General features: G+C 46.9%; 1 protein-coding gene across 2 annotated transcripts; it reads right to left on the bottom strand.

Moving 5' to 3' along the window:
- Positions 1-69,977: 69,977 nt before the first annotated feature.
- FAAP100 (FA core complex associated protein 100) lies at positions 69,978-143,795 on the bottom strand. 2 transcript variants are annotated; one of them, XM_073560545.1, is made up of 10 exons: positions 143,648-143,795; positions 135,374-135,554; positions 132,803-132,921; positions 130,701-131,581; positions 130,398-130,551; positions 118,424-119,139; positions 89,965-90,089; positions 89,546-89,662; positions 77,434-77,523; positions 69,978-70,416 (listed from the first exon to the last, which is right to left on the bottom strand). In XM_073560545.1, exons 2-10 carry the CDS (start codon positions 135,524-135,526, stop codon positions 70,285-70,287), a joined length of 2,487 nt encoding a protein of 828 aa, XP_073416646.1. In that variant the 5' UTR covers positions 135,527-135,554; positions 143,648-143,795; the 3' UTR covers positions 69,978-70,284. The 2 variants fall into 2 exon arrangements, with proteins under 2 accessions (XP_073416646.1, XP_073416654.1); XM_073560553.1 differs by lacking the exon at positions 143,648-143,795 and adding an exon at positions 143,456-143,626.
- Between the last annotated feature and the right edge of the window lie 384 nt (positions 143,796-144,179).

The following is a 144,179-nucleotide window of genomic DNA, read 5'->3' as shown; positions in this document are numbered from 1 at the left end:
CATCTTCTCCCTTTCAGTTTCATCCCATTGCTTCTCATGCAAATGAGAATAAGGATGATCCCTGTCTACACTGTGAGAGCCCTTCAGATATTTGTAGACATCTATTAAGTCTCCTCTTAGCCTTCTTTTTTTGCAAGCTAAACATTCCCAGATCCTTTAACCCTTCCTCATAGGACATACTTTGCAGTCCGCTCACCATCCTGATAGCTCTTCTCTGAACTTGCTCCAGTATTTCAATGTCTTTTTTAAAATGTGGTGCCCAGAACTGGACACAGTATTCCAGATGAGACCTGACAAAGGAGGAGTAGAGAGGGATAATTACTTCACGTGTTCTAGACTCTATGCTTCTCTTAATACATCCTAGAACTGTGTTTGCCTTTTTTTTGCTGCTGCATCACACTGATGACTCATGTGCAGTCTGTGATCTCTTAGTATACCTAAAGGTTTTTCACACGTGCTGTTGCTTAGTTAGCATTTCTCCCTGTTAAATAACCTTTAAGTGCAATCAAACTCAAAAGATCGACAATTAAAAGTGTAGTTTAACCTCTTTCCGACCTTAGACGTATCCATACGTCCTTGTGGACTGGTACTTACCGATCTGGGATGTATGGATACGTCTAAGCAATTTTGAGCGCACAGACGTTGTGCTCGCGCGATCACCATCAGGTGTCAGCTGATTCTGCCCTAAGTGCCAGAAGCGGTCCAGCACCGCTCCTGGCACTTTAAACGCATAAATGCTGCAATCAAACTCGATCACAACATAAGTAAAAAAAAGTTAAAAAGAATAAGTGAAAAAAGTCATAACATTTGAAAAAAAAATGCTAAAATAATAAAATAAAAATATCTTGTACCCATAAATAAATATTCTTATGAAAAAAATATAAACATTAAAAGTACTCATATTTGGCATTGCCGCGTCCGGAACGACCCGACCTATAAAATTGTCCCACTAGTTAACCCCTTTAGTCAACACTGTAAAAAAAAGGCAAAAAAGTATTAAGTTATGTACCGGTAACGGTATTTTTCGGAAGCCCATGACAGCACCACGGGAGAGAGGGGATCCGCCCTTTAGGAACAGGAAACCTACAGATACAAAAAGGGCGGCACCTCTCCCACGCATCAGTTGGTTTACAGAGCTTGAGAGGCTACCATGGTTAGTACACAACATATAATATATACAACCTATCTACCCTATATAGCAGAAATATATATATATATTTTTTTTTTACACCATCTCCCACATACCGTAAATTGTGGACAATCTTCTAAAGGAGTGCACCCCTATATGTGAACAAGGGAGGGAACTAAGGGTGCTGTCATGGGCTTCCGAAAAATACCGTTACCGGTACGTAACTTAATACTTTATTCGGACTCCCATGACAGCACCACGAGAGAATTACAGAGCTGTAAACTAATTTAGGGCGGGACTACAGCCTGCAGCACCCTTAGCCCGAAGGTGAGATCTGAAGAGGCACCCATATCTAATCGATAGTGGTTAAAAAAGGTGGAAGGAGATGACCAGGTGGCCGCCTTACATATCTGATCAATTGACACTCCAGATCTTTCTGCCCAAGATGATGCCATGGCACGAGTGGAATGCGCCCTCAGGTTCTGCGGAGCCGGACCTCCACCTGCTGTGTAGGCAAGAGAGATAGCCTCCCTAATCCACCTCGCTAATGTGCGTTTTGATACCCTACAACCTTTCCTGGGACCTTGGAAGGATAGGAATAATGCATTCTCCTTCTTCCAAGGATCCGTGGCTGCTAAATATTTAAGTAAGCATCTCCTAATATCTAATGCCTGAAGTTTTTGCTCCTTAGGGTTGGTCGGATTAGGGAGGAAGGAAGGCAGAACTATCTCTTGTGTCCTGTGAAATTGTGATGCTACCTTGGGAAGGTATGCTGGATCTGGCCTTAGGATTACTCTATCCTGTAAGAACTCTGTGTAAGGGGGCAATCTGGAAAGTGCCTGTATGTCGCTCACTCTACGTGCGGATGTTATCGCCACTAGAAAAGCTGCCTTAAGAGATATAATCTTTAATGAGGCCGAATCCAGAGGCTCAAATGGTCTTTCTGTCAAGGCCGTAAGGACTAAATTTAAGTCCCAAGGTACACATCTGTCTTTGTGTATGGGTCTCGATCTAGCCGCTGCTTTGATGAACCTTGCTACCCAATAGTTATTGGCAATATCACATGCAAACAAGGCCCCTAAGGCTGAAACTTGTACTTTTAATGTACTTGTGGAGAGACCCAATTCGAGACCCTTCTGGAGAAATTCCAGAATATGTTTCGTGGGAATTCCGTCTCTGGCGTCAAACTGAAAGGTGGACAGGAATCGCTTCCAGGTCCTAGCATAAATGTTAGTGGTAGTCAATTTCCTGCTTTTTAGGAGGGTATCAATTAACTTCTTGGAGAACCCTCTATCCTCTAACAGTGACCTTTCAAAGACCACGCCGTCAAATGGAGTCTCGCTACTTGTGGGTGGCTGACTGGCCCCTGGTAGAGGAGATCCGGAAGGTTCGGCAGCACCCAGGGATCGCATACAGACATGGTCCTCAACCATGCAAACCAGGTCCTCCTGGGCCAAAAGGGGGCAATTAATATGACTCTTGCCCGATCTTCCCTGATCTTCCTTACTACCAGAGGTAGAAGATTTAATGGCGGGAAGGCGTATGCCAGAGAAAAGTTCCATCTTATCAGGAGGGCGTCCACTGCTAGTGGATTTTCCCTGGGATTCAGAGAGCAGAACGATTTTTCTTTTCTGTTTTCTCTGGTGGCAAAGAGGTCTACCTCTGGCCGACCCCATCTGCGGACAATCTGGTGGTAAATATCCCTGTTCAAAGCCCATTCTCCTTGCTTTAGAGCCTTGCGGCTTAGAAAGTCTGCCTTTACGTTGTCCTTTCCTCTGATGTGGAGCGCCGTCAAAGATAGAAAACTTCCCTCTGCTATTTGAAGGAGACGTTCTGTTGTCCGCATCAGGGCGTCGGAGCGGGTTCCACCTTGGTGGTTGATATATGCTACCGCTACCTGGTTGTCCGAGAGTATCCTCACGTGATGGCCCTGTAGGTACATAATGAGTTTTTTGACTGCCTGCTCTATCGCCAATTGCTCTCTTTGGTTGGATGAGATCTCCGTATCCGAATCCCACTGTCCCTGTACCACTATGTCCCCCATATGGGCCCCCCAACCGAAGGGACTAGCGTCTGTGGTTATAACACGGGTTATCTGCGTTATCCAGGGCACCCCTGAGGCTAGGTTCTCATCATCGAGCCACCATCTAAGCGATGTGACAGTCGAGGGGCTTAGCAACAGTTGACCTTGTAAGGAGTGTCTTAAGGCCCTGCTATTAAATAGGACATCCTTCTGAAGGGCTCTTTGCATTTTATCCAATGGCAACAGACACTGCTGAGTTTCTGAATTTAATAGTAAGCCTAGAAACTTTTGTATTTTTGAGGGCTGGATTCGGGATTTCTCGTAGTTTAATATCCATCCGAGGTTTTCTAACCTGGACTTAGCTCTTTCTATCTGGGATGTACAATGGCCCCCTGATTTTCCCACAATTAAAAAATCATCCAAATATGGAACAATCAGGATGTCCACCTCCCGTAAATGCGCCATCACTTCGGCCACTATCTTTGTAAATACCCGGGGCGCTGCAGAGAGACCAAAGGGAAGGGCTCTATATTGATAATGATGGACTGTGCCGTCTATTGAAACCGCCACCCTCAGGAACTGCTGGAAGTCTGCATGGATAGGTACATGATAGTACGCATCTTTCAAATCTATGACTGCCATAAAACACCCTTTAAATAATATTTTTATTGTCGTATTGATGGACTCCATCTTAAAAGTACGGTTCACCAAAAACTTATTAAGGAAACTTAAGTTAATGATCGTTCTAAATGTCTTATCAGGTTTTTGGATCAGGAATAAGGGAGAGTAGAACCCTCTTCCTCTCTCAGCTTCCGGAACCTCTATCAGGACGTTTTTCTGGCATAGGCTCAAGACCTCCGCTTCTAAAGCTGCTTGTTCAAGGGGTGAAGATCTTAAAGGAGTGGATTTAAAGGTATCCCGCGGGACCTGGGTAAACTCCAATCTAAGCCCGGTGGATATTACATTGCGCACCCAGTCACTATTTGTAATCTGTGACCATGCCGGAAGGAAGGATGATAGTCTACCTCCCACGGGAATTGCTAGTCATTGATTCTGTCTTTTTTGATCTCTAGACGAGCGTCTAAACATGTAGCCCGTACCTCTTCTCCTTCTATCTTCCCATCTGGGACGGTCTCTAGTAGGCGAAGAATTGGGCCTTCTCCCCAGACGGAATCTCCTTCTACCAAATGGGCGTCGGTAGGATGTAGGCCAGAGATTTGGGAATTTTTTCTTGTCGTCCCCAGCCTTCTCAAGCAGTTCGTCCAGGACTGCGCCGAACAAATATTCCCCCTCACACGGAATAGTACAAAGCTTCGCCCTGGTCTGAATGTCTCCCTGCCAGCACTTTAGCCACAGGGCTCTACGAGCCGCATTAGAGAGACCTGCTGCTCTGGCTGCCATTCTTACTGCATCCGCCGAGGCATCTGCTAGGAAGGCTGCTCCCTCTTGGATTGTTGGTAGGGCCCCAAGAATTGTTTGTCTTGACGTACCCTGTTTTAATTGTGACTCCAACTGGTCCAACCAGACCATCATGGACCTGGCTGTGCATGTTGACGCCACTGCTGGTCTTAAGGAACCGGCTGCCATCTCCCAAGTATTCTTAAGGAAGGTGTCTGCCTTCCTGTCTAGGGGATCTTTAAGGGATCCCATGTCCTCAAAGGGCAGCGAGGATCTTTTCGATGCCTTTGCAATGGCCGCATCTAATTTGGGGGCCTTGTCCCAAGTATTTACTGCCGGATCGTCGAAGGGATATCTGCGTTTGAGGGCTGGTGGTAGCGACCCTCTTTTATCCGTTTTTTTCCACTCTCTGTGGATTAGAGCCTGGATCTTCTGATTTAACGGGAAGACTCTATGCTTCCTCTGCTCCAGCCCCCTGAACATGACATCCTGCATGGATAATTGGGGCTTAGGCTCCTCTACTTCCATTGTCCCTCTGACTGCTTTGACCAGCTTGTCTACCCGGTCAAGAGGCAGACAAAACCGCCCAGAGTCCTCTTCTCCTGAGGAGGACGAGGGAGATGAAGCCTGGGAGTCTCTACTTCTCCTCCATTCTGCCGAGGAATCGGACTCCACCGGGACCCCGCCCTTTATAGTTTCCGGCTGGGACAGTGACTTTAGGGTTTCCTTCATTTCTGCCCTAACAATGTCTCTCAAACTCGCTGCTACCGCGGGCGACTCTTCCGCCACTGTCTGCTGAATACAGGGGGGGCACAATCTTTTGGGGCATGAGTCCGGTAATGGGCATGCACAGAGTGCGCATTCCCTGTGTTTAGTTTTACTTGAAGCCTTCTTCCCCTAGAATAAAGCACAGAAGGGGGGCCCCGTCACTGAGTGAACTTTCACGAAGATCACTTACCAGTACCACTCTCAAGTACCTGAGGATGAGGGGGATTCTTCTCAGACGATGCTCCTGTCTGCTTAGAGGAGCTTTTATGGCTGGACTGGTCATTTCGTCCCGCACGTTCACTGTCACGTGACTCTTTCTTTTTCTGCTTGACCTGCCGAAGGTCATCCAGGGGCGGCAGAGATGTTTGTCGCTGCTGCCGCCGCTGCTGCTCCTGCTCGCTCTCCATTACTGCTCGCAATAATGTGGCCAAGGCAAGGCACCCTGCCCGGGTCCTGCCTATATACCCCTCCTCCGGACAGCAGTATGCGTGCCGCGCCCCTCCCCCCCTAATAGGGCTCCCTTCCCCAGCTGGCGCCGCACCCGGCCGGAGAGCCGACGCTCATCGGCGTTTGCGATGGGCGCCGCCATCTTGTTTTTCTCACGCATGCGCAGTGGCACCGCCGACCCGGAAGCACCTCCTCCGGCCGCCCCCTGACGTCACCGCGACCCCGCCAGACCGGAAGTCACGCGGGACACCCGTGAGCTTCGGGATACCGCGCTCCCCGGTCGCAGCGTCCCCCGCAGCGCGCCGGCCACCGCACCAGCGCCGCCGGATCCGGGGGCCCCCGGGGGGAAACATACTCACCGGCGGCGGCCTTTATTCTGGAGTCGGACATCCTCCGGACGCCGCTCCCTGCTGACTGCGCCACCGCCGTGCTACCCATCCTGGGCCACCGTGGCGTCTTCCAGGGATCCGCACCAGGCCGAGGTAGGAGACCCCCCCGCTACCTGTATCGGCCGGCCGGCCTGGGATCCTGGTCTTCTGTAGGATCCCGTCCCTTCAGGAACAGGAAACCAACTGATGCGTGGGAGAGGTGCCGCCCTTTTTGTATCTGTAGGTTTCCTGTTCCTAAAGGGCGGATCCCCTCTCTCCCGTGGTGCTGTCATGGGAGTCCGAATAAACAATGCTTTATCAAAACCGCCGAACAAAAAGTGGAATAAAACGCGATCAAAAAGATAAATATAAATAAACATGGCACCGCTGAAAACATCATCTTGTCCCACAAAAAAGTAAGACATTATACAGCTCCATCAATGGAAAAATAAAAAAGTTATAACTCTCAGAATAAAGTGACGCAAAAATAATTATTTTTTTCTACAAAATAGTTTTTGGTGTGTAAAAGCAACAAGAAAAGATGTAGACCATAAAAAAGATTCCTGAATCATTGGTATTTGTTAATTTTGCCTCACAAAAATCGGAATAGAAAGCAATCAAGAAATGTCATGTGCCCGAAAATGGCACCCACAAAAAACTAGCTCTCACGTCTGTTAGCCGAAATATGGAAAAATTATAGCTCCCAAAATATGGCAGTGTAAATACTAGTTTTTGCAATAAAAAGCATCTTTTGTGTGACAACAGCCAAACATAGAAACCTGATATAAATCTGGTGTCACTGTAATCGCACCGACCTGACGAATACTGTGGTCCAATTGCTTATACTGCATGAGGAATGGTGTAAAAAAATAAATGAAACCAATTCTTCACCTGCTGTTGACTTGTTCATTCTGCCTCCCAAAGATCACAGTAAGGCTCAGCGCACATTTATCCTGTCCTCTGCGCTGATCGCTTACACTGGGGATTCCGTGTAAATCTCTAAAATACGTGATTCAGAAGGAAGTCCCGGTGGAAGATTCCCTATAATGACACAGATGAAGGCACTGTGGACGCGTCTGGCCTATGATGTAGCTGTCTCTGTCTTTTAGGAGTGCATTTGTGGATCCCCAGGAATTAGGACCACTTGCCAGAAAGGACAATCCACTGAATCTTGAAACATTGCATAACAGTGAAACTAACCGGTGACTGCAACCTCTCTTCTCTACAGGGCGACTTTATGTAACAGAGCATTGTCAGTGGAAGGCTGGCCACTCTAAATATGGCTTCGACGAACAGGTTTTGCCCAAGCCACTGCCTCCCATAGGGTGAGCCCTGGCTTCACCCTGTAACCTCTACACCAGAACCTTGACTTGCTTAGGGTCCCCTGGGCTGTGTCCATGGAGTGGCTGCTGACCGGAGGAGCTGGCTGGCAGAGAATAGTCCAAATACTGGGTCAGAACCAGGAGATCAAATTTAAAAACAAAATCAAGAGGCACTAGAGTAGTAAAAATACATGCCAAGGTCAAGGACAGGAAGAGATAGAATGAATCAGTGCATAATAGTAGGCATAAACCAGAGAAAGTAAAGGAGAAGCCCCACCCATGGCTATCAGCAGAGAAGTAATTACACGGATAACCAGCCTTCCACTGCAAATCAAAGATGAACTGGAGAAAGAACAAGTCCCAGCTATCCAAAAGTTATCAGTGCAGCATCAAAGGCAAAGGTAGTGGGAGCTTGTTCAGACACAGATAATTGGTACTTACTTACCTGTTAGACAGTTCAAAAGTAGACTAGACATTCTTGGGCTCCATATTTATCACAGTGACTCATGCCTCTGAGAAATGTGGTGCATCTTTGCTATAGTTTAAGTTTTCCCACCTACTAGTTGCTTTACCTTGTTCTGGAAAGTAGCATATTATTGGTGCCCTCTGACACGTTGGCCCACACCTCCTTCGAAGCAAACCATGCCCTTTCAGTGAAGCTATGCCTCCTTTTCGAAAAAGCTACTGAAACGCATAATATAGTTGGAATAAGTCATGAACGAAGCGGACCATCAGAAGATGTTACTGATCTTCAAAAGGTTAAAGAAAGAGGATGCCTGGTCTTTCCAGCGGCTCTGGGCTTCGGGAATACAGCTTCCCAACCCAAGAGGCTGTATCTGTGGACACTACCCACCACAGACCGGCAGAAATGATGTCACATGACAGATGAATGTGTGGGTGCGCATTTGCAGAGAACGAGTGTATGGAGCTGCTTCCAATGTCACCACCATTTTGCTCAAACATGCTCAGAAATGAACAGGGAGATGATCATCTGACAGACTGGATCGAGGAGAAGGGCCAAAATTTGTTTATTAGAAGGAAAGACCCTGGCTCGATCAGTGAGAATTCCACCCCCAGGAAAATATGACATTGAGCCGGGACCAGGGAAGACTTCAGCCTGATGATGATCCAACTGCGATGAGACAAGGTATCGAGAGAAAGGTACAACTCTCGCAGCAGACGGAGAGAGGGAGCCTTGATCAGAATGCCGTCCAGATAAGGGATAGATAGAATCCCTCTGGTTCGGGTCTCTGTATCCAGAGCTGAGCCACCCCACAGCAGATTATCCCACTATTGTTGGGAGCTGCCGGCAGCTGTAAGGAGAGAAAAACAGAGCTACTGACTCATATAGTCAATTCGCTCTGCTAGGTCCAACAACATCGTTGAAGGAGCCCCAGAGGCAAACCTGGTGCAGTTACTTGGGCAGAGACAGTTCTGCCAACCCAAAAGTGGTGAAACTGGGCATGAGGACTAATCCTGCCACCTGTAAGTGCAGAGTTAGCGGGTGGTTCCACATACTGGTCATGGACTAACCTGGTCAGACTGCGTTGAGCCTGAGAGCCATTGTCTTGGATAGTGTTTCAGAACACAATGAGGACCACTGAAAAAGGCTACAAGATCTTGCAGGATGAGGGGATCTGCTTTCATGACGATCAGAGACCTGTTCACTGACTCGTACCGTCTGGAGTACCATGTCTGTAGCTTATTGAAGACTCGAGGTGATCCGTTTCTGCACAAAACCAAATGCTGAGTGCTGACAAAAACAGACATGGAGGATGAAGTGGAAAACAAATTGCTTAAGCCACTTGAACCGCTGCTGCTGTCAACCATGTTGGTTAATAAAAGTTGGCAGGTCCGTATCACTGTGGATAATGGACAGAGTACCAGGTGGTTGTTGGAAAAGGTGACCTCTTAATAGCTGTGGACGCTGAAGCTGTTGGGTCTGACTCACCCTGGATAGTGGACAGGGAACAGGGAACCAGGTGGTTGGCGACATTGGTAACCGCGGTGGAAACTCTGCAAGCCGCTGGTGTGATTTTCATGTAAGTGCTATACTTTAGCTCTTCTTCTGTTTGGTATATGTTTCGGAAAGTTAAATCTGACCTTATTACAGCATATCTAAGGGCTAATGCTACATTTATCTGATACTCAACATGTATTTCTAACTGCCACCTGCATATGCTGATGTTCCTCTGCATGTGTGCTTAGCAGCCTCTGATATATTTTTGTACTTTGTACTTTGTTACGTGTGTTAGTTAATAAAGTTTAATTTTATTGGGTACACTAGCTGAAGAGCCCGGCGCTGCCTGAGCATAGTAACTACGGTCAGTTATTACAAATCATAATGAATATATATATATATATATATATATATATATATATATATATATATATATAAATACACACACACACTCACTGGCCACTTTATTAGGTACACCTGTCCAACTGTGTGTTAAGACTTAATTTCTAATCAGCCAATCACATGGCGGCAACTCAGTGCATTTAGGCATGTAGACATGGTCAAGACAATCTCCTGCAGTTCAAACCGAGCATCAGTATGGGGAAGAAAGGTGATTTGAGTGCCTTTGAACGTGGCATGATTGTTGGTGCCAGAAGGGCTGGTCTGAGAATTTCAGAAACTGCTGATCTACTGGGATTTTCACGCACAACCATCTCTAGGGTTTACAGAGAATGGTCCGAAAAAGAAAAAAAATCCAGTGAGCGGCAGTTCTGTGGCCGGAAATGCCATGTTGATGCCAGAGGTCAGAGGAGAATGGGCAGACTGGTTCGAGCTGATAGAAAGGCAACAGTGACTCAAATTGCCACCCGTTACAACCAAGGTAGGCAGAAGAGCATCTCTGAACGCACAGTGCGTCGAACTTTGAGGCAGATGGGCTACAGCAGCAGAAGACCACACTGGGTACCACTCCTCTCAGCTAAGAACAGGAAACTGAGGCTACAATTTGCACAAGCTCATCGAAATTGGACAGTAGAAGATTGGAAAAACGTTGCCTGGTCTGATGAGTCTCGATTTCTGCTGCGACATTCGGATGGTAGGGTCAGAATTTGGCGTAAACAACATGAAAGCATGGATCCATCCTGCCTTGTATCAACGGTTCAGGCTGGTGGTGGTGGTGTCATGGTGTGGGGAATTTTTTCTGGGCACTCTTTGGGCCCCTTGGTACCAATTGAGCATCGTTGCAACGCCACAGCCTACCTGAGTATTGTTGCTGACCATGTCCATCCCTTTATGACCACAATGTACCCAACATCTGATGGCTACTTTCAGCAGGATAATGCGCCATGTCATAAAGCTCGAATCATCTCAGATTGGTTTCTTGAACATGACAATGAGTTTACTGTACTCAAATGGCCTCCTCAGTCACCAGATCTCAATCCAATAGAGCATCTTTGGGATGTGGTGGAACGGGAGATTCGCATCAGGGATGTGCAGCCGACAAATCTGCGCCAACTGTGTGATGCCATCATGTCAATATGGTCCAAAATCTCTGAGGAATGCTTCCAGCACCTTGTTGAATCTCTGCCACGAAGAATTGAGGCAGTTCTGAAGGCAAAAGGGGGTCCAACCCCTTACTAGCATGGTGTACCTAATAAAGTGGCCAGTGAGTGTGTGTATATATATATATATATATATATATATATATATATAAAAAGCTGAGTGTAGTGCCCCGCCCATTCCACATAGTCACATTCACTATAATAGCCCACGTCATCCCGTCAGTCAGAGCTACCGGACTACTACCCATAATATCCCACATCATCCCATCAGCCAGAGCCACTGGACTACTACCCCTAATACCCACATCTCCCATCAGCCAGAGCCACGGGACAACTACCAAAAATATCCCACATCATCCCGTCAGCCAGAGATACCGGACTACTACCCATAATATCCCGCATCATCCCATCAGCCAGAGCCACCGGACTACTACCACTATCATCCCGTCAGCCAGAGCTATCAGACTACTACCCATAATATCCCGCATCATCCCATCAGCCAGAGCCACCGCACAACTACCACTAATATCCCACTTCATCCCATCAGCCAGAGCTATCAGACTACTACCCATATCATCCCGCATCATCCCATCAGCCAGAGCCACCGCACAACTACCACTAATATCCCACATCATCCCCTCAGCCTGGAGTCAGAACCAGAGTGCTGAGTGGAACGGTCCTAACTTCCATACTGGGGATCCCTTTGAGAGGCCTGGCGTCAGAACCAGAGCGCTGAGTGGATTTGCCCTGACTTCCATACCAAAGATCCCTTTAATAGAAGCCTGGGGTGAGAATTAGAGCGCTGAGGGATTTACCCTAACTTCCATACCAGAGATCCCTTTAAGAGAGGCCTGGGGTCAGTATCAAAGCGCAGAGTGGATTTTCCCTCACTTCCGTACCGAGGATCCCTTTAAGAGGGGACTTGGGTCAGAACCAGAGTGCTGAGTGGATTTGCCCTAACTTCCATACCGGGGATCCCTTTAAGAGAGCCTGGGATCAGAACCAGAGAGCTGAGTGGATTTGCCCTTACTTGCATACCAATGATCCCGTTAATAGAACCCTGGGGTCAGAATCAGAGCTCCGAGGGATTTGCCCTAACTTCCATACAGGAGATCCCTTTAAGAGAGCCTGGGGTCAGTACCAGAGCATTTGAAGGCAATTGCCCTGACTTCCATAACGGGGATCCCTTTAAGAGAGGTCTGGGGTCAGTACCAGAGCATTTGAAGGCAATTGCCCTGACTTCCATAATGGGGATCCCTTTAAGAGAGGTCTGGGGTCAGAATTAAAGCGCTGGATGGATTTTCCCTGACTTCCATACCGGAGATCCGTTTAAGAAAGGCCTGGAGTCAGTACCAAAGCGCAGACAAGATGGTGGTGCCCAGAGAAACCGGAAATGGCAGGCCCAACCCTAGAGTGGGAAGCAAGTCCGCACGCCAAATAGCTGGAAATCCGGAGGGGGGGGGGGGGGGGACGTGGCCGAGATAAGCACCAGGGCACAATAGAAGACAGAAGCTAAATTTGAATCCAAGCCCCGGGAAACACCGGAGTACGAGAATCGAAGTGGGAATCTAAAAAAGATTAAAAAACAGAAGAAGAATTTCATGGGATGGTAACGCTTTTTTTTTAGTGGAAAAAAATCATCAAGGTAAACAGGCTCAGCGTCTAACGGAGTCCGTAAATGAGGGGTATTCTGTGCTAAGCGGACTTGAGATGCCTGCAGAGTGCAAGGTAGGGTCTTGCCGAGTACACACGAGAAGGTACGATGTGGCTCTTTCCAACACTGTTCTCTCAGTCTCTAGGTGGGAAATCAGGGTGAGCTCTTACACTCTGTTGCCTGAATTCACAAGTTGTATCTGAAATAAAAAGGGAAATCATTAGTAAAACACAGCAAGATGGTAGAGACGGGTCTGCCTCCAAAAATTGTTTAGCTCTCTGTAGGTTGGTGGGTGTAGCCTGCTGGGGAGGAGTTAGCTTTTTCTGCCTAGTGTCAGCAGCATACAAATAACAGAAAACTGACTGGCACATCAAGAACTAGTCTGAACAAGTGCATACCAAAAAACAGCTTACATATCAAAATAAGAAAATGGTTGCACCCATTTGCATTAAGGCATGTCAACGTGAAATACATGGAAGTGTGAATAGCATGATGGCTTTTGAAATTTAGGAAAACACATTAGATGCTTAGCACAAAATTTGGCCTAAAAATGTGAGCCCACCCACCATCGTCAAGGTAGGTAATCTCATGTGTCAGCAGCATACACCAATGATTTCCTTTGCCCACCAATGAAGCGACAGAGAAAAAGTCATGGCGTTTGGAAGAAAAGGAGGAAAAATGACAACTGGCAGCGGCGGGTAAGGGAATATTTTTTGTGAATTTTCTTTGTTTGATGTTCCATTAGCATGATATTTTCTACCCTGTCTAATAGATGTATCTGTTATTGTGCTCAGGCACCCCTCCTCACCTCCCCCCAAAAAAAATAAAACACAAAAACAATACAAAGCTTGTTCTTTATTTCATGCCTCTCTCCCATGTATGGCGAACATTTTTTATTTTCCTCAGATGTGGTGCTGCAGAAATGTCAGAAATTGCTACCACAGCTAATTCCCTGCTTTCCTACGGGATCCCTGTGCCTGGCAGAACAATGTTGAATGCAATATCTATCTGTCTGGCTATGGCTGCTAGAAAGATGCACAAAAAGTATCGTGTCCAGCTCAGTCATATTTGTTTATTTTTTTACTCACTTATATAGTGCCATTAATTCCACAGCGCTTTACAGACATTATCGGCAGGGTCCCCACTTGGGCTCACAATCTAAATTCCCTATCAGTATGTCTTTGGAGAGTGGGAGGAAACCGGAGAACCTGGAGGAAACCCACGCAAACACAGGGAGAACATACAAATTCCTAGCAGATGTACTTGGTGGGATTTGAACCCAGGACCCCAGAGCTGCAAGGCTGCAGTGCTAACCACTGAGCCACCATGCTGCGCTATTTTATAAATGTCCAATTTATCAAAATATAAAATTAGCCAGTAGGTGCCAGTAAAGCAACTACCTGGAGGATGGTCTTGACCTGGGGATGAGAAGCCAAATTTTACTGAAATACGAGTAGATTTGAAAGAGTGGAGACCTGACCCTTAAGGGTACAGAGTTAAAATCCGAATTTGAGGCCTGACTGGAGAAAAGCCAGGATTGATGTAAGGGAAAAAGGCATAGGAACAGAGTGGTTGTCTTCACACCAACTAAAAAAGGCCTTCCAATACCGATGATAAATGTGTGAGGCCTTCTTGCGCTATATTCATGGTCTGTACGACCCGGCATGAAAAATCTGCTTCCCTCAGAAAGGCGGCCTTAACGGCCATGCTATTACCATTCAGAGGCCGAGAACTCTGGCGGAAGAGGTGACCTTGTGACAGTAGGTCTGAACGGTCCTACTAGAAGATCCTTCCAGTGGAGAAGGGAGCAGGAAACGGATTTCCAATATATTGATGGAATGGGAGACCTCCCGAGAATTCTAGCGAGCATGGACTGTGTGATGAAGGAAGGCTGCTCCCCATCCGAGGAGACTGGTGTCGTTTTTGACAACTCGCCAGCGGAGAGGAAGGAATGATCTCCCGATTAGAAGGGGGAGAGGATTCACCATATAAGAGACTGCTTCACCCGGAGGGGCAGCAGAATGGGACGGCCCAGGGAAGAGATCCTCTTGTCCTAAGCTGACAAGAGGGTCAGCTGAAGGAGACTGGTATGGATCTGGGCAAAGGGCACGGCTTCCATGGCGTAAATCATCTTCCCCAGTACATTCATGCAGAGACGAAGGGGATGTAAAGATGGACGCCTCAGAGAACGAATACCCAGACAGAGAGAAGAGATCTTTTCCTCTGGAAGGAGGAACTTGGCGCAAGCAGTATCGAACAGCATGCCCAAGAATATCAGGCGATGACTATCCAGCCGAGAAAAACAAGGATGTCAAAGGTGATCTGAAGATTCTGGCAACAATCTCTGAAGGACGGATCCTTGATCAAGAGATTGTCCAGATCGGGGGTAATTGCTATCCACTTGAATCGAAGAATGGCCATGACGGTTGGCATCACCTTTGTAAACACCTTGGGGGCAGAGACTAGGCCGAAGGGGGAGAGCAGTGAACTGGTAGTATTCCTCCTGAATCGCAAATTGGAGAAATCTCTGATGTGGAACACAAATTGGAATGTGAAGGTAGGCATTCTGAATGTCCACCGAGCAGATGAACTCCTCGGGTTCCATAGAGACGATTACCGAGCGAAGAGATTTCATCCTAAAATGACAGAGGCGGACTCAACGGTTCAGCCATTTGAGGTCCAGAATGGGACAAAGAGAATCGTCCTTCTTTGGAACCACAAAAAGTTTGGAATAAAAACCTGAAAAGCATTCCTGAGAAGTAACGGGTGCAATGACACCTGTTCGAAGGAGAGAGGAGATGGCATGTGTAACGAATTGAAGAGGAGGCAGAGATGGTGAAGTTCACATTTGTTTTTATTTTTTAAGTGGAACCTCGGGACCACGGTCCGGGGGGCTCCGAAGGGGGCGTGACAAGTGATCCCAGGGCACCCGTAGTAAAGCCCCTCAGGCAGGGCCAGAATGAAATACCCAGAGGACACAGGTGCTACCTCCAGTTAGACCCCGAACACGTGGTAGCTGTCCCAGCGGGACCAAAAGGGATAACAAAAGTTACAGCAGAGTCCGTAATGCGCTGGGTCCTGGATCCAGTTAGTTGGTAAGGAGTCGGCTCCAGTGACCTTCACACAGTCCTTGGACTCGGATGGCTGTAGGCGGAACGGGATGGCTTAAGCCCAGATGGTTGCTGATATAACAAGGTAACAGGATACTGATATGCTGTGGAAACAGAGAGCATTATACAATGCACAGAGACTGCAGATGCAGTGCAGACAATTTAGCATGAGAACCGGATGTAGCAATGATAGATACTCGTTGCTCCGGCACTCTCCCTATGGAGGAGATGCCAGAAATAGCAGCCAGTGCGCTGCCATTGGTTGATTGCATTTTTTGAATAATGGACGCCGCCCCTTTAAGAAGGCAACAGTGGGCGGGCGGGCCCCAATAGCCTTAGTTACAGATCTCCTCACAGGACGCCAGGAGGAGGAGGCAGGACAGAATGCTGAGCAGCAGCATGAGAGGCTCAAGATGAGTGCCCAGAACAGAGAGCAGCGGCAGGCCTGGACGCAGCGCCAGGACGGGGGCCAGGTGTAACAGCGGCAGACCTGGGCGCAGCGCCAGGACGGGAACCGGGTGTGACAGTATCCCCCTCTTTACACCCCCTCTTCTTCAAGCCTGCGTAGAACCGTTTAAGGAGAAGAGGAGCCTGGATGTTCTCCCTAGGCTCCCAAGATCTCTCCTGAGGACCAAAACCCTTCCCGTCCACCAGGTAGTAGGTCTTACCCCTTACTTTTTTTTAAGGCCAGGATATGTTTTACCTCAAAAACATCATCCTTCGAGACAGGGTCAGGAGTGGTACCCAGATCCTTAAAGAAGGAACTCAAAACTACTGGTTTGAGGAGAGAAACATGAAAGGAGTTAGGCACACGTAGGGAAGTGGGCAACTTCAGCTTGTACGAGACTGGATTGATCTGTCTCAAGATCTCAAATGGTCCGATGAACCGGGGACCCAATTTGTAGGATGTCATCTTTAAACGGATGTACTTAGAAGAGAGCCATACCTTGTCTATGGGACAAAAGATAGGTGCATCCAAACGTCTCTTGTCCGCATGCCTTTTCATACGCTGGGAGGCTTTCTCCAGAGCAGTATGGTATCCCTCCAGACTTAAGAAAAATCTTTGGAGAAAGTATCGGCAGCTGGAACTGCCAGATGATTCAGAGATGGGAAGAGGTATTCCGGGTTGCAATCCGAAGACAATCTGAAAGGGAGACTTTCCAGAAGATTCACTTACTTGATTGTTGTAAGAAAATTCGGCCCAGGACAGTAAGTCTACCCAGTCGTCATGATGGGCGTTGACAAAGTGACACAGGAATCCAACCAGGATTTGATTTGTCCTCTCCACTTGTCCATTGGACTGGGGATGGTACGCTGAGGAAAAATCCAGTTCAATTCTTACCAGTTTACAAACTGCTCACCAGAATCTTGAGGTGAACTGGACTCCTCTGTCGGAGACGATGTGGAGAGGGAAACCATGGAAACAGAAGATGTGCCGGATGAACAGGTCCAACTCAGGAGCAGTTGGAAGACCGGGTAGTGGAACAAAGTGAGCCATTTTAGAGAAGCGATCCACCACTACTCACACCACAGAACAGCAAGATGAGATCGGGAGATCTGTGATGAAGTCCATCGCGATATGCTGCCAGGGGGCAGACGGAATTGGAAGAGGCTGAAGCCTACCTGCGGGTAGATGCTTGGCCGTCTTGTTACGAGCACAGAAAGGACAGGCTGTGACATACTCCAGAATGTCCTTAGCCATGGCAGGCCACCAGTAGTACCGGGAGATGAGTTGCAGAGTCTTTCTCTGGCTGGCGTGACCAGCCAACTTGGACGAGTGACCCCCACCGAAGGACACGAGTACGCTCAGAAGCTGACACGAAAGTTTTCCCGGGAGGCAGCCGGGCAAGATCAGTAGAAGCGACCGCGACTAACCTTGAGGGTTCAATGATGTGCTGCGGTTCTTCTTGATCAGGAGGTAGAATGGCTCTGGAAAGTGCGTCTGCTTTGACATTTTTGTCAGCTGGGCGAAAATGAAGAACAAAGTTAAAACGAGCAAAAAAACAAAGCCCAGCGGGCTTGACGAGGATTCAGCCTTTATGCAGTTTGGAGGTAAGCAAGGTTTTTGTGATCGGTGTATACGACAACCTGATGAAGAGCTCCTTCTAGAAGATGCCTCCAGTCCTGCAGAGCCAATTTGATAGCCAACAATTTCCGATCTCCAACAGAATAATTCCTCTGCGGAAGAAAAAACCTTGGAAAAAAACCACAGGAATACATTCACCCGGAGGACGATTTCTGGGTTAGTACAGCTCCCGCACCTAATGAAGAGGCATCGACCTCAAGAAAAAATTGTTCATTGGAGTTAGGACGATGAAGAACAGGTGTGACAGCAAAGGCCTTTTTGAGAGAAACAAAGGCCTCCTCAGCCTAAGGAGGCCAATCCTTTGGATTTGTACCTTTCCGGGTTAGAGCTGAGATGGGCGCCACTCGGGTGGAGAAGTTAGTAATGAATTGCCTGTAGTAGTTGGCGAAGCCCAGGAATCGCTGTATGGCCTTCAACCCAGACGGACGAGGCCACTTGAGTACAGCCGATAACTTCTCTGGATCCATTTTTAATCCTGTGGAGGAAACAATGTAACCGAGGAAAGGCAAAGAGGATTGTTCAAACTTGGCGTATAGTCTGTTCTCCCTAAAGGTACTGTCACACTTAGCGATGTACCAGCGATCCCGACCAGCGATATGACGCGGTCAGGATCGCTGGTGCATCGCTAAGTGGTCGCTAGTGAGCTGCCACACAGGCAGATCTCACTAGCGACATCGCTGGGGACGGGGGTCGCTACTTACCTATCACACCAGGCGATCCTGCGTCCTCCCGCCCGGCTCCACGCGTCGCTCGTCTTCACAGCAGGAAGCTGACGACGAGAAACAGTCCTGAACGTTCTCGCGCGATCAGCGATAACCAGCGGGGGAGCCGGTCGTAGGTAAGTATCACACACAGATATCGCTAGCAATATCGCTATAACGTCACTAGTTATAGCGATATTGCTAGCGATATCTCTTAGTGTGACTGGCCCTTAAGCCTCTGTAAGACCAGGCGCACTTGTCTGCGATGCGTGACCAAGTCTGTAGAAAAAATCAGAATGTCGTCAAGGTAGACAACAACACAGGTGTAAAGCAGATCCCTGAAAATGTCATTGACGAACTCTTGGAAAACAGCGGGAGCATTGCTTAGACCAAACGGCATTACCAGGTACTCGTAGTGGTCATCACGAGTGTTGAAGGCTGTATTCCATTTGTCTCCATCTCTGATTCGGATCAAATTGTAAGCCCCTCTGAGATCCAGCTTGGTGAAGATCCTGGCCCCTCAGACGGTCAAACAGTTCTGAAATTAGAGGCAAAGGGTACCTGTTTTTTACCGTGATCTGGTTCAGTCCTCGGTAGTCGATACAGGGCCACAGGGATCCGTCCTTTTTCTTCACGAAGCATCCTGCTCCTGTCGGGGACGATGATTTTCGGATAAACCCTCTAGCCAAATTCTCCTGGATGTAGTCTGACATAGCCTGAGTCTCTGCCTGGGAAAGAGTAAACTCTCCCACGGAGAGATGTTCCAGGAAGAAGGTCTATTGGACAGTCATACGACCTGTGGGGAGGACGTTTTTCAGCCTTTTTCCCAAAGACATTCGAGAAGGACCAGTAAGCGGATGGTAATCCAGGCAGGGTAGCAGGTTGGACCGGGGGGTAAAGCTGGTTCAATCCGGGTTAAACAACGGTCCGAGCAGGAATCTCCCCAACGTAGAATTTCGTCTGTTCTCCAATTAAGGACTGGTTCATGTTTCTGAAACCAAGGCAAACCTAGAAGCAAGGGGTGAGACAAACTAGGGTACACATAAAAACGGATTCTTTCAGAATGCATAAGACCTACCCTGAGTTCCACTGGCTTAGTGTGGAACTGGAAGGGTTCGGTCAGAGGCTGGGCATCGACAGCGGTTACCCGCAACGGGTTGGGAAGAGCCTGAACTGGTAAGTGGTAGCGATCCACAAGCGTCTGCTCGATAAAGCTTCCGGCGGCTCCGGAGTCCAACAGACAGAGTCCAGAAAATTTTATTGCTCCGCAGGTCACGGAGACTGAGATCTGCAACGAAGGAGAGGAACGTTCTCTACCTAGGGTGGCCTCTCCTACCGAGCCTAGGCACAGGAGTTTTCCAACTTCTTTGGACAGGAGCGGATCAGGTGTTCGGAACTACCACAGTACAGACAGCTTCTGTTTTTGCAACGTGCCTCCTGGCGGCGGCTGGCCAGACTTACTCGATCTACCTCCATAGCTTCGGGAGAAGAGGATGAGGTAGACGCCTTGGAAGAATTAGATTCCAGGTGGTAGGACCTCCTGTCACGCTTAATCTCCATGGAACGCTCCTGAAAACGCAGGTCAATCCGGGTCGCCAAGGAAATCAGGTTATCCAAGATGGTAGGCCTGTCCCGTCAACTCATCCTTAATTTTTCCAGATAGGCCCTCCCAGAAGGTAGCCAGCAAGGCCTCATTGTTCCAGGATAACTCAGACGAGAGGGTGCGGAACTGAACAGCCTACTGAGCCACCGTGAGGGTTCCTTGGCATAAGCTAAGCAGGGCAGAAGCAGTCGACGTGACCCGGCCAGGTTCATCAAAGGTCCTGCGAAAAGTTTCTAGGAAAGATTGAAGATCGTTAACCAGCGGGTCTCCTCTCTCCCATAACGGATTCAGCCAGGCGAGAGCCTCTCCTCCTAGATGTGACATAACGAAGCCCACTTTGGCACGGTCAGAAGCAAACATATGCCCCAATATTTCGAAGTGTAGGGTACACTGATTGAGAAAACCCCGACACTGAGTGGGATCATCATGGAAGCGGGTAGGAGCCGCCAAGCGGAGGCCCTTGCTTGTTATGACAGCAGGTACCTGGGTGTTGCTAGGTGAATCAGGAGCAGCCGGGTTCTGCAGAGAATCCATGCCGGTGGACAGGTTACGTAGATACGTTATGATCTTATCCTGTTGATCTCTTAAACGGGTCACCTCTTGGCAAAACTCCAACGTCGGAGGCCTCTGGGGTCCAGCAGATTCCATGGCCGGAGCAATCTGTAACGAAGGGAAGCGGAGGCAGAGATGGTGAAGTTCACATTCGTTTTTATTTTTTAAGTGGAACCTCGGGACTAGTGAGCCCCGGGCACCCGTAGTGAAGCCCCTCAGGCAGGGCCAGAATGGAATACCCGGAGGACACAGGTGCTACCTCCAGTTAGACCCCGAACACATGGCAGCTGTCCCAGCGGGACCAAAAGGGATAACAAAAGTTACAGCAGAGTCCGTAATGCGCTGGGTCCTGGATCCAGTTAGTTGGTAAGGAGTAGGTTCCAGTGACCTTCACACAGTCCTTGGACTCGGATGGCTGTAGGCGGAACGGGATGGCTTAGGGCCAGATGGTTGCTGATATAACCAGGTAACACAGGATACTGATATGCTGTGGAAACAGAGAGCATTAGACAATGCACAAAGACTGCAGATGCAGTGCAGACAGGTTAGCATGAGAACCGGATGTAGCAATGATAGATACTCGTTGCTCCGGCGCTCTCCCTATGGAGAGGGCAGAAATAGCAGCCAGTGCGCTGCCATTGGTCGATTGCATTTTTTGAATAATGCACACCGCCCCTTTAAGAAGGCAAGAGACCGGGCGGGCGTGCCCTAATAGGCTGTTACAGATCTCCTCACAGGACGCCAGGAGGAGGAGGCAGGACAGAATGCTGAGCAGCAGCATGAGAGGCACGAGGTGAGTGCCCAGAACGGAGAGCAGCGGCAGGCCTGGACGCAGCGCCAGGACGGGGACCGGGTGTAACAGCATTAACGAAAGCTGGGACCTGAAAAAAAAAAAAAGTCTTCCTGGGAGGAAAGAAAATTTGATCTTGTAGTCTGAGGTCACGATCTCTCTGACCCCAGGAATTGTCGCCCACAGACAACCACACGTCCCAGGAAGAGAAGAGGAGGATTTCCAGGTGAGATTGTCACATCATGCACAAGAGAATCTATTGGGGCGGGACCCTGAGGGTTTTGAAGATTGACCCCTTGCTCGCCAGTGAAAGGGCTGGCTTGAAGGATGGCTTCCTCCTCTCCCACTGAGTGGCAGAACTGTCCTGTTAGCAGAAGGTCCCAGGGGAGGAGAAGGGATGAAAGGGACGAAACTGAAGAGAACGACTCCTGGTGAAGGGGTGTTTAGGTTTAGGTTGAAGAAAGGAAGTGCTCTTACCGCCGTTAGCGTCCGAGATGATCTGAACCAGTTTAGACCCAGTGAGTCTTGGAATCCTGGAAATGGAGGTTAGTAAGGGACTTCTTTGAAGCCAGGTCAGCATTCCTTAAGTCTGAGGATTCTTCGTATGGAAACGATATTGCTGGTGACACAGGCTGAACAGCTGGCGGCATCCAGGGACGCGGTAAGTAAATATTTTCCTGCAAGGACGATCTAATCCACAAGGTAAGCCAGCTCGTCTGGAGAGATGGCCGCTAAAATTCTGTGTGAGAGAAGTTTTGTCCAAGCGGAAGCTAAGCTACCCAGGTGGAAGCAAAGGCATGACAGAAGCGCCAGCAGCTTAAAAGGCTGACTTGGCTAGTGATTCAATCTGTCTGTCGGTGGAGCCCTTGAGAAAGGAACCGTCGGGCAGAGACAGAACAGTTTTGATGGACAGGCGGGAAACCGGTAGATCGACAGCAGGTGATCTACGGTAGATCGACAGCAGGTGACTCTGTCCGTTTGTTAATGAGGTCCGGACCAAAGGGATAGCGGATATCCAATTGTTTTCTACCAGGGAAGTGGTTTTCCAGATGTCCCCAATATTTAGTAACGATTCCCTCAAACTTGTGATTGGAAAACGTCCGGGAATGAGACGTAGTGATCCTGGGGGGAACTGTCGACTATATCCTGAAGCTTGGAGGTCTGGTCCGTATCAGGCTCATAGTCTGCCTGGGACTCTGGTTCGGACCCCAGGGCCACCTCATGGGAGGAGGCGTTGGATACTGTGGGCATCCTGGATGAACTAGATGGGGAACTGGATGAGGAGCTAGAGTGAGTCCGCTTCTTGGATCTAATCCTCAGCCTGCCCTTCTGAGAGTGGTATTGAGGTGCCTGTGAATCGTCCTACGAAACGTAAGCGTTCTAGGACCTGCATCAGGGTCTATGACATCTTGGTTAGGTCATAAACTGATTGAGAGCTAGCAACAGCCCACTCTGGGGGAGGGAGTGTGGTCTCGTCCCGGGCGTCGGGAGGCTCCATTGATGCTAGCACAGTGGAAGGGCGGCAGGTCTGAGAGAAGGCCGAAGCCACTTCTTTTGCAGAGGTGTCGTGAATGACAGTGGGGAGGAAAAGGAGTTAAGCAGCTGAAAAAATAAAAAAAAATTTCCCTGGACAGAGCCTACCCGGTTGTGAAGAGGAAGGCCTTGTCAGCGCTGATCTGCTGGAGCTGGGGGCAGAGTGGAGCTGCTGTGTCCCCCAGAGCTGCGGCTGGAAACTGCAGATGCAGCTGAGATCGGGAGAAGCGGTCCCAGGCAATACGCGCTGCGGGATCCCACAGAAGTGAGTTGGTAGATACTATAGGCCCAAAAAAGTGCGTACGCTAGGTCTCGCCCGCCAATTGGTCAGCCTGCCGAAAAGTGCGTGAAGACAGTCGCTCACAAATAGGCTGACGCACACTGGAGGGGGCATGACAAGCCACCGGAGGAAGGAGAGACGAACTCTCATTGGATAAAAAATAGCATGTGAAGAAGCCGCACACTGATTGGCTGGGGCTCCGGGGAAACGGTGGTTCCCAGAGTGAAGGCATTAAGTCGGGGAATAAATTAAGAAAGAAGCCGTGGAGATTTTTATCGTGGCGCCTTAGAGTAGCATGGGCTCCACCAATGTGCCCCCGCCGCCTTGAAGAGGGCCTGCGGGAAGGAGCAGGAACAGTACCTTGAAACTTGAGTCTCGATTCCTTTTTCATATATACAAGGACTGCATCACTAGCCCCCGGGTGAGAAAGGGGGTCACTGGGACATAACGGGAAAATAAACCTCCTTCCCGCACCATCATGGTTCTAGACTGCGCAGAAGACAGTGTCAACCCCTAAAAAGGGGGAGGGCCACTAGCAAGTGACCACCGTCTTCCTCCCGGAGAGGGCTAGGATGGGGAATTGGCTAGGATCAACCACCTGGTATCGCCCTGAAACACAGTGAGGTGACAAAGGATAATGTCCTGTCATGCAGATCCGAGAGTGAACGATGTGGGTGAAACCACACTGTTCTCTCAGCTGCTCGTGTATAGTGTGAGAAATTACACCATTTCCCTGAAGAAAAAAACCTGAAAGAAAAAGGGGAAAAAACACAACAGGGTAACCTGAAAAAAAGAAAAGACTGATCTGGGATCAGATCCAGGTCTTCCTCCTACTGACACTAAGCTAAAACTGACCGGCTTTCTGCCAGTCGGTGGGTGTATTCTCCTGAAGAACTAATTTCATTTTTGCAGTGTCAGCCTCCTAGCGACAGCAGCATTCACCTATGGTTAACTGTGTCGCCCAATGAAGCAATAAAGAAACAAGATCCCATATAACATTTTTTTTGCTATTTCACAAGCTTAGAAAAATGTTTCCCTGTTTTCCAGTAAATTATATGGTAAAATGCTTGATTCAAAACTATAATCCAGAAAAATAAGTTATAGCTCTTGAAAGAAGGGGAGGAAAAATATTAAAGTAACATAGTAACATAGTTATTAAGGTTGAAGGGAGACTTTAAGTCCATCTAGTTCAACCCATATCCTATCCTAACTTGCCCTAACATGTTGATCCAGAGGAAGGCAAAAAAAACCCATGTGGCAAACAGTAAGCTTCACATTGGGGAAAAAAATTCCTTCCCGACTCCACATACGGCAATCAGACTAGCTCCCTGGATCAACGCATAATAAGGAAACTAGTGTATATACCCTGTAATATTATACTTTTCAAGAAAGGCATCCAGTCCCTTCTTAAATTTTAGTAGGGAATCACTCATTACAACATCATATGGCAGAGAGTTCCATAGTCTCGCTGCTCTTACAGTAAAGAATCCACGTCTGTGAGTATGCTTAAACCTTCTTTCCTCCAGACGTAGAGGATGCCCCCTTGTCCCCGTCACAGGTCTAAGAGTAAAAAGATCATTAGAAAGCTCTTGGTATTGTCCCCGCATATATTTATACATTGTAATAAGATCACCCCTAAGCCTTCGATTCTCCAAACTAAATAACCCCAAATGTAATAACCTGTCATGGTATTGCAGACCCCCTAGTTCCCTAATAACCTTGGTCGCTCTTCTCTGCACCCGCTCCAGTTCAGCTATGTCTTTCTTATACACCGGAGACCAGAACTGTACACAGTATTCTAAGTGTGGTCGCACTAGTGACTTATATAGAGGTAAAATTATGTTCTCCTCATGAGCATCTATGCCTCTTTTAATGCATCCCATTATTTTATTTGCCTTTGCAGCAGCTGCCTGACACTGGCCGCTAAATGTGAGTTTGTCGTCCACCCATACACCCAGGTCTTTTTCAGTGACTGTTTTGCCCAGTGTTTTACAATTAAGCACATAATTATACATCTTGTTCGTTCTACCCAAGTGCATGACCTTACATTTATCCCCATTAAAGCTCATTTGCCATTTATCAGCCCAAGCTTCTAGTTTACATAAATCCTCCTGTAATATAAAATTGTCCTCCTCTGTATTGATTACCCTGCAGAGTTTAGTGTCATCTGCAAATAATGAAATTCTACTCTCTATGCCACCTACAAGGTCATTAATAAATATGTTAAAAAGAAGCGGGCCCAAAACTGACCCCTGTGGTACCCCACTGCTAACCGTGACCCAGTCCGAGTGTGCTCCATTAATAACCACCCTTTGTTTCCTATCCCTGAGCCAGCTCTTAACCCACCTACACATTTTCCCCTATCCCCATTGTTCTCATTTTATGTATCAACCTTTTGTGTGGCACCGTATCAAAAGCTTTTGAAAAGTCCATGTACACCACGTCCACTGCATTCCCTTGGTCCAGTCCGGAACTTACCTCTTCATAAAAGCTTATCAGATTAGTCTGACAGGAACGGTCCCTTGTAAACCCATGTTGATATTGGGTCATGAGGTTATTCTTCTCCAGATACTCCAGTATAGTATCTCTTAGGAAACCCTCCAGGATCTTACCCACAGTTGAGGTTAAACTTACTGGCCTATAATTTCCAAGTTCAGATTTTGTCCCCTTTTTGAATATTGGCACCACATTTGCTATATGCCAGTCCTGTGGTACAGACCCTATATTATGGAATCTTTAAAGATTAAAAATAATGGTCTATCTATGACTGTACTTAATTCCTGCAGTACTCGGGGGTGTATCCCATCCGGGCCCGGGGATTTGTCAATTTTAGTGATTTTTAGACGCCGCCGTACTTCCTGCTGGGTTAAGCAGGTGACATTTAATGGAGAATTTTTATCCCTGATCATGTTATCCGTCATGGGATTTTCTTGTGTAAATACTGTTGAAAAAAAGTCATTTAGCATATTGGCTTTTTCCTCATCCTCCTCCACCATTTCACCCAGACTATTTTTAAGGGGGCCAACACTATCATTTTTTAGTTTCTTACTATTTATGTAGTTAAAGAATATTTTGGGATTATTTTTACTTTCTCTGGCAATGAGTCTCTCTGTCTCAATCTTTGCTGTCTTGATTTTCTTTTTACAGAATTTATTTAATCTTCTGTATTTAGTTAATGCCTCATCACTACCTACTTGCTTTAATTCTCTAAATGCTTTATGTTTGTCCCTTATTGTGCCCCTTACAGCTCTATTTAGCCATAGTGGTTTCTTCCTATTTCTCGCATGTTTATTCCCATACGGTATATATTGTGCACAGCTCCTATTCAGGATGCTAATAAACGTCTCCCATTTTCTTTGTGCATTTTTATGTCTCAGGATATCGTCCCAGTTAATTCCACCAAGATCTCTCATCCGTTGGAAATTTGCTTTCCTGAAGTTTAGTGTCCTTGTAACCCCTCTACTACACATCTTATTAAAGGATACATGAAAACTTATTAATTTGTGATCACTATTACCTAAGTGACCCCCAACCCTTACATTTGATATGCGGTCTGGCCTGTTGGTTAATATTAGGTCTAGCAGTGCCCCCCCTCTTGTTGGGTCCTGAACCAGTTGTGAAAGGTAATTGTCTCTCATAGTAGTCAAAAACCTATTACCTTTGCTGGAACTGCAGATTTCGGTTCCCCAATGTATTTCAGGGTAGTTGAAGTCCCCCATAATAATGACTTCTCCTTGAGTCGCAGCTTCATCTATTTGCTTTATGAGGATATTCTCTGTTGCTTCCATTATTTTTGGAGACTTATAACAAACCCCTATCAGTAATTTATTTTCCCCCCCTCCCCTTATCTCTACCCACAGGGACTCTACATTTTCATTAGATTCATATATATTATCACGAAGGATGGGTTTTAAGGATGATTTTACATATAAACACACACCTCCCCCTCGCTTATTTGTACGGTCATTTCTGAACAGACTATAGCCCTGTAAATTAACCGCCCAGTCATGGCTCTCGTCCAGCCATGTCTCAGATATCCCCACCATGTCATACTTATGTTCCAACAACATTAACTCCAGTTCCTCCATCTTGTTGGCGAGGCTTCTGGCATTAGTATACATGCACTTTATGTATCTCTCTGTACCTCTATTCTTTCTTAAATTATTAACTGTTCTAACCCCACCCCCCATGCCACCCCCACCCCCAATTTCATTATTTGTGCCCAGGTCTCTAACTGCACTGTTTTCCCCTCCTATAAAAGGAATACCCTCCCCCCCCGTCCCTAGTTTAAACACTCCTCCAACCTTCTAGCCATTTTCTCCCCCAGCACAGCTGCACCCTCCCCATTGAGGTGCAACCCGTCCCTAGCGTAGAACCTGTAGCCAACTGAGAAGTCGGCCCAGTTCTGCAGGAACCCAAACCCCTCCTTCCTACACCAATTCCTGAGCCACTTATTAACCTCCCTAATCTCCCGTTGCCTCTCTGGCGTGGCACAGGAAGTATTTCCGAAAATACCACCTTGGAGGTCCTTGCTTTAAGCTTACAGCCTAATTCCCTGAAATCATCTTTAAGGACCTTCCACCTACCTCTAACTTTGTCATTTGTGCCAATGTGCACCATGACCGCTGGATCCTCACCAGCCCCTCCCAGTAATCTGTCAACCTGATCAGCGATGTGTCGGACTCGAGCGCCAGGTAGGCAGCACACCGTTCGACGATCCCTGTCTTTGTGACAGATTGCCCTATCTGTTCCCCTAATAATTGAGTCTCCCACTACCAGAACCTGTCTAGCCTGCCCTGCTCTCCTATTTCCCCCCTTACTGGAGCAGACACTCCTCCGGCTTTCAGAGGACATGCCTTGCTGCAGCGGTGCTACTCCTGCACTAACACTCCCCTCATCTGCCAACTTAGCAAACTTATTGGGGTGTGCCAGATCAGGACTAGCCTCCCTGGTGCTCTTCCCTCTACCCCGCCTTCTGTCACCCAGCTAGCTGCTTCACTGTCCTGCAGCTCCAACCTAGCATCCCCCCCTCATCTATCCCAGTGAGCGTCTGCTCAGTGAGCAGAAGACTCCTTTCCATATTGTCTATGGATCTCAGTGTTGCCAGCTGCACATTTAGATCCAGTATCTGGGCTTCCAAATGCACAACGTGCTCACATCTTGCACAGCAGTATGCACCCTCGACCGGCTGTTCAAGGATTTCATACATGCGGCAAGACGTGCACTGGATGGCATTGGCAATAGTGGAGCACATCCTAATGGGGATTGCACCAGACAATAAGATAAGCAGAAATTAAAAAAAAAAAAAAAAAAGTATTAATTTAATATAACAGCAATTCAGTAAGACCTCCCTTGGAAACTCCCTGAATCCAAAGTCACTGAATCTCAAGTCACACACTTACCACAGTTCGCACTTACACTCAAGGTCACACTCAGCTCATTCACACTCGCTCAGACAGATTTAAAAGGTTTTTTTTGTTTTTTTTTTCCCCCTTTCACCAGCACACCACCTTGCTGCTCAATGCACTTCCAAAAGGAGCAAAAATAGAAAACTGCAACGTCATTTAGAGGTTAAATATGCTACTTGATGGCTTGTTAGATTGCATTTTTGATGCATTTTTATTTTTTGGGAAAAAAAAAAAAAAAAAAAAAAAGAATTGTTTGGACCAGCAGAATGAATGAGATTTCTGAAATGTCGTGCTGCTTTTTTTTCCTTACAGCTTTGAAGCAGTTTCAGATCTGCAGCATATCAATTCTTTTAGCGTTTTTGCAACATTTTGCACCCATTCCAATGAATTGGGGAAAAAAAAACTGCATCAAAAACAAGTGTATCTTATGTAGTATTTTTCCTACAATTTTTGGTGCAGAAATCTCTGCTGCAAATACTGGTACACAACATGTGTGCATACTCTTAACATGTAAGAAAAAAATGGTACAAACAAAAGTTAAGAAATAAAAATGACCTTGTTAAATGGCTAAAAGATTTTTTTTTTTTTTTAAATGTAGAAAACAAAGGAAAATTTTATAAAAAGTAAACGGTATCCTTGTGTAACTCCTATTAGCAAAGGTGATACAAAACTGCTCTCTGTTCTCATCATGTCGGGGTAAAACCCATCCACAGCATGCTTAGGTATGAGAGCTCCCGACGTCCTTTGCGCTATGTATGTGCTCGAATTGACCTTATTTTTTACGTCTGAAGAGAACACAAAGAGCTTTTCACTGGACTTGAGCTCCGATTGGGTTTTCAGAAGCGATACAGCAAGCTTCAATAATTGATAAGCTGTCAGCACTTTTGGGAAACGGCCTGCGAGCTACCAGTCCATTAGCTTAAATCCATACCTCCAGACACCCAGTGCAGAACAAAAGGGGAATGTGAGTTCTGCATTAACCCTGTCACCGTGGAATCTTGATGCACTGAGCGGATTGTTTTTCTATCCATCTAACACATTGTACCTATACATAAGCGCTCCACGCCAGTCCTCTCAATGCCTGTTGCACAGATCTGTAAAGACAAATTCCATGAATAAAAAGTGTGTAAAAGAAGATCGAGGAGGCTTAACGGCAGACACTCATGTGCAAGCAACTGCTGACACCTCAAGCAGCTAAATTATATTTCTCTGCTGTTGAAGTTGCCAATCTAGGGCAGAACGGGGTCTCAACAAGACTTGAGGAGAGACACTATTTATAATACATGGTACAGGAACAGCGCAGCGAGTCATACCCGTAATAGCAACAATGACAAATGCTGTCTCAGTTCCCTAGGAAGAAGGAAAAAAAATATATAGCCGAAGCCTACGACAGCAAACCACTATATAATTCATTACAAAGGGTTGAGGGGCATGTCATGAGGCAGGTGCTCCTTACTTACAGTTAACAAGGGTAGTTATAGGTCTCCTCTCTTCACACAGTACCAGAAGTCCGCTGCCTCGGAGTAACCTTTGACTCTGCCCTGTCCTTCAAACCGCACATCCAAGCTCTTTCTACCTCCTGTCGCCTCCAGCTCAAAAATATTTCCAGAATCCGTCTTTCCTCAACCCTCAATCTACTAAAATGCTTGTGCATGCCCTCATCATCTCCCGCCTCGACTACTGCAACATCCATTTCTGTGGTCTCCCTGCTAACACCCTCGCACCTCTCCAGTCCATCCTTAACTCTGCCGCCCGACTAATTCATCTCTCTCCTCGCTACTCCTCCGCTTCTCCCATCTGCAAATCTCTTCACTGGCTCCCATTCCCTCAGCGTATCCAGTTCAAATTACTAATACTGACCTACAAGGCCATCTATAACCTGTCTCCCCCATGTCTCTGAACTAATCTTCCGATACCTTCCCTCACGTAATCTCCGGTCCTCCCAAGACCTCCTTCTCTCCTCCACACTTATTCGCTCCTCACCCAACCGCCTCGAAGACTTCTCCCGAATAGCCCCTATTCTCTGGAATTCTTTGCCCCAACAAGTCCGACTATCAACCACATTTGGATCCTTCAGACAGAACCTGAAAACCCACCTCTTCAAGAAAGCCTACAGCCTGCAATGACCCCGCTACCTCCTTCTCTCTCACCACTACCGGTGATATCACCTCAACAAACACCGGAACTGCTGCAACCCACCAACCTACTGTCTCCTTCCCCAACATCCTGTAGCATGTAAGCCCGAAAGGGCAGGGTCCTCTCTCCCCTGTGTATCATTCTGTCATTGTTATGTTGTTTACTGTAAGTGATATCTGTAATTTGCATGTAACCCCTTCTCATGTACAGCACCATGGAATCAATGGTGCTATATAAATAAATAATAATAATGGCATAGGCTGCATTTTGGTCTAAAAATTGCATACGAACCACAAGTGCGATATCTGTACAGTAGTCATAGTGCCTCAGGGGTTCGTTTCAAGCTCATCTTAATAGTAGCCCTTCCTTTGCAGTATCTGACATATTGTTTTCTTAGCCTCTAATATGATTTTTTTCTAATGAAGGCTACATTTACCATCATGTCTCTGGCTTTGTAGCTGGGCACACTGCACTTGCTCTGTGTCCTGTCTTAGGGTATGTGAACATGGTATCTTTTTCAAGCGGATACGTGAAAACGTCTTGCTGTGCATATGGCAAGTCTCCCGATCTTCTGTTAACAGCATCACATTTATTAAGACTTAGACGTGACCTGACCATTCTTCAGGTGACTTCTGCTTGGAACCCACTCACTAAATATAAAAAAAGACCAAAAAGATGCCTAAAAAAAGATGCTTCAGGACAAAAGATGCCGTAATGTCCTGAAGCGACTTCCTCTTGAAAACCTCAGCTGGCATCTAAAAGATGTTGCATGCACATATCCTAAGAGTAGCAGTGGAAAATCATTGTCACAGAACTGCATTCACATGATGCATACTACAGAGAACCAGCGTATCCTGTATGATTAAGCATGTTTAAGGCTAGTTTCACACTTGCTTTTTTTTGCAGCGCGTTTTTCCCGCAAAAAAACGCATTGAAAAAACGCATACAAAAGCATACAACTGCTGCGTTTTTTTCAAGCATTTTTATGAGCATGCATGAAAAAAACGCAGCGTTTTTATGCGTTTGTATGCGTTTTTAGTGCGTTTTTACCGCGTTTGCGTTTTTTTCCAACATTAGGTGGCCCCTCACACTAACCCAAACCATGACTTTACTAACCCTAACCCTAACCCTTAACCAAATCATACTTAACCCTAACCCAAACCCTAACTAACCCTAACCCTGACCCTAACCCTTAACAAAACCATACTTAACCCTAACCCTGACCCTAACCCTTAACCAAACCATACTTAACCCTAACCCTGACCCTAACCCTGACCCTTAACCAAACCATACTTAACCCTAACCCTGACCCTAACCCTTAACAAAACCATACTTAACCCTAACCCTAAACCCCCTTAACTAACCCTAACTCTAACCCAAACCCCTAAATTCCATGGTTAACAAAAAAAAACGCATGTGCAAAAAAACGCATACATGAGCATGCCAGTGCGCACATATGCGCATCCATAGGCTATAATGGCCATTTTTAGCGCAAAACGTGCGCATATGTGCGCATGCGCTTTTTTGCAGGGCCAAAAAATGCAACATGCTGCGTCTGGAAAATACAAACGCACACCCCAAAAAAACGCAGCGCATGAAAATCGCATACATGCGCTTACAAGCGCGCAGGTATGCGCACCCATGTTAAATATAGGGGAAAAAACGCATGCGCACATATGCGTTTTTTTCCAGCGCTAAAAAACGCAAATGTGAAACCAGCCTAAGGCTGGTTTCACACTAGCGTTTTATCTCGCAGCGCATCATGCGCTATCGGTCGCACGCGCAATGGTCCCCTATCTTTAACATGGCGGGCGCAGGGTCTAGCGCTTGCACGCATTCATTAGCGTTTTCGTGCGCTGCGCATTTTCCACGTGTGCGCCCAGACGCGCTAGACGCTACATGTTGCATTTTTTGTTCCGCTCAACCTCGTTAAAAAAACGCAACAACATTACAGGCTATGGGGTCGCATGCATGCGCATGGACGTGCGCACGTCAGCGCTTTTTGCACGCATGCGATTTTTGAGTAAACAATGTCTAGACACTTGTTTAAACCACTCCCTACACAAGCAACATTGTTTGGGAGGAGTGTACATAAAAGGTGTCTGCAGTGCCAGACCACTACTCTACAGACAGCCCGCAAGACACAGCCTGCAATCTGCATCACCAAGAATGTATGTATTCTTATACCTAATGTCTGCCTCTCCTTTCAAATGAATTTTGTACTAATGTTTTGTTTTTTAATTGCAGCATGTCTTCTGGATCGGAACACTCTCCATTCCAGCAAGAACTGACCCAAGCAGAGCGTGAGGTGAGTATCTTCCTGCCTTTGGGTAAGTATAGCTGCTGCATCTGCAAGTGTGTAACAATTTTTGTTCTATTTCAGACATCATCGGACCTGGCAAGTGAGGCTGAACAGCGGGAGCAGCCTAGCCAAGTCCCGGCGAGGAGACAGATTGTAAGTATATAGTCTTTGAATGTCCCTTTTTTAATTTTGTTTTTCTCTTCCTTTTTTTCTGTCCTGTTTTTCATCTTCTATCTTGCTTCTTTTATTTCTATTTTTCTTTTACCTTCAAAAAAATTTCCAAGATTATAATGTATTTTTTTTTCTAGGTTCCACAACGGGACGAAGACATCTATCTGGACAACGAGCACCTGATCCGCCTGGTCCAGGAGCATGTCCTGTTGTGGGACAGCCGAGACCAGCAGTACAAGGACATTGTGGTGACCCGGCAGCTCTGGAGTGAGGTGGCCGCAGCGTTGATGGATGGCTGGGACAGCGCCTCTCCAAGCTCCAAAAAGGCGTTTAGTAAGTATTTCCATGTTCTGTGATGCCGCATTGACTCTTGTTACTGATGACACTGTTGTGATTCCTGCTAGATATATTCTAGCAGGAAACACAACTGTGACTGCATTGTGTATTGTATTGCTGTATTGTTTCTGCTTTGACTCTTGTTCCTGATAACACTGTTGTGTTTCCTGCTAGATATATTCTAGCAGGAAACACAACAGTGTCATCAGGATCAACAGTGACTGCATTGTCTATTGTATTGCTGTATTGTTCCTGCGTTGACTCTTGTTCCTGATGATACGGTTGTGTTTCCTGCTAGATATATTCTAGCAGGAAACACAACAGTGTGATCAGGTTCAACAGTGACTGCATTGTGTATCGTATTGCTGTATTGTTCCTACTCTGACTCTTGTTCCTGATGACACTGTTTTTCCTGCTAGATATATTCTAGCAGGAAACACAGCAGTGTGATCAGGATCAACAGTGACTGCATTGTCTATTGAATTCTTTCGTGACGCTGCATTTACTGTTTGCCAAGTTCACTCAGGTGTGTGTGATGATACAGATGTTGCCATCAGTGCATTGTATAACGTTTTTTCTTTGTTATTCCAACAGTGAACAAAGTCCGCACACGTTGGCGCTCGATGAAGGACCGCTTCAACACTGATGTTCGTGCTGAGGGACAGGTTCGCAGTGGTTCAGTGGCAAGGACCAGAACAAAATACCGCTATCATCGCGAGTTGACGTTCCTAAGACCGGTCCTTGCCACCAGAGCGTAAGTATTTAATTTTTTTTATCTGTGCTTTTCTATTCCACAGCAGTTGCTTCTTGTAAATGCATGATAGTAATGTTTTTCTTTTCTTTCCACAGCACCTGGAGCAGCACCTTGCAACCTGTCCCTGGAGCGGTCCTTCATTGGACGACCTCGGACCCGTTCCAGCCATCCGACAGCCAGGAAGCAGCTTGCAGGTCAGCAACACGGACAGCTGGTGACCAGGAAGCTGGTCAATCAGGTGTTCCCCTGTCCCAGGTCTCTGCCACTGGTTATGCGGGCACTTCCAGCCAGCAGCAGAGGGCCTCGGACAAGAATGTCATGCCCGAGTTCATCCACTTGAGCGAGGCCTTTCATGCCAGCCTCAAGGTGCTGTCAGACAGAGTGGAAAGCGTTTTTTCACTCATGGAACGCGGTTTTACCCACATGGAACACCACTTCCACTCTGTCGACAGTCGCCTTGACCGGCTGGAGGCCGACCTCAACAGACCAGCGCACCATTTTTTCAGTAAAATTGAACGGGGCATGGCAGAACACCTCAGTCCTGAGTAACAGCTGAATGTGTTGCAGGTCTGCAACACTGCTTACTTGCAGCCTATGCAGCAGAATCGGTACGTGCAGCAGTCAGTGGTGTCATTTCCAACTGTGCCACCACTGACTCGCTACACCTCACTACCGTCTTCTGCTGCATACCACTGCACGGCCACCTGCATTCCAAGCCAAGCCGGACACCACACCAATGCCGAGTGCTGCTGGACACTCCACCCCCACCACACCATGGCAAGCACTGCTCCTGTCTGGAGCACCACCACAGGTCCACCACCTTGGAGCACCGCAACCGCAGAACCTGCTTGGACCACCGCCAACTATTCTCCTGTTCAGAGCACCGCCACCACTTCTCTGTCTAGGAGCACCGCCACCACTCCTCTTCATTCTAGGAGCACCGCCACCACTTCTCCGTCTAGGAGCACCGCCACCACTACTCATCCTCATAGGAGCACCGCCACCACTTCTCCTTCTAGGAGCACCGCCACCACTTCTCCTCCTTCTAGGAGCACCGCTACGAATTCTCCTCCTTCTAGGAGCACCGCCACGAATTCTCCTTCTAGGAGCATGGCCACCACTTTTACTCCTTCTAGGAGCACCGCCACCACTCCTCATCATTGTAGGAGCACCGCCACCACTACTCATCCTCATAGGAGCACCGCCACCACTACTCATCCTCATAGGAGCACCGCCACGAATTCTCTTCCTTCTAGGAGCACCGCCACCACTTCTTCTAGGAGCGCCGCCACCACTTCTCCTTCTAGGAGCACCGCCACCACTACTCCCTCACAGAAGCACCGCCACGAATTCTCTTCCTTCTAGGAGCACCGCCACCACTTCTTCTAGGAGCGCCGCCACCACTTCTCCTCCTTCTAGGAGCACCGCCACCACTTCTCCTTCTAGGAACACCGCCACCCCTCCATCATTGAAGGAGCACCGACACCACTACTCATCCTCATAGGAGCACCGCCACCACTTCTTCTAGGAGCACCGCCACGAATTCTCCTCCTTCTAGGAGCACCGCCACGAATTCTCCTCCTTCTAGGAGCACCGCCACCACTTCTGATCCTTCTAGGAGCACCGCCACCACTTCTGATCCTTCTAGGAGCACCGCCACCACTTCTGATCCTTCTAGGAGCACCGCCACCACTTCTGATCCTTCTAGGAGCACCGCCACCACTTCTGATCCTTCTAGGAGCACCGCCGCCACTTCTGATCCTTCTAGGAGCACCGCCGCCACTTCTGATCCTTCTAGGAGCACCGCCGCCACTTCTGATCCTTCTAGGAGCACCGCCGCCACTTCTCCTTCTAGGAGCACCGCCGCCACTTCTCCTTCTAGGAGCACCGCCACCACTTCTCCTTCTAGGAGCACCGCCACCACTTCTCCTTCTAGGAGCACCGCCACCACTTCTCCTTCTAGGAGCACCGCCACCACTTCTCCTTCTAGGAGCACCGCCACCACTTCTCCTTCTAGGAGCACCGCCACCACTTCTCCTTCTAGGAGCACCGCCACCACTTCTCCTTCTAGGAGCACCGCCACCACTTCTCCTTCTAGGAGCACCGCCACCACTTCTCCTTCTAGGAGCACCGCCACCACTTCTCCTTCTAGGAGCACCGCCACTGCCACCACCGAGCATCAGAGGGGTGACCCACATTCCCTCTTTTACCAATCAAGGCCACGGTCCACCAGCTCAAGGCGGTCAAGCACTGTAAGGCGGTCACACAGTGGCAGTAGGTCCAGGCAGGAGACTCCTGGACCCAAGAAGAATAAAAAACATAAGACTTTGTCCCTCCCCCCTCTCCTCCTAATGTGTCTCACCCTGCCTCCAGTTCCATCCCTGATCTCCCTTCCCCCACTACTTTCGTCGCCCCTTCCCCTAGAACCTCTTCCTCAACTTCCAGCCGTTCCTAGTCTCTCCACACCCCCAAAGTAGCACAATCTTCCCCCAAACGTCCTTCACAATAATTTTTTTTTAAATAAATGTGCAATTCTGCTTTCACCTAATACATTTTGATTAATCTGTCTTTCGCCGCCTACACACACTGCGCCGTACACTTTGCCTTTTTGCCCACACATAGCTCCATTATAGTGACACATGTTTCTTGTGTCATTCCTGGAGATATGTGTACTCAAAAACAAAAAAATATATGACTTCTATTTTCCCCACCAGTCTCTTCAGTACGCTAAAATTGCACAGACTGAATAGAGGATGGTGTTGAGTGCAAGGCATATCTATTGTTACCTTGCAAGGTATCATAAAAAGCTAATTGAGGGTGGTGTGTTTTTACCATCATCAATTCACTTATTGTGAGACAAGGCCATTGGATTCTAGATATACCTTGTAATTAACCACATCCTCTATTCAGTGTGTGTTGAATAAACTGAAGAGATGATGGGGAACATACACGTCATATGTACAACACCCTGGCCTTGTATCATAACTATTTATCACACCTGGGCAGGTGAATACACATGAGTTTTAGCCTGCAGCGTCGCTTCAGTCTGCATATATTTCAGGCAGACTAGCGATGCTGCAGTTTAACTCATATGTGTGTTCTCCTGCCCATGTGTGATAACATTCTAAAGTTAGGATGCGTTAGTTTGGCCATCCTCACTTCAGCATGACACCAGGCCTGGGGATTGTAGAAGTTGTATAAACTTTATCTCTCCAGTCTGCGTTCAAACTCAAGCCACAGTGGTGATCCTACAAATATTATTTATAGTCACATTGTCAGGTGTCATAAAGAGTGACGGATGCTAGTGCATCCCCAAATCACTATTTGTATCATCAGGCTAGGTGACACAAATATTAGTTGTATTATCTCCACCGTCGCTGCAAATTGAACACAAACTGTAGAGCTGATAGTTCATACAACTTGTGTGTGTATAGTCACCTGGTCAGGAGTGCTAGTAAATTCATGATGCACAAAACACAGCATCACGAATTCACTGGTACACCTGGCCAGTGGATTATTGTATTGAAGTGTAAAAAGACCGAGTGCACTCGGTACAGGTATTAAAACAGGTTTTTTATTAACACACAAGAAAACATTTTTACACCATTTGATCTTGCCATTCCACCCATCCTACATCTGAGATGAAGTAGGCCGCAAATTTGTCCCTCATTTGGCCAACTTCAACGGATGACCTGAGAGGGTGCTGAGTGAATTCAGGCAATGTTAGGAGATGCATCATCGAGTTCAAAGTTCGGGTGCTCTTTAGCCATCACAAAATTATGTAGAACCACACAGGCCTTCACCACCTCATCCACTGTTTCCAGTTTCAAATTAATGGCTGTGCCGAGAATGCGCCATCTGGAGACAAGTATACCAAAGGCACACTGTACAGTTCTTCTGGTCCTTGTCAGCCTGTAATTAAAATTTTTTTGGTGTGGTCCAAGTCCCGGCTGGAGTAGGGTTTGAGCAGGTTTTGGCACATCTGGAATGCCTCATCCCCAACCATTACAAATGGCTGTGGCGGACCTTCGGTGTTGGGAAGAGGCTGTGGCATGGGGAAATTGAAATGGTTGCCATACAACCTCCGGCCCATGTCCGCATTAAAAGCCTGGGAGTCACTCCCACGGCCAAATGCACCCAACGTCCACTGCAACAAACATACAGATTGCATCCGCAATGGCCATGAGTACTGTAGAAAAGTACTTTTTGTAGTTATAGTACTCAGAGCCTGTCCTTTTGGGTTTGATTATCCGGATGTGTTTCGCTCCCAAACAAACAGTTGGGGAAAATGCAGACTGTCCAGAATTTTTCGTCTATTTCAAACCACTTTTCGGTGGTGGGCAGGGGCATAAAATCTTCACAAAGAACGTTCCACAAAGCCCGGCAGGTGTCGGCAACAATTCCGACAAGGTGGAGATTCCAATCCGGTACTGGAAGTGGCGTGAATATAGGCTCTCTCCAGTAGCCAGGAATCTGTGAAACAGAGAAAGAACAAAGATTAATATTTATGTGTATGGTTTTTTTAAAACAATAAAAGAAAAAAAAAAAAAAAAAAAAAAATAGTACATGGCATAAAAATAATTCTGCATGTCTTTGTTTACTACATGGCAGAACAATAATTCTGCCAGCTTTGGAATAGTACATGTCACAACAAAGAAAATTATGCAGGCATTGGTTTTGCAATATTATGTACTGTAATGTGACCAGGAGCCGTTCCTCAGGAGGAATTGCACGACGGAGCTCTGTGTCCTGTCTCCGGATGGATTCTTGGACACAACCAAGCAAATCCCTGAAGCTTTGTTGGGACATCCGGGTATAGTCAGTAATTTTCTCCGGGTTTGCCTGGAGCTCACTGTAGAGAGTGTGGTACGCTCCACGGCTCTCCCGGAGTTTAACAATCGGATGTATCCACAAACGCCGCCGCTGCCGTCTTCGCTGTCTCTCTCTCTCCCTTTGTTGATGGCAAGCAACTGCATAAGCCTGAGCCATCCTGATGTCCAGATCCAAGTTGAAGTGAAAACTCTTCCAGCGCAGATCCATGTTTCACAAAGGAGAATGCAAGCAAATGTGAAGAATTCGGCTGTAAACAGGGTCTATATAAAGAATTCCCATAACACACGCCCACTGATGTCCCATTGGTGGAGTCTGTTGCAAGAATTTTTCAAGGATTTTCCTCCTGTGAAATGTAAAAAACGCAAACGCATGGAAAAACTTGGAAACACATACAAACTCTGCGTTTTTTGTCGTAATGCGCACGATGATGCGACGAAATATTGCAGTTTACAAGCGTTTTTGCATGCGTTTCATGTGCGCTCGAAACGCTGCGCAAAACGGCGCAAGTGTGAAACTAGCCTTAGCTGCTGTCTGCTTGTGATAGGCTTCTCCCTGTCACCTCTTACTAAGCAGGAGAGACAGTCTGAAGCTGCATCAAATAGGAATAACTGGAGCGTCGGGGCCTAGCACTCTCAAAAACTATAGATAAGCAGTCTGACAAGCAAGTTGTTGGCAGTCATTTAATGGCCCGTCTAATACACAATCACTAATACGATCATTCTCTGGGCACAGGATGTAATTTCATTAGTAGCACACCTGTTTACACCAGACGATGTGCTGCCGAGAATCGCGATTTTAAAGCAAGCTCAAAAATCATGTCACCTGACAAATAGCACTTTGCTCGTTCATCAATAATATTCGGCTTATTTAAACAATTGGAAAAGTCTTAGTTACTCACCGGTTAACAGCACCACCTGAGAGAGGGGATCCGCCGTTCAGGAACAGGAAACCTACAGATACAAAAGGGCGGCACCTCTCCCACGCATCAGTTGGATTACAGAGCACAAGAGGACCTCCAAGGTTAATGGCATGAATTATGTACAATACTATTATTACTTAACTATTTATCACCCGTGGATATATATAAGAGGAAAAAGGTGCACTCCCCAACTTAAGACCGGGGCGGGAATCTACGGGTGCTGTCATGGACTCCGAAAAATACCGTTAACCGATGAGTAACTAAGACTTTATTCGGTTGTCCATGATAGCACCACCTGAGAGAATTACAGAGAGTAATAACTACTTTAGGGAGGGTGTTGTGAGCTCATTTTCTCGTTCACCTTTGATGTCCGATGAACTCCCTCTGCTGGTGAAAGGAGGTGGTGAAACTAATTTGGATAAGAGACACCTGTCACCTGAATAGGTGGATTGCGATTAGACATCCGGAATCTCTGAGTGGATATAAGGCAGCCGACGCCCTGTAGAGTTGTTGGTGATTTCTCTGCTCTGAGCTCTGGCCTCCAGTTCAGTTCCTGTCTTCTTAAGCTAAGTTTTGCTCTGTTATTGTTCCATGAGATTTTGCTTGATTTGCTTAGTTTTGTGTTCTGCCAGCCCCGGCTGGGGCTCTGCTGAATTTCCATTTTTGTCCCTGATCGGTTAAATCTCTTTTGCTCTGTCTTCAGAATATATCGGAGTGCTGATATAGGGATTTTGAAGTCTAGTGACTTCAGGGCCGTTTTTCCTATCAGACTTGTTGGGACATTTTTGGTAGGGTTTTTGCGGATTGCAGCCAGCATCTTTTCTGTCCTTTCCTATCTAGTTAGTTGGGCCCCATCGTTTGCTCTGCCTGTCTTTCTATCTGTGTTTTCATCTGTTTTCACCGACAATACATGTTGGGGGCTGTCTATTGCTTTGGGGCAGTTTAGATTTCCACTTTCTTTCTTTAGGCTTATTTAGTTCTCCGGCTGTGAAGAGGCATCTAGGACCACCATAAGAACGCTGCACGGCTACGGTTAGCTGTTGTGAATAGGATCAGGGGTCTACAATCCGCTAGCTACCAACCTCTCCAGTTTTCTGGACTTAGCTTGCATTTTTGTTTTTTCCTCCTCCGGTGACTCATTCATAACAGGAGGGACTACAGCCTGCAGAACCCTGACACCAAAGGAGAGGTCTGAGGAAGCACCCGTCTAGCCTATAATGACTATAGGTGCTCGGAGAGGACCAAGTAGCCGCCTTACATATCTCGTCAATGGAGACTTCTGATTTTTCGGCCCACGAGGTCGCCATGGCTCTGGTGGAATGCGCCCTCAGCTTTCCAGGTGCCGATCTGCCTTCTGAGGTGTATGCAAGTGAAATAGCCTCTCTAATCCACCTGGTTAATGTGTTTTTTGATGCTCTAAGGCCTTTCCTAGCGCCTTGATAGGAGACAAATAGGGCATTCTCTTTCTTCCAGGGATCGGTAACTGCCAGATATTCTATGAGGCATCTCCTAACATCTAGGGTGTGTAGTTTCATTTCCTTCTCGTTAGCTGGATTAGGGAGGAAGGATGGAAGGACTATCTCCTGTGTCCTATGAAACTTAGAAACTACCTTAGGTAAGTATGCCGGATCCGGCCTAAGTATTACCCTATCGTTCCTGAACTACATATAAGGAGGATGCCTAGATAATGTCTGGATGTCGCTTACTCTACGAGCTGACGTCAGAGCTACCAGGAAGGCTACTTTGAGGGACAGGTTTTTTATGGAAGCTGATGAGATAGGTTCAAATGGAGCTTCAGTCATAGCCGTGAGCACTAGATTCAGGTCCCATGGCATGAACCTATCCTTCACTACTGGTCTGGATCTACCTGCTGCCTTAATGAACCTACTGACCCAGTAATTACTCGCGATGTCGCTGCGAAAAAGCGCCCCCAAGGCTGATACTTGTACCTTAAGGGTACTGGTGGAAAGCCCCATGTCCAGACCTTTCTGTAGAAATTCTAAGATCTGAATTATAAGTGCTGACTCCCCAGCGACTACTCCCGAGTTCTGAAGGAATCTTTTCCAGTTTCTAACGTAAATTTTGGTTGTAATGATTTTCCTGCTTTTAAGCAGGGTGCTAATCAAGTCTGGGGAGAAACCTTTATCTTTTAGTAGTGACCGATCAAAATCCACGCTGTTAGATGTAGGCCAGCCACCTGAAGATGGTAAACTGGGCCCTGGGATAGGAGATCTGGGGATGTCCGGCAGTACCCAAGGATCGGACACAGACATGGCCCTTAGGCATAAGAACCATGCCCTCCTGGGCCAAAACGGAGCGATCACTATAATCCTCGCCCTGTCTTTCCTCATCACCAGGGGTAGTAGAGATAGGGGAGGGAAGGCGTAGGCCAGCCTGAAGTCCCACTTTATCAGAAAAGCGTCTACCGCCAGAGGGTCTTCTCTGGGATTTAGAGAGCAGAATTGTCTCACTTTCCTGTTTTCCTTGGTGGTGAAGATCTAGCTCTGGTTGCCCCCACTTTTGTACAATCAGGTCGAAGATGGAGGTTTTTAGGGACCATTCCCCTTGTTTTAGCAGATTGAGGCTTAAGAAATCTGCTGTGGCGTTTTCTTTCCCTTTTATATGTAGAGCTGTTAAAGATAGAAAATGCTACTCTGCTAGTTGGAACAAGCGCTCTGCTACATTCATCAGGGGTCTGGAACGAGTCCCGCCTTGGTGATTGATATACGCCACGGTGACCTGATTGTCGGAGAACACTCGCACGTGATGACCCTGTAGATACACAAGGAGCTTTTTAGCTGCCTGCTCCACCGCTGTCAATTCTTTTAGGTTAGACATTTCTACCTGATGATGCTCCCAGAGGCCCTGGACTAAAATCTCACCCATATGAGCCCCCCAGCCGGAAGAGCTTGCGTCTGTGGTTACTATGCGGGTTATGTTATACTCCCAGGGCACCCCTCTGGATAAGTTATTCCTCTCTAACCACCACTCTAGGGACTCTCTCGTGTTCCGGGACAAAGTTAGCTGGCCCTCCAGGTAACCTCCAAGGATTCTTTGATGTAATAACACCTCGCCCTGTAATTTCCTTGTGTGAAACTGGGCCCACCGGACCGCGGGGATGCAGGACGAGAGAGAGCCCAGAAGGGACATGGCTTTCCTGAAGGACATGGTGGGGTTATTGGAAGCGTTCAGGACCTGATAGTGTAGGCAAACTAACTTCTCAGGCGGCAGACGGCATTTCTGCTTCTCAGAATCTAAGATTAGGCCTAAGAATTGCTGGACTTTCGTTGGCTGCAACCGAGATTTTTTGATGTTGAGTAGCCATCCCAACCGTTCTAGGGCAGACATTGCCTTTTGTAACTGCTCTGAACAATGTTCCGCCGATTTGCCTATAATGAGGAAGTCATCCAGGTAGGGGCCCACTAGAATGTCTGATTCACGTAGATGGTCCATAACCTCTGATACAACTTTAGTAAATACCCGTGAAGCGACTGGAACCCCAAAGGGGAGGGCCCCATATTGGAAATGTTGAACTAACCCATCTAACTGAACCGCCACTCAGAGAAAACGCTGATGGGCTGTATGAATGGGTATATGGTAGTAGGCGTCTTTTAAATCTAACACAACCATAAAGCAATTTTCAAACAACAATTTTATTGTGGAATTGATTGTTTCCATTTTGAACGGATGTATGACCAGAAATTAGTAAAGGGCTTTAAGATTTATTATAGTCCTGAAGGAGCCGTCTGTCTTACGGACTAGGAACAGAGGGGAGTAGAAACCTCTTCCCCTCTCTGCCTCCGGCACCTCTGTTAGGACCTTCTTGCGGCATAGATCATGAACCTCGGCCTCCAGGGCAGCTTGTTCTGATGGGGAAGACCTAAGTGGGGTAACCTTAAATCTGTTTTGGGGGGACACAGGAAAATTCTAGCCTCGGGACTACGGCTATCAACCCCAGGATCCAGTTGCTACTAGAAATTAGCGACCAGGCCGGGTAGAAGGCAGCTAGTCTCCCTCCTACCGGAACCACTAGTCATTGGGGTGGCTTTTTAGCTTCACGCGCTGGCCCTTCCTGGCGCCCCCCCTCCTCCAAACATAAATCCTGTACCTTTCCTTTTTTCCTCCCATCTGCCTTGATCCCTGGACGGCCTTCTACGGAAATATCCCTTCCTGGTAAAGGGACATCTATAAGAAGGATTCGGCAGACTGGGGAATTTCTTTTTATCATCCCTGGCTGTCAAGGTGAAAATATATTTTCTTATATAACTTTTATATTTTTATACTGTGAAACAATAAGTTTTTCCTAATTGCTTGCTAATGCAAATGTAACTGTATTAAAGATGGCTGCCAGTGTTCACTTTCACTTAAATTCAGTGTCTAAAGAGTTAAGTTAAGTTTCATTTCTCCTAAAAAAAGATAACTCAGGAATGTGAAGAAGAAGTAACCATCGGGAGACTTTTTGACGAATCAGAGAGAGACTGGACACTAGATGTATACTGCATAAACCCCGCCTAATGCACGCCTTCCCCTAACACTCAATATAGTATTGTGTATTTGTAAATAAAGCCAGTTGTTGTACTGCTCCTGACAGGTGTGGATGCAGGACATTAGCTAAGACTGAATCAGCTGCGTGTCTGAGTCATTCTTAATCGGTACCAGATGTTTTGCGCTCGCACAATGATTTGGAATGACTGGTGAATGAGGATTCATTGTCGTTTACGACCCCGACAATTTGGAGCCCAACGGGGGGCGTGGACAGTGATCCGAGGCTCCTCTGGACCCATGCCTGGATGTCTGTGGATGATACCTGTAGTGGCTGACCTCGAGGACTGATCACCCTCCAAAACACGGTAAGTGAGATCATATACACTGTATGTGTCACACTTGCTAGTGTCTCAGCCGTTATTGGTTTGTCTGTGGTCTCCTTGGGTCTGAGGGGTGACCGGTCGAGTGGTGAGACTGAGTGCGATCCTGTGCCACGCTCTGAACCAGCAACTGAGAGACGTTGCATTCTGCGCGTCCTCGTGTACACCACACCTCCTCCACCGGTCATTGTACTCCATTCAACCACCCTACCCGTGACTATTGTCTAGTAGTGAAGTGGAGTGATAAATTGAGCTAGTTGCAGATTGTGGGGCAACTTAGAGGAAGGGATAGGAGACGCAGCCTCTGTGATATTGTACCAACTAGGTAATTAAGACGTCCCGAGAAGGGACCACCTGTATTTCTGTGGAGGGCTCTCACTAGGAGACCGCCTCCCGACTGTTGGAATATCGTGGCAGGATAATCTGTTAATCACTGCTGTTCAAGGTTAGGGAAAGGAAATATTGAGCGCGAGGCTCTTTTCCTAGTACGTCGAACGTGAGGCTCCGTACTGTGGAACATCAGTGTTGATATCGCTACCAGTGGTTTTTCTGCAGAGAACCATAGTATTCTGTAAGAGTCATGCTGCGTATCTTAAAGCAGAAGAAGTCTGTGCCCCACAAGTTAGATGAGGATGCTGTGGAGGTCAAGGCAATAGTAGCGTCACGGGAAGGCAAGAAGGCAGTCAAGAATGTTGAGAGATTGTATAAGCATGTAGGATTGCCCTCGTCAGGGAGATTACAGCCGGCTATGTGGCATAATCTCATAGAGAACAAACGAGGCATGTTGAAAGATAAAGGATTGTTAGAACAAGCACAAGCTCATCTGCGAGTTGCGCGAGGCTTGAAGAATGAAGGATGGAAAGAGATTGATGGGGAAGGAGGATCAGACAATGCGGAACCTGTGTTTGGTTATAAAATGCCTTTGAACTGTGATCTTATAGATTGTAAAATGGCCGCCGTGCCACTGATGATGAAAATGCAGTCCCAACCACCGCCCTATAATGGCGACAAGACGAGCTCTCCAGAAGCGTGGGTGTGTCCTGTTTGTGGCGTGCAGAATCCAACCTGGGTGGAAACCTGCCGTGTGTGTGGGGCGGGCCGTCCTTGGGGTTCCGCCCAGACCATGGACGGAAGTGGGGCATGCCACGCCTCCACCGGCAGCCATCTTGGTGCACCCGGAATTCCTCCCCAGCCACTATGTCCGCTGGTAACACTTTCCGGCGAGTACTATCAGGGACCACCACTTCCTGAGAAACCTCCGGCACCGACCGATGCTGTTCCCACCTCTAATGTTCCTGTTTCTGTTCCGGCCTCTGGGCCTAGTCTCCCGGTGCAACCCACTGTGATATTTGTAAATACACCTGGTCAAGGTCCCTTCACTCTTGATGCCCTGACCGGCAGTACGGCTTTCCGGTCCGTAATGCGTATGAGGCGCCAAGCTATCGGAGATGATGAGGGATCAGAAGATTCTGACAATCAGGTTGCTACAATTCCCCCTGCCCCGCCACTGCTATTAGGTCCGTTCGAATCCCCCCGGCCCGGAAGGAGCCCACTACCTACCCCTCTCAACAAATCCTCTAGGTTGCCCCACGTTGGGCGCCAAATTGTCGGGGTCGTAAACGACAATGAATCCTCATTCACCAGTCATTCCAAATCATTGTGCGAGCGCAAAACATCTGGTACCGATTAAGAATGACTCAGACACGCAGCTGATTCAGTCTTAGCTAATGTCCTGCATCCACACCTGTCAGGAGCAGTACAACTGGCTTTATTTACAAATACACAATACTATATTGAGTGTTAGGGGAAGGCGTGCATTAGGCGGGGTTTATGCAGTATACATCTAGTGTCCAGTCTCTCTCTGATTCGTCAAAAAGTCTCCCGATGGTTACTTCTTCTTCACATTCCTGAGTTATCTTTTTTTTAGGAGAAATGAAACTTAACTTAACTCTTTAGACACTGAATTTAAGTGAAAGTGAACACTGGCAGCCATCTTTAATACAGTTACATTTGCATTAGCAAGCAATTAGGAAAAACTTATTGTTTCACAGTATAAAAATATAAAAGTTATATAAGAAAATATATTTTCACCTTGACATGGCTTTTTCTAAAAGTTCGTCCAGCACGGGACCAAATAGATATTCCCCCTCACACGGAATGGAACAGAGACGGGACCTGGCCTGGATATCTCCCGGCCAACATTTCAACCAGAGAGCCCTTCGAGCTGCATTTGATAATCCTGCGGTCCTGGCCGCCATCCTTGCCGAATCCGCCGAAGCAACAGCTAAAAAGGCAGCGGCATTTTGAATTATTGGCAGGGTCTTCCGGATGGATGCTCTCGAGGCTCCGTCTTTCAGCTGAGAATCCAGTTGATCCAGCCAGACCAGAGAGAGGATTCAAAAAGATTTAAATAAACTGGAGAAGTGGGCAGCAACTAACAGAATGGTTTTTAACAGGGAGAAATGCAAAGTACTACATCTGGGCAATAAAAATGAAAAAAGCATATATAGAATGGGAGGAATAGGGCTAAAAAGGCAAATGCAATTCTAGGATGTATTAACAGAAGCATACAGTCTAGATCACGTGAAGTCATTATTTCCCTCTACTCCTCTTTGGTCAGACCTCATCTGGAATATTGTGTCCAGTTTTGGGCACCACATTTTAAAAAAGACATCAAAAAACTGGAGCAAGTTCAGAAAAGAGCGACCAGAATGGTGACCGGTCTGCAAACCCTGTCTTATGAGGAAAGGTTGCAGGATTTGGGAATGTTTAGTTTGCAAAAGAGAAGACTGACAGGAGACTTAATAGCTGTCTACAAATATCTAAAGGGCTGTCACATTGTAGAAGGATCAACTTTATTCTCATTTGCACAAGGAAAGACTAGAAGCAATGGGATGAAACTGAATGGGAGGAGACACAGATTAGATATTAGAAAAAACTTTTTGACAGTTAGAGTGATCAATGAGTGGAACAGGCTGCCACGAGTAGTGGTGAGTTCTCCTTCAATGGAAGTCTTCAAACAGAGGCTGGACAGACATCTGACTGGGATGATTTAGCGAATCCTGCTTTGAGCAGGGGGTTGGACCAGATGGCCCAAGAGGTCCCTTCCAACTCTACGATTCTATGATCATGAATCTGGCTGTGCATGTGGCGGATACCGCTGGTCTTAGAGCGCCAGCTGACATTTCCCATGTTCCTTTTAGAAATGAATCTGCTTTTTTATCTAACAGATCTTTTAGGGAGGCCATGTCGTCAAACGGTATGGAGGATTTTTTGGATGCCTTGGCTACTGCTGCGTCGAGCTTAGGGGCCTTGTCCCATCTGCTTACCACTGGGTCATCAAAGGGGTACCGCCGCTTAAAGGCCGGTGGTAAGGTGCCCCTCTTTTCAGGCCTTTTCCATTCTCTGTCTATCAGGCTCTAGACTATGTTATTTAGCGGGAAGGCCCTGCGCTTCCTTGGATCTAGACCACCGAACATCATATCCTGTGCAGAGTGTTCTGGTTTCGTGTCCGCTACCCCCATGGTAGACCTTACTGCTTTGACTAGCCTATCCATTTGGTCTAGGGGGAAGCAGAAACGGCTAGAGTCTTCCTCCGAAGATGAAGAGGAGGCGGGGACTCTGAGGAGTTATTGTCCTTCCTATGGGCGACCGAGGACTCTGAACACGAAAAACTAGCCTCTCTTCTCCTAGAAGATTCCCCTTGTGATAGGGCTTTTATCTCTGTCCTGATTATTTCTCTCAGGCTTGTGGTGAAGTCAGGCGTCTCTTCCGCTACCTGTGTAAACGGGGGAGAGTGTAAGGGCCTGTCAGTCTAGCCATGGACTATCGCTCCCTTTTTAACCCCTACAGTCTGTCGCACGCATGGCTGAAACAACTTTTTAGGGTTGGCATCTGGCAAGGGGCAACTACAGAGGACACACTCCCTGTGCTTCTGTTTACCCGAACTTTTCTTCCCCTGCGAAAAAACATAAGGGAACACTGCATCAGGGTACTTTCACGGAGATCTCTTACCCATGCAGTTGAAGCAGGTACCGGATCACGGAGGGAGGCAGGGGGATCCTTCAGCCTGGAGGAACTTCTACGGCTCTGCCCGCTCGTTCGTCCCTGCTTCTTCTGCTGGCCACTTGTATGAGGCTTCACCGAGGCCTGCTTCTGCGGGTGCTCCTGCACCTCATCCTGCTGGTCTATGGGGGCTTCCGTCGTATCCATTGCTGCAATGGGCCTTCGGAAGCACCCCAGCAGTGTCCCAGCCTGCCTTATATTACCTCCCGATATCCGGGTCAGCAGGGTTCTGGCCCGTGCACCTCCCACCTGGGACCCTCCCGCCCTGCGCTCCGGCCCCCCCTCCCCACCGGACGCTACACGCGACCCCGGACAGCCGCGCTCTTGCGGCGCATACAGAAAGCCGGCCGGCACCCGACTTCCGGTTTGGTTTCGGCATTCCCGGCTCCGCCCCCTCCGCCACGTCACTTCCGCCGCCCAAACTGAGACCGCGGGAGCGCACGACAGGGAGCCGGCATGGCGCCCCCGGCTCGGTATGCCTCCAGGCCCCCGTGCGCCGCTGACCAGGAGTTAATGCAGGACGGGGATGAAAAATGAAGACTGGACCCCAGGGGAGGGCGCACCAGGAAGGGCCCAGGAAATACATACAGCCGGTGCTGGCACTCTGGAGACGGCTGTCCTCCTGACCCCTTGCTCCACCTGCTCCGCACACTGCCGTGGAGACCTACCCGGCCCCACCGTGTGGTGCTTCCAGGGACCCCGCACTGACTGAGGTAGGAGATCCTCCTTGATGATCCATGACGGATGATCTGTAGGAAGTCCTGTCCTCTAGGAACAGGAAACCAACTGATGCGTGGGAGAGGTGCTGCCCTTTTGTATCTGTAGGTTTCCTGTTCCTGAGGGGCGGATCTCCTCTCAGGTGGTGCTCTCATGGACGACCGAATAAATGTGTTACTAACAATTCTCGTTACTGATTAAATAAAAGGGACCATTTAGGCAGACCAGGAAAGCAGAAATTATATTGTTAGTTACATGGAGGACATAGAAAAGGACAAGGAGGGCAGAGTTTGGTGAGAAGTTTCAAAACTTCCAGAAAGAGTTTGATAGGTGATGATGTCATCCTATAGTTTACAGGAAGTCTGACATCCTGTCTACAGAGGAGAGCATGTATTAGACTGCTAGTCAGACTGAGAAATAAATGAAATGTTAAAATTATAATGCATGCAGCTAAGCAGGGATGATATATACATCACAGACAGAATACTGCCAGTGTGTAAGCATTATATGTGCAAAAAAATACAAAAATTATTAGAGTGCTACTTTAAACTAGCGCTCAAATCTGTGGCTGTTGAGTGTCTGGGCATGTTAGGAGTCGTAGTTTCGCCCCAGCTGGAGTCTTAGGTTGGAGAACATTGTACTAGAGAACCTTGTCCACAGATTGCATTTGGTATCGAACCTCCATTCATTAGTATACTGCCGACGCTCTCATACACGTTACTTCTAAAGAGTTTCCCCATATCCATACGTTTGTTATAACCTGAGGAGAACCTGACTCTCACAGGACGTCTACAGACTTCCATAATTTTGATTAATACACTGTATCTGCAATAAAAACCATTAAATCGCTGCTCTCTCTGCCACTTCTAAGGCTTTTATTAGAATTATCTGCAGTGTTAACTACATCACTGAGTGCAAGGAAAATTGTTCTTTGCTCCAAAGGAAACAAACTAATTTCCAGGCTCAATCACAACAATTATGCCATTTACGAAATCCACCACTTAGTGTGAAAGGATGCATCCGATCTAATCATGAATCCAATTTACCAATCTGCCATCATTCCCCACTACTACATAATGACAGAAGTGACCTATACTGCTCAGGCCAACTGCAGATCATTTCATCAATCATGTGCAAAAACACCCAGATGGGTGTAAAGGGCAATGGGATTACAGATCAAAACGGTTGAAATTATTGAACAAGAGCAGAAACAGCTCCACTGTTGTCAATAGACTGATTCAAGTACTGCAACTCAAAGCTGTTCAACTGGAATAGTACAAAATGCAGAAGTGCAATGTTACAATGTTGTAGTTGCATAGCATTTGTTGGAAGCACCGCTGTGCGAGGAAAAAAAAAACTTCATTTACCACATTAGTAGAAGGGTCAGAGTTTGAACTGCAACTTTTCTCGTTAATGGCACAGGGGAATATATCAACATGGGTTTGGGCCATGCCGCTTGGAGGCTTAACAATGAGTAGAAAGAGTGTTGGCTCCAGACGGTGAGCTATACCCTTCTCAGACACTGCGCCATTCAATTTCAGCCTTAGGAGACAGACATCACTTTAAGTGCAAGCAAAAAAGGAAGCACACTGTAGTGCCATAACATGCAAAAATGAAAAATGAATTGCATTACTGCATTAGAAATATGAAAAATTGAGAAAGTATAGCGCATAAAATGGCCAAGTTATGTGTACCTGGAAGCCTACGATAAGGCATTTCTCGCTTTCCAGGTCCCTGCCTATGCCAATCCTCACTAAGACTGAAGTCTTTAGACTGAAGTCTATATCTCTGTGGAGGGGAAGTGGCCCTGCTTTGATTAAAAACGCCTGCGGCTAACAGGTGGAGTGCTCAGTCAGAAAGTAAATGAATACAAATTTCAAAAACTGACCGTCACATCCAAGCATAAACATTGTGTGAACAGGTGCTTAACCTAGAGTCACCAACTCATATACATGCAAGCAAAAAAGGAAACACACTGGAAAACGAGAAATGCCTTAACGTTGGCTTCCAGGTACACATATCTTGGCCATTTTATGTGCTAAACTTTCTCAATTTTTCATATTTCTAATGCAGTAATGCAATTCATTTTTCATATTTGCATGTTATGGCGCTACAGTGTGCTTCCTTTTTTGCTTGCATGTATATGAGTTGGTGACTCTAGGTTAAGCACCTGTTCACACAATGTTTATGCTTGGATGTGACGGTCAGTTTTTGAAATTTGCATTCATTTACTTTCTGACTGAGCACGCCACCTGTTAGCCGCAGGCGTTTTTAATCAAAGCAGGGCCACTTCCCATCCACAGAGATATAGACTTAAGTCTGAACAGAGGATTTTTCATAGGTTCCCATTCAGATGGAGACTTCAGTCTTAGTGAGGATTGGCATAGGCAGGGACCTGGAAAACGAGAAATGCCTTAACGTTGGCTTCCAGATACACATATCTTGGCCATTTTATGCGCTAAACTATCTCAATTTTTCATATTTCTAATGCAGTAATACAATTCATTTTACTTTTTTCATATTTGCATGTTAATGGCGCTACAGTGCGCTTCCTTTTTTACTTGCATGTATACGAGTTGGTGACTCTAGGTTAAGCACCTGTTCACACAATGTTTATGCTTGGATGTGACGGTCAGTTTTTGAAATTTGTAGACATCACTTTAAGGGCGCAGTCAGACTACCATATTCCTCACGCGAGAATCGCATCGCAGTCCTCGGACTGGCCGTTGACTCTCCTGACCTGAGAATGACAGCATGTATTTCTATGCAGCTGTCACGCTCATGTCATGAGGGCTAAAGGCTACTCCGATGTGATGCAATCCTCGTACGAGATAATATGGCAGTCTGACTGTGCCCTATGGCTACATTCTCATGATGAGCTTTTGACGCTGTCAAAAACTCATCTTACAGCTGCAGCAAAGTGGATGGGATTTATAGAAATCTCAGGCCCACTATGCTTCTTTTACAGAGTAAACTCACCTGCGGTGCATGTTTCAGACCCGCAGCATGTCAATTTCTCTTGCGGGTACACTAAGTGTTCTGTGCAGAATTTCCCCATAGACTTACATTACATGCAGAAAATCCGCAGGTAAAAAAAACATATGCATTGTAACTGCGTTTCCCCCTTGGAAATGCAAAAAAACCACAGGTCATCAGCACCTAAGCATATGAATAAAGTTTTGTCACAGCCAAATACCAGGAAGCATCAAGTTTTATTTAAAGGGAATCTGTCACCCTTGGGAAGTACAGGTGCTTCTCACAAAATTAAAATATCAAAAAGTTAATTTATTTTAGTTGTTAAATACAAAAAGTGAAACTCATTATATAGAGTCATTACAAACAGAAGTGAGCTATTTCAAGTGTTTATTTCTGTTTATGTTGATTATGGCTAACAGACAATGAAAACTCAAAAGTCATTATCTCACTAGATTAGAACACCAGCTTGAGAAATAATTTTAAAATCCGAAATGTCGGCCTACTGAAATGTATGTTCAGTAAATGCACTCAATACTTGGTCGGGTATCCTTTTGCATCAATTACTGCATCAATATGGCATGGAGGCGGTCAGCCTGTGGCACTGCTAAGGTGTTATGGAAGCCTAGGTTGCTTTGATAGCAGCCTTCAGCATGTCTGCATTGTTGGATCTGGTGTGTCTCATCTTCCTCTTGACAATACCCCAAGAGGAAGGTGTTTAGCCTTGATGCCATCAGGTCCGCGTACGGAGTCCCCCAGCGATGACAAATCTGTTTGAAGACCTCCGGATGAAGTGTACACTCCCCCGAGGTGAGACCCTGACGGCTGAGGAAGTCTGCTGCCCAATTTTCCACGCCTGGGATGTGTACTGCTGAGATGACTGACTGGGTCACCTCGGCCCAGCAGATAATGTGTTCCACCTTGCGCATTACCGCCCTGCTGGGGGTGCCCTTCTTATGGTTGATATACGCCACAGCCGTGGCGTTGACCGACTGTACTCGGATAGGACGACCTGCAAGGTTGTTGATTGGAAGAAGCGACTCCTGAGGCGACCAGCGCCCCTGGGCAGTGTGATGACAAAAGACAGCCCCCCAGTCGAGAAGACTGGCGTTGGTGGTGACCACTGCCATTGAACCAGGAGAAAAGATTGCCCCTGGGTGAGGGAAAACCGTAACGTCCACCACCTGAGTGCCCGCTTGACACGTGGAGACAAGCGGCATAGACAGTCGAGCGAGAAAGGGATCCTGTCCCAGGCCGATAGAAGCACAAGCTGCAGAGGACGGAGGTGTAGCTGGGCAGAGGGAACAGCTTCCATCGCTGCCACCATCTTGCCCAGGAAGCTCATGCCGGATCGGGTAGAGTGAGGAAATGGGCGACAGAGTGCCCGAACTCCCTGTTGAAGGGCTATTACCTTGTGTCGAGGGAGAGTCACCAACCCTCAGGAGGTGTCCAGGGTTATTCTTAAAAAGGATATCTGCTGAGCTGGGACCGGAGAAGATTTGTCTAAGTTTACCAGCCAGCCCAGGCGAGAAAGGGAATCCAAGGTGATACGGACGCACTTCGCGCAGGCTTGGAAAGACAGCCCCTTGATCAGGAGGTAGTCTATGTATGGCAGAACAACCACACCACGAGAGTGCAGAATGGACATAACAGACGCCATGACCTTTATGAATACTCTGGGAGCGGTGGTGCAGTCGAAGGGTAAAACCGTAAACTGAAAATGTTCCTTGCGGACAGCGAAGCCCAGGTACCTTTGGTGAGGCGGAAAAATATGGATATGAAGATAAGCATCCTGGATGTCGATGGATGCTAGGAACTCCCCCTTCTCCATCGATGTGATGACAGAGCGGAGGGACTCCATTCTGAAGTGCTGGACTCTGACAAACTTGTTTAGAACTCGGTCTTGGCGTAACAAATTGATGGATTGGTAGAAATCTGTTTTGAGAGGGCAAGTGGGGAGGAACCGTGCCGGAGGACCCGTGCCGGAGGACAAGAAGAAAACTCTATCTTGTATCTGGAAGACACCAGGTCTCTGACCCATTCGTCGTGGACGACAGAGAGCCAGATATGACGAAATAGGAGTAGACAACCGCCTACTCTGCAGGTGTCGACCGGATAATGCTGTGAGTTATTGGGCCGAGAATCTAAGGGACCTGGTTCCCTTAGATCTAGATTTCTTGGGTCAGCCCTTCCATGACTGAGTGGTCTTATACGAGACATGGGGACCTCTGTCCTGAGGGGAGAGGTGGCCGCATTGGACCAATCGGAATTGCCACGAAAGGGACGGAAACGCGTCTGTTGCTGACGATGAAAAGGTCGCCTTGTCTTCTGCTGGGAAAGGAATTTACTCTTTCCTCCTGTGGCGTTCAAGATAAGCTGATCCCAGCTTCTCTCCAAATAAACGACCGCTCTCGTAGGCAAGAGATGTCAGGGACTTTTTGGACGAGTCCATGCGCCATTCCCTGAGCCACAGTGCCCGTCGGATGGTGATGGTGTTTGAGGCTGCAAGCGGGGATGCGTGCAACAAATATTCCCCGGCCAAAGGGATCTGATTGGCCAGGTCTGCTGCTTCAGAGGGGAGGTCACTATCCTGAAAGGCCTTGATCAGGGTATCTGCCCAAGAGACCATAGCTTTAGCTACCCACACAGCGGCACAAGAGGGAGAGAGTGCAGAGCCCGAGGCTTCAAAAACCGAACGGGCAAGGTTCTCTGACGGTCCGTGGGGTATTTAATCAAGGACCCATCTGGTAAGGATAGGAGGATTTGGTGGCCAGGTGAGAGACAGGTGGATAAACTGGAGGGGAGTCTGCCCATTCCTTCCACAGATCCAAGGAAAATGGGCATCTTGCCTCAATAGGCCTCTGACCTGCAAAGCGTTTGTCCAGTCGCCCTCTATGCCGTTGAACTATGTCCTGGAACTCGGGATGGTTGGAGAAAACCCTATGAGGACGTTTGGTCCTTTTAAAGGACAACGCGTGATCCGGGACAGAATTAGGGTCCTCATCAACCTTTAAAGTCTGGTTGACGGCCTCAATGAGACTGTTCACCGTTGCCTGATAATCCAGTGAGTCTAGGTCAAGGGGCATCTCAAAATTGGACAGTCCTGGCCACTGCAAGCCCCAGGCGAGGGAGAATGAGAGACTGAGCCCACGGACACCGAGGCGCGAGCAGACCCAAGGGACGGAGGGCTATGGGCCCGTTCCCCTGCTGGTCAAGAGTTCCCGTGAGGTAGAACCCTCCAAGACAGCAAACGAAGACCCCGACTGGTAGAGGAGGGATCTTGGAGGGACTCTATTGCTTTAGCTAGTGGCGCCATGGACTGCGACAGTGACCAAGTCCAATCAAAAGGACTAGGTACAGTGGATTTGGTAGCAGTGGAGGGCTCATGAGCGTATTCGGGATCGCAGGCTTTGCAGAGTGGCGCACTCTGTCCCCGAGGTAAAGAAGTCTGGTAGGTGGTACATGAGGTAAATAACACTATGTGCCTTACAAGCCCTCTTGGATGTCTTAGGAAGTGACATGATGTACCACAGTATATCCCTGATTCTGCCGATATGCTCCAATAGGCAGTGCAGTAGCTTGTAAGCACCAGTGAATACTGCAGAGAAGGGCCAATGAGTGTATCTGTGCAGGCTCAGAGATCTTACCCAGGGGTCCTGTGTCCAGTGAGAGCGGTCCTCTCGGTCCAATGTGCCCCTCTGAAGTGCAGCTGGATTCTGCTGAACGCCCCACCAGCACATGTAAAGAGCTGGCCGGGGGGAATAAAGATAGCCACAGGGGATTGCAGAGGGGGGCGTGATATGTGCCTATCATATAGGTGAGAAGTCTCACAGTGCGCGAGAAGCGCCAATTTGTGAGCAAAAGTGGGCAGAGCTACTGTCACGACATCATGAAGTGGGCGGAGCTTCGGAATTGCGGCCGATAATAAGTCCAAGCCGGGGGCTAGATCCCTGCAGCGGGCCAGTGCGGCACCCGGAGGGCGAGGGGAAGCCACGGGGAATAGTGCTCAGAGCGCGGTTGCAGGAGCCCTCCGCCGTGAACCGGACGCACACCCAGCCCCATCTTACCAGCGGTGTGCGTCCCGGTATAGAGCCGCCACAGATGAATGATGAAGCACAGGACCAGGGCTGCCACTGCTTCCAGGTCAGCTCATTCAGAGTGGCCGATACCGGAAACCTCCATCCACACACTCTCTGTACTCCTTCCTTCCATCGACGCTGTTCATCAGGGGCGATGCAGTGGGGCCCGCAAGGACTCCGGAAGCGCCTATAGACATCTAAGAGGTTTGATCGCAGTGTGCCAGGGGTTAAAGCGCCAGGAGCAGTCCGTGACCGCTCCTGGCACTTTTTTCCGGGTGTCAGCTGTGATAAACAGCTGACACCCAGCCGCGCTTACCCCCCCGTGAGCGCGGCTGATCGCGTATGACGTACTATCCCGTCCATGGGCATTAAGGAACAGGGCACATGGACGGGATAGTACGTCATATGTCAGAAAGGGGTTAAAGTGATCCGTTGCCCCCTGTAACCCTTGAAAAAAATTAAGAATAAAAATATAAAAATTTAAACTATAGATGTGGTCTGAAGATCAGAGCACATGTGCCTCCTTCTTACATTAAGCTTCAACTGGTTCGGCTGGAGCCAGTGTGTTAGTGTATACTGCAGAGGAGGAGCTAATATTTTTATATTTACTTGGTGTCAGCCTCCTAGCGGCAGAAGCATAACACCCATGGTCCTGTGTCCCCCAATGAGGCGACGGAGAAAAAATGGTAAAAATATTTTTAAAAAATCTATTATATATATATATATATATATATATATATATATATATACACACACACACACATACATACATATACACACAGAAATCAAGGCAGAAGAGTCCAGCAAGCCGAAACTTCAGGTGGTACAATAAAATCCAATAATTTTTATTGCAGATAATTTAAAAAATCCAGAGTTCAGTAACAAGATGCAGACATAATGCTTAACAGACTACGCGTTTCGGCGGTAACAACTGCCGCCTTCTTCACGGTCTCAAATTATCTGCAATAAAAAATCTTGGATTTTATTATACCACCTGAAGTTTCCGCTTGCTGGACTTTTCTGCCTTGATTTCTACATTGTTGGACTTGTTCCCAGTCTTGGTCCGTGCAACACAGAGGAAACAGTTATTTACCATCCAGAGTTCGGAGGTTAGCTGGTCTGTGTTGTTTCGCTATGAGATAGATATATATATATATATATATATATATATATATATATATACACACACACACACATACACACACACACACACACACATACATACACACGTGTAATATTTGTATAAAAAGTAATAAAACTATACATTTAGTGTACTCTAGTGAACACCATAAAAAAAATAAAAATAGGCAAAAAAACAATGATTTACCATCATACCGCTGAACAAAAAGTGGAATAAAATGCGATCAAAAAGAGGGATTGTTGGTACTCACCGTAAAATCTTTCTTGGAGCTTTCATTGGGGGACATAGGTAATCATGGGTGTGTGCTGTTGTCGCTAGGAGGCTGATACGAGGAAAAAAAAAAGGAAAATAGCTCATCCTTAGCAGTATACACCCACTGACAGGCACAAAGTGCCTCAGTTATTGTTAAAGCCGTAGGAGAAGCAACCAAAAACTCAACATATGCACCAACGCAACAACAAAAGGCACGTAGGCCCATAAACAGGGAGGGTGCTGTGTCCCCCAATGAAGGCTCCAAGAAAGATTTTATGGCGAGTACCAAAAATCCCTCTTTCCTTATCGCTTCATTGGGGGACACAGGTAACCATGGGACTACCCAAAGCAGTCTCAAGGGTGGGAACAGAAAAAAAAAGCAAAGAAAAACTAACTTAGGTCGGCCGATGCGTAACCGCCGCCTCCAGCACCTTCCTACCCAGACCTGCATCAGACGAGGCGTGGGTATGAAACCTGTAAAACCTCACAAAGGTGTGCAAAGACGACCAGGTCGCAGCCTTGCAAATCTGTAAGGCAACTTTCCATGACAGGGAGGAAACAAAATATCTTGATTGGGCTCAAAGGGGCACGCTGGAGGGCGCCAAGAACGAGGTTAAGATCCTATGGGTCTATCGGACGATGATAAGGAGGTTCCAGGTGGGCAACACCTTTAAGAAAGGTCTTTACCTGGGAACGGGAAGCCAGATCTCTCTGGAAAAGAATTGACAGAGCAGAGGGCTCTGTATATGGAGTCCGCAAACTCATAAAAGGAAAATCTGTCATCCAGGAGGCAAATAGCGCTCTGTTCCTCCCAAGTCTCTCCGTATGGTTAAGTAGTACTGTACAGCCACACAAGAGGTATTGCCACACTCAGTAGCGATTGTGAGACAAATTATGGTGTCATGTTTACCCCTTTCTTGTATAAAAAAAAATCTGGGGTTAAAACACAAATTTGATGGTAAAAAACACACTTATTTTTTCTTCACTGCTCAATGGTATAAAATTCTGTGACACACCTGTGGCGTCTATATGATCACTGCACCTCTAGTTGAATTCATTGACAGGTGTAGTTTCTAAAATGGGGTCACTTATGGGGGGGAATTCTCCTGTTCTGACACCTCATGGGCTCTCCCAGTGGGTCATGGCACCTGCTTTGCACTGTGCCTGAAAAATATTTCTGGATTACATGTAGAGTATTGGGGCACTCAGGGAAAAATGGACCTCAGTTATTAAAAAGAAATCCTCTTAGCCTTTAGAAAAATTAAAAACTTGGAGCTAAAACAACATATTTGTCAGGAAAATGTGATTTTATTATTTTCACGGCTCAACGTTACAAACTTCTGTGAAGCACCTGGGGGTTCAAGGAGCTCACCACGCATCTACCGTATATATTACTTGAGTGGTCTAGTTTCCAAAATGGGGTCACTTGTAGAACAAATTTTGGGGTCCTTTTTTCATTTTTTTCCTGTTACCCATGTCAAAATAAAAAAAATTGTTTTTGAAATAATTCTTTTGTGAAAAAAAGTTAAATGTTCATTTTTTTGCACATTCCTAAAATGCCTGTGAAGCGCCTGAAGGGTTACTAAACTTTTGGATTTGGTTTTGAGCACCTTGAGGGGTGCAGTTTTTAGAATGGTGTCATTTTTGGGTATCTTCTATCATATAGACACCTCAAAGTGGCTTCAAATGTGATGTGGTCCCTAAAAAAAAAATGGTTTTGTAAATTTTGTTAGAGAAATGAAAAATAGCTGGTCAACTTTTAACTTCCTAACAAAGGAAAATGTTGGTTCCAAAATTGTGCTGATGTAAAGTAGACATGTGGGAAATGTTATTTATTAACTATTTTGTGTGACACATCTCTGCGATTTAAGGGCATTTCTGTTTTTTTCACAAATAAATGCAAGTCATATTGAAGAAATGTTATCACTATCATGAAATAAAATATGTCACAAAAAAATAATCCCTTATCACCGGGACCCGTTGAAGCGTTCCAGAATTATTACCTCACAGTGGTCAGAATTGTAAAAATTGACCTGGTCATAAATGTGCAAACCACCTTCGGGGTAAAGGGACTAAAGCATAACAGTAGGCAGTACAAGACACCTAGATTTTTATATGATATTGTCCTAATGATTAATGTCCAAGATGTAATATCAAGGCTGTTGGGTTACTACACATGTTATGGGAATGCTCTGAATTGGGGAATTACTAGAAAAAGATTTTTTCTATCATTAGTAGAATATACAATATTGAGATTAAAGGAAGATCCCAGAAAATGCAAATCAGGTTTAATAGAGGATGATATGGAATTTGACCCTATTCATATAGGCATTTCCCAGATAATATAACAGCTAGGAAACACATCGCATCTAAATTGATTTATCCAGGACCCCGATTAGAGGACTTAAAAACAGAATAAATATCATCATTAGACTGCAAAAAGGTATAAACAAAAAAACATAATACAATTAACAAATTTGAGAGAATGTGGGATCCGTGGTTGGATACTCCTGGATTGACATCAAGAGAGTCGGTAGTAGAGAGACAATTTGATTTCTTTGAAAGTACATAACCCATCCTGAATCTCGTCATATCTAACAGACCGAACATTCAGTGTCTCCCTCTCACACACCACCTCCTCTCCTCGCCCCCTGTCTGTAGGTGTTCCTCAAGGCTCTGTCCCAGGACCCCTACTATTCTTCATCTATACCTTCGGCTTGGGACAGCTCATAGAATCCCACGGTTTGCAGTATCACCTCTACGCTGATGACACGCAGATCTACCTATCTGGACCCAACCTCACCTCCTTACTGATTGAAATCCCACAATGTCTGTCTGCTATCTCAGCCTTCTTCTCTGCTCTCTTTCTCAAACTGAACATGGACAAAAACAGAATTCATCATCTTTCCCCCATCTCACTCTACCCCTCCACCAGACCTATCCATCAATGTCAATGGCTGCTCTCTTTCCCCACTCCCGCACGCTCGGTGCCTTGGGGTGATCCTTGACTCTGCGCTCTCTTTCAAATGACATATCCAAGCCCTTGCCTCCTCCTGCCGCCTCAAACTCAAAAATATCTCCCGGATCCGCTCATTCCTTAACCACGAAACCACAAAAACACTAGTGCATGCTCTTATCTCCCGCCTCGACTACTGCAACCTCCTCCTCTCTGGCCTCCCCTCTAGCACTCTGGCTCCGCTCCAGTCCATCCTACACTCTGCTGCCTGACTAATCCACCTGTCTCCCCGCTATTCCCCAGCCTCCCCCCTATGCCAGGCCCTTCACTGGCTTCCTATTGCCCAGAGGCTCCAATTCAAAACCCTAACCATGACATACAAAGCCATCCACAACCTGTCTCCTCCATACATCCGTGACATGGTCTCCAGGTACCTACCCGCATGCAACCTTCGATCATCTCAAGATCTCCTTCTCCACTCTCCCCTTATCTCTTCTTCCCACAACTGCATACAAGACTTCTCCCGTGCTTTACCCATACTCTGGAACTCTCTGCCGCAACACATCAGACTCTCACCATCAACGGGAACCTTCAAGAAGAACCTGAAGACCCACCTGTTCCGACAAGCCTACAGCCTGCAATGATCCTCAGTCTACTGAACCACCGCATGACCTGCTCTACCCTCTCCTACTGTTTCCTCATCCATCCCTGTAGACTGTGAGCCCTCGCGGGCAGGGTCCCCTCTTCTTATGTACTTGTGTGTCCCTCTTCTTACACATGTTTATTATACAGTACTTGTCTATATTTCCTCTTTTCACATGTAAAGCACCATGGAATAAATGGCGCTATACAAATGCACAATAATAATAATAACCTGCGTCTAATGTGACATTTTGTTACAATAGAAATATTCAGTGGGTCTATTAAAATTTATTATCTGACTGTTTTACTCATTACAACACAATCTGTAATTAATCTGTTATTTAAAAGACCGTGGGGCCATTGAGTATGGAATAACAATTTGTTGGGTATGTTTTTATTATATTTATTTTTTTTATCTTAACTATAAATGAGATGGTCCAAAAACTCCCTTGGGAATACTTTATGTACAAAACTCCTATGTTATTATGTGATTAATGTTATAAATTACTTTAAAAATGTTCATTTGAAATGATTTGATTTACAGCATGACAGAACAAAAGCATCAAAAACCACACAAAAGAAATGTTTTATATAGGAATTTTGTCTTCTACAGGAAGTAAGATCACATTTACATGGTAAGGTATAATGAATGTGAATTACTGGACACTGTCGAGCTAGATTGTTAGCTATACAGAAATGATGTCTGTTTGTTACCCTTATGTTTGTATGCCGTTCTTTATGTGGAGGTTGGTAATGATATTTATAACAAAACTACCGGTAAATGAGAAAAAAAAAAATAAATAAAAATGATTTGATTTAAAAAAAAACGCACAAAAAAACAAACAAAACACAAGTGACCTAATATAAATAATAGGTGCAGAAAATCTGGAACATCAAAAACGCAACAAAATTTCATGGTGGGAACATAGCCTAATTGACCTGCTGCACTTTAAATTATTTTTCATTTGTTAAAATATTTATTGAATTTTAATCGTATAAGACAACTATAAGTTAATGAGACAGATCAGGTACCACCACATCTGAGAAACAATCTCATAAAAAGAAAACAGGATTTTTGGTTGCTTACCGCAAAATCTGTTTCTTGGAACCTTCATTGGGGGGCACAGGAACCATGGGTGTATATGCTGCTGCCACTAGGAGGCTGATACTATGCAAATAAAAAAAACAAGTTAGCCCCTCTTCCGCGGTATACACCCTACAGACTGGCACCAAGTTAATCAGTTAGTGAGAAAGCAGTAGGAGAAGCAACAAACAGACAAATCAAACTGTAACAATAGCACAAAGAAGAACGAACAAGAGTTGTAAAACATGGGAGGGTGCTGTGTCCCCCAATGAAGGCTCCAAGAAACAGATTTTACGGTAAGCAACCAAAAATTCTGTTTTTTCTATTGCTTCATTGGGGGACACAGGAACCATGGGACGTCCCAAAGCAGTCCCTGGGGAGGAAAACAGCAGTAAACTATTCAGGTCGGAGAACTCACCACTGCCCTGGAAGGCGACGGCTTCCTAGCCTGGATCATGGTGTGTATCACCTGATCAGAAAAAACGGACGCTCTCAGAACAGCGGTTTCAACAGCCACGACGTCAAATTGAGCAACAGAGAATTCTGGTGGCAGATCGGTCCTTGTGACAGAAGATCTGGCCTGACTGGGAGCCTCCAGGGGGTGTCCGCAAGAAGATTGAAGTTTTCTGTGAACCAGGACCTTCTGGGCCAATCCAGTGCGATCAGAATGATCGGCACCCCCTCCGCTTTGATCTTCTTCAACAGCCTGGGAAGAAGGGGAAGGGGAGGAAACAGGTAGGGAAGCACGAATTGCGACCAGGAATGGCCAGAGCATCGGCGCCCACCGCAAGAGGGTCGCGGGACCTGGAGACGAACCGTGGAACCTTCCTGTTCAGCCGGGACGCCATGAGGTCCACATCCAGTTCCCCATCAAAGGCAAATCTGATGGAAGACCTCCTGATGTAGGGACCACTCTCCTCCTGCGAGACCCTCGCAGCTGAGGAAATCAGCGGCCCAGTTGTCCAAGTCAGGAATATGCACTGCGGATATTACCGGAACCATCGCCTCTGCCCAGAGGAGGATCTTGGATACCTCGGCCATCGCCAGGGGACTCCAGGTCCCTTCCTGGTGATTGACATATGCCACTGCTGTAGCATTGTACATTTGAATTCTGACAGGCAGACCCCTGAGAAGCCTTTCCCAGTGACGGAGGGGCAGAAGGATGGCCCTTATCTCGAGGATGTTGATGGATAGAGAGGACTCCTGCGCTGACCAATGCCCTTGGACCGTCAGATGGCGAAAAACAGCCCCCCAGCCGAGAACGCTGGTGTCCGTCGTCACCACCTGCCAATGGACGGGAAGGAAGGACCGGCCCTGGAGGATGATAGCCACCAGTTGAGAGATCGCTTTGACTCGGGGAGAGATACGAAGTGGACGATCCAGTGACAGGACAGACCTGTCCCACTGTGAAAGGATGGCTTGCTGAAGTGGTCTCGAGTGGAATTGCGCAAAAGGGATTGCTTCCGATGCTGCCACCATTCTGCCCAGGACCTTCATTGCTGAACGGAAGGAAGGAAGCCAAGGGCCTTGCAGAGAGCAAACTCCCTGATGGAGGATTGCTCTCTTTTCGGGAAAAAAACCCTCACCTAACGAGTGTCGAACAGCATGCCTAAAAAGATAAGGCGCTGAGTCGGAACAAGGCAGGACTTTGTTCTGTTGACTAGCCACCCAAACCGGGACAGGGAGTCGAGGACGATGGTCAGACTTTCCTGGGCCTGAGAGACGGAGCCTTGATGAGCTGCGCAGGACGCGGCATCCAGAGAGGCAGATACCAAATATGTCCCTGCATAGGAAATCTGGTCCGCCTGGTCGGCTAGCTCCCCCGGACGAGCTCCCGCAAGGATGCCCTTACAAAGCTGTTTGGCCTATCTAACCATGGCCTTTGAGACCCAGGTAGAGGCAAGGGCCGGGCATAATGTAGAAACAGCCGCTTCAAAGGCTGACTTTGCCATCGATTCTATAATCCTATCGTTGGAATCCTTGAGGGATGCTGCATTAGAATGCGGGAGGACCGTGTTAGAGGACAGTCTGGAGACTGACAGGTCCACAGCCAGGGAGGCAGTCCAGTTAGCGGTGAGCTCTGGGAAGGGATATAAAGTAGGATGCTGAGGCGCATCCCTCTTTGAAAGCGTCTTGTAGGGTTCTCCCTTTCCCTGGTGAGTACCTCCACAAATTCACTGTGTGGGGAGACTCCAGTCCTCACGGCCCACCAACAGGTCAGGTTTTCAGGATTTCCTTTGTATTGCACAGGTGATGGAATTATCACCTTGACAATAATAAGGAAATCCTGAAAATATGACCTGTTGGTGAGCCTTGAGGACTGGAGTTGGTGAACCCTGGTCTAAACGAAAACGCCTGATCTGCGGGTTCCGTAGAGGTATCAGTGATGCCTAAGGTCTGGTTGACCGCAACAATAAGGCTCTGGACTAGATCTCTCATGTTAGAGGCCTGTTCTGAATCCAAGTACGAATCATCCTCTGAAAGAGTGTCCAAAGATGCCTCGCCTGACTCGGGAGAGGAGGATCTGGAAGAGGGATCTCGCCGTGAAAGACCGGAGGGCGAGATGGAGTGGGAAGAGGACCTAGAATGGTGCTCCTGTCTGGGTCTCTTGCGGCCTGTGTTGGAAGGGCCGGACAGAGAATCCTGTGACCCACTGGCAACTGCGGGAGCCGGAAGGAGTAATCTGTCAAGCACGGACACCATGGTTCGCGACACCCTGGTGAGGTCCGCTACAGACTGCGACAGAGAGGAAGCCCACCGTTGGATTTCTCCTGGGCAATGGGTACAGTGGGGTTGCTGCAGCCCTGACAGAGAGGAGTGGGCTGACCTGAAGGGAGTTTGCATTTGCATAAAGAGCACGCAAAGTGTCTGACCAGAGTAGGGAGAGTAGGGGAAGAAGAGGAAGCAGGACGAAAACGCTCTCCTTTGTGATTAGGCATGATGAGCAGACCCACTAACTGATGCCAGAAGGTTAGGGGACAGTAAGAGATGCAGAGGAGAGAGTGTCAGTCTGCAGAGCAGAGCTACTCACAGTCAGCGCAGCTGTCCTATAGAATGCTTCCAGGCTGTAGAGGCTGCTGTAGAAACAGGTCTTACAGGGAGAAGTCGCCGTCTGGAACCACACGCCGGGAAATGGCGTCCGCAAGAAGGATGCAGGAGATCCATGTGGAAAATCACAGAAGAGTGGATGTACGCTGAGAAGAGGCCGCTCTCAGGCTGGAAGAGGGGGCGGAGCTAAAAGCAGGATCTAGGGGGAGAAAGATGGCGACGATCGCAGCCTGAGGAGGTCGCCGAGGAGTGGGCGGAGTACTGAGAAGACAGGGTGCGGAGCCAAGCCGAGACTAGGCCCGAATGGAAGCCGGGGACTAGATTAGAGCTGGTGACCGCCAAAGCAGGGGGGCGGCGCGGAGGACTTAAAACACCCAAAAAGGTAACACTGCCCCCAAACCATAGGGGAATAAGGGTTAAACAGTCACCCCAATGCTCACAGAACCCCAATGCACTAAAGCCCTAAAATAAAGTGGGGGTTTGGGGAAATATCCATCCTCTTCCTCTGTCTAAATCATTGTCTTCAGATCATCTTCTTTATGCCTCGTCGCCTCTCTGGGAGGAACCTAGTAAAAAGGAGGGAAGGGGTACCTCTCCATCCAGGCAATGTCGGAAGTCCAGAATTCCTATTGAGGGACGCGTCCAAGCCTCCTCAACCGACAGGCTCTGGTGGGCAAGTGGGTGGGAGACGGGGGGGGCCAGGACCGGATCCCCTAAACACGCTTCAGTGCTAGGGTTTGGGGTCCTGACGATTAGACGTATGAGGATACGGGGTGGCAGTACACGCCGTACTCAATCTCTGCATGGGATTACAGTTGTGACCGTTCAAGCTGTATCCCTCCGTGTACCTGAAAAGGAACGACACACACTGGAGGTAGACATGGGTCTAATGAAAGACCTGTGTCCAACTCCTACTGACAATAAGCTAAAACTGGTTAACTTAGTGCCAGTCGGTGGGGTGTATACTGCAGAGGAGCTAACTTTTTTATGTGCATAGTGTCAGTCTCCTAGTGGCAGCAGCATACACCCATGGTTCCTGTGTCCCCCAATGAAGCGATAGAGAAAATGACTACTCACATAAGGGTTTAGGAGATCACCACTGTCTTATTGTGCTTACATCACTCAATTCAGCTAGTGATAGCTACTCTTTTTCAATATTAAAAAGGAGGATCTCAACTTAACAGCGTGCAGTCTCCAACCAGATGAAAGGGGACAAGTCCTGACCCATCAAGCCCACAAAGCCTCAAATTTTCCTCCTGTATGTCTTTTATGATGAATACAATTCACCATTAAAATAATACAATTGACCTTGTTAACAAATTCTCGTTTGGTAGGTGGAAATTCCTGTATCCAATGTTGCGTGATAAGTTTTCGGGCCACGTATAATATACACGCTTATTGCTGTTTTGTGTGGTTCAGAAGCATGAATATTTTCAACATTTCCTAAAACACATACGAAGGGAGAAAGATTAACATTCATAGAATAGATCCTATTTATCCATAACCACCAACACCCAAAAGCTTTACAAGGAGGGACAAGACCACATCATGCAAAGAAAATTTGCATTTATTTTACATCTTTAGCACAAAGGGAAATCTCGAATATATATAGCCAAAAGTGTTGGCACCCTTGAAATTGTTCCGGAAAATGAATTATTTATATGTGAAAATTATAAAAGTATTGCAATTACAAATGTTTGGTTATACACATTTATTTCCTTTGCGTGTATTGGAACACCACAAATAGAAAAAAAGGCAAATTGGACATCATTTCACAAAAAAACCCAAAAAGTAAGTGGACTGGTTAAATTTGTTGGCGGCTTTCCAAAATGTTGGGTAAACTACTTTGTTTCAAGCATGTGATGCTCATTCAAAACTTGCCTCTGGCAAGTAACAGGTGTGGGCAATACGAAAATCACACCTGAAACCAGATAAAAAGGGGAGAAGTTATCTAAATCTTTGCATTGTGTGTGTGTGTGCTACACTAAGCAAGGAGAACAGAAAGAATTGTCTGAGGACTTGAGAACCAAAATTGTTGAACAATATCAACAATCTCAAGTCCATCTACAGAGATCCTGATGTTACTTTGTCTATAGTGTGCAACATAATCAAGAAGTTTACAACCCATGGCACTGTAGCTAATCTGCCTTGAAGTGGACAGCAGAGAAAAATTGATGAAATGTAACGCAGGATAGTCCGGATGGTGGATAAGCGGCCCCAATCACATTCCAAAGAAATTCAAGCTGTCCTGCAGGCTCAGGGCGCATTAGTGTCAGCATGAACTATACGTTGACATTTGAATTAAATGAAACGCTAAGGCAGGAGACACAGGAGGATTCCACTGCTGACAAAGAAACACAAAAAAGCAAGACTGCAGCTTGCCAAAATGTATGTAAGGCAAAATCCTTCTGGGAAAGTGTCTTGTGGACAGATTAGACCAAGATAGAGCTTTCTGGTAAAGCACATCATTCCAGTTTTCCGAAAATGGAATGAGGCCTACAAAGAAAAAAAAAAACAGTATGTTGGACATTCAAAGATGTTTTGTGGTTGTTTTGCTACCTCTGGCACTGGGTGCCTTGATTGTTTGGAAGGTATCATGAAATTTATTTATTCTATTCACTTATATAGCGCCCATTAATTCCACAGAGCTTTACAGACATCGTTGGCACTGTCCTCCATTCTGGGTCACAATCAAGATTCCCTAGAAGTATGCATTTGGCATGTGGGAGGAAACCGGAGAACCCGAAAGAAACCCACACAAATACGGGAGAACATACAAACTTCTTGCAGATATTGTCCTTGGTGGGATTTGAACCCAGGAAATCTGAAGGTTACCAAAATATTTTGAGTCGCAATGTAGTGCCCAATATCAGAAAGCTGGGTTAGCGTTCTAGGTCATGGGTCTTCCACAGCAGGACAATGACCCCAAACATACTTCAAGAAGCACCCAGAAATGGATGGAAACAAAGTGCTGGAGAGTTCCGGCTCCAATTCCCATTGATCACCTGTGGAAAGATCTTAAAATTGCTGTTGGGAGAAAGCACCTTTCAAATATGAGAGACCTGAAGCAGTTTGCAAAAGAGGAGTGGTCCAAAATTCTAGTTGAGAGATAATAAGGAACTTGTTAATGGTTATAGAAAGCGATTGATTGCAGTTATTTATTCCAAAGGGTGTGCAACCAAATATTAAGGCAAGGGTGCTAACAATTGTATTTGACCCATTTTGGGGCTTATGTGAAATTATGTCCAATTTTCCGTTTTTTTTCCCGTTTTTTTGTGTTGTTGAAAATACTCAAAAAGGAGACAAACAAGCGTATAACAAAACATGTGTATTTGCAATAATTTTCTCGGAGAAATACTTCTTTTACTGAAAGAATTAAGTGTAAACACTTTAAGCCATGATTGTATATACAAACACAATGAGCCTCACTAAATGAAAGCTGTGTATATCTTACCACGGTTCTTCCTCCATAGGATCCAAATCTTCCTCCCACTCCTCCTTGATATACATTGGGTATTTCTCCAATATGTTACTATAAAGAATTTCATATAAGGAAGAAATACGTCCTGCTGTCCTTTGTACAGAACCTAACATATGGAATATTACCGTACAGCCTTTGAGATTATGTGATTTAACTTATTTTTCCCCACCTCATTTTTTTTCTATTTTTACTTGCTGTTTTTTCTCAAGATGCATGGATTTATTTATAGTTCTTGCTTTATTTTTTGCAAATTTTGGTGCATACCCAGATTGTAGCTTTTTCATTTTACACCTCTCTCGACTTTTCAAAAAGTAGCTTAATCTTAGCTATAGAGGATGGGGTAAATCACGAACCAACCAAATTTACTATAAATCACAATAGAAATTGGTGTAAATTTTAGTGAAAATCTGTGCCAGTTAGTTTCTGTTGCACCAAAATAATTAAGAGGCATACATTTACTACAGTCTCAGTAAATCCCCCTTTGTATGTGACACAATATGCAGATGCCAACGAGACGCAGAGATCATGTATATAGAAGTCAAAAAGGACAATCATTTATTAGTACAAGTAGTAAGAAGGCGAGAGAAGCAGAAGGTGGCAGGAAATTATTTTCCATATCATTGATTTGTGTTGTGTTGTGATTTCCTGCTACAAAAACGACCGAGGATGAGGCCCGGCTTGTTTCATTGATGAGAAGCTTGAGAGAGTCCTTTAATAACGTTGTCATATTTATATCTACATCGTGTCAGAAAACGATCACTGGAATTCTCATCTAACCTCAATGTCGTATGTGGTCCTGACATGTCTCTCTGACGACAGTGCGAAGATTACATTCAGACTCATATGAAGAGCAGGCCTGGATCACGCAAGTCTCTGTAGATGTGGAGGAGTCTCTGGGCAGCTGCACTGGAGAGGACATCTTCAGTCGCACCCAGGCGATCTCTCAGGTTCTTCACTTCCTTTAGCAATGGCTGAGTATGAACAACAAGAGACATTGTTTTGGGGTTTTATTGTTATGGTGTTAAATGTGAAGTAAAAATGATGTGACAACATGATTCACTGAGCCAATATAATTACAGTGATACCAAACATATAATGTATTTCTACTATTTTAGTGGCTTAACAAAAATTCGGAACTTTGTATATAAAAAACAGGATTTTTGGGTTGCTTACCGTAAAATCTGTTTCTCGGAGCCTTCATTGGGGGAAACAGAGACCATGGGTGTACGCTGCTGCCACTAGGAGGCTGACACTATGCACAAAAAAAGGGTTAGCTCCTCCTCCGCAGTGTACACCCCACCGACCGGCAGGAAATTCCTCAGTTAGTGAGAAAGCAGTAGGAGAAGTAACAGAATAGATTGAAAAACAGAACAGACAACTCAACTGTAAATAACCAACAAACATAAGAACAGGAGTTGCAGAACATGGGAGGGTGCTGTGTCCCCCAATGAAGGCTCCGAGAAACAGATTTTACGGTAAGCAACCCAAAAATACTGTTTTCTCGTTTGCCTTATTGGGGGACACAGAGACCATGGGACATCCCAAAGCAGTCCCTGGGGCGGGAAAGCAAACTTCCATCAGGCCTGCGGACTCACCACCGCTGCCTGCAGAATCCTTCTACCTAGGCTGGCATCCGCCGAAGCGTAGGTGTGGACCTTGTAGAATTTCACAAATGTGTGAACCGATGACCAGGTTGCAGCTTTGCAAGCTGCAGCGCGGAAGCTCTGTGGCGCACCGTCCAGGAGGTACCCACTGCCCGGGTAGAGTGAGCTCTAATTCCCGGAGGGGTCAATCGATGTTTGACCCGGTAGGCCTCCAAAATTGCCGATCTGATCCAGCGAGCAATAGTAGCTTTGGAGGCCGGCTGACCTCTCTGTACCCCATCTGGAAGGATGAAGAGAGAGTCTGTCTTCCGCAAAGAAGTCGTCCTAGCTAGGTAGACCTTCATCGCCCTGACCAAGTCCAGCTTGTTCAAGGAGAGGTCCCGAGGACGAGCTGGACCCGGACAATAGGACGGGAGAACAGTATCCTCATTCAGGTGGAAAGTGGACAGCACTTTAAGAAGGGAAGCGGGCGGAGGCCGCAGAACTACCTTGTCCTAGAGGAGTACCAAGAAAGGAGAGCGGCAAGAGAGGGCCGCCAATTCCGACACGCGCCGGATGGAGGTGATGGCCACTAGGAAGGCTACTTTCCATGAAAGGAGGGATAGGGGAAAAGTTCCCTGAGAGGTTCAAAGGGAGGACCTTGCAGAGCCTCAAGAACCAGATTAAGATCCCAAGGATCTACGGGCGCTCGGTACGGAGGAGCCGTAGGAGCCACTCCTTGAAGGAAGGTTTTGACCTGAGGACGGGAGGCCAACGTCATCTGAAATAAAATGGACAGCGCCGAAACTTGACCTTTTAAAGGGCTGAGGGCAAGGCCTGCATCAAGCCCTGCCTGAAGAAACGCCAGGACAGAAGGGAGCGAAAAATGCATGGGCAGAATGTGAATGTGAAATAGGCCTTCCAGGTACGGTAATAAACTTTGGAAGACGATGGCTTTCTGGCCCGGATCATAGTATGAATAACTCGATCCGAAAAGCCTGATCATTTCAAAACCTCAGTTTCAACAGCCACGCCGTTAAATTGAGTGGCCGAGAATTGGAGTGGCAAATCGGACCTTGAGACAGCAGATCTGCCCTGTCTGGAAGCTTCCAGGGGGCGTCCGCGAGAAGGCTGACGATTTGCGTGAACCAAGCCCTTCTGGGCCAATTCGGGGCGATGAGTGACTGGAATTCTTTCCACCTTGATTTTCTTCAACAGCCTGGGAAGAAGAGGCAGAGGAGGGAATAGGTAGGGGAGCTTGAACTGCGACCAAGGAATGGCCACAGCGCTGGCGCCCACTGCGAGAAGATCTCGAGTCCTGGATACAAACTGTGGGACTTTCCTGTTGAGGCGAGAAGCTAGCAGGTCTACGTCCGGGGTTCCCCAACGACGGCAAAGCTGAAGAAATACCTCCGGACGTAGGGACCACTCTCCCGCCACGAGACCCTCGCGGCTGAGAAAATCGGCGGCCCAGTTGTCCACGCCGGGGGAATGTGCACCGCGGATATTGCCGGGACTGAAAGCTCTGCCCAATGAAGAATCTTGGACACTTCTGCCAAGGCTGAGACACTCCGTGTCCCCCCCCTGGCGGTTGACATATGCCACCGTTGTGGCATTGTCTGTCTGAATCCGGATAGGCAGGCCCTTGGGAAGCCTCTCCCAGTGAACAAGAGACAGATAAATCGCTCGTATCTCGAGGACGTTGATCGGCAGAGCTGACTCCTGAATCGACCATCGACCCTGAACAGTGTGACTGCGTAACACTGCCCCCGGCCGAGGAGGCTGGCATCCGTTGTCACAATCTGCCAGTGAATGGGAAGGAATGACCGTCCTAGGGAGATGAGAGGAGACATCAGCCACCAATTGAGGGACTGCTTGACCCGGTATGAAAGACGAAATGGGCGGTCCAGGGAAAGAACAGACCTGTTCCACCGAGACAGTATGGAGTGTTGGAGGGGTCTGGAGTGAAATTGGGCAAAGGGAACCGCCTCTGTCGCTGCCACCATCTTTCCCAGGACTTTCATGGTTGTCCGGAGAGATGGAAGTCGTAAGATATGCAGCGCTCGCACATCCCGCTGCAGGGAGCAAATCTTTTCTTGTGGGAGAAAACCTTCGATAGAGGAGTGCCGAACTATAGACCCAGAAACACAAGACGTTGTGTCGGAAAAAGGCAGGACTTCCTTTTGTTGATGAGCCACCCAAAATTGGACAGTGTGTCGAGGACTATGGTAAGACTTTGGCGAGCTTGATGAAAGGATGGAGCTTCGATCAGAATGACGTCGAGGTACGGAAAAAGAACGAGACCTTTGATTCTCAACAAGGCCATCAACACTGCCATGATCTTCGTAAATACTCTGGGTGCGGTGGCGAGATCGAACGGCAGTGCAACGAATTGGTAATGTTCCTGGCGAATCGCAGGAATTTCTGATGGCCGGAGAATATGGGAACATGTAGATAGGCATCTTGAATGTCTATTTAACACATGAACTCCTGCGTCTCCATGGAAGCGATTACCGACCAGAGACTCCATTCGGAAATGACGCAGTCGGACTGTCTTGTTGAGTAACTTGAGGTCCAAGATGGGGCGAACTGTACCGCCTTTTTTCGGTACCACAAACAGGTTTGAGTAAAACCCTGTGAACCGTTCTGAATCGGGGACGGGCACGATCACTCCGGAAGTGAGGAGAGAGGCGATGGACACCAAGAACCCCGGAACTAAGGCAGGATCTTTTGGAGGTTGGGACTCGAAGAAACGATCCCGGGGACGAGAAATGAACTCTATCTTGTATCCTGATGATACCACCTCCCTGACCCAAGCGTCCTCTACTGAGGCAAGCCAGCCGTCTCTGAAGAAAACACGTCGACCTCCCAATTGGGAAGGACTCTCGGGGGTTCGTTGATAGTCATGCTGATGTGGACTGTCCAGATCTGGATCTGGAGGATCTGCCCTGGGAGGAGTGAGATCGCCAGGAGGGAGTGGGTCTGAAAGACGCCTTTTTCTATCCTGGCGTGCCTGCGTTCTCTGTTGGTTAGAGAAGTTGTCTGCCGTATTGAAACGGTGGAATGTCCGAAAGGGCCGAAACTGACGTTTTAGCGGAGGTCTGCGAGGCTTGGACTGAGGGAGGAGGGAACTCGTGCCTCCAGTGGCGTCCTTAATAATCTGATCCATCTGGGATCCGAAGAGATGCGCTCCCTGAAAAGGCAGATTGGTAAGAGACTTATTTGAATTCAAATCCGCCTGCCAAGCCTTGAGCCAAATTGTACGTCGGATTGCCACAACGCTGCTTGACGCCTGAACTGCGCAAGACGCGGCATCCAAGGAGGCAGAGAGCAGATAATCCCCTGCATGGGAGATCTGGTTGGCCAGTTCGGCCAATTGCTCTGGTTGGGCCTTACCTAGGATGCCCTTGCAGAGATCCTCTGCCCAAGTGGCTATGGCCTTCGCTACCCAAGAGGAAGCGAAGGCTGGGCTTAGCACCGCTGCAGCCGCTTCGTATGCTTTGCTAAGGATTCTATAATCCTATCATTCAAATCCTTTAGTGACGCCACACCTGAAATCGGGAGGACCGTGCTGTTAGACAGTCTGGACACGGGTGCGTCTACCGAGGGGGAAGCAGACCAGTTGTTGGTGAGCTCCTTTGAAAACGGGTACAGCACGCCGAGGCGCTTCCCTCTTTGAAGGCGCCTGGTCGGATTTTCTCTTTCCCTGGTAAGGATCTTGCCAAACTCAGAGTGGGAGGCGAAGACCCTGGAAGGTGTTTCTGCCCGTCTGAACGAAACCCCCTGTTCGGAGGATTTCGCAGGGGAGTCTGAGATTTCGAAGGTGTGGTTAATCGCAGCAATGAGGTTCTGTACCGTAAACTTCATGTCCGCGTCCAGCTCTAAGATCCCTTCGGATGACACATCCGAGAACGCTTCACCTGACTCGGGTCAGGAGGCACGGGAGGGCGACTGCTGGGAAGGACTATGTGGGGATGTGAGGCCAGGAGGGGATCCCGGCCGGAGATCCTGTCTGGGCCTTTGCGGCTTCTGCTGGCTGGCTCAGATGGAGCTTCATGTGACCTGCTGGACCCTGCAGAAGTGTCCAGGGGCAACGTATCAAGGACGGCTACTATGGACTGAGACACCCTGGTGAGGCCTGCCACAGATTGTGAAAGAGACGAGGCCCCCAGAAATGGGGGGTTCGCTTTCACGTGGCGCAATAGGTGGCTCCTGGACGGAGTCATGCTGAATGGGATTGCTGCAGTCCAGGCAGAGGGGTGGGGGCAGGCGGACGGCCACGCTCAGCCTTAGAGTTAGGATAATGAAGGAGAAAAGAAGAAACCTGCGGAAATGCTGGAAGGTTGGGGGACAGAAGGCAGAGAAGGGTGTCAGTCTGCAGTTGCAGAGCTACTCACGATGCGGTGTCCCCAAAGGTGCTGATACACGGCTCGTCTGAAGATGCAGGGCCCCAGCAGAGGAGAACGTGGAATCCCTCTGTGTCCGGCTGACAGGCTGATAAAATGGCGGCAGCCTGAGGGAACCAGGATAAACGCGCGCCTTCAAACGAAGATGGGCGGAGCTAGCTGCTGAGGCAGAGAGGGTACAGCCCGCTGCCCACCGCAGGCTCTGAGAGGCGGTGGGTGGTCCTAGAACGGGCGGGAGAGAAGCCCGCCTATGAGAGAGAGAGCGGGGGGCGTGGCCGCGACGTCAGAGAAGGCCCGAAATGAAGCCGGGGACTAAATTAATGGCGACGGCCGCCTGTCAGCGCTGGGCGGCGCGGAGGTCTCGCAGCGTCGCCGCGGCCACCTCTCTACCTATCACCTGGATCCCCTGCCGAACGCCGAAGAAAGAAGGAGGTGGAGAAGCATAGAACAAGGCCCGCGCAACAGCCGGGGCCCGTACGAATGCGGCGGCCGCCGGGAGGCGCGGGCGGCGCAGAGACTCCACAGTACTCCCTCGGCGACCGCTCCAAAGAATCCTGAAACCGCCAGGGGGCCGCGTCTTGGACTGCATACTCACCTCCGTTTGCAATAAAGGTGCCTGATATATCCCACGCTGTCTGCGTCTTTGTGGTATCCGCGCCTCATCCGACCGACAGGCTCTGGTAGGCGAGTGGGTGGAAGCCGGGGGGCGAGGACTCTCCTGATCGCTGGCACGCACCCGTGCTAAGCTGTGGTCCCGCCACTGAGAGCTATGAGGATACGGGGTGGCAGTACACGCCGTACTCAGTCTCTTGTGGGAGTACAGTAGTGACCATTCACACTGTATCCCTCCGGAAACCTGAAAAGGAACGACGCACATCGAGGTAGATATGGGTCTAATGAAAGACCCGTGTCCACCTCCTACTGACACTAAGCTAAACTGAGGAATTTCCTGCCGGTCGGTGGGGTGTACACTGCGGAGGAGGAGCTAACCCTTTTTTTGTGCATAGTGTCAGCCTCCTAGTGGCAGCAGCGTACACCCATGGTCTCTGTGTCCCCCAATAAGGCGAACGAGAAAAAAAAATTTTGGACTGTGCCACCTTTTCCCCCAAAACGCATTACTTTTTTATTTTTTTTATTAATGGAGCTGTGTGAGGGCTTTTTTTTTTTTACGTGGCAAGCTGGTGTTTTAACATTCTGTATTTTGGGGTACACACTATGTTTTGATCGCTTATTATTGTATTTTTTGCAGTGCTGGTGACGATCGTAAAAAGCAATTCTGGTGTTTCGATTTTTATCTCCTCTTTATAGAACTTACCGATCGGGTTAATTAATTTTATATTTTAACAGATCAGACTTTTTTATATTTTTTACATTTGTTTTAAAATAAGGAAAAGGGGAAATTCAAATTTTGTTTTTTTTATTTTCTAAAAACTGTTTTTGCTTTTAGTCTTGTAGGGGATTTGAACCTGCTATTCTTTGATTGTTATTGCTGTATATTGTGGCTAGACCTCCCAGGAGAATTAACTTGGTATACACAGGAGCTGCAGCAGACTGCTTCACGGGGAGAAGGCGATGGGTGCACAAACAAATGCCCAGGCTGGATAGTGGCAATTAAATGCTGCAGTCAGCAATTCACAGCAGCAAAAAAAAGTCAAGAGAATGCATTAACGGTAGTGGTGATCACTGCTGTTAAAGCCAGATGCCAGTTATGTAATATAGCTGGCATCTGAACTACGAGGAGTGGACACAGGTCCTGAGAACACTCGAAAACACCCTGACATGCTCCTTAATTTAATAGTATGTCTTGGATATTTAAGGGGTTATGCTGAAAAAATATCCTCAGTAATAAATAATCTGCTGTATGTGAATATTACTCACCCACATATACAGAGGAATAAGTGATTTCAGTAAAACAACTCGTTGGAAAATCTCAGCAAAACCTACAGCATCTGCAATGTGTGAATGCAGTCAGAAAATCAGCAATGACAGCTTTTTTTACCTCATGAGGATTGAACAGCTGTTGAATCTTCCCCAAATTCAATCCAGGTGCCTGACTGCCCTCGTTCAGCTTATCTTGTTGAAGCAAGATCTATGAAATACAATGAAACAACCATAGCTTTAGGCTGGAGACCCGCAGTACATCCCTTGTGTACATCCCACAGTGACAGCTAACTGTGACTTAAGGTACTGTCACACTTCGTGATGCACCAGCGATCCCGACCAGCGATATGACGCGGTCAGGATCGCTGGTGCATCGCTAAGTGGTCGCTAGTGAGCTGCCACACAGGCAGATCTCACCAGCGACATAGCAGGGGTCGCTACTTACCTGTCAGACGAGGCAATCCTGACGTCCTCCCGCCCGCATCCACGCGTCGCTCTTCTCCACAGCAGGAAGCCCCAGCAAGAAGCTGACGACGAGAAACGACCCAGGACGTTCTCACGCGATCAGCGATAACCAACGGGTGAGCGGTCAGAGGTAAGTATCACACAGAGATATCGCTAGCAATATCGCTATAAAGTCACAAAATCCAGTGACGTTATAGCGATATTGCTAGCGATATCGCTTAGTGTGACAGGCCCTTAAGAATAAGGGCATGAGTTTGCAATAACACAGCAAGCAGGGGAGGCTTTCAGTCGCATGCAGAAGTGCAGCACACATGCATGTGGTCTATGGCTACGTTCACATGGGCATATATTCAATCCTTGTGAGCACAAAGGACTGCATATGGACTAATATTAATCTATGTACTAGTACACATGGGGTATTTTTCACATAAACGTCAGTTTAGAAAAATAACAGCACAAGATAGTCTTGCTCGATTTATGGTCCAGACCAATGCAAGTAAATAGTAAGCAGCTCCTGGACAAGCCAATGCAGTCATTCACGACCAAAATTTGATAAAAAAAAAAAAAAAAAAATAGAATGTATTTTTGCCATAGTTTTTCAAGGGTTTAAAAAATAAAAATAAAAAAAATAATAGGTATTAGACCTACCGGTTAGTGTTTTTAACAAGTACCACACATCATGGATAATGCAAATAACACTTATTGACGATATCATATTACAGCATATTACATATCATGAACGGGTGGGGAACTAACCTTGCTGTCAGGATGGACTCCTGGAAACATAATTACCGGTAGGTCTAATACCTATTTTCCAGGACGTCCCTCCTGACAGCACCCTGGAGAATACCAAAGTACCTCCTCAGGGTGGGATTACTGCTTGGAGAACCTTTCTACCGAAAGTGGTCTGCTGGCCAGATAGGGTCTACAAAACGTGTCAACCCTGGCCCAGGTTGCAGCCCTGCAGATCTGCTCTACCGTGGCGCCTGCTCTCTCAGCCCAAGAAGCTGATAAAGCCCTGGTAGAGTGGGCCTTTAAACCTTCTGGAGGGCAAACGCCATCAGCTTGATAGGCATTGGAAATTACCGTGGTAATCCATCTTGCGATGGATGCTGTAGAGGCTTTTTTTCCCCCTTTGTTTTTTTTGCCCCAAAAAGGATGAACAAGTTAGGGTCTATACGCCAGCTACGAGTGGCCACTAGGTAGTCGATAACTGCATGTCTAACGTCCAGAGAGTGGAGGGCCTGCTCATTTTTATTGGAAGGGTTCTCGCAAAAGGAAGGTAACACGATCTCTTGATTTAGGCTCTGGCCGGAGGCTACCTTGGATTTGAATGTGGGGTCTAGCCTTAAGACTATACGATCTTCCCTGATCTGGAGATACGGGTCTATAGTGCACAGGGCATTAATCTCGCCTACCCTCTTAACTGTGGTAATAGCCACGGGGAATGCGGTTTTCCTAGTGCGGGTCGAGATGGGCATGTCTTCCCTAGGGACATAGGGTTCCCTGTAAAGAGACCTGAGGACCAGGTTTAGGTCCCAGGGAGGGGTGAAATGGCTGATTGTAGGGCGCAGTCTTTGGATTGCTCTTACAAATCATACTATCCATGGATGTGACGCCAGGGGATAGTCAAAGTAAGTGCTCAGGGCTGAAATTTGGACCTTTAAGATGCTGGGCCCTAAGGCTCTTATTGAACCCCACCTGAAGGAAGTCTAGGACCTAAGGCATTTTAGGGTCACCTGCTACGAAGTTGGACCTGCCATCTTCCAAGCAGAACCTCTTCCAGATTTTGAGATAAATTGCTGATGTTACCTGCTTCCTGCTGGCCTGGACAGTAGCTTTGACCTGATCATACAAGCCCTTAGACTTCAGGATGTCCTTCTCAGGATCCAGGCTGAAAGGTGGCGTCTTCCTGGATTCTGGTGATAGACTGGACCCTGGTGGATAATGTTTCTCCTCAGGGGAAGCTCAATCGGATTTTCTACTACCAAGGTCCCTAGCAGAGGGAACCAGTTTCTCTTTGGCCAGTATGGACGATCATGATCACCCTTGCCCGCTCTTCCTGAGAACAGCTGGGATGAGTGCCAACGGTGGAAAGGCGTATGAGAGGGGTTCGTACCATCTCTGACTCAGAACTTCGACCCCTTCTGGCACGTCCGAAGGGTTCAGAAAGTAGAATCTGGGTACCTTCGAGTTCTTTCTGGTTGCGAACAGGTCTATCCGGGGGGGGTCCCCCAGCGACGACACAGGTACTGGAATATCTCCTGGTTCAGCTCCCACTCGGTTGGGCAGATCCTCTGTCTGGCTCAGGTAGGCTGCTACAACGTTCTGGGAACCTTCGAGGTGTACTGCAGTTATGGAGAGGACTGTGTTCTCTGCCCAGGATAATATTCTTCCTGCCTGGTCCTGTAGTGCCCGATGTCTGGGACCTCCCTGATGCCTCAGGAACAAGACCGTTGTTACACTGTCTGACAATATCCTGACGTGTTGGTTCTTCAGCTTCGTCCGGTTTCGTCATAGGGTCTCCCATATTGCGTACAGCTCTCTGTAGTTGGCGGATCTGCCGCTGATGTCCTCCGACCATCTGCCTTGGAGAATTCTTCCTTCTAGTTGGGCTCCCCAACCCCACGTGCTGGCATCCATGGTGACTACCATGTAAGAAGTAGTCCATTGTACACCCACCTGCAGGTTCCTGACCTGAGTCCACCAGAGGAGTGACCTTCTTACAGCCGCATTGTCCTGTCTAGTGAGGCCTGACGACGGTCCCATATTGACAGGATTTCTCTCTGTAAGGGTCTTGAGTGGAACTGTGCCCACCTGACGCAGGGGATGCAAGCCGTCATCAGGCCTAGTACCTTCATAGCAGACCTTATGGTGGCGCGATGCTTCAGTAGTTCTCAGACTCTGCCCAGCACTGTCTCCTGTTTCTCTTTTGGTAAGAAGGATATTCTGCGACTGGAGTCTAGAAGTACCCCTAGGAAGACCTTCCTGGATTCTGGTATTAGGTCCGACTTCTGCCTGTTTATGGACCAGCCGAGAAATTCCATCACTGAGATTGTCTGGTCTCTGTGTTGGGCCAGCACTTCCGCCGATCTTGCTACCAAGAGAATGTGGTCTAGGTACGGTAGGATCACGATTCTTTGGCCCCTTAGGTATGCCACTACCTCTGATATCAGCTTTGTGAATATTCGAGGAGCTGAGGCCAGACCAAAGGGGAGGCACCGGAACTGGCAGGTTTGGTTCGGCAGCTCTACTGCGAATCTTAACAGTTCCTGGGATGCTGGATGGACCGCGACCTTGTAATAGGCACTCTTCAGGTCGAGATTGCACATCACTCAGTCCTTGTCTATGAGATGGACTGCTGACCGTATCTCGACTACATCCTGAACCTCTTGTACCTGACCCAGGAGTTTAAAGGCTTTAGATTTATGATTGTTCGGGCCTCTCCTGAAGGTTTTGTGATGGAGAACAGGGAGAAGTAGTGGGCCCCTGCCTACTTCTGCTGGGGGAACGGGGACTATGACCGCCGAGCTGACCAGATCCTCCAGATCTGTCAACATGGCGGAGTCTGCTGTCACTATGGAAAGAGAGATGCATCTTTGGGGGAAGGGGAGAGGTGAGCTCTATGCAGTATCCTTTTGCTATGGTTCTGAGGACCCACTGGATTTGGGTATTCTGGCCCCAGTTTCCCATGAAGTGTCGGAGCCTCCCCCCGATACAAATGACATCACTGTCTCGTGGACTTAGAGCCTGATCCAAATAGGGACCCTTGCTCTTTCCACTCAGGCTATAGGAACTCCTGTAAGCTCCTCTACTAGACTTTCCCTGACCTCTGTAGTCAGATTGTCTCCGGGTGGAAAACCCTCTCCGAAAGGACTGGGTCCTCCAAGGCCTGTCCTCGGGGAACCCCTTCTTTCTATCAGACGCCAGCTCAAGAATGTTATCTAACGCTGGCCCAAACACTCTAAGCCCTGAGAAGGGGATGGAGCACAGCTTGGTCTTAGAGGCATTATCCCACTGACCAAGATTTCAGCCAGACAGCTCTACGGGTTGCATTAGACAGAGAGCTGTTTCTGGCGTCAAACCTTAAAGATTTGGCCGATGTATCGGCCAAGAAAGCCGTGGCAGATTTTATGAGGGGAAGGGAAGAAAGGATATCTGCCCTAGGGGTCTTATTGGATAGGTGTTCTTCCAATTGACCCATCCATAGGAACATACAGTGCCTTGCGAAAGTATTCGGCCCCCTGGAACTTTTCAACCTTTTCCCACATAAAGATACCAAATGTAAATTTTTGGTGAAGAATCAACAAGTGGAACACAATTGTGAAGTTGAATGAAATTTATTGGTTATTTTAATTTTCTGGGGAAATGCAAAAACTGAAAAGTGGGGAGTGCAATATTATTCGGCCCCTTTACTTTCAGTGCAGCAAACTCACTCCAGAAGTTCATAGTGGATCTGACGAATCCAATGTTGTCCTAATTGACTAATGATGATAACTATAATCCACCTGTGTGTAATCAAGTCTCCATATAAATGCACCTGCTCTGTGATAGTCTCAGGGTTCTGATTGAAGCACAGAGAGCATCATCTTTCATCGTTTTTAAGAAATCTCAATATGGAAGAGGCCAGGAGCCATTTGGTGAGCTGCATTTCTTGCTACATGTTCACAGACTTACCAGTGGAAAAGCCAAACTTCACATGCCACAAATGCAAGCTTGTGTCCCTGTTGGAGGAAAAGTTGCAAAATCTCGAAGAGAGGTTAGCTACGTTGAAGATCATTAAGGAAGGTGAAGAGTTCTTGGACAGAGCAGAATTATCTCTTCATGTTACAGAAAGAGAAGAAATTCGAAGTGCACCTGAAGAAACAGAGGAATGGAGACATGTGACCCAGAGAAGCAGGAGGATCAGGAGGCAGTCAGCACCCATACTGCTCAGGAACCAGTACCAGGCTCTCACGCAGGAAAATGATGAAGAAATACATCAGGATAAGACTTTGCCAACAAACAGCAACCTTGTACGCCTTCAGAGTCCTCCTGGATGGAGAAAGAAAAATGTTGTGAAGAAGAAACGGAGAGTGGTGGTCATGGGGGATTCCCTGTTGAGAGGAACAGAGGCCGCTATCTGCAGACCGGATATAACTTCAAGAGAAATGTGCTGTCTTCCAGGTGCAAAAATTAAAGATGTGTCTGACAGGATATCAGGACTCTTCAGACCTACAGATGACTACCCATTCCTGCTACTACATGTGGGGACAAATGACACCGCAAGAAACGACCTGGAAACCATCTGCAGAGACTTTGAAGACTTAGGCAAGAAAGTGAAAGAACTGGGAGCGCAGGTGGTCTTCTCTTCCATCCTCCCAGTGGATGGCCATGGAACAAGGAGGTGGAATAAGATTCTGCAGGTGAACAACTGGCTACGTCGATGGTGCCGTCAGCAACGATTTGGATTTCTGGATCACGGAGTGAACTACTTATATGATGGACTACTTGCTAGAGATGGGGTGCACCTTACGAAGACTGGAAAGCATGTATTTGGAAGTCGCCTTGCTACACTTGTAAGGAGAGCTTTAAACTAGAACATGGGAAGGGAAGCAAAAGACCAGAAAAAGCAATACACCTGACAAGTGCTATTGAGAACTCTGCTATTAGAAGTGGAAAGGAAGAACAAAGACAAAAGAATCTAATTAATAAAAATATTGGAGAAAGAGAAACCAATCACAAACTAAAATGTTTCTATACTAATGCACAAAGCATGGGCAACAAACAAGGAGAATTGGAACTACTAACACAGGAAAAGAAATATGATGTCATTGGAATCACTGAAACTTGGTGGGACAATACACATGATTGGAATACAAGACTAGAAGGATACAACTTATTTGCAAGAAACAGACTTGATAAACGAGGAGGGGGTGTCGCATTGTATGTTAGAAACGCGTATATCTGCACAGACATTGAAGCTTCAGAGACTGGGAGTTCTGTGGAAACTGTTTGGGTAAGAATACAAGGACAGAACAATGGAAAGGACACCATGGTAGGCATTTACTACAGGCCGCCTGTGCAAGCTGAAGATATGGATGAACTCTTTATGCATCAAATCGCCAAGTTCTCCAAAAAATATGACATAGTTGTCATGGGAGATTTCAACTATCCAGACATTTGTTGGGAATCTCTCTCAGGCAAAACTAACAGGTCAAGGAAATTCTTATCCTCTCTTGCTGACAACTTTATCTTCCAAAAGGTAAGGGAGAAAACAAGGGGGAACTGCTACCTTGGATCTAATCCTTATAAACAGGGAAGAAATGGTTGAGGAGGTAAAAATGGCTGGGACCCTAGGAGGTAGCGACCATGCTATTTTAGAATTTTGGATAACTAGAGGCGGAAGACCTGTGAAGACTCAGACGTCAACGTTAGATTTCAGAAAGGCAGATTTTAAGGGATTCAGAAAGAGAATTGGAGGGATCCAATGGCTGGATATTCTAAAAGACAAAAATGTCCAGGAAGGATGGGAAATCTTGAAAAATGAAATTCTCAAAGCACAGTTGTTAACAATTCCGAAAAGAGGGAAGAATAGGAAGCATTTAAGGAAACCAGGATGGATGAACACAGAACTTAAGCACATGCTAAAAAGGAAGAAAAAAATGTTTATAAAATGGAAAGAGGGAGGCATATCTAAAGAAGAATATAATGCTGTCTGCAGAACCTGCAGGGCACAAATCAGATTATCTAAAGCTGAAAATGAATTGAGGCTTGCAAGAGATGTCAAAAGCAATAATAAAGGATTTTGGGGATATGTCAAAAGTAAAAGAAAAGTCAAAGATGCTATAGGATTTTTACAGGATGAAAATGATGAAATGGTAAGACAGGATGTTGAGAAGGCTGAACTTTTAAATTCCTATTTTGCATCTGTTTTCTCTCAGAAAGGAAATGTAACATCAACTGTTCTTCACTGTCCTATTAAGGGAATAGAAGAATCCAGGATATCTATAAACAGAAAGATAGTGAGGAAACACTTAGCTAACCTAAATGAATTCAAGTCTCCAGGTCCAGATGAATTACACCCCAGAGTACTGAAGGAGATAGCAGAAGAAATTTTTGAACCCCTCTCCATAATCTTTGAAAATTCTTGGAGAACAGGAGAAGTGCCAGAAGACTGGAGAAGAGCAAATGTTGTTCCTATCTTCAAAAAGGGGAAGAAGGTGGATCCAGGCAACTATAGGCCGGTGAGTCTGACTTCTATACCAGGAAAGATCTTTGAACAAATTATTAAACAACATGTATGTCAATACCTGGATAAGAATGAAGTGATTAAACAGAGTCAGCATGGGTTTGTAACTAATAAGTCATGTCAGACTAACTTAATTTCCTTCTATGACGGTATCACTGATTGGGTGGATCAAGGAAATGCTGTAGATATAGTTTATCTTGACTTCAGCAAAGCATTTGACAAAGTCTCTCATACAATCCTTATTGAAAGAATGACTAAGTATGGAATGGACAAGGCAACTGTTAGGTGGATTCATAACTGGCTTAGTGATCGGACCCAAAGAGTGGTCGTAAATGGCTGCACATCCAGTTGGAAGAATGTCTCAAGTGGGGTACCACAGGGCTCTGTCCTGGGCCCTGTATTGTTCAACATCTTTATCAATGATTTAGATGAAGGAATTGAGGGTAAACTGATTAAATTTGCTGATGACACAAAGCTAGGAGGGATAGCTAATACTAGAGAAGAGAAAGGATTCAAAAAGATTTAAATAAACTGGAGAAGTGGGCAGCAACTAACAGAATGGTTTTTAACAGGGAGAAATGCAAAGTACTACATCTGGGCAATAAAAATGAAAAAAGCATATATAGAATGGGAGGAATAGGGCTAAGTGACAGCACATGTGAAAAAGACTTGGGTATACTAATAGATAACAGACTGAATGAGTCAACAGTGTGATGCAGCAGCAAAAAAGGCAAATGCAATTCTAGGATGTATTAACAGAAGCATACAGTCTAGATCACGTGAAGTCATTATTTCCCTCTACTCTTTTGTCAGACCTCATCTGGAATATTGTGTCCAGTGTTGGGCACCACATTTTAAAAAAGACATCAACAAACTGGAGCAAGTTCAGAAAAGAGCGACCAGAATGGTGACCGGTCTGCAAACCCTGTCTTATGAGGAAAGGTTGCAGGATTTGGGAATGTTTAGTTTGCAAAAGAGAAGACTGAGAGGACACTTAATAGCTGTCTACAAATATCTAAAGGGCTGTCACATTGTAGAAGGATCATCTTTATTCTCATTTGCACAAGGAAAGACTAGAAGCAATGGGATGAAACTGAATGGGAGGAGACACAGATTAGATATTAGAAAAAACTTTTTGACAGTTAGAGAGATCAATGAGTGGAACAGGCTGCCACGAGAAGTGGTGAGTTCTCCTTCAATGGAAGTCTTCAAACAGAGGCTGGACAGACATCTGACTGGGATGATTTAGCGAATCCTGCTTTGAGCAGGGGGTTGGACCAGATGGCCCAGGAGGTCCCTTCCAACTCTACGATTCTATGATGACCAAGGAACACAACAGGCAGGTCCGTGATACTGTTGTGGAGAATTTTAAAGCTGGATTTGGATACAAAATGATTTCCAAAATTTTAAACATCCCAAGGAGCACTGTGCAAGCGATCATATTGAAATGGAAGGAGTATCATACCACTGCAAATCTACCAAGCCACGGCCGTCCCTCTAAACTGTCATCTCAAACAAGGAGAAAACTCAGATGCAGATGCCCATGATCACTCTGGATGAACTACAGAGATCTACAGCTGAGGTGGGACAGCCTGTCCATAGGACAACAATCAGTCGTACACGTCACAAATCTGGCCTTCGTGGAAGAGTGGCAAGAAGAAAGCCATTTCTCAAAGATATCCATAAAAAGTGTCATTTAAACTTTAAAGTTTGCAACAAGCCACCTAGGAGACACACCAAACATGTGGAAGAAGGTGCACTGTTCAGATGAAACCAAAATCGAACTTTTTGGCAACAATGCCAAACGATATATGTTTGGCGTAAAGGCAACACAGCTCATTACCCTGAACACACCATCCCCACTGTCAAACATGGCGGTGGCAGCATCATGGTTTGGGCCTGCTTTTCTTCAGCAGGGACAGGGAAGATGGCTAAAATTGATGGGAAGATGGATGGAGCCAAATACAGGACCATTCTTGAAGAAAACCTGCTGGAGTCTGCAAGAGACCTGAGACTGGGATGGAGATTTGTCTTCCAACAAGACAATGATCCCAAACATAAAGCAAAATCTACAATGGAATGGTTTACAAATAAACGTAACCAGGTGTTAGAATGGTCAAGTCAAAGTCCTGACCTGAATTCAATCGAGAATCTGTGGAAAGAGCTGAAAACTGCTGTTTACAAACGATCTCCATCAAACCTCATTGAGCTTGAGCTGTTTGCCAAGGAAGAATGGGCAAGAATTTCAGTCTCTCGATGTACAAAACTGATAGACACATACCCCAAATGACTTGCAGCTGTAATCGCAGCAAAAGGTGGCGCAACAAAGTATTAAGTTAAAGGGGCTGAATAATATTGCATGCCCCACTTTTCAGTTTTTGAATTTCCACAAAAATTTAAAATAACCAATAAATTTCGTTCGAATTCACAATTGTGTTCCACTTTTTGTTGATTCTTCACCAAAAATTTACATTTGGTAACTATGTTTGAAGCATGATGTGTTGGAAATGGTTGAAAAGTTCCAGGGGGCTGAATACTTTCGCAAGGCACTGCAAACCTGGCCACCGAGGTGGCCGCTATGTTTGTCCTGATTAGGGCTGCGGATGATTGCCAAGCCTATTTCAGGAGAATGTCCGCCTTTCTGTCCATCGCATCTCGTAGGCTTGATGAGTCCTCGAATGGGATGGAAGTCTTTTTGGTGACCTTGGCCACTGGGACATCAATCTTAGGCATCTCTTCCCACAACTTGACTTCCTCTGGATCAAAGGGTAGGCGACTCTTAAAGTCCCGGGACAGTACTAGCCAACGCTCCGCATCCTTCCATTCTTCTAGTACCATGGCACGAATGTGTTCACTTATAGGAAATACCGTCTGCTTCTGTGACGTAAGGCCCCCAAACATTAGGTCCTGTCTGCATCGTATTTCTTACGGCCTGTACTAGCTCATCTGTGTTCTCGGCTTGGAATAGATATTTCCAGCCCCATTCCTGGCTTTCTAATGGAAGTTCGCCCTCTTCCTCCACGTCTGAGCCCTGTTCCACCTCCCTTTGTTCCGTCTCCCACCTAGGCCTCTTGTGGCACGGACCTGGAATGGGGGGTTGCTAACGTGAGAGATTGAATGTAAAGGCTTATACTTCCTCCAGTATCAGAGATCTCATATCGGAGAGCAGCGGTGGCTGTTCTTCCCTTATGACCCTGGATGTGCAGGGCCCGCAGAGGGTTTTGCCATGGGTATCAGCAAGCTTCACGTAACATACGGGGCATCTGTTGGACTTTGCGGAAGCTTTGCCGGACTTTTAGGCCGTGGGCAGGGGTGCAGCTGGGGTTCCTTTATCCTGAATGGTACAAGATGGGGAATAGTCAGGCTAAGTGCTCTGGCACGGGATGGGTGTAGAGGACTAAGTGAGCACTGCGGGCTGGCAGTGGTGAGGGTGCTCTGCGCATAGCGTACTTACCCATCCATCCTCCACGATGTCTGCCTCCATAACGCTGACCCTTCTGTATGCTGCGAGCTCCAGGAATCCGTCTGCTGCCTGTCTCGCACTTTTCCCCCGCGTTCCACTCCTGGAACGCACGCCACTGACTTAGTCCGGGCCCATGACGTCACCGGAAAAGTGACTTCCTTTCCCCGCGAGACCCGAGAAGCTGGTTTGCTGCCCGTCTCGTCCTACTTCCGCGTTCCATGGCTTGGAAGCCTCTGATGCCACCGGAAGACCGACGTCTCCTCCCCGCCGCCGCTTTCGAAAGCAAGGCCCGCGGTCCAGCATCCGAGCCGAGAGCCTCCCCCGGGAGGAGCGGCTTAACCCAGGAGCCCATCCACTCACTGGTGTTTGGGGCAGAGGGACTCCCCACTGGGGAGTTTCGGCCATGGGCCGCTTGACAGGGGGAAGGATATTGGCCCAGCCGCATGATCCCCGAGCCCTCCAGTAAGCTGCGCTGTCTCTCATGCGTCCCTCCATGCAGGGACAGGAAAAACACTGAGGGAAGAGGGGGCGGGGTGGGACCTTTTAACCTCTCGTGTGCTTTCCTGTCCCTGTAAGGCCTGTTTCACACATCAGTTTTTTGGCGTCAGTCAAAATCTGCCAACTTCTGGAAAAACGGATCCGCCAAAAAAGGGGCGGATGTTGTTTTCCCCCATAGACTTACATTAGTGGCGGATTTTGACTGACGGTCGTCCGTCACACCCGTTGTTTGACGGATCCGCCAATATTTTAGCGTCTCCCGGGCGGATGAGACGGACTCTGCAACTTTTTTTTATTGTTGACGGTCCGCTATTTTCAACTGTGCAGGCCCGACTTTTCTGCGGGATCTCTCTCTCTCTTTTCCAGGCAGCGGTTTTTCTGGAATGTAATGAGATTCCAGAGGATCTAGCATATCCATTGGTCAAAACATTAATGGATCCCTGCAACAGGTTTCTATCAAACAGTATTTGGGCCTGAAACACGGATCTATGAGTAATCTGGAATGCTGCACGGAATCTGTAAGACTCTTACTTGATACCAAATAACTACATGTGAAAATTGTAGCATTGTTACCTTGACGCGGCTGATGACTGCCAGATGTAGAGCAGCCACAACATGTATATAAGAGCTTAGTATTTGCACTTCGACAACTTGGATGGATCCCCCTGACATTAGCTCTAACACAGATGCCTGAAGGGAAAAAAAGCAATATATAAAAAGGTTTACATCTAAGCTGTATTTGGGTGTAGAAATGAGAGATTAAAATCTGTTGTCTTAAAGTAGGTGAAGCCCTAATATGATGGTCTATAATGCGGGTGCAAGAGCTAATGCAGACATCTGAGCAAATTAGTCCAATCTTGGACAGCAATGCATGGACTGGGAGCGGGTCTTTCAACTGGAGCATAATGGCGTCATATTATTTATGAGGCTAAGCATATATCCACTGTACATTTTTGATATTTCACATACCAAATTTACACAGAATGACTAACCTCTTGAACACGGATACAGAACTCCTTCCCATCCGGGGTTATACCATCCACTTCCTGCACATCCTGCTCCTTCATCAGCAGCTCTGGCAGCAACCAGTGCAGTACAGCAGAGCAAAGGGACCTCCCTGGGGGGGGGGGGGGGGGGGGGAAGAGTATACCGTAAATTACATAGTTTAAAAATGTACGTAAAATAAAAAGGGGGGTGCTATAAGCACTGCTGAGCATTATAGAGGCTCAGGTAGTATATTCAAAAAGTATTTATTTATATGAAATGAATACAGGGCTGCTAAAGTCAGCATCGTACAGATGGCGCAAAATCTTAGCAAAAAATTTGGATGTACGTAAAATAACTACAAAAGGAAAATGGAGAACATTTGCGCAAAATCTTAGCAACTTTTTTAACCTCTTAATGCTCGCCAATACGTCTTTGTACTAACCTGATATTTAAGAGAATAGTATCCAGCAGCTGACGGCTGTACACTATAGCTGCCAACTTGCTGCATCAGCCATGATCAGTGTTTGCACCGTTCATATGTGTTTAACCCCTTATATGCTTCTGTCAATAGTTACTACATCATGTAAGTGGTTAACAGAGTTTGGGGGGGTTCCTCTTTAACCCCATGGGTGCCCTGAGATCATGATCATGTGGTCTTGATATTTGCCATGGCAATTCACGACCAAATAGCGGCCTTAGAGTCTGCCAGCTATAGCTGCCTGTTCAGAATTTAGCGACACTTCGGTGGTAAAAATACACTTTTCCCTTCACCCATGACAGCACCACATGAGAGAGGGATCCGCCCCGCCAGGACAGGAACCTACTGAGACATAAGGGGCGGCACCTCTCCCCCGCTTCAGTTGGGTTCCTGTCCTGGAAGGAATCCCACTGTGGCGGTGCCTGTCATGGGCGAAGAGAAAGAAGACCCAGGCCCGTCCCGGCGCGGGAAGAACAGGTAGCTTACCTGTAGCGCCGGCCGTCGGGTCCTGGAAGCGCAGTCCCCGGGGTCCCTGGGGCTCCGGGTTCGTGCGGGCGTGGATGGGATCCCGGTGGCTCCGGGAAGCCCCCACCGCGCCGCCCTCCCCTCGCGCACGCCGCATCTCGATCCCCGTGGCAGGGGAGAGACGCTGGCGTCTTCCGGCCGCTGACGTCAGCGGCGCTTGGAATGCTGGGTGCGCCGGCTGACGTCAGCAGAAGGCGACGGTGTAATGGCGCCGGGTGCGACGCCGGCCGGCTTTCTGAAGCGCTGGGCCGGCGGTCGCAGGGGGGAGGGGAGGAAGACGCTCACCAGGCGGAGGCATGCAAATTAAAAGGGGAAGACAGCGGTAGATCGGCGGTGCAAGATGGAGTCCGAGCAGGAACGTTCAGCGTCCCTGCCTCCCTCACAGCCCTCTGGCAGAAAGCATGGAAGCCATTCAAGCAGCAGTCGCCCCAGCCGCAGGTCGGGGCACTCCTCAAGGTCCAAAGAGCGCGGGTCAGGTGCTCCGACGCAGCCTCCAAATCCGGTACCCTTGATTACGGGTGGTGAGTGATCTTCGTGAATGTCAGCAGTATATTAATAGGGGGTTTTCTATTGTATGCTTCACCCTGTAGGAAAGGCCCAGAAAAGCAGGAAGCAAGAAGAACAATAGGGATTGTGCTATATGTAAATCTCCCCTAGCAAGAGACTGGCAAAAAGATCTCTGTGCTTCGTGCATTCAGCGAACTATGGCGGAGGAAGCGCCTAGTTTCGCAGCCAATCTAATATCTGCCCTCAGGTCAGAAATGGAAGGCTCAATTAAGTCCTTATTGAAAAAAGGGAAAAAAAGCAGGAAGGATTTCCCTAGTTCCCCCTCAGATTCCGCATCAGTATCATCTCAGGCGGAAAAATCATCCTCCTCAGATAGTGACACAGGGGGTAAGCCATGTTTCCCTGTAGAAGATACAGATGCCCTCCTAAAGGCCATTAGAACCACAATGGGCCTACAGGAAGAAAGGGCGGCCAAAACCCTAGAGGACGTCATGTTTGGGGGGCTTCAGGAGAGGAAAAAACGAACCTTTCCAGTAAACGCGAAAATCCAGGCGCTTATTGAGAAGGAGTGGAAAAAGCCTGAAAAATCGGGGGCCCTTCCATCCGCTTCTAAGAGGCGATACCCCTTTGAATACAAGGATACGGAAATATGGGACAAAGTCCCAAAAATAGATGCAGCGGTGTCCAGGTCTTCCAAAAGGTCGGCCCTGCCCTTGGAAGACGCAGGGGTTCTTAGAGACCCGCTAGACAAAAAAGCGGACTCATATTTGAGGCACGCATGGGAAGCAACAGCAGGAGGTCTTAAGCCGGCGATAGCGGGCACCTGCACGGCACGCTCCCTCATGATCTGGCTGCAGCAGTTAGAAGAGAAGCTGGCGTCAAGGGTCCCAAGAGAGAAGATCTTATCAGACATGTATCTCTTGCACGGGGCAGCGGCTTTTCTGGCAGATACCTCGGCGGACTCTATGCGATTAACAGCCAGAGCAGCGTCACTATCAAATGCTGCTAGACGCGCGTTATGGCTTAAAGGCTGTCCGGGTGACCTTCAGTCCAAGGCCAAATTGTGCTCTCTCCCCTGCGATGGCCGATTCCTGTTCGGCAAAAACTTGGACGATATTCTGGAGAAAGCAGGCGATAAGAAAAAAGGCTTCCCCAGATTCCCTATGGATCAGAGGAGACAGCCCTTTCGGAGGGGAAGATTCAATAGAGGACGTCCTCCCGCTGACAGGAGAAGATGGGAGGATAAAAAGAAGAAAGAATCAGGGTTTATGTTTGGTGGAGGCACCTCCACCTCCAAAAAGTCACCACAGTGACGCCAGTATTCCAGTAGGAGCGAGATTGGCACTCTTTTTCCAGGCCTGGGAAAAGATCTCCTCCAACACCTGGATTCTGAGCATCCTAAAAGAAGGCCTGAAAATCCCCTTTATTCGTCAGCCAAAATCCGTGGTCGTCATCACACCTATCAGGAAGATGACCGAAGAACAACTGGCCTTAGAAACAGAAATCCTGAGCCTGATAGACAAGCGGGTACTGTCCGAGGTGCCACGCTTACAGGAAGGAAAGGGGTTTTATTCGCCCCTTTTCCTAATAAAAAAACCGGATCAGTCATTCAGGACAATCATAAATCTCAGACGCCTCAATCTATGGATAAAGAACCCGACCTTCAAGATGGAATCAGTAACTACGGCAGTGAAGCTGCTACATCAAGATTGCTTCATGGCCGTAGTCGATTTAAAGGATGCGTATTACCACATCCCTATCCATCCAGATTACCAGAAATACCTGAGGGTAGCGCTTTATATTCAGGGCACACTAAGGCACTTTCAGTTCAGGGCTCTTCCGTTTGGCATATCCATAGCCCCGAGGGTCTTCACCAAGGTCATAGCGGAAGTGACAGCCTTTCTCCGGATTCACGATACGGTCATAATACCATACCTGGACGATTTTCTTATAGTGGGCAGTTCAGAGGACCACTGTACAGCACAGCTGACTCAGGTGATCAACACCTTGCAAGAGTTAGGGTGGATAGTCAATTTCAAAAAATCAAAATTACAACCCCTAAAGAAACAGACCTTCCTAGGATTTATACTGGACTCAGAAAGGGAAGAGTGTCTGCTCCCAGAGTCCAAGATAGAGAAGGTGCAAAATCTGGCCTTGGCGGGCCGAAACCAACCATGTATGACATTAAGAAAAGCAATGTCCCTGCTAGGTACCCTAACATCCTGTATTCCGGCGGTCAGGTGGGCTCAGTTTCACACCCGGCAACTCCAGAGGGAGATACTAAGAGCACAAAGATCGCTAAGAGGGCGTTTGGAAGGAAAGCTGGAGCTTTCCTTAAAAACCAGAGACTCTCTCAACTGGTGGTTGAACGAGACAAATCTGACCTTAGGAATACCATGGGACAGACAGGCGACAGATATAATTTTAACAGATGCAAGCTCCTCGGGGTGGGGGGCACACCTAAGGGGCCTCATAGGTCAGGGTTCCTGGACACCTCAAGAAAGGAAGGCATCCTCCAACCTGAGAGAACTGTGGGCAGTGGGCAAGGCCCTAAACCACTTCATTCCGCTACTCCAGGGTCAAGATGTACGCATCATGTCAGACAACAAGGTAGCAGTGGCATACATCAACCACCAAGGAGGGACAAGATCACACTCCTTAATGGAAGCAGCAACAAACATTCTGAGCAGGGCAGAGGATCACCTACACTCCGTGACAGCCCTACACATAAAAGGGGCAGAAAACATAGAGGCAGATTTCCTGAGTCGCAATACCCTGAGGCAAGGAGAATGGGCACTAAACCGATCCATTTTTCAAAAGTTAATTCAGCTTTGGGGGGAACCGGTGATAGACCTCTTTGCAAACAAGCACAACAGGCAAACAGAAAGGTTCTGCTCTCTAAACCCAAGGGAAAACCCATGGGCAGTGGACTCATTGCACATCCAGTGGAACTTCAGACTGGCTTACGCGTTCCCCCCAGTAGCTCTGATCCCGACTGTGGTAAGAAAAATCAGAAACGATCAAGCCAGGGTGATTCTAATAGCTCCATTTTGGCCAAAAAGGCCCTGGTTCGCTCTGCTACGAAAGATGTCCCTCTCCGATCCTTGGGTTCTGCCAGAAATCCCGGACCTACTAGTTCAGGGTCCAATATTACACGCTCAGGTCAAAGGATTCCATCTGACGGCGTGGAATTTGAAAGGTCGCTTTTAATAGATAGGGGGTTCTCCCCTGGGCTGGTGGCCACTCTGCAAAAAAGCAGGAAACCGGTGACTACTAACATCTACGGCAGAACATGGGATAAGTTCCTACAGTTCTTGGGTAAGCCGTTAGGGAAAGAACCTCCGATTAGTGACATCCTAGAGTTCTTACAATCTGGGTTGCAGATGGGGTTAGCAGTAAACACACTTAAGGTTCAGGTGTCGGCACTAGGGGCGCTCTACAATTGCAAACTGGCATCAGATAGGTGGATAGCCAGATTTATTAAATCCTGCCATAGAGCTAGACCTATTCCAATACCTAGAATAGCCCCCTGGGATTTAAACCTGGTGTTAGAAGCCCTTACAAAAGAACCGTATGAGCCATTACATCAGCTACCCCTAAAGTTTTTGACCCTAAAAACGATCCTGTTAGTAGCCCTCACATCAGCCCGCAGGATAAGCGACTTACAGGCTCTCTCAGTAAATCCTCCTTATACGCAAGTCTTTCAGGATAGGGTAGTGTTAAGAACAGACCCCAGTTATCTGCCCAAGGTAGTGTCAGATTTCCATCGGGGTCAGGAAATTGTTCTTCCATCCTTTTGCGAAAATCCAAAAAATCTGGGGGAGGAAAAATTCCATAGTCTGGATGTTAAAAGAGCTCTTGTAGAATATATATCTGCCACTAGCCAGTGGAGGAGGTCACAGTCCCTATTCGTAGCTTTTCAGGGTGCCAGGAAAGGCTATGGGGTTTCAAAAGGGACTATTGCTAGATGGATCAGGGAAGCCATTAGTGTAGCCTATTCAGCTAGTGGTATCCCGATTCCTGACGGCATCAAGGCTCATTCCACCAGAGCCGTGGCGACCTCCTGGGCTGAAAAGGCAGAGGTATCAATCGAACAAATTTGTAAGGCCGCTACCTGGGCCTCACCTTCAACCTTCTTTAAGCACTATAGATTAAATCTATCCTCCTCTGCTGACTTAACCTTTGGTAGAAGGGTGCTGCAAGCGGTGGTCCCTCCCTAAGGTGTTTCGAAGTCTCCAAAAATCTCTCATGTGGTGCTGTCATGGGTGAAGGGAAAACCACCATGGTTACTTACCGGTAGCCGGTTTTTCCGGAACCCATGACAGCACCGGTACATTCCCCCCCTTTTTCACTGTATGGTGTGCACAATTAGTAGGGTGTTTTGAGTGTTGTGGTGTTGGATAAACATGTAACTAACCGGGAAGTCCTCTCAATGCTCTGTAACCCAACTGAAGCGGGGGAGAGGTGCCGCCCCTTATGTCTCAGTAGGTTCCTGTCCTGGCGGGGCGGATCCCTCTCTCATGTGGTGCTGTCATGGGTTCCGGAAAAACCGGCTACCGGTAAGTAACCATGGTGGTTTTTCATTCCTGTCATGCCGCCTTGCTTTAATTCCTGAAAATTACTTCACGGGTAAATAAACTACCTGACAGCAGTTTTCAATATGTCTTGGGATGCCGTTTTTAAAATGGTATCACTTTTGGGGATTTCCCAATATATAGGACCCCCCAAAGTCACTTCAAATATACACAGGTCCCTAAAAAAAATACATTTTGTTAATTTCCTTGAAAAATGAAAAAAAATCGCTGCTATATTTTTAAACCTCCTAAAATGCTAACAAAATTAAATAAATAATAAATTAACCCCTTACTGCCATTGGACAGGAAAAGTACTTCCAATGGCAGCACCCCTGTTTTGATGTGGGCTCCGGCAATGAGACCGCATCAAAGCCGGGACACGTCAGCTGTTTTGAACAGCTGACAGGTGCCCGCAAAAGGCGTGGGTGGAATCGCGATCCAAATGCGCCTATTAACTAGTTAAATGCCGCTGTCAACTCTGGCTGGAAATACGCGCACCGCTGACCCCGTCACGTGATTGGGGGTCATCAGGTTCCTCGACATAACCAGATATCGCCTTGAGACCTCTATGGTTTTTGATGCCAGATTGCTATGAGCGCAATAGCCTCACATGGAGGCCATTGAAGCATGCCAAAAGTAAAAAAAAAATAGTTTTAAAGATATAAAAAATATACAAAGTTTAAAATCACCCCCTTTTGTCCCATTCAAAATAAAACAATAAAGAAAAAAATCAAACATACACATATTTCGTATCGCAGCGTTCAGAATCGCCCGATCAAAAGAAAAAAAAGGATTAACCTGATAGCGAAACGGCGTACCGAGAAAAAAAAATTAAAACTACAGAATTTCGTTTTTAGTCGCCGCGACATTGCATTAAAATGCAATAACGGGCGATTAAAAAAACGTATCTGCACAAAATTGGCATAATTAAAAACGTCAGCTCAGCACGCCAAAAATAAGCCCTCACCCGACCCCAGATCACGAAAAATGGAGACGCTATAGGTCTCGGAAAATAGAGCAATTTATTTTATTTTTGTTAGCAAACTTTGGAATTTTTTTTCACCACATAGATAAAAAAAGAACCTAGGCAGAACCTGGAGAATCATAATGGCAGGTCAGTTTTAGCATTTAGTGAAACTAGCAAAAAAGCCAAACAAAAAACCAATTGTGGGACAGCACTTTTTTTGCAATCTCACCGCACTTGAAATTTTTCCCCCCCGTTTTCGAGTATACAACATGCTAAATAAAACCAATGATGTCGTTCAAAAGCACAACTCGTCCTGCAAAAAAATAAGCCCTCACATGGTCATATTGACAGAAAAATAAAAAAGTTATGGCTCTGGAAAGAAGGGGAGCAAAAAATTAAAATGCAAAACTGGAAAAAGCTCCAATCATGAAGGGGTTAATAAATAATTTTTTTTAAAAATATTTCTCTCAAGTTTCTGATATTTTTTGTAAATGAACACAAAACATATTGGCCTAAATTTACAATTTTCATAAATTATAATGTGCCACGAAAAAAAAATTTCAAAATCACTGGGATTTGTTGAAGCGTTTCAGAGTTATTACCAAATAAAGTGACACTGGTCAGATTTCAAAAATTTGGCCCTGTCACTAAGGGGCGAAAATATGCAAACATATGGAAAATAAAAACCACACTCTGACTCACAATGACGAACATAAAAAAAAAAAAAAACAGGCGAACACATAAAATAGACTCCAATGAAGATGAAAATTAAAAGAAAAAAGCGCAAATCAAAAACAGACAAAAACATAAAAAAGGGGCAAATGCAATAATGAATCAGGTATAGTGTAGTAATTCTCCACATAAAGGCGTAATAACGTTTCACTGCAGGAGACAAATATTTATAGTCCAAACCAAGATTGGATCAAGTGTAGTCCAGCTTTGGGAAAGGCTTTCCTAATTACACATGACTGGTTTGACCATATTTTTGGCTGTAAATATACGGCTCCTGTTGGGAATTGTATTACGACTGGCTAAGTGCAGACTAAGGCCTCTTTCACACATCAGGTTTTTGCCGTCAGGCGTGATCCGGCGCTTTTGACAGAAACCGGATCCGGCGAAATGCAATGCCGGATCCGGTTTCCCCCCCATTGACTTGCATTTGCGCCGGATCGCCATGCGTTTCATCCGGTTTTCGCCAGATCCGGCAATGTGTCGCGATCCGGCGTCTGGAAAAAACGGCTACTGTAACGTTTTTTGTCTCCGGCGAAAAAGCCGGACCCGCCGGATCCGGCGCGTCCGGCTTTTTCACACAATGGAAGCCTATGAGCGCCGCAATGCGCCTGATCCGGCGAAAGGTTTTTTTGGTCTGAGCATGCTCAGTAGCTCTGCCCACAAGACATATATAAAAGCAAGACAGTGGGACCCACAGCCACACCCAACATGCCACCCAAGAAAGCAACCAAGCGCAGCAGGAGAAGGCAGGAGACCACTGCAGCACCATCAGCACCACCACCACCCCAAATGGAGCAGCAAATGGAACATGCTGAGGGGAGTCCAGCAGCAGATGAGAGACGGTAATTATCAAATCCCCCATTCCTCCAAACTAGGGCCATGGAATATCAAGATATTCATTGGCCCTTTGTTTCTCTTTATTCAACAGCCGCCCAAGAGATGCAGCAGCAGCAGAAATGGCATCACTGGCAGCAGCAACAGCAATACCCACAGCCATGGAGTCTGGCCATCAACAGGACAGCACATCATCTTCTGGGAGCCCTCCCTCGCATCGTCAGCGTTTGACGGTAAGTTTTTATTTCCAAAATCCATCATCTCTGTAATATATGTCTATTCATTGCCTTTTATTTCAAAACAGGAATCACAAGATGAAGAGGAGCTCCCAGAAGAAGAAGGAAGGGGTGGACAGACACCTGGAGTGGGCTCACAATTGGTAAGTTTTTTGCATCAAACGCAGAAACACAACATCACACTACACACAACACATAGAAAACAATGTTCTGCAGACCACACACAGCAAACAAATGCCTACATCCAAAGACATAACATTTTTTGTTTTCTTCTCTAGTCTTCCCAATCTGGTGCTCGGCCAAGAGGTCCTCGCAGTGCCTCCCAGGGTCGTCGGCGACAGCAACGCGGCGGTCACCAGCATGTAAGTATAAATATTTTTGCTTTGTTTTTTTGCACTTTTTATTTCATTTCTTTTGTGGAGGCTAATTATGTTATTTTTGTCTTTTTCTTTAACAGCCTTCACAGCGTGCTCCCGACTCTGACGGTGAGGATGGAGGACTCGATGTGGACCACCTCATCGATCTCGTCAGAGAAAGGGAGCTGCTCTGGAATATGGCTGACCGCCGCCACGCTGACCTTATCGTTACCCGACGACTCTGGGAGGAAATCTGTTCGCTCCTTGTGGGCCGCTGGGAGGACCTCGATGTTCGGGCCCAGATTAAAGAGCGTAAGTATATACAGTACCGGTTGCTTGATGTAAACCAGTGTTTCCCGAACTCCAGTCCTCGTGGTCCCCACGGATCATGTGTTCAGGATTTCTATTTACTATGGAAATCCTGAAAACATGACCCCTGGGGACCATGAGGACTGGAGTTTGTGAAACACTGATGTTGTATACTAACCACTCCTTTCTCGTTTCAGGGAACAGAATTGTGAATCGGTGGCGGTCTGTGAGGGATCGTTTCAAGAAGGAGTTCAATAAAGAGATGCGGGCCCCGAGTGGATCTGGAGGACGCAGGAGCAAGTACAAGTACGCACAAGCCCTGTCGTTCCTCCGGGAAACAATGCTCACCAGAAGGTAAATATTACACACCACATGTGAAAAAAAATGTTAGATGTAACTTTTTTTTTTCAGCCAGGGCCATACCATGTCAGTATTTTAATTGTTTTTTTTTCTCTTTATTCCACAGCACGGTGAGCAGCACTCGGGAGCCTGCACGATTGGACCCTTCTGAGGCGATCCCTGAGGAGACCGGCACCGAGGGACACTTCGACCGCCCCGGTACATCTGCACCTTCCCACACATTCGACCCATCTGTCCCATCCACCAGCACAGGAGCATCGTGGCCGCCTACATTACATGAAGCTGCTGGTGAGGAGATCGCTTTCCCTTTACCCCACCCTTCTGCCCCTGCCACCTCTAGTACACCTGCGGGTACTGGGCGGCAGCGGCAGAGGGGTCAGGAAAAGAGTTATGCGCAAGAGTTCTTGCATCTGAATGCATCTTTCCAGAACTGTCTAAAAGTCTTGTCAGAGCAAATCTCCGCAGGCTTTCAGCAGATCAACTCCAGCATTCTGGAGGTGAAGACACTTCTGCAAACCATGCATTCAGAAGCAAGATCTTCACCAAACCACACCTTTTTCAGGTCTGTTGTGGAGCGCATGGCAACACTATCTCCTACCCAGCAGATGCATGTAATGCATTCGTGCCACGGTGCTCTACAGCAGGTTACCTCCCAACCTCCACCTCCCACCACTGTAGTTCCTCCACCTGCACCCCCTCCAGCCACTTTCCATCCTCCCCCTCCTATTACATCTGCACCCCCTCCAGCCACTTTCCATCCTCCCCCCTCCTATTACATCTGCACCCCCTCCAGCCACTTTCCATCCTCCCCCTCCTATTACATCTGCACCCCCTCCAGCCACTTTCCATCCTCCCCCTCCTATTACATACCAGCAACCTCACCAGTACCAGCAACCTCCCCAGTACCAGACATCTCCCCACTTCCAGCAACCTGCCCCGTACCAAACTCCTTCCCCGTACCAAACTCCTTCCCCATACAACTTTCCATCAACATCATCTGCTCCTACAGTCCCTGCCCAACCCTCCACTCCACCGCCCACCACCTCTTCTGCCTCCCACATGTCCACCCATTCTGTAGCTTTTTCCACACCTTCACCTCTAACTGTTCCTTCCCCACCACGATCCCAGTCCTCTCTCCACACACCCAGTGTCGAAGTGTCCCGCAGCCCCTCCAGCAGTATTTCCACCCCACACTACACAGATTTGTAATGTGTGTTTTTTAATAAAAATGCCCATTGGGTTTAAAACCTTTATTAAAAAAGTTTTTTGCACTTTAAAAACATTTTACAAAAAAAAAAAAAAAAAATTTAAATAAAAGTTAAATTATCGTTTCACAATGGTTGTCTGTCATTTCTTTCTGCGGCGAACTATGTTTAAAAAAAAAAGGTTAAATACAGGGTATTTCAAAGGTAAAAAGGTATTCAAAACCAGGTATATAACTGTGGGTAAATTTTAGCTTTTTGCCACAGTTGTGTTCCTGGTTGTGTTTGAAGCAAAGTATTTCACCTAAAAAGTTGTGTTTATTGTTGGTGATTTCCTAACAATGTACACAACTTTTGTTAAAAGGTGAAATACTTTGCATAAAACACAACCAGGTACACACCTGTGGCCTAAAGCTAAAAATAGTAAGACCATGACAAGATAGCCAACTTTGGTTGGCAAAGGTATATACTGTTGGTCCAGAAGGTACACAAGTTTGGTTAGGGCACAAATCTTTCACACTGTCATCCTGCCAGTGTACTCTGCCTTGAGGTGACAAAGTATAGTGCAAAATTGTCCCTCATTACTGAAACCGTCACAGAACTTCTAGTGGTAATATTTCCAATGACAACATCCATCTTCGCCAGTAACTTGCTCTTCTCTCCAACCTGCACTTTCTTCTCTACAACCTGTCAAAGAAGGGCTGTAGGAACATGCTATATATAGTTTTCCAGTAGCCAATCCCGTTCGGAAGGCCACAAGGGTCAATTTTAAAAACCGGATCCGGCGTAATCCGTCGAAAAACGGATAGAAAAACGGATGAACCGGATGAGACGGATCCGGTTTTGTCTGTCAAGAACAAGACGGATCCGGCAGAAAACCGGATCCGGCACATCAGGTTTTACAAAACATTTGCCGGATCCGGCATTCCGGCACGACGCCGGATCGCGCCTGACGCCGAAAACCTGATGTGTGAAAGTAGCCTTAGACACTACAGGACCTTGTAATCATTTTTTAGCAAAGGTTTTGTACTCTACCTAACGAATATAAAAAGTGAGGACATCTTGCAATATATATTAGAACACCTCAAACTATAACAAACTTTATAGTAGTAGGCCTATGTATGAGAAACAGGACTAGATACAAGTTACCCATTTGTGGACATACTCAATGACAGAGTGACCCCTGCCCACATGCCTTAGCACATATTACATGGTAGTCCATTCATTTGAAAATGCGCCACTGGCAGGGTTACCCCTCAGTTTAGAGCCGATTGCTGGAGGATTCACCAGCTGGACCCACGTGCCCAGAGATATCATGCAAATAGTCTCTTCAGAGAGGAGAACTCTACTGCCACCTCTTGAGGGTAGCCACCCTAAAAAGTCACCAACAACACTAATAAATCTTTGCCACATGATTTACAATAAGAAGCCAACACAGACACTGTTTTTACCCCAATAGTGTAAATAGATCAGAATCCGATAGTAGCCAATCAAAATTCGATGTAACACAGTTGTCAGGACAGTTCTTTATAAATGCTATACAGCCAAATATAATATTCCCCACCTTAGTTTTTCTAATACCCATAGTTCAGCCGTACATAGAAAGACAGAAATGGACTGCAGTGGGACTAAGAAAGCTGGGATTGTCCTACACATCACATGAGCTGTTCACTTATTTACCACACCGGGGTCCCATTTAGCATTTGGGGCTCGTGTAGTACTCATCCGAGGTGGGCTGCTTAAGAAATCCTTTCAGAATCGCATGCATAATAGCCAGGAATGTGGAGTCAGAGTCGTGGAGTCGGTTTTCATTTTGGTGGGGTCGGTATAACACAGACAGACTCCAAAACTATATAATAAATTGGGTTCACTACAGTATGTGCTGTAAGTTTTAATATGGGAAATATATGAAATTACCTATAAATATCTGCTCTATTCATGATTTAGGGATCTCCGCTTTTAGTTGAGATGAATCTGTGCTGCACTTTATGTACAACCCCTGGCAAAAATTATGGAATCACCGGCCTTGGAGGATGTTGATTCAGTTGTTTAATTTTGTAGAAACAAAGCAGATCACAGACATGGCACAAAACTAAAGTCATTTCAAATGCCAACTTTCTGACCTTAATAAACACTAAAAGAAATGAAGAACAAAAAATGTGGTAGTCCGTAATGGTTACTTTTTAAGCCAAGCATAGGGGAAAAATTATGGAGTCACTCAATTCTGAGGGAACAAATTATGGAATCATGAAAAACAAACCAACAAAAAAAACACTCCAACACATCACTAGTATTTTGTTGCACCACCTCTGGCTTTTATAACAGCTTGCAGTCTCTGAGGCATGGACTTAATGAGTGTCAAACAGCACTCTTCATCAATCTGGCTCCAACTTTCTCTGATTGTTGTTACCAGATCAGCTTTGCAGGTTGGAGCCTTGTCATGGACCATTTTCTTCAACTTCCAAAGATTCTCAATTGGATTGAGATCCGGACTATTTGCAGGCCATGACATTGACCTTATGCGTCTTTTTTTCAAGGAATGTTTGCACAGTTTTTGCTCTATGGCAGGATGCATTATCATCTTGAAAAATGATTTCATCATCCCCAAACATCCTTTCAATTGATGGGATAAGAAAAGTGTCCAAAATATCAACATAAACTTGTGCATTTATTGAAGATGTAATGACAGCCATCTCCCCAGTGCCTTTACCTGACATGAAGCCCCATATTATCAATGAGTGTGGAAATTTGCATGTTCTCTTCAGGCAGTCATCTTTATAAATCTCATTGGAACGGCACCAAACAAAAGATCCAGCATCATCACCTTGCCCAATGCAGATTCGCGATTCATCACTGAATATGACTTTCATCCAGTCCACGATTGCTCTTCCTTAGCTTATTGTAACCTTGTTTTTTTCTGTTTAGGTGTTAATGATGGCCTTCGCTTAGCTTTTCTATATGTAACTCCAATTTCCTTTAGGCGGTTTCTTACAGTTCGGTCACAGTCGTTGACCCCAGTTTCCTCCCATTCGTTCATTTGTTTTGTTTTGCATTTCCTGTTTTGGAGACATATTGCTTTAAGTTTCCGGTCTTTACGCTTTGATGTCTTCCTTGGTCTATCAGTATGTTTGCAAAACAACCTTCCCATGTTGTTTGTATGTGGTCCAGATTTTAGACACAGCTGACTGTGAACAACCAACATTTTTCAATATTGCGTGGTGATTTACCCTCTTTTAAGAGTTTGATAATCCTCTCCTTTGTTTCAATTGACATCTCTCGTGTTGGAGCCATGATTCATGTCAGTCCACTTGGTGCAACAGCTCTCCAAGGTGTGATCACTCCTTTTTAGATGCAGACTAACAAGCAGATCTAATTTCGTGAAGGTGTTAGTTTTGGGAATGAAAATTAACAGGGTGATTCCATAATTTTTTCCCTCAGAACGGAGTGATTCCATAATTTTTCCCCTATGCTTGGTTTAACCCCTTCACTACCAAGGGTGGTTTGCACGTTAACTCCCGGGCCAATTTTTACAATTCTGACCACTGTACCTTTATGAGGTCATAACTCTGGAACGCTTTCATGGATCCCGGTGATTCTGACATTGTTTTCTCGTGACATATTGTACTTCATGGTAGTGGTAAAATTGCATTCAAATAACTTGCGTTTATTTGTGAAAAAAACGGAAGTTTGGCGAAAATTTTGAAAATTTCGCAATTTTCCAACTTTGAATTTTTATGCCCTTAAATCACAGCGATACGGCACACAAAAAACTTAATACATAACATTTCCCACATGTTTACTTTACATCAGCACAATTTTGGAACCAAAATTTTTTTTTTGTTAGGAAGTTATAAGGGTTAAAAATTGATCAGCGATTTCTCATTTTTGCAACACCATTTTATTTTTAGGGACCACTTCACATTTGAAGCCACTTTGAGGGGTCTATATGATAGAAAATACCCAAAAGTGACACCATTCTAAAAACTGCACCCCTTAAGGTGCTCAAAACCACATTCAAGAAGTTTATTAACCCTTTAGGTGCGTCACAGGAATTCTTTGAATATTAAAAAAAAAATGAACATTTAAACTTTTTTTCACAAAAAAAATACTTCAGGATCAATTTTCTTTATTTTACCAAGGGTAACAGGAGAAATTGGACTGCAAAAGTTATTGTGCAATTTGTCCTGAGTACGCTGATACCTGATATGTGGGGGGGAACCACTGTTTCGGCGCATGGCAGACCTCAGTAGGGAAGGAGCGCTGTTTGACTTTTTCAATGCAAAATTGGCTGGAATTCAGATCGGATGCCATGTCGCGTTTGGAGAGCCCCTGATGTACCTAAACAGTGGAAACCCCCCAAGTGACCCCATTTTGGAAACTAGACCCCCCAAGGAACTTATCTAGATATGTGGTGAGAACTTTGAACCCACAAGGGCTTCACAGAAGTTTATAACGTACAGCGGTACAATTAAAAAATCATATTTTTTCCACAAAAATGATCTTTTCACCCCCAATTTTTATTTTTCCAAGGGTAACAGGACCCTAAAAGTTATTGTGCAATTTGTCCTGAGTACGCTGATACCCCATATGTGGGTGTAAATGACTATTTGGGCGCATAGCAGAGCTCGGAAGGGAAGCAGCGCCATTTGACGTTTTTGGCTAGAATTGAGATCGGACACCATGTCGCGATTGGAAAACCCCTGATGTACCAAAACAGTGGAAACCCCCGACAAATGACACCATTTTGGAATCTAGACCCGCCAAGGAACTTATCTAGATGTGTGGTGAGAACTTTGAACCCCCAAGGGCTTCACAGAAGTTTATAACGTACAGCAGTACAATTAAAAAATCATATTTTTTCCACAAAAATAATCTTTTCACCCTCAATTCTTATTTTTCCAAAAGTAACAGGACCCTAAAAGATATTGTGCAATTTATCCTGAGTACGCTGATACCCCACATGTGGGTGTAAACCACTATTTGGGCGCATGGCAGAGCTCGGAAGGGAAGCAGCGCCATTTGACGTTTTTGGCTGGAATCGAGATCGGACACCATGTCGCGTTAGGAAAGCCCCTGATGTACCAAAACAGTAGAAACCCCCCACAAATGACACCATTTTGGAAACTAGACCCCCCCAAGGAACTTATCTAGATGTGTGGTGAGCACTTTGAACCCCCCAGTGCTTCACTGAAGTTTATAACGTCCGGGCGTGAAAATAAAAAAATCGTATTTTTTCCACAAACATGATCTTTTAGTCCCCATTTTTTTATTTTCCCAAGGGTAACAGGAGAAATTGGACCCCAAAAGTTGTTGTCCAATTTGTCCTGAGTACGCTGATACCTCATATGTGGGAGAAAACTACTGTATGGGCACACGTCGGGGCTCGGAAGGGAAGTAGTGACGTTTTGGAATGCAGACTTTGATGGATTGGTATGCGGGTGTCATGTGCGTTTGGAGAGCCCCTGATGTACCTAAACAGTGGAAACCCCCCACAAGTGACCCCATTTTGGAAACTAGACCCCCTAATGAACTTATCTAGATGTGTGGTGAGCACTTTGAACCCCCCAGTGCTTCACAGAAGTTTATAACGACCGGGCGTGAAAATAAAAATATCGTATTTTTTCAAACATCATCTTTTAGTCCCCATTTTTTTTATTTTCCCAAGGGTAACAGGAGAAATTGGACCCCAAAAGTTGTTGTCCAATTTGTCCTGAGTACGCTGATACCTCATATGTGGGAGAAAACTACTGTATGGGCACACGTCGGGGCTCGGAAGGGAAGTAGTGACGTTTTGGAATGCAGACTTTGATGGATTGGTATGCGGGTGTCATGTGCGTTTGGAGAGCCCCTGATGTACCTAAACTAATGAAACTCCCCACAAGTGACCCCATTTTGGAAACTAGACCCCCCACGGAGCTTATCTAGATGTGTGGAGAGCACTTTGAACCCCCAAGTGCTTCACAGAAGTTTATAACGCCTGGGCGTGAAAATAAAAAAAACATTTTTTTCCGCAAAATTATATTTTTTCCCCCAATTTTTTATTTTCCTAAGGGTAACAGGAGAAATTGGACCCCAAAAGTTGTTTTGTAATTTGTCCTGAGTAGGCTGATACCCTACATGTGGGGGTAAAACACTGTTTGGGCACATGGCAGAGCTTGGAAGGGAAGGAGCACCATTTGACTTTTTCAATGCAGAATTGGCTGGAATTGAGATCAGACGCCATGTTGCCTTAGGAGAGCACCTGATGTGCCCAAACAGTGGAAACCCCCAATTATAACTCCAACCCTAACCTCAACACACCCCTAACCCTAATCTGAGCCCTAGCCCTAACCCTAGCCGGAAAATGGAAATAAATACATTTTCTTTTAGTTTTATTATTTTTCCCTAACTAAGGGGGTGATAACGGGGGGTTTGATTTACGATTTATGGAGGTTTTTATGTTTGGCGGCTGTCGCACGCTAAAAGACGCTTTTTATTGTAAAAATAGTTTTTGCATCACCACATATTGTGAGCTATAATTTTTCCGTATTTTGACCCACCGAGTCATGTGAGGTCTTATTTTTTGCGGGACGAGTTGACGTTTTTATTGGTACCATTTTCGGGCACGTGACATTTTTTGATCGCTTTTTATTCCGATTTTTGGGGCGCAGAATGAACAAAAACCAGCGTTTCATGAATTTCTTTTGGGGGGGGTGCGTTTACACCGTTCCGCGTGCGGTAAAATAGATAACGCGTTTTTATTCTTCGGGTCAGTACGGTTACAGCGATACCTCATTTAGGTCGTTTTTTTATGTTTTGTCGGTTTTTTGCAATGAAAACAATTTGATATAAAAAATAATTATTTTTGTATCGCTTTATTCTGCGAGCTATAACTTTTTTATTTTTTTGCGGATGATGCTGTATGGCGGCTCGTTTTTTGCGGGACAAGATGACGTTTTCAGCGGTACCATGGATATTTATATGCGTCTTTTTGATCGCGCGTTATTGCACTTTTTGTTCGGTGGTATGATAAATCATTTTTTGCTTCGTTTTTTATTTTTTAAGGGGTTCGCTAAAGGGGTTAACTAATGGGACAGTTTTATAGGGCAGGTCATTACGGACGCGGCGATACCAAATATGTGTACTTTTATTGTTTTTGGTTTTTTTTATTTTGAAAAAATGGATTTATTGGGGAATTTTTTTTTTTTTTTTACTAATTTATTTAGCGATTTTTTTTAATTATTTTTAACACTTTTTTTTTTTTTTTTTTTTACTTTATTACCTTGTCCCAGGTGGGACATCACTGTCCTGTGACAGATCGCTGATCTGTCACATCACAGATCACTGTGACAGATCAGCTTTCTGACACAGGCACTGCTGAAGGCTTCCTCATGCCTGCGCTTTGCAGGCACTGAGGAAGCCAGCTTCCTCAGGCCCCCGTCGCCATCTTGGATTCGGGGGCCTGGAGGAAAGGAGCCCTCCGCAGCAGCGCTGCACATTGCGCTGCCGTGGGGGGCTCAGGGAAGCACGGAGGGAGCCCCCTCCCTGCCGATGCTTCCCTTTAACCCCCGGTACACCGCGATCGCGTTTGATCGCGGTGTGCAAGGGGTTAACGTGTCGGGGGCGGTCCGTGACCGCCCCTGACACATTGTGCCGGGTGTCAGCTATGATAATTAGCTGACACTCGGCCGCGATCAGCGGCGCTCACCACGTGGGCGCCGCTGATCGCGATGACGTAATATTCCGTCCATGGTAATTAGGTCCATGGTCACATGGACGGAATATTACGTCAATTGTAGGTAAGGGGTTAAACAAGTAACTATTACGGACTATCACATTTTTTGTTCTTGATTTCTTTTAGTGTTCCTTAAAGCCAGAAAGTTGCCATTTGAATTGACTTTAGTTTTGTGCCATGTCGGTGATCTGCTTTTTTTCTCTACAAAATTAAACAACTGACTGAACGTTCTCCAAGGCCGGCGATTCCATAATTTTTGCCAGGGGTTGTACATGCTCAGTAATGAGGCAGTGCTGGGGAGGAGTTGGAAGTCAGGGAAATTGAGGAGTCTTTTAGTCAGAGTCAGTGGTTTGGCTTACAGATTCCACAGCCCTGATAAGAGCATTTTTTTTTTTTCAAAACAGTGTGGTCAACGACAATAAGCAAACAATTAGCAATCATTTTCTAATGGTACAGGGAAAAGCTGATGTGACTTTCTAGCTGCTCCGTTTCAGTGCTACCCAGGCCTTAGGCATCAATCAGCCCAAGCTACACCTACTGTATAACGTGGTCATACATTTTGAAAAGTTAATTTGGCTGACAGCTTTTACCGATGAACACCCAACACACACACACACTCACACGTACTCTCGACTCACACCATTACAAAAAAAGTCACCTGAATCTGACCATTTCTGTGGCATGATTAGCCAACCATCCAATCATTATGGGGGCCTCCCCCCCCCCCCCCCCCGACAAATATAGCGATCATTCGGTTGGAATTCAATTGTCTAATGCTTATGTGTGACGGGGAGAAAAGTCTCTTCCAGACGATTCTGTCAGGGACTCTCTCATAGGCAAAACAGGAGCGATTGGCCGAGCCAAGAGTTCTTGGACAGATAAGTGTTCGTCCTACAGTCGGGTAATATAGCCAGCTCAAATAATGAGACGCAACTAAGTAGCTACCATTAACCTCTGGTAGTTTATTACCTTTCTTGAGAACAAAGGACTAAGAAGGTTGAAAATCTTCATGTCCGATCCTTTTTTTCATACATAGACTGACCGAAGACAGATAGTCAGCCCATACCCCAAAAAAACTAAATCTGAAAATTGTGACATGTATTTGTATTCTGCCCCATCTAGTCTGATATCACTAAATTAAATCCTGAGTGACAAATTCCTCCAGAAGTCAAACAATTATTAAATTTTCTCCACTTGTGTGTAATTTCTTAGTATAATTACAGATGTTTTGTGAAGGCCTTAGAGGTTTGTTTGAGAACATCTATAATTTGAATCTTCCACTCCCATCTCCAGGACTTTTCTTATACTGGCCCAGACAAATCCAGTTCATTTCCATTATCCCCAGTTTCAAGCCTTAAAAACACATGTATTTAGACTAGCCTTTCACCTCACCTATCTCCTGTTCTCTCTTCCATGCACTCAGTACCACTTTGTATCAGTGCTCGTACAGATTGGTTCATGCACTATTTAAATTCCCCTATTTATTATACTGACAGCTGGACCTCACATGACAAGTACTTTTTTTTACCTTTCCCTTTCGTGTCTCCCCTATAATAGATTGTAAGCTTGTGAGCAAGGAGTCACGCCACTTAGTATGCATTGAACTATGTATTACTCTGTAATGTCTTCTCTTCTTTATAAAAGTTCCCTCTGAATTGTAAAGTGATGTTGAATATGTTTGCGCTATGGAAAGAAAAATTATTTTTAGGAATCAAACAGCATCATGAAAATCAAGGAACACACCACACAGGTCATGGATACAATTGTGAAGAAGAGTAAAGCAGGGTTAGGTTATAAAAAAAAAAAAAAAATAGCCCAAGCTCTGAACATCTCACTGTTCAATCCATGGCTGTCCACCTAAGCAAACATCCCATGGAAGGAGTGCACTTACTAGGGAAGCAGCCAACAGGCCCATGGTCAGTCTGGAGGAGCTGCGGAGAGCTTGTTCACTGTCATCGCTAGGAAATGCTAGCTGATGCAAATTTCCCACCTTAATAAAAACCCAGTCTTCTCTAACCTTGTGCCAAAAAACTGCAGCTATGTATTCTTCTAAGCAGCTGCCTAGCACTCTGAAAATGGATGAGGCCCACAAAGCAGGAGAAGGCTACAAAAAGATAGCAAAGGGTTTTCAAGTTGCCCATCCCTCAGTTTGAAAGGTAATTTAGAAATGTCAGATAACAGGAACAGTGGAAAACAAGATAAGGTCTGGAAGACCAAGCAAAATTTCATTGAGAGCGGCTTGTAAGGCTAAGTGCACACGTAGCAGAAATTTTCTGCTGAAAAACAGGACTCCCTTCCCAGAAACCAGGGCTGTGGAGTCGGTAAGCTAAACCTGCGACTCCGACTCCTCAATTTCACTTACACCGACTCCACGACTCCCACATATATTGCTTATATTTAAGTGAAAAATTTATTGTAGTACAATGTGAACATCAGACATTTAATCATTTCTATGATCCAATAATCAAGATATTTAGATAGAACAGAATATCTATTTATTGGAATACAACTTTAGAACACAAAAAACTGTAATAAATTGTAAATATGTAATACACTGTATACATGTATACGGTACAGACCAAAGTTTGGACACACCTTCTCATTCAAAGAGTTTTCTTTATTTTCATGACTATGAAAATTGTAGATTCATTCTGAAGGCATCAAAACAATGAATTAACACATGTGGAATTATACAATTAAAGTGTGAAACAACTGAAAATGTCTTATATTCTAGATTCTTCAAAGTAGCCATCTTTTGCTTTGATTACTGCTTTGCACACTCTTGGCATTCTCTTGATAAGCTTCAAGTGGTAGTCACCAGAAATGGTCTTCCAACAGTTTTGAAGGAGTTCCCAGAGATGCTTAGCACTTGTTGGCCCTTTTGCCTTCACTCTGCGGTCCAGCTCACCCCAAACCATCTCGATTGGGTTCAGGTCTGGTGACTGTGGAGGCCAGGTCATCTGGCGTAGCACCCCATCACTCTCCTTCTTGGTCAAATAGCCCTTACACAGCCTGGAGGTGTGTTTGAGGCCATTGTCCTGTTGAAAAATTAATGATGGTCCAGCTAAAACGCAAACCGCATGGAATAGCATGCCGCTGCAAGATGCTGTGGTAGCCATGCTGGTTCAGTATGCCTTCAATTTTGAATAAATCCCCAACAGTGTCATCAGCAAAGCACCCCCACACCATCACACCTCCTCCTCCTCCATGCTTCACGGTGGGAACCAGGCATGTGGAATCCATCCGTTCACCTTTTCTGCGTCGCACAAAGACATGGTGTTTGGAACCAAAGATCTCAAATTTGGACTCATCAGACCAAAGCACAGATTTCCACTGGTCTAATGTCCATTCCTTGTGTTTTCTAGCCCAAACAAGTCTCTTCTGCTTGTTGCCTGTCCTTAGCAGTGGTTTCCTAGCAGCTATTTTACCATGAAGGCTTGCTGCACAAAGTCTCCTCTTAACAGTTGTAGAGATGTGTCTGCTGCTAGAACTCTGTGTGGCATTGACCTGGTCTCTATTCTGAGCTGCTGTTAACCTGCGATTTCTGAGGCTGGTGACTAGGATGAACTTATCCTCCGCAGCAGAGGTGACTCTTGGTCTTCCTTTCCTGGGGCGGTCCTCATGTGAGCCAGTTTCTTTGTAACGCTTGGTTTTTGCCAATGCACTTGGGGACACTTTCAAAGTTTTGCCAATTTTTCGGACTGACTGACCTTCATTTATTAAAGTAATGATGGCTACTCGGTTTTTTTTACTCAACTGTTTTTTTCTTGCCATAATACAAATTCTAACAGTCTATTCAGTAGGACTATCAGCTGTGTATCCACCAGACTTCTGCACAACACAACTGATGGTCCCAACCCCATTTATAAGGCAAGAAATCCCAATTATTAAACCTGACAGGGCACACCTGTGAAGTGAAAACCATTTCCGGTGACTACCTCTTGAAGCTCATCAAGAGAATGCCAAGAGTGTGCAAAGCAGAAATCAAAGCAAAAGGTGGCTACTTTGAAGAACCTAGAATATAAGACATACAGTATTTTCAGTTATCTCACACTTTTTTGTTAATTATACAATTCCACATGTGTTAATTCATAGTTTTGATGCCTTCAGAGTGAATCTACAATTTTCATAGTCATGAAAATAAAGAAAACGCTTTGATTGAGAAGGTGTGTCCAAACTTTTGATCTATACTGTGTATTCATATATACACACTAGGGTGACCGGATCTCATATGGGGGGGGAAAAAAAATGTCAGAATCTTGTTCGTCTGGACCCCACAAAACGATTCCCCTTTCCAGATATTGAGAGAGCCAAAATTTAGCGATAATTCGGTTGGAATTCAATTGTCTAATGCTTATGTGTGACGGGGAGAAAAGTCTCTTCCAGACGATTCTGTCAGGGACTCTCTCATAGGCAAAACAGGAGCGATTGGCCGAGCCAAGAGTTCTTGGACAGATAAGTGTTCGTCCTACAGTCAGGTAATATAGCCAGCTATAGACCATCAGAGCACGCTAACCTACATGAGTTGATAATTTTACATAGTTATCTAATCTATTCTAGAGCTTTTGTTAAAGTAGTTTTTGAAACGTCAGAATATAATGCTCGGCATTTGCTTACAACTTGCAGGACATATTGCTTTTGTTCTTCATCTTTTGTCAGAAGGTCGTTAAAGTCGGTTACTTCCTACCTCTTTTAATTTTTCTTTCCTAACTTTTGGATTTACAACCCTAGCATGCTCTGATGGTTCATCTGTGCTACTGAGCAATTTATTAGCCATTAACAACTTTTCATTGTCTGTAATGGTGGGATCAAAAAACGATAATCCCACCAACTCTGCATTCAAATACCACAAATGGTTCGAAAATTTGGTCAGGGCTATTTCTGCAATGTTGTTGTCACATTCTTTATAGTCTAACAGACTATGCAAAATACCTAAATCTTAAAATACCTCAATTTGGATTTTTTCAAACTTTGAGCGACGAGCGGCACGGGTTAAATTCGTTTGATCGAGCTCAAATTTTGGCTCTCTCAATATCTGGAAAGGGGAATCGTTTTGTGGGGTCCAGACGGACAAAATTCCGACATCGATTTTTTGCGGTCACCCTAATACACACACACACACACACACTATGACATCTCGGCTAAGATAAAGACTAGATCCTCTGGCTACATTCACACTACCAAATCCCATCCGTCCCATAGGTAGTAAAAATTACCCCAAGACAGAAAAAGCACTATGCACAAACATAATAAAAACATGAATTTATTGATTAATATTAAAAAACAAACAAACATGGAAAACCTCTGTTATAAGACACGTGCATAGCTATATAAATCCAAAAGATCGATAATATTGGACAATAGGAGAGATCATAAATGCTAAACAATGGAAGAAAATACTGTGGAAAAAATATATATGGAAGAAATTACCATGAGGTAAGCCAAATGAATATAACCCATAGCTCAGATAGCAATCATGGTAATTACTGAATTAGAAAGGGCTCCTCATGGACACCATACCAAAAATAGCAACTCACTCTCCCTTCAAATGTCCGATACCGCTAGGTAGCGATTCTTGCAACACAATTAATTATAAGTGCCCCAACCTAATTAATAGCACTACTATGTAAAAATCCGTGTTTGCAGATAATGCTGCACCCGCGATCAGAAACAATTAAAGCACAACTTGTTTACATGGATGTAAGTAGCAGCGTGTCCCACTCCCCGACGCGCGTTTCGTCCTCTTCCTCAGGGGGCGTGTAACAAAGACAGGGAAAAAGCGGGTCTTTTAAACAGTGCAGCACCAATAGGTATTAAGCTACACAGCCCAAGTCAATCATGAGTGATTCTCCATATTGTGGCGCACAACGTCCTAAAGCCGCTGCCTATACAAGATACTCTTCAACCCCGGTCTGTGAAACGCAAGCATACAGGTGGCCATAGTAATAGACACGTGCATGCCAGCACTCACCATCTTGCCGGAGAATTCAGAGTCATGCAGCAGACAAAAGGACGGGCGCGCTCCTTGGAAAAATCAATGCTGACCAAAGACGTCTTTTCCCTGTCTTTGTTACACGCCCCCTGAGGAAGAGGACGAAACGCGCGTCGGGGAGTGGGACACGCTGCTACTTACATCCATGTAAGCAAGTTGTGCTTTAATTGTTGCTGATCGTGGGTGCAGCATTATCTGCAAACACTGATTTTTACATAGTAGTGCTATTAGTTAGGTTGGGGCACTTATAATTAATTGTGTTGCAAGAATCGCTACCTAGCGGTATCGGACATTTGAAGGGAGAGTGAGTTGTGCTATTTTTGGTATGGTGTCCATGAGGAGCCTTTTCTAATTCAGTAATTACCATGATTGCCATCTGAGCTATGGGTTATATTCATTTGGCTTACCTCATGGTAATTTCTTCCATATATATTTTTTCCACAGTATTTTCATCCATTGTTTAGCATTTATGATCTCTCCTATTGTCCAATATTATCGATCTTTTGGATTTATATAGCTATGCACGTGTCTTATAACAGAGGTTTTCCATGTTTGTTTGTTTTTTAATATTAATCAATAAATTCATGTTTTTATTATGTTTGTGCATAGTGCTTTTTCTGTCTTGGGGTAATTTTTACTACCTATGGGACGGACGGGGTTTGGTATTGTTAAAAGGCACTTATTATTGGTTGGATTTCATGTTGATCTACTACATTCACACAATGGGCGTAGCCAGGATCAAACCTGGGGGGGGCAGAATCTCATACTGTTCTGCAGAATTTCATACTGCACACCTCAGCTGCTGCAGAACCTCATACTTCACACCCCTACACTTGAAAATAAAGCCTGCACCTTAAGAAGATGTGGTGATGAATGCAGTCTATTTATTCCAACTATCAGTTGACGTTGATGTTACTGAAGACGAGCAATGCCTGTCCTGGGCGTCCTTTTGGGCAGCTATGAGGTGTACCTGACTGGTGCTAAAAAAAAAAAAAAAGGAGTGTTAGTCTGTGTGCTATTCTGCTTTGATTCTTTTTGGTACAGATATGATATGGATAGACAGATATGGATAAATGGATATATAGATAGAGCAGATTTCTAATCTGCTTTTGCTAATGAAAACATTATCTATGAGCTCAAAAACCTTTCAGGTGATGCGTTTTTTTAAAAAGCTGATCTGCTTTTGCAACTGAAAAACGTATCCTCAAAAAACGCAGGAAAAACGCTGTGTGTGAATGTAGCCTTAGATCAGGAATAGAACAGTCATTTATAGGACATTTCATAACTTTCCCAAATTCCTATGAAAAAATATTCAGCATATTCTGCATTGAACTACTGTTCCCAATTTATTCTATATTTTAGGAGTCGGTCCATTTTATACCGACTCCAACTCCACCAAAATGAGCACCGACTCAGACTCCACAGCCCTGCCAGAAACCTCGCGTTTTTACAGCGATTTTTGCGTGTTTTTTTCCGTGCGGTTTCTAGACACATGGAAAAAAAAAAAAAGCGAAATTAATGAGCATGCTGCGTTTTTTACCGCAATGTGTTTTTTTCACTGTAAAAAACGCATCATGTGCACAAAAAGTGCTAAATGCATAGAAATGAATGGGAAACTTCTTTTCGCGTTTTTCCCGCAGATTTTTTGGCAAATCTGCGGGAAAAACCGCGAAAAAAAAAGCTGTGTGTGAACACAGTAAAAGAACGCTAGAGAGCACCGCTGTGGGGACGGTAAACCAAACCTCTGACTCCTTAATTTCCTGACTTCAGACTCCACGACTCAGGGCCCCGTTACATTTAGCGATGCACCAGCGATTCCGACCACGATATGACCCGGTCAGGATCGCTGGTGCATCGCTAAATGGTCGCTAGTGAGCTGCCAAACAGGCAGATCTCAGCAGCGACGCAGCAGCGGTCGTTACTTACCTGTCTGACGCGACGATGACATCCTCCGCACGCGTCGCTCGTTGGCAACAGCAGGAAGCCGCCGCTGCGTCACAAAACCGGTGACGCTTTAGCGATATCGCTATGTGAAAAGCCCCCTTCAGACTCCACAGAACTGTCTCACTACTGACATCTACATAAAGTGCAAAACAGATTCATCTCAACTGAAAGCCTAGATTCATAGATTAGGAATAGAACAGACATTTATAGGACATTTCATAACGTTCACAAATTATGGAAACATTTACAGCACATCCGGCACTGAACTACTGTATCCAATTTATTAGATATTTTAGGAGCTGGATCATTTCATAATGACTTTGACTCCACAGCCCTGTGCATTACTACAAAATGGGGACAAGGATGGAGCATTACTACAAGAAGGGGACCAGGATGGTATGTCACTACAAGATGTTTGCCTGAATTATTGCATGATGCTAACTGTACAAGACAATATTACTCTATGTGGCCAATTGCGGGAAACAAAACTGTAAAAATCAAAATAAATGAAAAAATATTTTGCCACGAAATATGCTGTTTTATATATAAACTAAAGTAACCAAAAAAAGTGCATGTTTGTTATCACCACATCCATAACACCACAAGCTATAAAACTGTACCACAACCCATACGATGATGTAATTTACAAAAGTATAAACATGCCAAGAACGTTCAAAAAAAATTATCAAGTCAAAAGGTGTATATATATATATATATATATATATATATATATATATATATATATATATATATATATATATATATATAGGTATCACTAAAAAAATGTCACTTTGTCATGCATTGAATGAGACCCTGAAAGTTCAAATTTTTCTATATGCGGTCCATATACCCAGTCAAGTTTGAGACCCCTGGTTTGGATCAAAGCATATTCATGTGTGTGCAAGGCCAAGACACAGTCCAAATCTCATTTTAGGATCTTTGGCAAGACTTGAAAATTTCTGCTCACAGACACCTCCATCCAATTACAGTGTGCGAGCGCAAGTGTGCAAAGAAGGGATAAAAAAATGTCACCTTTAGATGTGCAAAGCTGGTAGAGACAGACCCCAAAAGACTTGCAACACTAATTGCAGCAAAAGGTGGTCCTACAAAGTATTGACTTAGGGGGTATAAATACAAATACAAGTTACAATTTTCAGATTGATATTTTTAACATATTTAGAAAACCCATGTATTATTTCCTGTACACTTCATAAATACTTGCTACTTTGTGTTGGCATATCACATACAATCCCAATAAAATACATTTAAGTTTGTGGGTGTAACGTGAAAAAAATGTGGAAAAGTTCACGGGGTATGAATACTTTTTCAACTTACTGTACATCTAAATTGTATGGTCTCCTTTAGTGGTATGGTATACAGTACTGTAATAAAACAGACTAGAAATGTGTGCTAGAATTATATAAACATATTTTTCATTACAGACAAGAAATGCATTACAGCTGGTCCAAACATGGAGGAGAAGCGTATCTCAAGATGTTTTTTTGTAATCTAAATTTCCTGTCTAGGAACATCAGGGCCAGTTTCAAAGAAAGTCAATTAAACTATCAGCCTGTTTGAGTGGAAAATGTAGCACCATTAGACAACCATCAAACATCCAAACTCCATGTGATGTGAACTTAGGACCCCAGTACCAATGCCAACTGCTGAGCCCCCATGTGCCATATACAAGACAAAATATGTGTGATACAGATTTAATACACAGCAATAACTCACCAGATTTGTCATTCTGAAAGGCACTACTCAACAATGTGGCCGACAAACGGACTGAAGCTTTCGGAGACTCTGTATAATTAAGTCCCTGGTTAGAAACAGACATAGGAGGTGTCCATCGTGTGTCACTTACAAACGCTGATTTCCAGATATCTTGAACCGCATCCTCCAGAAAAGTGTGTGATAAACCAAAGCAATGGGAAGCCGAGGGGGTAAAACGCAGGCACTGCAATACGTCAATGATGTGATCCTGTACAGGTACACAGACTCCATGTTTGTGTGATGAAAATATGTCCATCTCTGAAGGCATAACACAGTCTGCAGCAAATCCCTTTAAACTGTAGAATAAGTTGCACGATATTGTAATAGGAAAATTGGTGCTGCTCAGTTCCTGTCCATATAAAGGAAAAGCAAATTCCTGCAGCTCTCCAGGTTTTAGCAACAAAACAGGAAAGGAATAAGAAGTGATTGGGTCCGTACTTATGAGGACACACAAGGTCCAGCCATGCTCCAACGTGTAGCCACTCTTGTTTTCAAGACTGCAGCACGTATTCATATAAGATTTCTGAAGCACATGGTTCCATGACACCCTGATCACACATCTGACTGGAGAAGTATCCAACTGTCCGGAAAGCAACTCCCGGCTAAATGACATCACCTGGTTGAGCTTCGCTAAGGACCTACTCTTCTCATTTGCCACTGTCTTCAATGTAGATAATCTAAAGAATGAAAAAAAAAATGTGCTCACTAGGATGATAGGATGGAAAAAGGGTAAATACAGACATCTTTATAGTACAGATACAACTGTAGGAGTTGTTTGAGACTTTGCAACTGATGACCTATCCACAGGATTTTAGATCTGTGGAAGTCCAACACCTGACATCCCCACCAATCAGCTGAGCTTCTACCTACCAGTGGCTGGATCCAAGTGTTGTATGGTGCAGACCACAGCAGCTCTGCACATTGCTTAGCACCAGCTACCGATTACTGCAGTTTATCTCCCATTCAAGTAACTGGGTATAAAGCTTGTGGGAAAAGAAAGGATTTATTTCCCCCCGTGCTAACTTAGTCTTAGCTCCTAATAAGGAGAGATACCCTTCTCTAGATCAAGTAGAGAAGCTAAAAAAAACAAAAACGTTGAAGATTGTGAAGATTTATATGAAATAGTCCAAGAGGGTATGAATTCTTCCAAAGACCATTAACTGGTATAGGAAGACTTTGATGTCAGGCAATGCTCCATGCAAAAAAGGTAGGTTACTCTATAAATAACTGTTCAACCCTTTAACATGCCTTCAGACATGATCAAGGACAGTACAACGGGGCACCTCGATCAAAGACCCTCCTCAACCCTACACGGACGATGGGGAAACTACTCTAAAATAGATGATTTCCTTTTTAGAGAAGACTTGTTTGGCTAAATGTCCTTAGGCTGGCTGTTTCCATTTGTCCATTAAATCAGAATCCGCTTTTTCCTGTATCACAACAGATGTCAAAACTGCATCAGTTATCAGGTTTTGTTTCATCAGTTTTTCTTGCAAAGACATAAAATAAGATCGAAAAAAGGAGATTTTTGTGTACTCACCGTAAAATCTCTTTCTCTTAGCCTTTAATTGGGGGACACAGAACCGTGGGTGTTATGCTGCTGTCCACTAGGAGGCGACACTATGCATAATCTGAAAAAGATTAACTTTGGCTCCTCCTCTGCAGTATACACCCCTGGACGGCGTCAGCCTTCTCCAGTTTTGTGCAAAAGCATTAGGAGGAATATACCAGAAACATAACCATGCCTGTAAGAAGGCTACCATAAATGAGCTCAAACAATATGAGAACCCAGCTCAAACAATATGAGAACCCAAACGTAACAACGGCCCGCAAGGGCAACAGGGTGGGAGCTGTGTCCCCCAATTAAAGGCTAAGAGAAAGAGATTTTACTGTGAGTACACAAAAATCTCCTTTACTCTGTCGCCTTATTGGGGGACACAGAACCGTGGGACGTCCCAAAGCAGTCCCTGGGTGGGAAGCAGTGGACGAATATTGTACTGACAGTTCCCTAAATTTGGGGTACTGCCGCCTGCAGGACCCGTCTACCCAGGCTCGCATACCCTGAGGACTGGGTATGCACTCTGTAGTGTTTTGTAAATGTGTGCAGGCTAGTCCAAGTGAATCATAGAATCGTAGAGTTGGAAGGGACCTCCTGGGCCATCTGGTCCAACCCCCTGCTCAAAGCAGGATTCGCTAAATCATCCCAGTTAGATGTCTGTCCAGCCTCTGTTTGAAGACTTCCATTGAAGGAGAACTCACCACTTCTCGTGGCAGCCTGTTCCACTCATTGATCACTCTGTCAAAAAGTTTTTTCTAATATCTAATCTGTGTCTCCTCCCATTCAGCTTCATCCCATTGCTTCTAGTCTTTCCTTGTGCAAATGAGAATAAAGTTGATCCTTCTACAATGTGACAGCCCTTTAGATATTTGTAGACAGCTATTAAGTCTCCTCTCAGTCTTCTCTTTTGCAAACTAAACATTCCCAAATCCTGCAACCTTTCCTCATAAGACAGGGTTTGCAGACCGGTCACCATTCTGGTCGCTCTTTTCTGAACTTGCTCCAGTTTGTTGATGTCTTTTTTAAAATGTGGTGCCCAACACTGGACACAATATTCCAGATGAGGTCTGACCAAAGAGGAGTAGAGGGAAATAATGACTTCACGTGATCTAGACTGTATGCTTCTGTTAATACATCCTAGAATTGCATTTGCCTTTTTTGCTGCTGCATCACACTGTTGACTCATATTCAGTCTGTGATCTATTAGTATACCCAAGTCTTTTTCACATGTGCTGTCACTTAGCCCTATTCCTCCCATTCTATATATGCTTTTTTCATTTTTATTGCCCAGATGTAGTACTTTGCATTTCTCCCTGTTAAAAACCATTCTGTTAGTTGCTGCCCACTTCTCCAGTTTATTTAAATCTTTTTGAATCCTCTCTCTCTCTTCTCTAGTATTAGCTATCCTTCCTAGCTTTGTGTCATCAGCAAATTTAATCAGTTTACCCTCAATTCCTTCATCTAAATCGTTGATAAAGATGTTGAACAATACAGGGCCCAGGACAGAGCCCTGTGGTACCCCACTTGAGACATTCTTCCAACTGGATGTGCAGCCATTTACGACCACTCTTTGGGTCCGATCACTAAGCCAGTTATGAATCCACCTAACAGTTGCCTTGTCCATTCCATACTTAGTCATTTTTTCAATAAGGATTGTATGAGAGACTTTGTCAAGTGCTTTGCTGAAGTCAAGATATACTATATCTACAGCATTTCCTTGATCCACCCAATCAGTAATACCGTCATAGAAGGAAATTAAATTAGTCTGACATGACTTATTAGTTACAAACCCATGCTGACTCTGTTTAATCACTTCATACTTATCCAAGTATTGACATACATGTTGTTTAATAATTTGTTCAAAGATCTTTCCTGGTATAGAAGTCAGACTCACCGGCCTATAGTTGCCTGGGTCCACCTTCTTCCCCTTTTTGAAGATAGGAACAACATTTGCTCTTCTCCAGTCTTCTGGCACTTCTCCTGTTCTCCAAGAATTTTCAAAGATTATGGAGAGGGGTTCAAAAATTTCTTCTGCTATCTCCTTCAGTACTCTGGGGTGTAATTCATCTGGACCTGGAGACTTGAATTCATTTAGGTTAGCTAAGTGTTTCCTCACTATCTTTCTGTTTATAAATATCCTGGATTCTTCTATTCCCTTAATAGGACAGTGAATAACAGTTGATGCTACATTTCCTTTCTGAGAGAAAACAGATGCAAAATAGGAATTTAAAAGTTCAGCCTTCTCAACATCCTGTCTTACCATTTCATCATTTTCATCCTGTAAAAATCCTATAGCATCTTTGACTTTTCTTTTACTTTTGACATATCCCCAAAATCCTTTATTATTGCTTTTGACATCTCTTGCAAGTCTCAATTCATTTTCAGCTTTAGATAATCTGATTTGTGCCCTGCAGGTTCTGCAGACAGCATTATATTCTTCTTTAGATATGCCTCCCTCTTTCCATTTTATAAACATTTTTTTCTTCCTTTTTAGCATGTGCTTAAGTTCTGTGTTCATCCATCCTGGTTTCCTTAAATGCTTCCTATTCTTCCCTCTTTTCGGAATTGTTAACAACTGTGCTTTGAGAATTTCATTTTTCAAGATTTCCCATCCTTCCTGGACATTTTTGTCTTTAAGGATATCCAGCCATTGAATCCCTCCAATTCTCTTTCTGAATCCCTTAAAATCTGCCTTTCTGAAATCTAACCTTGACGTCTGAGTCTTCACAGGTCTTCCGCCTCTAGTTATCCAAAATTCTAAAATAGCATGGTCGCTACCTCCTAGGGTCCCAGCCACTTTTACCTCCTCAACCATTTCCTCCCTGTTTATAAGGATTAGATCCAAGGTAGCAGTTCCCCTTGTTTTCTCCTTTACCTTTTGGAAGATAGTTGTCAGCAAGAGAGGATAAGAATTTCCTTGACCTGTTAGTTTTGCCTGAGAGAGATTCCCGATTCCCAACAAATGTCTGGATAGTTGAAATCTCCCATGACAACTATGTCATATTTTTTGGAGAACTTGGCCATTTGATGCATAAAGAGTTCATCCATATCTACAGCTTGCACAGGCGGCCTGTAGTAAATGCCTACAATGGTGTCCTTTCCATTGTTCTGTCCTTGTATTCTTACCCAAACAGTTTCCACAGAACTCCCAGTCTCTGAAGCTTCAATCTCTGTGCAGATATACGCATTTCTAACATACAATGCGACACCCCCTCCTCGTTTATCAAGTCTGTTTCTTGCAAATAAGTTGTATCCTTCTAGTCTTGTATTCCAGTCATGTGTATTGTCCCACCAAGTTTCAGTGATTCCAATGACATCATATTTCTTTTCCTGTGTTAGTAGTTCCAATTCTCCTTGTTTGTTGCCCATGCTTTGTGCATTAGTATAGAAACATTTTAGTTTGTGATTGGTTTCTCTTTCTCCAATATTTATTAATTAGATTCTTTCGTCTTTGTTCTTCCTTTCCACTTCTAATAGCAGAGTTCTCAATAGCATTTGTCAGGTGTATGGCTTTTTCTGGTCTTTTGCTTCCCTTCCCATGTTGTTCTAGTTTAAAGCTCTCCTTACAAGTGTAGCAAGGCGACTTCCAAATACCTGCTTTCCAGTCTTCGTAAGGTGCACCCCATCTCTAGCAAGTAGTCCATCGTATAAGTAGTTCACTCCGTGATCCAGAAATCCAAATCGTTGCTGATGGCACCATCGACGTAGCCAGTTGTTCACCTGCAGAATCTTATTCCACCTCCTTGTTCCATGGCCATCCACTGGGAGGATGGAAGAGAAGACCACCTGCGCTCCCAGTTCTTTCACTTTCTTGCCTAAGTCTTCATAGTCTCTGCAGATGGTTTCCAGGTCGTTTCTTGCGGTGTCATTTGTCCCCACATGTAGTAGCAGGAATGGGTAGTCATCTGTAGGTCTGAAGAGTCCTGATATCCTGTCAGACACATCTTTAATTTTTGCACCTGGAAGACAGCACATTTCTCTTGAAGTTATATCCGGTCTGCAGATAGCGGCCTCTGTTCCTCTCAACAGGGAATCCCCCATGACCACCACTCTCCGTTTCTTCACAACATTTTTCTTTCTCCATCCAGGAGGACTCTGAAGGCGTACAAGGTTGCTGATTGTTGGCAAAGTCTTATCCTGATGTATTTCTTCATCGTTTTCCTGCGTGAGAGCCTGGTACTGGTTTCTGAGCAGTATGGGTGCTGACTGCCTCCTGATCCTCCTGCTTCTCTGGGTCACTTGTCTCCATTCCTCTGTTTCTTCAGGTGCACTTCGAATTTCTTCTCTTTCTGTAACATGAAGAGATAATTCTGCTCTGTCCAAGAACTCTTCACCTTCCTTAATGATCTTCAACGTAGCTAACCTCTCTTCGAGATTTTGCAACTTTTCCTCCAACAGGGTCACAAGCTTGCATTTGTGGCATGTGAAGTTTGGCTTTTCCACTGGTAAATCTGTGAACATGTAGCAAGAAATGCAGCTCACCAAATGGCTCCTGGCCTCTTCCATATTGAGATTTCTTAAAAACGATGAAAGATGAGCCAAAATTCGCGCGCCGATGTGCCGAGGCTTGATGCTGAATGGCCCAAGAGGCCCCTACCGCCCGCGTAGAGTGAGCCGTGATACCGGCCGGAAGAGCAGAATTGTTAAGGCGGTAAGCTTCTTGAATGGTGGACTTGATCCACCTAGCAAGGGTGGCGTTGAAAGCCGGTAGGCCCTTGCGAACGCCTTCTGGAAGAAGGAAAAGTGAATTAGACTTCCGGAAGGGAGCAGTCCTAGACATGTAAATACGCAATGCCCTGACAAAGTCTAGCGTATGCAGAGCCTTCTCCACTCTATGAACGGGAACCGGGCAAAGAGATGGTAATGAGATTTTCTCATTGAGGTGGAAGGTGGACACAACCTTCGGAAGGAAGGATGGCACTGTACGGAGAACCACCTTGTCCTGATGAAAAACCAGGAAGGGTTGTCTGCAGGAAAGAGCTGAAAGTTCGGACACCCTGCGTAGCGAGGTGATTGCCACCAGGAAAAACCACTTCCTGTGATAGAAAGCGGAGTGAGACCTCCTTTAGGGGTTCAAAAGGAGGTGACTGTCGTGCTGTCAAGACCAGGTTGAGGTCCCACGTCTCCGACGGATGTTTGTAGGGGGGAACCAATCGAGAAACCCCTTGGAGAAAAGTCTTCACTTGCGGATTGTTAGCAAAATGCCTCTGAAAGAGCACTGAAAGCGCTGACACCTGGCTCTTAAGCGAGCCCAGGGATAGCCCGGCGTCCAGGCTTGACTGAAGGAAACCGAGGACCTTTGGAAGAGAATAGGGGAGTGGGATGTGCCCACGAAATTCGCACCATGTGAAGAAAGCCTTCCAGGTACGATAGTAAGTTTTGGCTGAAGGTGGCTTTCGAGCCCTGATCATGGTTTTAACAACGTCTGATGAAAAAACCTGCTTGGGTCAAAAAACCAGGTCTCAATGGCCACGCCGTCAGATTGAGAGCCCCTGATTTCTGGTGGAAGAACAGGCCTTGTGACAGAAGTTCGGGACGTGTGGGGAGACGCCAGGGAGCGTCTGCTGTGATTTGCACTACGTCGGCGTACCATGTACGCCTGGGCCAGTCTGGAGTGAATAGGATGGTGGGGAACACCCTCTTGTTTGATCTTCCTCAGGACTCTGGAAATCAGGGTAAGGGGTGGAAAAATGTACAGAAGCTGGAACTGGGTCCAGTCCAGAACCAGGGCATCTGCTCCGAGCGACTGCGGATCGCGCGTCTTGGCCATGAAATTGGGAACTTTGGCATTGAGATGGGATGCCATCAGAACCACGTCCGGGGTCCCCCAACGATGGCAGATCTGATGGAAAACTTCGGGATGGAGAGACCACTCCCCCAAGTCCATTCCTTGACGGCTGAGATAGTCGGCTTCCCAGTTGTCCACACCCAGAATGTGGACCGCAGAGAGTACCGACCTCGCATCCTCCGCCCAGTGTAGGATACGTGTTACTTCGTTCATCGCCTGGATGCTGCGGGTGCCGCCTTGATGGTTCACGTATGCCACCGCCGTGGCATTGTCCGACTGCACTCTGATATGAGAGTCTGCTAGCAAGTGATGGAAGGCTTTCAATGCCGGGAAGATGGCCCGAATTTCCAAGATGTTGATGGGCATGGTCACTTCCATTGGTGACCACTTGCCTTGCGCTCTGTGATGTAGGTGTACCGCGCTCCAACCTGAAAGGCTTGCGCCGGTGGTCAAAACCTTTCAGTGACCGGAGAGAAAAGGATTTTCCCATTGCAAGCGAGGTTGGCTGGAGCCACCAGTGCAGGAACCTCCTGGTTTTCGCTGATAACCGGAACTCTCTCTTGAGGGACAACAGATTCCTGTCCCAGGACTTGAGGATGGGGTCTGAGGTGAATCTGGGCAAATGGTACCGCCTCCATTGCCGCTGCCATCCTGCCCAGTCCGCTCATGGAATACCGGAGAGATCAGGGGAAACCGCGGAGGAGAGTGTGAACTCCCAAACGGAGGGCCAGTGCCTTGTCCCTGGGGAGGATCACCAGACCCCTGGAGATGTCAAATAGCATCCCCAGGAAGGTCAGAGACTGACTTGGGGTAGTCGAGGACTTCTGTAAATTGACTAACCATCCCAGGCGACTCAGTGTCGATCGTGATTGAGACTTTGACCACGCAGTCCTTGAAGGTGGGGGGGCCTTGATGAGGTGGTCGTCCAGGTATGGAACGACTACTATGCCTCTGGAGTGCAGAACGTCCATGGTAGCTGCCATGTCCTTTGTAAATGTTCTGGGAGCCGTGGCGAGACCAAACGGGAGGGCCACAAACTGGTAATGGTCTTGGTTGATTGCGAGTTTGAGAAATCTCTGATGGGCAAAGCAATCGGTATATGCAGGTATGCGTCCTGTATGTCTATGGAGGCGAGATATTCTTCTTCCTCCATGGACGCAACGATTGACCGGAGGGATTCCATGCGAAGGTGACGAACTCGAACATACTTATTCAGTTGCTTGAGGTCTAGTATGGGTCGGACGCTGCCTCCCTTTTTGGGCACCACGAACAGGTTGGAGTAGAACCCTCGTAAGCGCTCGTCTGCTGGAACCGGTATTATGACTCCTGCTTGCAGGAGGGATGAAACCGCTTGATGGAAGGCTCGAGCTTTGAGTGGAGGTTTCGGAGGAACAGAGAAAAAACCTGTGCGGTGGGCTGGTAGTAAACTCGATTTTGTATCCTGAAGACACTATTTCCTTGACCCACCAGACAGCCAGACCTGCTGAAAGAGTAGCAGTCGTCCGCCTACAAGTGGGGTGTTTTCCGGAGGGGATGAGTAATGATGAATGAAAAGTCTGAGCTTTCCCTCCCTTGGATTTTGCCTGGCTTTCCTTTGACTGCCAGTTTCTGTCCGGCCTCTGTGCCGCCCGTGTGTTGTCCCTGAGAGGGGAACTGTTATGACTAGCCTGAAGAATTCCGAAAGGAACGGAAACGAGATTGATTACGTCTTTTAAACGTGCGTTTTGGTTTCAGCTGAGGGAGGGAAGTACTTTTACCCCCGGTAGCATTGGATATCATTGTATCCAGCTTTCCACCGAAAGGACGGCCCCTGAAGTACGGGAGATTTGTTAGGGACTTTTTTAAGGCCGCATCCGCCTTCCATTGTCTTAGCCAGAGAATATGCCGGACTGTGATGGCATTTGATGCTATTTCCGCTACCCCTCTTGCAGAATCCAACGCTGCATGGACCATGTAATCTGTCACTACTGCAATTTGCACCGCCTGGTCCGCCAGCTGAGGATTTGAAGCTTGGAGGCCCTGTTGTAATAGATCAGCCCAGGCCATAATGGCCTTGGCTGCCCAAACTGAAGCAAATGCAGGAGCTAAAGAGGCACCTGCCGCCTCGAAGATTGAATGAGCCATGCGTTCTACCTGTCTGTCTGCTGCGTCCTTGAGGGTTGAGCTGTCAGGCAGCGAGAGAAGCGTTTGTGCTGTCAGCCTAGAGACTGGAGGATCCACTTTAGGCGGATCTGTCCAATCCTTAGTGTCCTTCTGTGGGAAGGGGTACTTTGCTTTCAAGTAGCTATTCGCAAAGGCCCTACAGGTGTATCTACGCAGAGGAAAGGAGGGGTAGGGGAGCGTTATAGGTTACAGGAACTCACAGCTGAGTACAAAGGACCCAGCTGTGATCTTACCCCACCGGTGCTCCCCCTAGGTCCAGCGCTGGTAAATCCTCTTGTGCCCCCCAGAGACTGCTGTGCTGCCTTCAGTTTCTTCAGGTGCAGCAAGATGGCCACCGGATTCTGAGGTGGAGGGGGAAGGGGGCGGAAAGCTGAAAAGGGCTCGCGGAGCTATGTAAAAGCGCGCCCTTCCTGTCTCGATCCGCCCCTTCTATGACACTGTAGTGTCATTTTTCATCATCCGGGGGCGGGCCGGGGGGCAGGCCGGGGGCGGGAATAAGGCTAGGCCGAAGCCGCGGCCTAAATTTGATAGCTCATGCCCAGAAGGGCTCCAGGACGGCGAGGTTGTCCGGGGGAGGGTCGGATTCCAACCACACACCCCCGGATTGAATGGTAGGCTAGCGGTGGGGACATGAGCGCCACCTGGGCCCTGTGGGGGGTCCCTTTGAGGCGCTATGCAGCTGGTGCTGCCGCAGAGACAGGGGTGCCGGGAGCCCTGTCTCTGACAAGTGCCATGCCTGCCTGCACCTCCCCCGGTCCAAACAGGAGCCCGCAGCTGGGCTGGGGTCCCTGGACATGTAAGTGGCCGAATGGTGCCTGGTACAGGTCCTACCTGCGGTGTCTCGACCTAATGCCCCCAGAGGGGGATTAGGGAGGGTGCTGCTGTCACCGTCAGGGGGCTTCGTCCTACCCTCGACCTCAACCCAGAGCCCAAGGAAACTGGGGAAGGAGGGGGGGTTCTCGACTTCGAACCAGTACCCAAGGGACTGGGGAAGGAGCGACATGGGGAAGAACCATCTCGACCTCAACCGGGTACCCCTTAATAGGGGACCGAGGAGGGAGCCATGCCGGGGGTCTCACTGGAGACCCGCTTTTCTTCATCTGTAATCCGTTGAAAAAAATTAAGGAAAAAAAACGGAAGAGAGAAAAAAATCTTAGGTGTGCCTCCTTGCGACACTAAGCAAAAACTGGAGAAGGCCGACGCCGTCCAGGGGTGTATACTGCAGAGGAGGAGCCAAAGTTAATCTTTTTCAGATTATGCATAGTGTCGCCTCCTAGTGGACAGCAGCATAACACCCACGGTTCTGTGTCCCCCAATAAGGCGACAGAGTAATACCATGTGTAGTGTCTACCGATGCACATGGTAATCTGAACATTGCCATAGAAAATTATGGGATCAGTTGCTGCCCTTTGTAGTTTTTCTAGCAGAACTAGAGAGAAAAAAAAAAGTCGGAAGGCAGGATTCATGGAAACACGGCCTTAGTCATATTGTGAAGCATGCCAAAAAATAAGAGGAAAAACCAGTGTGACACCGAATACACTGTATCATAAAAATACAAACGTTGTTACATTAGAGAGACGTGCTCTATTATCTGCTAACTAGAAGTATTCTGGATTGCAAGTGGCTGTGATACAAAAAGATCGTCCACTCCCACTAAAATTACCTGTGTGCACAGATGACCCTTTACTAGGGAGTTTAAATGCTTCCATGGTTATATAAGACTGAGGTACACATTACATGCAGTAGGGGGCAGAATGGTCACTACTGTGGCCTTAGATTCAATTCCACACAATGAGAATCTGCGAGTATTTATTATGTCCCTCTCATTGCAGTGTATTTTCTGAAGTGCTCTGGTTCTTTATGAGTTGGTGGAGTATTTAAGATTAGCCTATGGATGGCCATTTGAGAATGCCGACAATGAATGATACAGGAAAGATGTATATCTTTGTACCGTGTTAGCCAGTAGATAGCAAAATATTCAGAATTGAGAGTCCTCAGTGGTTGATACCTTTTAATGGCTAACTGAAAAGATGGTAACAAATTGCAAGCTTTCGAGACTACTCAGGTCTCTTCATCAGGCTAGACTAATACAGAATCTGAAGAATCACATCTTTATGCACAACACAGCAAAGAAAAAATGCAATAGATAAGACAAGTGATGTGAAGCAGAACTCTCATTATGGGAGATTAATAAACATAAGATCCCAGGTACTTTCAGCTGTATCACATATAATGTGGTGTACTTAATTATTTGTACTAAATGTCCAACTGGGGGTCTGTATGTGGGGCTGACCGGGCAAAAACTGAGAACAAGGATGAATTCTCATCGCCACACAATAAAAGAAAAAAGAATGGATCTACCTGTAGCAAAACACTTTTGTATCCCTGACCACAGCACCATAACGCCATACCCCAACAACCCACACCTTTCAGATACCGAGCCAATTCCAGACAACAGCTCTTTGATCCTCTGCCCTGTGTTCACTCCGCTCAATCCATGCTGATGATCTTTGGTTTCTTTCAGATTTAATTTACAAAGCATAAGACGTCCCTTCTTAGACAAAGCAATCAGCGGAGTATCTTTCAAGAAAAAAAAAAAAGAAAATATATTATTTAGACAGCCCTGATCTAGTCCGATACCATCATAGTAATTCCACTACACAACATACAAGTAAGGCATGCAAAGTAACGAAGATTTTACTGAAAACAGAATTTTTCTGTTAACTCACCATCCAAGGAGGACATCTGCAATAACGCCACTATCATGGGTATATTGTGATGGACTGATGACACGGTGACGCATGTAGTGCTGGTTGCTGCTTTCTTCTCCGGATGACATAAGGTTACGTAGATGAGATCACTCGCAGTGCAGCAAAAGACACCAGACATGGAGTAGAAAGTGCAGCTCACAGGGGCAAGTAATGTGTGATCATTGTAGGTACAGGAGATGGCATCTGGATTTTCACCACCCGTCACGAACACTACAAGACCCTTCTGGCCAACAACCAGTAAACAGTCGCAGGCTCTGTTTTCTGCAGACGGCTGCTCCGCATCAGGGTCCATACTTATGGCACCAATAGAAATCACAGGTTGCTCCAAATGATAAAGAAGCTTTGAGCTACCTTGAGCAGCATTTTGATTTGTAGATGGATGTACACCAGTGCCCTTCATTGGAAAGCAAACTACCTGACCATCTGGGAACCCACAGAGAATGATGGGAGATTCCAGCAAAGCAACATCAACGCCGAAAAGCTTTGTGAATAAAGCAGCGTCCAGCGCCAAGTCACATGCAGCATCAGCTCTTATTGCTTTATCTTTCCACAAAGAAACACAGCAGAGGACCGGCTGCAGATCACTGCTGTTCACACCATATCTGGTGGAAAACTCTACTTCTCTAGACGGTAATGTTAAGGAGTCTTTAATGTTTGGCGATTCCCAAGGATAAACTCTGATCTTCCATTTTTCCAGCTGAGCTACTGCAACAATAAGGAACTTACTGGCCACGGTGAAGAAGCAGAGCGATGGATCTAGAAGAAGGCCAAATGCGGAGCCTATATGGTATATGGTCTTGTCTCCTTTATCCATGGCAGAGTTTGGTTTTCTCAATAATCTGAAATTAAAAAATGCAGTGGAGTTCAGCAAGATCACAAGCAGGACATCATTAAAAACAAATGTTACAAGGAAAATCAGAAGTCATTAAGGCTCACTTTTCTAGTGTGTGTTAACTTCACTAGTCACGACAGCTGGACTTGAACTAAGAATGGTTAATCCTTCTCCTACACAGGAACTTAACATCCCCATACACACTAGATTAACATATAAATCAGTGGACGAAAGTCTGATGTGTATAAGGACCCAAGAAAGGTAATGTTGTGGGAAATAAGGATCCATCATGTCTGATTTCAGACTGCCGATGCTTCTTTTTCTCTAGAAGATAAACCGCTGGCAGAGCGAGCGCTCCTGTGTAAAGCCCCCGTTACACACTGCGACATCGCTAGTAATATCGCTGTAAAGTCACCGATTTTGTGACGTTGCAGCGATATTGCTAGCGATATCGCTGCATGTGATACTTACCTCCGACCGGCTCCCCCGCTGGTTATCGCTGATTGCGCGAGAAGCTTCTGGATCATTCCTCGTCGGTCACTTCCTGCGGCGCTTCCTGCTGTGACGAGCGACACGTGGACGCGGGCGGGAGGACGCAGGATCGCCGCGTCTGACAGGCAAGTAGCGATCCCCGACCCCTGCGATGTCGCTGGTGAGATCTGCCTGAGTGGCAGCTCACTAGCGACCACCTAGCGATGCACCAGCGATCCTGACCGCGTCATATCGCTAGTCGGGATCGCTGGTGCATCGCTATGTGTAACGGTACCCTAAGACAGACGGGTGAGATAGCTGGAAAGCGAACGATGAACAACAGCTATCTAAACGGCGTGGGGGGATCACATCGGTCTAAGAAAATGAGATGGAAATTTACCTCCTGTATCACAGTCATGCAGACATCTTATAACTGGGAAAATGTATTCAATGCGCTGCAGAAAAACCAAAAGGAGAAATCTTTCTCTAAGTCTGTAACTTGAGATTCAAGCTCCCATAATAAAAAAATAAAACAAAAAAAATCATGAAAAGTCTGAATTAAATGGATTATCTAAAATAATTGCACAAGGCAATAATACATTTAAGATAATTCTTGCTTCTAGTTCCCAGGAGACCAAATGACTCATCTCTGGTACCTCCATTTACAATGGTACATTGCTGGCCTCAGCAGTTTCAAATAACACAGGACTAGGGACATGCATAGGAGAGCACTGAGCGCAATGATTTTTCAGCTCACCTTCCATGCTCATCCCACTCCAGGAGGTACAGTCCATTCTGGGCACACAGGGCATAAAGCTGATGCCGGCCAGTAGAAACCTCTATGTGCCAAACGTTTGTGGGAAACAAATAGACAGCCTGGAAAATATAGACATCATAGGCTTTAATTACAGTAATACCTGATAAAAAGTTCTCGTACTGTTTTACGCATACAGCTCTATGGTGTCTCAATATTACTGTATAAAAACAAACCCTGTGTGGTCTAATCCTGCAATCGTGTGTTCTCTTTTGATTTTGGTTATGGAAAAAGAGAAAAATGGGTAAATGGAGCAACTAAGACATAAATGAAGTATCTGACATAACAGGGTTCCTATGTAGCTCTCAACCATCTGTACATAAGCTGAAGGCAAAAAAGGTAAGGTTCTATTCATACATGGTGTTTTTTTTCTGCAGAAAAGCTGCGTTTTACAGTACCAGAAACACCAACAAGATTTATTTTCCTGACTGAATATGAGAACGGCAATGTTTTTAAAAATTTGCAGTATGTCAATTCTTTCAGCGTTTTTTTCAGCGCTTTTTAACCACTGAAAGTAATGAGAAACTGCAAAAAGGCAGCATAAAATCTGCCCCACGTTTTAGCAGTTTTTGGTGAATACAACAAACTTTATTAATATGTATTATAAATAAATCACACCTTGTAATCTGCACCCAAAAAATGCAATAGCTGTGTTTTATATGAAATGTTTATAGCGACAATAGTGAGGCATTTGGCCTTTTTATTCAAGAAAACAATAGGCTACAGATTGGCGACTTTAGTAATTAAATGCAAATGTGCATTAGAGTGCAGATAGTGGCCAAATACCGGCCTCTCCTTGAGTGCATCGACCTCCCTCTGCTGTTAGTGGTCACATGATCGGTCCTGACTGCAATTCCTTCTTCCTGTGTTGTTCTAACAGAGTGGTTCCTCCTCTTCCGCATTAGACAGTCAACAGGGCTTCAATGCCAACTTCATGCTGTTTGAAAGCAGGGTCTTGGCTGCTTAACACAGCAAAAGCTAAGCGTGGCCAGACTTCCAGTAGATATGTAGGTGCATGCGCAGTGCAGAGGACGAAAGCCTACAAGTGCCAGTGATACCCAACGTGGGCACCGGGGATTAGTATCACTTGCAAACTTTAATGTCTACTGCTCATACGCCAACATTCCTAATTAAAACCTGTGTTGGGGAATCATACTATGTGTGGGGGGCTGGGAAGGGAGAATTACCCTGGGTGTGTAAGCACTGTGAGGGCCTCATACTGTATGCTAAGGATGTGGTAACATCATACTGGATGACGGTGGTATGGTGACATCATACTGTATGGTGGGGGATGAAGGATCCTCTTGTATGGGGGGATATGTGGTGGCATCATAATGTATGTGGGGAATCATAATGTAGGGTGGGTGATGTGGAGGCATTATGATGTATAGAAGGGATGTGGAGCTATACTGTATGGGGGAATGCAGGGCATCATGCTGTATAGAGATGGTGTGGGACTATATAGAGGGGATGCGGGGGTATCATGCTGTACAGAAAGGGTGTGTGGCATCATACTGTGTGTGAAAGCTGTAGTGGCACTCAACTGTAATGGGCGGGCAGAGAAGGAGATCAGGTATCCTACTGTAGGATATTATACAGTAACCATGTAACAAGTGTAACTTCATGAATGCAATGGAAAAAGTGTAAGGGATGTGTGGCATCAGAAAGAACAAGGAGGACAAGACCCATGATAGTTTCTCTGACACTGAAATAGTTGGTGGCTACAGAATGCAGTGGTCAAAGAAGGTTATTTATATAGTAATTGGAGTAAGCGCAGTGAATTTTATTACTTGGTATATTGGGTCAATAAAGGTGTTGTGTGCGAGTAGAGAATACAGGAGGGTCGGTGCTAGCAATGCCTCTGATGATAAGTTTGGTCGGAATAAAAGCTAACTTGCCTAACCAAGAAGAGCATGTAAACAGCTGACACGGAGACACTGAACTGAAAAAAATTGAGGAAGAAAAAAGTAGGATAGGAGAAAAAGTTGGGATCCTTTTTCATTAGAAATCAAGTGCAGATTAGCTTATAAAAATATTGCCTTCAGGGCAGGAAAACCTCTAATATCTAATAAAAAAATTGTTATTAAATTTTCCTTAAAGGCTTTCTGAATTAAGTCTGGGGGTGAGTGTCTGGGCTGCAGTATCTCGGCACACAGAGCTGAATCCCACAAGCCTATGTGGCCCATCTTACAGCTAGATCAGTAATTGCGCAGTATAGCGTGTAGCAGAGCTCGTTCAGTTCATAACGCGAGATCTTATGGTAACATGCAATGTGTCACGTGTTCACTGTGACAGGGGCAGCGGAGGGTTTTGCAGTCCAGCTCCGATCCCACAATCTGAAAATTAAAGTTTAAGGGACAGAATAAGGTATAAGGGAATAGATGTTAATTACTAAAATCACCGGTCTGCGGCTGCCCATTGTTTTATTAAATGAAAAGGGCAGCCTCACATTGTCGATAGGTGCTCTTTAATCTTCATCACAAATGAAAATACAAAAAACATGAAGTTTCTCACAGTTATTTGCTTCTTATCCGAGCTGAAAACATAAACAAATCTGGTGCCATTACAGATATAGACGTCTGTGCCCCTGTGTACGATTCGGGCTTTAGATTGGGACAGACCATTGTTCGGACTCTGCAACGTAATCATGTGCTCAATCTGAGACATTTTAATCGTTTCAAGCTTGCAATGAGACCTAAAAGAAAAGGAAAAGTGATCAGTAAACTTCTACAGAGTGGTGTAATACTTTACATGAGTACACAAAGCATTAGGTAAAAGAAGACATAATACTACTAATGTCCAAGGGGTTACTTCAGGATCAAAGGTGTCCTTTCCCACTTAATGACGGCCGATATGCCTTTTTCTGGCAGTCACTAGGACAATCCCTTCTCAAATAACACCGGTGTTATTCCAGTGTTATTCCAGCAGTGTCGGTACGGACTCTCAGGGATTGTGGCCAATCAGCGCTGGCTTCACTCTCAAAACCTTCGGACAGATCACACACAGCGTCTTGAAAAAGTATTCATAACCTGTGAACATTTCCACCTACAAATATATTTTATTAGGATTTTTTATTTTTAGGGTACGTGCACACGTTGCGGATTCTGCTGTGGAATTTTCTGCGTGGAATTGGCTAAATCCGCAGGTAAAATGACCTGCGTTTCACCTGCGGATTTAGTGCAGATTTACTGTGGATTTTCTGCAGTTTTTGTGCGGATTTCCCCTGTGTTTTGACACATGCGGATTCCTATAATGCAGGGGGGGAGAGAGGCTGGAGCATATACACTGGGGGACGGGGGGGGGGGGGGGGGAAGAGGGGCTGGAGCATATACACTGGAGGGGGAAGAGGGGCTGGAGCATATACACTGGAGGGGGGGGGGGGGGAGAGGGGCTGGAGCATATACACTGGAGGGGGGGGAGGGGCTGGAGCATATACACTGGAGGGGGGGGAGGGGCTGGAGCATATACACTGGAGGGGGGGAGGGGCTGGAGCATATACACTGAGGGGGAGAGGGGCTGGAGCATATACACTGGGGGGGGAGAGGGGCTGGAGCATATACACGGGGGGGGGGGGGAGAGGGGCTGGAGCATATACACGGGGGGAGGGGCTGGAGCATATACACTGGGGGGGAGAGGGGCTGGAGCATATACACTGAGGGGGAGAGGGGCTGGAGCATATACACTGAGGGGGAGAGGGGCTGGAGCATATACACTGGGGGGGGAGAAGAGGGGCTGGAGCATATACACTGGGGGGGGAGAAGAGGGGCTGGAGCATATACACTGGGGGGGGGAGAAGGGGGGTTGGAGCATATACACTGGGGGGGGGGAGAAGAGGGGCTGGAGCATATACACTGGGGGGGAGAAGAGGGGCTGGAGCATATACACTGGGGGGGGGGGAAGAGGGGCTGGAGCATATACACTGGGGGGGGGGGGAAGAGGGGCTGGAGCATATACACTGGGGGGGGGGGAAGAGGGGCTGGAGCATATACACTGGGGGAGGGGGGGAAGAGGGGCTGGAGCATATACACTGGGGGAGGGGGGGAAGAGGGGCTGGAGCATATACACTGGGGGAGGGGGGGAAGAGGGGCTGGAGCATATACACTGGGGGAGGGGGGGAAGAGGGGCTGGAGCATATACACTGGGGGAGGGGGGGAAGAGGGGCTGGAGCATATACACTGGGGGAGGGGGGGAAGAGGGGCTGGAGCATATACACTGGGGGAGGGGGGGAAGAGGGGCTGGAGCATATACACTGGGGGGGGGGGGGAAGAGGGGCTGGAGCATATACACTGGGGGGGGGGGGGAAGAGGGGCTGGAGCATATACACTGGGGGAGGGGGGGAAGAGGGGCTGGAGCATATACACTGGGGGAGGGGGGGGAAGAGGGGCTGGAGCATATACACTGGGGGAGGGGGGGGAAGAGGGGCTGGAGCATATACACTGGGGGGGAGAGGGGCTGGAGCATATACACTGGGGGGAGAGGGGCTGGAGCATATACACTGGGGGGGAGAGGGGCTGGAGCATATACACTGGGGGGGAGAGGGGCTGGAGCATATACACTGGGGGGGGGAGAGGGGCTGGAGCATATACACTGGGGGGGGAGAGGGGCTGGAGCATATACACTGGGGGGGAGAGGGGCTGGAGCATATACACTGGGGGGGGAGAGGGGCTGGAGCATATACACTGGGGGGGAGAGGGGCTGGAGCATATACACTGGGGGGGAGAGGGGCTGGAGCATATACACTGGGGGGGAGAGGGGCTGGAGCATATACACTGGGGGGGAGAGGGGCTGGAGCATATACACTGGGGGGGAGAGGGGCTGGAGCATATACACTGGGGGGGAGAGGGGCTGGAGCATATACACTGGGGGGGGAGAGGGGCTGGAGCATATACACTGGGGGGGGAGAGGGGCTGGAGCATATACACTGGGGGGGAGAGGGGCTGGAGCATATACACTGGGGGGGAGAGGGGCTGGAGCATATACACTGGGGGGGAGAGGGGCTGGAGCATATACACTGGGGGGGAGAGGGGCTGGAGCATATACACTGGGGGGGAGAGGGGCTGGAGCATATACACTGGGGGGGAGAGGGGCTGGAGCATATACACGGGGGGAGGGGCTGGAGCATATACACTGGGGGGGGAGAGAGGCTGGAGCATATACACTGGGGGGGGAGAGGGGCTGGAGCATATACACTGGGGGGGAAAAGGGGGGCTTGGGCATATACACTGGGGGGGAAAAGGGGGGCTTGGGCATATACACTGGGGGGGAAAAGGGGGGCTTGGGCATATACACTGGGGGGGAAAAGGGGGGCTTGGGCATATACACTGGGGGGGAAAAGGGGGGCTTGGGCATATACACTGGGGGGGAAGAGGGGCTGGAGCATATACACTGGGGGGGGGGGGGAAGAGGGGCTGGAGCATATACACTGGGGGAGGGGGGGAAGAGGGGCTGGAGCATATACACTGGGGGGGGAGAGGGGCTGGAGCATATACACTGGGGGGGGAGAGGGGCTGGAGCATATACACTGGGGGGGAGAGGGGCTGGAGCATATACACTGGGGGGGAGAGGGGCTGGAGCATATACACTGGGGGGGAGAGGGGCTGGAGCATATACACTGGGGGGGAGAGGGGCTGGAGCATATACACTGGGGGGGAGAGGGGCTGGAGCATATACACTGGGGGGGAGAGGGGCTGGAGCATATACACGGGGGGAGGGGCTGGAGCATATACACTGGGGGGGGAGAGAGGCTGGAGCATATACACTGGGGGGGGAGAGGGGCTGGAGCATATACACTGGGGGGGAAAAGGGGGGCTTGGGCATATACACTGGGGGGGAAAAGGGGGGCTTGGGCATATACACTGGGGGGGAAAAGGGGGGCTTGGGCATATACACTGGGGGGGAAAAGGGGGGCTTGGGCATATACACTGGGGGGGAAAAGGGGGGCTTGGGCATATACACTGGGGGGGAAGAGGGGCTGGAGCATATACACTGGGGGGGGGGGGGAAGAGGGGCTGGAGCATATACACTGGGGGAGGGGGGGAAGAGGGGCTGGAGCATATACACTGGGGGAGGGGGGGAAGAGGGGCTGGAGCATATACACTGGGGGAGGGGGGGAAGAGGGGCTGGAGCATATACACTGGGGGAGGGGGGGAAGAGGGGCTGGAGCATATACACTGGGGGAGGGGGGGAAGAGGGGCTGGAGCATATACACTGGGGGAGGGGGGGAAGAGGGGCTGGAGCATATACACTGGAGGGGGGGGAGGGGCTGGAGCATATACACTGGAGGGGGGGGAGGGGCTGGAGCATATACACTGAGGGGGAGAGGGGCTGGAGCATATACACTGGGGGGGGAGAGGGGCTGGAGCATATACACGGGGGGGGGAGAGGGGCTGGAGCATATACACGGGGGGAGGGGCTGGAGCATATACACTGGGGGGGAGAGGGGCTGGAGCATATACACTGAGGGGGAGAGGGGCTGGAGCATATACACTGAGGGGGAGAGGGGCTGGAGCATATACACTGGGGGGGGAGAAGAGGGGCTGGAGCATATACACTGGGGGGGGGGAGAAGAGGGGCTGGAGCATATACACTGGGGGGGGGAGAAGAGGGGCTGGAGCATATACACTGGGGGGGAGAAGAGGGGCTGGAGCATATACACTGGGGGGGGGGAAGAGGGGCTGGAGCATATACACTGGGGGGGGGGGAAGAGGGGCTGGAGCATATACACTGGGGGAGGGGGGGAAGAGGGGCTGGAGCATATACACTGGGGGAGGGGGGGAAGAGGGGCTGGAGCATATACACTGGGGGAGGGGGGGAAGAGGGGCTGGAGCATATACACTGGGGGAGGGGGGGAAGAGGGGCTGGAGCATATACACTGGGGGAGGGGGGGAAGAGGGGCTGGAGCATATACACTGGGGGAGGGGGGGAAGAGGGGCTGGAGCATATACACTGGGGGAGGGGGGGAAGAGGGGCTGGAGCATATACACTGGGGGAGGGGGGGAAGAGGGGCTGGAGCATATACACTGGGGGAGGGGGGGAAGAGGGGCTGGAGCATATACACTGGGGGAGGGGAAGAGGGGCTGGAGCATATACACTGGGGGAGGGGAAGAGGGGCTGGAGCATATACACTGGGGGAGGGGAAGAGGGGCTGGAGCATATACACTGGGGGAGGGGAAGAGGGGCTGGAGCATATACACTGGGGGGGAGAGGGGCTGGAGCATATACACTGGGGGGAGAGGGGCTGGAGCATATACACTGGGGGGGAGAAGAGGGGCTGGAGCATATACACTGGGGGGGAGAAGAGGGGCTGGAGCATATACACTGGGGGGGAGAAGAGGGGCTGGAGCATATACACTGGGGGGGAGAAGAGGGGCTGGAGCATATACACTGGGGGGGAGAAGAGGGGCTGGAGCATATACACTGGGGGGGGGAAGAGGGGCTGGAGCATATACACTGGGGGGGGGGAAGAGGGGCTGGAGCATATACACTGGGGGGGGGGGAAGAGGGGCTGGAGCATATACACTGGGGGGGGGGAAGAGGGGCTGGAGCATATACACTGGGGGGGGGGAAGAGGGGCTGGAGCATATACACTGGGGGGGGGAAGAGGGGCTGGAGCATATACACTGGGGGGGGGAAGAGGGGCTGGAGCATATACACTGGGGGGGGGGAAGAGGGGCTGGAGCATATACACTGGGGGGGGGAAGAGGGGCTGGAGCATATACACTGGGGGGGGGGGAGAGGGGCTGGAGCATATACACTGGGGGGGGGGAAGAGGGGCTGGAGCATATACACTGGGGGGGGGGGAAGAGGGGCTGGAGCATATACACTGGGGGAGGGGGGGAAGAGGGGCTGGAGCATATACACTGGGGGAGGGGGGGAAGAGGGGCTGGAGCATATACACTGGGGGGGAGAGGGGCTGGAGCATATACACTGGGGGGAGAGGGGCTGGAGCATATACACTGGGGGGGAGAGGGGCTGGAGCATATACACTGGGGGGGAGAGGGGCTGGAGCATATACACTGGGGGGGGAGAGGGGCTGGAGCATATACACTGGGGGGGGAGAGGGGCTGGAGCATATACACTGGGGGGGGAGAGGGGCTGGAGCATATACACTGGGGGGGGAGAGGGGCTGGAGCATATACACTGGGGGGGGAGAGGGGCTGGAGCATATACACTGGGGGGGAGAGGGGCTGGAGCATATACACTGGGGGGGAGAGGGGCTGGAGCATATACACTGGGGGGGAGAGGGGCTGGAGCATATACACTGGGGGGGAGAGGGGCTGGAGCATATACACTGGGGGGGAGAGGGGCTGGAGCATATACACTGGGGGGGGAGAGGGGCTGGAGCATATACACTGGGGGGGGAGAGGGGCTGGAGCATATACACTGGGGGGGAGAGGGGCTGGAGCATATACACTGGGGGGGAGAGGGGCTGGAGCATATACACTGGGGGGGAGAGGGGCTGGAGCATATACACTGGGGGGGAGAGGGGCTGGAGCATATACACTGGGGGGGAGAGGGGCTGGAGCATATACACTGGGGGGGAGAGGGGCTGGAGCATATACACTGGGGGGGAGAGGGGCTGGAGCATATACACTGGGGGGGAGAGGGGCTGGAGCATATACACTGGGGGGGAGAGGGGCTGGAGCATATACACTGGGGGGGAGAGGGGCTGGAGCATATACACTGGGGGGGAGAGGGGCTGGAGCATATACACTGGGGGGGGAGAGAGGCTGGAGCATATACACTGGGGGGGGAGAGAGGCTGGAGCATATACACTGGGGGGGGGAGAGGGGCTGGAGCATATACACTGGGGGGGAAAAGGGGGGCTTGGGCATATACACTGGGGGGGAAAAGGGGGGCTTGGGCATATACACTGGGGGGGAAAAGGGGGGCTTGGGCATATACACTGGGGGGGAAAAGGGGGGCTTGGGCATATACACTGGGGGGGAAAAGGGGGGCTTGGGCATATACACTGGGGGGGAAAAGGGGGGCTTGGGCATATACACTGGGGGGGAAAAGGGGGGCTTGGGCATATACACTGGGGGGGAAAAGGGGGGCTTGGGCATATACACTGGGGGGGAAAAGGGGGGCTTGGGCATATACACTGGGGGGGAAAAGGGGGGCTTGGGCATATACACTGGGGGGGAAAAGGGGGGCTTGGGCATATACACTGGGGGGGAAAAGGGGGGCTTGGGCATATACACTGGGGGGGAAAAGGGGGGCTTGGGCATATACACTGGGGGGGAAAAGGGGGGCTTGGGCATATACACTGGGGGGGAAAAGGGGGGCTTGGGCATATACACTGGGGGGGAAAAGGGGGGCTTGGGCATATACACTGGGGGGGAAAAGGGGGGCTTGGGCATATACACTGGGGGGGAAAAGGGGGGCTTGGGCATATACACTGGGGGGGAAAAGGGGGGCTTGGGCATATACACGGGGGGGAAAAGGGGGGCTTGGGCATATACACGGGGGGGAAAAGGGGGGCTTGGGCATATACACTGGGGGGGAAAAGGGGGGCTGGAGCATATACACTGGGGGGGAGAAGAGGGGCTGGAGCATATACACTGGGGGGGAGAAGAGGGGCTGGAGCATATACACTGGGGGGGAGAAGAGGGGCTGGAGCATATACACTGGGGGGGAGAAGAGGGGCTGGAGCATATACACTGGGGGGGAGAAGAGGGGCTGGAGCATATACACTGGGGGGGAGAAGAGGGGCTGGAGCATATACACTGGGGGGGAGAAGAGGGGCTGGAGCATATACACTGGGGGGGAGAAGAGGGGCTGGAGCATATACACTGGGGGGGAGAAGAGGGGCTGGAGCATATACACTGGGGGGGAGAAGAGGGGCTGGAGCATATACACTGGGGGGGAGAAGAGGGGCTGGAGCATATACACTGGGGGGGAGAAGAGGGGCTGGAGCATATACACTGGGGGGGAGAAGAGGGGCTGGAGCATATACACTGGGGGGGAGAAGAGGGGCTGGAGCATATACACTGGGGGGGAGAAGAGGGGCTGGAGCATATACACTGGGGGGGGAGAAGAGGGGCTGGAGCATATACACTGGGGGGGGAGAAGAGGGGCTGGAGCATATACACTGGGGGGGAGAAGAGGGGCTGGAGCATATACACTGGGGGGGAGAAGAGGGGCTGGAGCATATACACTGGGGGGGAGAAGAGGGGCTGGAGCATATACACTGGGGGGGAGAAGAGGGGCTGGAGCATATACACGGGGGGGGGGGAAGAGGGGCTGGATGTATGCTGTACACAGAGAAGGGTGGGCAAGGATCTAAGTTTTAAACACGGGCAGAATAGGCGGTTATACACTGGGGGAATAGGGGCTTGATGTTATTCAAGGAAGGGGGGCGTTAGTCATCAGATGTTATACACTAGGAGGCGAAGGGCAATGGTAAACACTGCGGTAAAGCAGGGTACGTAATCGCAATGTGCTCGAGTCTCGACCACCGCTCTGTGGACACGAATGGAGACTCCTAGTTGTCATTCACATTCAGTTGCCACCACATTCTCCACAGTAAAGGCTGGCACGTCCTCCCCCACACGGCTACATACTGTACATAATCCCATATATCTACATTTTTACCTCACAAATTAAGAAACGGCGCCACTTCACTAGTCCCCTTCCCCAGCAGACGGGTATGTGGCGTGTGAGGACAGACAGGCGCTCAGGAATCCGCCGCTGCCGACAGATTTCCCACAGCCCTTCCGTAAAATCCAGTAATCGCAAATAATACAGACATCTCGCTCCATTTCCCGCCCGCCGGTCCCAAGTTACCATGATAACCGTCGCTTCCACACCACACCGCCAACTTCACCTCAGAGAAAAACCCGCCAAACTGAAGGGATCTTCTGCACTGCGCTCATTGGATAACGCAGCATAGACCACGCCCCCTATTCGTAAGAAAGAACACGCTAGAGAAGGGGAGGGTCTTATGCAACGAGCACGTTGATTGACAGAATAGCGCGGCATGGGTACATGCAGGAATGACCTGTTCTAGTCTTCAGGGAGCGATTGCTGGAACTTGTAGTTCACTAGCAGCAGTTACTTATAGAAGTAGAAAAAATGCAGTACAAATTAATAGGGGTAGCAAAATATTTTAATGACAGTCGTTATACATTTTACCCCTCAGGAACATGACGTACCCGGAAAAGCAAAACATTTCTGTGAATGCAAAACAACTTGGTTGTTGTCGCCCGATGAAATGAGGCCAAATTATGCAATATTGCATAATTTTCAAGCAAGTAATTGCCGCATGCTACTTATATTACATGTGTAACTTCCCACAAGAGCCGCCGTATAGCGGGAA

Source organism: Dendrobates tinctorius, unplaced genomic scaffold (genome assembly GCF_039654945.1).
Source record: "Dendrobates tinctorius isolate UK_male_01 unplaced genomic scaffold, ASM3965494v1 ptg000014l, whole genome shotgun sequence".
In the NCBI taxonomy this organism is placed as follows: Eukaryota; Metazoa; Chordata; class Amphibia; order Anura; family Dendrobatidae; genus Dendrobates; species Dendrobates tinctorius.
The sequence above is the reverse complement of the archived record's forward strand: the minus strand, read 5'-3'. Positions and strand labels throughout refer to the sequence as shown.

Bases quoted from the DNA above. Each gene is read 5' to 3' on its own strand.
- FAAP100 (XM_073560545.1), bottom strand. From the start codon at position 135,526: ATGTCTCAGATTGAGCACATGATTACGTTGCAGAGTCCGAACAATGGT. The intron at 89,663-89,964 runs GTTAGTCATTCT...TTTTCCCTTCAG, and splicing joins TCTGTATCCGTGTTCAAGAG to GCATCTGTGTTAGAGCTAAT. The intron at 70,417-77,433 runs GTAAAAAAAGCT...GTTCATACTCAG, and splicing joins AGCTGTTCAATCCTCATGAG to CCATTGCTAAAGGAAGTGAA.